The 104,052-nt window shown below is 46.1% G+C and overlaps 8 protein-coding genes and 1 long non-coding RNA gene across 13 annotated transcripts; 5 read left to right on the forward strand and 4 right to left on the reverse strand.

Moving 5' to 3' along the window:
• Positions 1–22,918: 22,918 nt before the first annotated feature.
• Positions 22,919–46,959, reverse strand: LOC137588313 (glutamate receptor ionotropic, NMDA 2C-like). Its single transcript, XM_068305316.1, has 15 exons — positions 46,615–46,959; positions 45,917–46,015; positions 40,179–40,244; positions 39,495–39,683; positions 38,673–39,010; positions 38,218–38,332; positions 37,358–37,569; positions 33,724–33,892; positions 32,301–32,454; positions 31,746–31,871; positions 30,696–30,925; positions 28,702–28,862; positions 27,619–27,806; positions 26,664–26,896; positions 22,919–25,663 (listed from the first exon to the last, which is right to left on the reverse strand). The coding sequence occupies exons 1-15, from the start codon at positions 46,957–46,959 to the stop codon at positions 24,104–24,106; spliced, it is 4,185 nt and encodes a 1,394-aa protein (XP_068161417.1). The 3' UTR covers positions 22,919–24,103.
• Positions 46,960–59,450: 12,491 nt separating this feature from the next.
• On the reverse strand, positions 59,451–62,225 carry LOC137588018 (regulator of G-protein signaling 9-like). The gene is made up of 2 exons (XM_068304724.1): positions 61,127–62,225; positions 59,451–60,606 (listed from the first exon to the last, which is right to left on the reverse strand). The coding sequence occupies exons 1-2, from the start codon at positions 61,627–61,629 to the stop codon at positions 60,444–60,446; spliced, it is 666 nt and encodes a 221-aa protein (XP_068160825.1). The 5' UTR covers positions 61,630–62,225; the 3' UTR covers positions 59,451–60,443.
• Positions 62,226–62,405: 180 nt separating this feature from the next.
• LOC137588016 (regulator of G-protein signaling 9-like) lies at positions 62,406–70,094 on the reverse strand. 2 transcript variants are annotated; one of them, XM_068304720.1, is made up of 18 exons: positions 69,954–70,094; positions 68,914–69,127; positions 67,451–67,547; positions 66,885–66,935; positions 66,686–66,792; positions 65,887–65,938; positions 65,750–65,808; positions 65,591–65,667; positions 65,425–65,506; positions 64,843–64,905; positions 64,564–64,593; positions 64,408–64,469; positions 64,211–64,324; positions 63,994–64,109; positions 63,798–63,885; positions 63,033–63,171; positions 62,837–62,919; positions 62,406–62,737 (listed from the first exon to the last, which is right to left on the reverse strand). In XM_068304720.1, the coding sequence occupies exons 2-18, from the start codon at positions 68,980–68,982 to the stop codon at positions 62,545–62,547; spliced, it is 1,482 nt and encodes a 493-aa protein (XP_068160821.1). In that variant the 5' UTR covers positions 68,983–69,127; positions 69,954–70,094; the 3' UTR covers positions 62,406–62,544. The 2 variants fall into 2 exon arrangements, with proteins under 2 accessions (XP_068160821.1, XP_068160822.1); XM_068304721.1 differs by lacking the exon at positions 69,954–70,094 and adding an exon at positions 69,737–69,752.
• On the forward strand, positions 69,527–77,595 carry LOC137588017 (guanine nucleotide-binding protein subunit alpha-13-like). 2 transcript variants are annotated; one of them, XM_068304722.1, is made up of 5 exons: positions 69,532–70,104; positions 71,057–71,283; positions 74,295–74,345; positions 75,025–75,225; positions 75,467–77,595. In XM_068304722.1, the coding sequence occupies exons 1-5, from the start codon at positions 69,822–69,824 to the stop codon at positions 75,836–75,838; spliced, it is 1,134 nt and encodes a 377-aa protein (XP_068160823.1). In that variant the 5' UTR covers positions 69,532–69,821; the 3' UTR covers positions 75,839–77,595. The 2 variants fall into 2 exon arrangements, with proteins under 2 accessions (XP_068160824.1, XP_068160823.1); XM_068304723.1 differs by lacking the exon at positions 74,295–74,345 and having other exon boundaries at positions 69,527–70,104.
• A 1,031-nt stretch (positions 77,596–78,626) lies between these two features.
• si:dkey-21c1.4 (uncharacterized) lies at positions 78,627–83,366 on the forward strand. Its single transcript, XM_068305180.1, has 5 exons — positions 78,627–78,990; positions 79,634–81,100; positions 81,332–81,442; positions 81,710–81,826; positions 81,912–83,366. The coding sequence occupies exons 1-5, from the start codon at positions 78,981–78,983 to the stop codon at positions 81,938–81,940; spliced, it is 1,734 nt and encodes a 577-aa protein (XP_068161281.1). The 5' UTR covers positions 78,627–78,980; the 3' UTR covers positions 81,941–83,366.
• A 148-nt stretch (positions 83,367–83,514) lies between these two features.
• Positions 83,515–92,220, reverse strand: bicral (BICRA like chromatin remodeling complex associated protein). 3 transcript variants are annotated; one of them, XM_068305177.1, is made up of 14 exons: positions 91,944–92,220; positions 89,935–90,018; positions 89,783–89,828; positions 89,451–89,499; positions 89,295–89,360; positions 87,929–89,203; positions 87,783–87,840; positions 87,649–87,668; positions 87,487–87,536; positions 86,678–86,823; positions 86,460–86,554; positions 86,273–86,375; positions 85,660–86,185; positions 83,515–84,233 (listed from the first exon to the last, which is right to left on the reverse strand). In XM_068305177.1, the coding sequence occupies exons 3-13, from the start codon at positions 89,821–89,823 to the stop codon at positions 85,734–85,736; spliced, it is 2,355 nt and encodes a 784-aa protein (XP_068161278.1). In that variant the 5' UTR covers positions 89,824–89,828; positions 89,935–90,018; positions 91,944–92,220; the 3' UTR covers positions 83,515–84,233; positions 85,660–85,733. The 3 variants fall into 3 exon arrangements, with proteins under 3 accessions (XP_068161278.1, XP_068161280.1, XP_068161279.1); XM_068305179.1 differs by lacking the exon at positions 91,944–92,220 and adding an exon at positions 90,163–90,366; XM_068305178.1 differs by lacking the exon at positions 91,944–92,220 and adding an exon at positions 90,163–90,366 and having other exon boundaries at positions 89,935–90,058.
• On the forward strand, positions 89,938–90,591 carry LOC137588234 (uncharacterized). Its single transcript, XR_011034035.1, has 2 exons — positions 89,938–90,191; positions 90,360–90,591. It is a non-coding gene; the product is annotated as an uncharacterized lncRNA (long non-coding RNA).
• Positions 92,221–92,990: 770 nt separating the features above from the next.
• tbcc (tubulin folding cofactor C) lies at positions 92,991–95,595 on the forward strand. The gene has a single exon (XM_068305632.1). The coding sequence runs from the start codon at positions 93,737–93,739 to the stop codon at positions 94,787–94,789; it is 1,053 nt and encodes a 350-aa protein (XP_068161733.1). The 5' UTR covers positions 92,991–93,736; the 3' UTR covers positions 94,790–95,595.
• An 845-nt stretch (positions 95,596–96,440) lies between these two features.
• prph2a (peripherin 2a (retinal degeneration, slow)) lies at positions 96,441–102,263 on the forward strand. The gene is made up of 5 exons (XM_068305683.1): positions 96,441–96,489; positions 96,636–96,710; positions 96,806–97,411; positions 98,615–98,861; positions 101,011–102,263. Exons 3-5 carry the CDS (start codon positions 96,831–96,833, stop codon positions 101,215–101,217), a joined length of 1,035 nt encoding a protein of 344 aa, XP_068161784.1. The 5' UTR covers positions 96,441–96,489; positions 96,636–96,710; positions 96,806–96,830; the 3' UTR covers positions 101,218–102,263.
• The last annotated feature ends 1,789 nt before the right edge of the window (positions 102,264–104,052 follow it).

Consider the following 104,052-nt stretch of genomic DNA (forward strand, 5'->3'; position numbering starts at 1 on the left):
GTGACATGAAGCCAAAACCTCAAGCGAAGGGAAAGTGGCGTCAAGCGGTCCCGTTAAATGATGCTCTTCATTAGCGACGCTTTTCTGACGTGTCGTCGATATCAAGTCATCACGTCGCTGGAGGAAAGACTCCATTCCCTCCAGACGTCCTGTAACACTGATAAATAACAGAAACAGTGAGTGATTAACATCGCTGTGAAAACTAAATTAAATACGTTCGCCTGATGCTGACAGATACTTTGGCGGAGTCGGGGAAACGACTTATGCTGAGTACGATGCCTGGAATTACGAACTGAATGATGCCGATGGAAACTCGTCTGACATCTGCTCCGCTGAAGCAAGATGGAAAGAATTCCCATTGGAGAACAGGAAGTCCATCCAGCTGTGATGAAGCCTCGGTCTACGGAGTCCACTATGACCCTACTTCTGCAGCCAATCGCTGCCTAGATGGAGCTTCTTCTAATTTATCCACCTGTAAAGCTTCAGTCAATTCTGTCCCAACAGGAAGTCATCATCAGCATAAAAGGAAATAAATATGTTGCATTTAGGTCAGTCAGATATTTTCTTTTCAGAGCAGAACTTCTCCGATGACCAGATCAGAGATAGACCAACCCAACATCGTCCGATCTCCGCTAAACACACCTGTGGTCGACCAATCAAGGCACCACCACGCCGTCACCGCCACCACCAGGCTTCTGACAAGCAGATGTTAAACTCAGCGCCGACATGAAAGAACCCAGACAGCTTATTTTTACCGGGAGAGGAATGTCAAGAGTGTTGAACGGCTGGTTCAAACGCCGACTCTCGTCACGTCTATTTCTGTAGTGACATCACAGATGTAGCGTCTCTCTCTCTCTCTCTCTCTCTCCCGCTGCTCTGAGCGACAGAATAAGGCTGCCGCTGGAACAGGAAGCAGCAACCAGGACCAAACGCTCAGGCCCCCCGCCTCCAGGAGCGACCGTGACCCCCTCCCTCCACCGCCCCCCAATTGCAGGTCAGAGTAGAAGAGACCATCTGTCCAGGCCTGTTCTGTCCATCACAGGAGGAGCCCACACACACACACACACACACACACACACACACATGGACGTGACTCAGAGATGTCAGAACAGAAGGACGCTTGGATGGACTCAGGTTTAATGCAGGAGGATTTCTTTGAGGAAACTGAATCTCGATCTTTACCAGTGTGTGTGTGTGTGTGTGTGTGTGTGTGTGTGTGTGTGTGTGTGTTGGGGGGGCTTGGATGGCGAAGAGACATCGACAAGGGCAGAGTGGCGGCGAGCGGCGACGACACGGCAGATGGTGGACGATCACCGTGGGAGGGAACACCAGGAAGCCAATTATGGGAGGGGGCAGTGACGCGCACACGGCGGGACAACGATGTTTCTACTTGATTGGAAGATGATTACTGTCCCTAAGTGTGTGTGTGTGTGTGTGTGTGTGTGTGTGTTTGTGTGTGTGTGTGAGTGTGTGTGTGTGACAGAAAATTAAATAAAGCATCCAAACGGTCTTTCTTTTCATCCTCCTTCATTTTTCTCTTCCTTTTATCTCCTGTTTCCGTCCATCACTGCCCCCCCCCCCAACCCCCCACGGTGGGAACATGGAATATCGTGTTCCTCTCCTGACAGGTAACATTCGCTTTAAAACACTCGCGATGGAGGTGGGATGAGTCGCTGACATCACCAGAGCCGACACGCGTTCTCAGGTATCCCTGGCAGCTCTTGACTCAGAGCTACGGGAGCCCGGAAGCACAAAAGCAAACTCTTTACCTTCCTGTCAAAACCACTCAGAGAAGCGTAATGGAGTTGTAAGAAAAAAGAAAAAAAAAAAAAAGCACAGCTGCGACGCCAGCCAATTAGTTCCGAGGCGGAGGAAACCAGACTTGTCATGCAGCGAGTGTGTGAAGGACGGACGGCGAAGAGTGAGAAGCGGTTTATGCTAATGCAGCTCTCTGGATGCTCTTCGTCCCGGTGAGGCCCGGATGAGAAAAACCTGGTAGCGAGATCCACATGTTGACCCCTGGAGGAGCTCTTTGCCCGACACTGGGATGATTGACTGCAAGGGGGGGGGGGCAAAGAATGAATGCAAATTTATGGAGGTGCACGGTTCAGAGAGAATCGAGGCCTCATCGGACAATTAGCTTTGGAGAGAGAGGACAGAAAATGAAGCATCGAAATAAATGAAAGTAAAGGTGTGACCTGCAGGTGCTGCATGGGCAGGTAAATGCTAACATTCATTAGAGGAGCAAACTGAGCCGCTGATAGCTGGCTTCCTGCCGGTGGAGGTCCATCGACATCCTCCTGACGAGAGAACCTTAAATATAATCCACCATCTGATCAACAGATGGTGGATTATATTTAACCATTCATCCATTTCCACACGGCGCCACACGGTGGAAAGGGGGGCATGGCTCACCATCCTGGAGTCATGCTTGAGTGGAACCGAGACCGGGCTAAAGACGGGTCAGGTTCAAGTGGAATCAGACTCTTGGAATTTGGAGATCAATCCTTTTTCAGGTATTTGTCAGTTTGGGAAACTCTCTGCTGCCCCTAGTGGCGAAAGAAAATGATGCACATCCTCGGCAACGGTTATTCTGTTTCCTGGCGTTCCTGAGGAAGGCTTGATCTGATAAGATAATAGTAATAATCATTCTAGTCATTAAAATAGAGACCTTTCAACTTCTAGACCTGGATTATTTTTTTGCCTTTTGGTTCACAATTCTTCCACTTTTCTTGAGTCTGTAAACCATTTTCCTGTAGACTACAGCTGCTTCGCCGCCTTACTGGTCACGGATCTTCGGGAGCCTGTCTTAGCTGGCTATTGGCAAAAGGCGGGGTACACCCCGGATAAGACGCCAGTTAATTTCTTTCTTTAAACGGCGTTCCAGTGAATACGATCCCTCCAAGTCAAAGTGTGACTGGTTGGATCTTGACTGATTGAGGCCAGGCGTTCACCCCCCTTCCAAAAAAACAAAAACAAACCTGATTAAAATACAGACTGATTACTTTCTGGTCCTCATGTCCGCCCCCGGGTCAGAGACCATCATCAGTATCACTGAGTGACTCTGGATGGAAACCAGTTCCCTGCTGGAGAGAAAGTCACTGTTTGATCCCTCCAGATCATCATCATCGTCATCATCATCATCACCACTTCGTCTACCAGCAAGACGCAGCAACACTCCAGCACTCCTGAATTTGTTTTCCTGCAGATCGGAGGATCAAGCCGCCGGGCCTCCCTCCTCGTCCTCCTCTCCTCTCCTCTCCTCTCCTTCCTCCTCGTCTCGCTCGATCTGTCAGCGAGTGTCTCGCAGCCATCACTCGGCGTGACAGGCCGACCGTCTCTAAGTCGTCCGTCACTCCGCTGCCTCGCCGCAGCCGTCATCTCCAGCCGGCAGGGACGCCCGGCGCAACACAGCCGTCACACTGCCGATGAAGAGAGGCCCGTGTCTCCAGAGAGGAAGAGCATGAGAGGAATATTTCACATTCGTCCTGCGTCATCTGGGCTCCTACCTTTCCCATCCGTCACTGTGAAGTGAATCCTAATTGCCAGGGTGACGTTTGACCTTGAATTTGGAGACCGTGCATCCGCTTTAATCAGACTGAACTTGAACTACGACATCATTTATAACAAATAGTTTCCCCATACATAAAAACTTGTGTCAGGTTAAGCCTGATCTGAGAGGAAAAAGTCAATAAAGACTATTCCAGTTCCTGCTCAGACTCGAGTCATAAAAGTGAAGAAACCAAACTTGCCGAAACCTGAAGGAGGGTAAGAAGTACTGCCGGGTGAATTGGTGCGATTAAAGAGGCGGCGCAGACAAGAAACAGCCTTTATACAAAAATAAATAAATAATTCCTCCAAGCATCGACTTCTCCTTCCAGAATTGAAAACAAAGGCTGGGTGCAAAGCGACAAGGAGAGGAGGTTGTGTTCCGTCTGCTGCAGGCGGGGGATCATACATGTTCACTGCAGGTATTCAAGCTGAGGTACCCCAAACACCGTTTATCCAGCTGCTTCAACCACCTGAGGGTGAGGAGGAACTGCCCCCCCCACCCCCACACACCCCCAAACCCCAACTTCACCTGAATGAATGCAGATTGACAGCTGGTACTGTAGAAGAGGAAGAAAAACCAATGTTTCTTCTTCTACTAATAAATCAGGCCCAGCTGTGCTTCCTGGAGACGAATCCGGCCCGGCTCCAGGACCCGTATCGGTATTAAATTGGTTTCCCTGCGGTGTTGTCTCTGTAGGTTAGAGATTATGGGATGTGGACTTTGCCAAATAACATATTTGTTTACGCCAGTGGTGTGTCCCTCGGAGCCCACTCCCATTTGGTCCGAGGTGGTCAGACGGAGATGTCAGGAATGTGTTTTCTCTCGGAGAATGACGGATTGTTTGTGCGACGCTTGACAAAACAGTAGAAGGGGAGTGTGTGAGCGTTAAAATCCGTTAATCATGGGCGGCTCCAAAAAAATGTTCCAGCATTTTCTCTTCATCTTGCGGAATCACTACGTACGCCGTGTGTGTGTGTGTGTGTGTGTGTGTGTGTGTGTGTGTGTGTGTGTGTGTGTGTGTGTATTCTCTGTTTTCCCACAATGACACTGAAATTAAGTCGTGCTTTTGTTTCTACAGATTTTATTAAAGTTATTAAATCCACCTCATTTTTTAAATTGTACAAAAGTTCAAATAAATCACAGTAACCATGGTGACGCATGCATTCAGATAAGGTTACATATTGGCTGGTTAGATGGTTCCAAAAGGGGAGGGCAGTCGGTAGGGTCTGGGTTCTGCTCACCTTGAGGACCTGGGTACCCGTTGGGGTGTGTTCTCTTCTGGTTCTCCAGCTCCCTCTCACCATCAAAAATCAGCTGGGGTAGACTCCCCCCCCTAAAGCCTTATATGGGATTACAGGATATTAATGAACCACCAAGGGGGACGGAGACCGGTTCGCTGTGACATTTACGAACGAAATACTGACATCGTTTGAATAATAACAACCCGGCGCAGATGGAAGGGATCTATCCTTCACTTCTTCTGGTTTCCTTGTCACTCTCCATTCATCCTACTTCCTGTCATGCTTCCTGACTCTCTCCACCTCCCCACAGTATTCACTGTGGATGTCGTAGATGCTTGTTTGTGAGAAGCTACGCTCTCTGCTCGCATGTTTTCTAATTTATGTGAAACAGTCGCTGGATGGAGTCCAGATCATTTCCCCAATGGGGAACAAAACCATCTCATCTCATCTCGTCTTAATCTAAGAAACACAACAAACAAAGTTAAAGATGAATCCAACCGAAAGCTGTTTGCGTCTATCCATTGTTGTGATATCAAAGATGTTTTTTTTAGACGCTGTCCATAACAACAGTCGTCGGTTATCAGCATCTGTCTGGCTGTTGAATCCTCCGCGGCCCGGCGGCGAGGCGCCGGCGGCGAGGCCAGCTGTTTCCCAGCGGTCCCGTGTGATTAAGACCAGAGATGGGGAGGGAGGAAATATGTGGGGAGAAAGGTTGCCTGTCCTCGCACACAATACTTTAATCCCCTCATACCTATCCTCCATTTCATCCTCTCGCACCAGATGCCCCCAATCGGCCGGCCAAAATCTGAAGATCATTTTTTATCACCCCGGCTTTCCCATATCCATTGTCTCCTTTCTCCTTCTGTGTCCTAGTTCTTCGTCCGTCCTCGTTTCCCGTGTCCTTAACCTTCCTTCCATCTTGACATCCTCTCCATTCATTACTTATTGACCCACTCTCCATTTCTCTGCACTGTTTTTTTGTCTCAACATGAAATCTATGAAGACAAATACAATCCCGTGGATACACGGCGTCTATTTTCAGCTCAAGTCAATCCGCCTCGGCGTAACAAGGATGGATTCTCGTTCAAAAGGACAGAAAGGTGGAGAGAGAGAGCGCAGGAAGGAAGAGAAGGGAGGAAGAAAGAGAGATGGATGGTTTGTGTCTCAACAAAATAAAATCAAAAACAATCATTAATCACTTTTTCACGATCATTAGGTTAATCACGTAGCTCCATATATCTATTTATCACCTGTCTTTAAGGGATTCATCCGGTTTTCTTTCACAACTTTGGTCTGAATTTCGTCGTTTCAGACATTGGGTACCAGAAGACTGATTGGTCGGAGCTGGAAATACGCCAACGTCATTACAACAAAGTCAGACAGGACGACGAACGAGTGGCCAGACCGCCAGACGGGCTGTAAACAAGTCGTCACAACCGAAGGGTGATTTCAAGAACCCATCTCAGACGGAGAAGACAGAGGTGAAGACGACAGAGGTGAAGTGACAAGGATGAAGGTGATAGAGGTGAAGACGGCAGACGTGAAGAACACAGAGGTGAAGCAGACAGAGGTGAGGAAGACAGAGGTGAAGGAAACAGAGGTAAAAGAGACAGAGGTGAAGAACACAGAGGTGAAGATGACAGAGGTAAAAGAGACAGAGGTGAAGGAGACAGAGGTGAAGCAGACAGAGGTGAAGGAGACACGGGTGAAGGAGACAGAGGTGAAGAGGACAGAGGTGAAGAAGACAGAGGTAAAAGAGACAGAGGCAAAGGAGACAGAAGTGAAGAAGGCAAAGGTGAAGGAGACAGAGGTAAAAGAGACAGAGGTGAAGGAGACAGAGGTGAATCAGACAGAGGTGAAGGAGACAGAGGTGAGGAAGACAGAGGTGAAGGAAACAGAGGTAAAAGAGACAGAGGTGAAGAACACAGAGGTGAAGATGACAGAGGTAAAAGAGACAGAGGTGAAGGAGACAGAGGTGAAGCAGACAGAGGTGAAGGAGACACAGGTGAAGGAGACAGAGGTGAAGAGGACAGAGGTGAAGAAGACAGAGGTAAAAGAGACAGAGGCAAAGGAGACAGAAGTGAAGAAGGCAAAGGTGAAGGAGACAGAGGTAAAAGAGACAGAGGTGAAGGAGACAGAGGTGAATCAGACAGAGGTGAAGGAGACACAGGTGAAGGAGACAGAGGTGAAGAAGAGAGAGGTGAAGGAGACAGAGGTGAAGAAGACAGAGGTGAAGGAGGCAGAGGTGAAGAAGACAGAGGTGAAGGAGACAGAGGTGAAGGAGGCAGAGGTGAAGGAGACAGAGGTGAAGGAGACAGAGGTGGAGCACCGGCAGCTCAGGAGAAAATCGTCTCTGCCTTCAGCTCTCTCGTCGTCTCCGGATGCAGTCGTCCAACCTGGCCCGTCGCTTTGAGCCGGTCGGTCTGCGTTCAAATGTTGGTTGTTTGAATCTGCGTTCAATCAGGTGATGAATCTCTGCAGCTTCACTGGAGCAACGACTGTGGTTTGATGGGTTAATTTATAATAGCTATAGATCACAGTGTCTTTAATTACCCACAGCCGTCTTCCCTCCTTCATTAGCTCTGCTAATAGCTTCATGACATCACTGTGTGTGACATCACATATCTCAATAAGAGCTAACTAGTAGAGTGCAGTAATTACTTATGATGTCCCGTTTTCTCATGCTAACACTTTGTTGCAGCGGCATCCTCTTGCATTTTACTTCAATAAGTATGTGTGTGTGTGAGTGCATGTGTGTGTGTGTGTGTGTGTGTGTGTGTGTGTGTGTGTGTGTGTGTGTGTGTGTGTGTGTGAGTGTGTGTTGTGTATATAATGGTGTAATTCATCCTGTTCTGACAGTAATTCTGAGGCGTTGTATTGATTGGTGCTGAGACTTGTCTCGGTCACACACAAACATACACACAGGTCCTCGGCCTTAAAGCCATTCTTTGCCCCTCCCTCGTGAAGACCACCATGTCCCAACGACTGAACAGGGAATTTGGTGGCGGCTCTTCGCCACCGCCCTGCAGGAAACTGCCCCTCATTGTTCCCTGGATGGGGCGCGCCCCAGGTGGGGACTATTTTTTGTCAGAAGCATGTGGTCTGTTGGGTCTGTAGTTGTGTGCATTGGTTCGTACCCAACCGGTACAGTTTTACTCGCCACTGTAATGACTCTTTAATTGGTCTTTTCTTCGAGGGCCTAATTGATGTGCTGCATCGCCATCAGACCCCCCCCCCACCCAGCCTGCCAGCAGAACCAGGGGTCTTTTACTCTCAGGTGTCTGTGTTGATTGCATTCTTGCCTGTTTGCTCTCAATCTGTCAGCATTGCGGCCATGCTGGCAAGACAGGAAGTGAAATGAGTGTGTGTGCTTGTGTGTGTGTGTGTGTGTGTGTGTGTGTGTGTGTGTGTGTGTGTGTGTGTGTGTGTGTGTGTGTGTGTGTGTGTGTGTGTGTGTGTGTGTGTGTGTGTGTGTGTGTGTGGTCTCAGGGAAGGTGCTGGCATAGCGTCCCATCCTTCAGGCAGCACCATGACAGAACCCATCTGCCCACCAAAACACACAAAACAGAGGACGGCCCGGTCCAGACTGGAACAAACTCCTTTGGTTTCTTCCAGACATCCTTCTCTTTATTCACCCCACCACCACACACACACATAAACACACACACACCCTTCATTTACAGCCTCCGTCTCATTCTTATCCGTCCCTCTTGAAGCCTTTCCTCCTCCAGTCTACCTGCTGTTGAATAAATCAGCAAAAGGTTCACTCAGAAATACTCACTGAGCTGACTCGTATTTAAAAACACATAAAGCACGTAAAGAACCAAAGGTAAACGGGAAAGAACATACACACACACACACACACACACACCTGTTCACCCCGCCTCCACCTGTGTTACGTCACGCAGGGGGTGGAGCTTAGTTTGGTGAAGGCGATCAAGTCCAACCTCCAAACAAAACTGGAGTCCGCATGGGAGCCTACATGACAAGGTAAAACCAGACATGACACAGCAAGACGAAGCATGACACAGCACAACACAGCATGACTCAGACTGCAAAGGTTGAGGTGTTCCGATGTTTTATTTAGCAGCTGTAGCAACAGATTTATTGCACAGCTTTAAGGAATCCAATTTATTCCTAAATGTGGGACAAGTGAACGGTAACATGATGGGTCTGGTGATCAATACTGTTACATTAACAATGCATGAGGTCATTCACAGCAGCAAACTCACCGTTATGGATTAATCAACTGCAGCTCCCTGCAGCTCTGGAAAACATTGGTGCTGCATTTTTATTTTTTTTTAATTTTCAGGGTCTTATTTTGGTAGTTTGGTTTCATTTTTGTGAACAACAATTGATTGATTTATTGATTGATTGACATAGCGACTAGCTGGTTAGCATACACGAACAGACTACGCGTTGAAACGACTCCAGACTGAATGTTAACGTTTGTCTTTCAATGCTGCGTGACTGGACAATCATTTGCAACACGTCCCGATCAATCAGTTTCAAATCAAGGCGAATCAGTTTGAACAACGAGCGTCAAATCTATGAACTAGACGAGAGCGTGACCGTGGATGCTGCGCGGTCGCCGTCTGCGGGCCACGAGACCCACGCGTGTCCAGCTGCAAGTGATGAACGGGCTTGTCATCGCTGAAACGACATCATCCATTAATCAGTGCGTTTCCGTGACACCAAGCACACGTGCTGCATGTATGATGGAGGTCGGACACGGAATAGGTGTGTGTGAGTTTACACGCCACACAGGCTGGGAGGATTAGCATTTAGCTAACGCTAAAGTTGATGTATTTTCTTACATGTTCAGGTTTTTATCCCTACTGGGAGCAAATAGACTCAGATTGAGATTGATGTCCTCATCACCTTTGAAATGAACTGTGTTCTACTTAAATGTCTTTGATTCTACTGGTGGATTAAAGGATGTCTATCGCCACCACTCAGGGCGCAGCCACACTAAATTGGGGATTCAAGCATTAGCAATTCTGTAATTATCATTAGCGTTATTATGCCCCCTTCCTCTCCTCTCTTCCTCCCCTCGCCACTCCATGCTTTTTTTCCACCTTCTCCCATCAGCAAAGTGTAATCATCAGCGTAATCAATCACGACCTATTGCCTGAGGCAGAGCTGTAATACCTGCATGGAAATGATTCATACCCACGACTCGCTCATTAGAGCAGCAGGGACACGGCAAACTAGCTCAAACATTTATTCCCCGACGCAAATTTGGGATTCTGATTCGGTACACAAGCAGCCCTTTTTTCTTTTTTTATTATTAATCTCAATCAGAATCAATCATGGGGGAATATATTGGTGCGTTGATTAGTGCAACAAGTCAGATCAGTTTGACAATACACATTAATAATCTGTCTGCTGTCAGGATCCAGGTGCACAATGTTCTTTTTAAAGGTTGTATACGGACGAATTCTGTTCCTCATGATTTTATAAGTATATTAAGAGAGGTTACATCCCATAATAATCCTTGAAGTTTATGCATATTTCATTTATTCCTGGGAATTCTCAATTAACACACAAAATCTATCGATAACACCCAACCAAAACCAACCAGAATGACTTTGAACGGGTTTTATGGGCCTGAGTGTGCTGAAAATATTGATCAGAATAAATAGTTATTTAAGGTGATCATCAGAAACACATGAGCTCACCTCCCTGTGATGCTTAGCGTATGTTAGCGCCAGAATATTAATGTCCAGCTGTTTTATGTAAGAGCCTCGTGTCCTTCGGTGACGCAGCAGCGCTGTTGGGAATCTGCTGACAACACAGCAGCGTGTCGACTAATGTCAGCTTTAATATCAGAAAAGTTCAACAACGGCCCTGCAAAAGTACAACTGGAGGGGATTTTAAAGTGGTGAGCGAGGGTGAGCAGAACCTTTAAATAAATACTGACTCTCTGCAGCTTCACCTGCGACACAGGATCTCATCCTGCCCTCAGCTGTTAGTGATGGACCTCAATCGGGTTGTTGGGTGTTACCAGATCTCCCGTCTAATACCCAATCGATCTAAGATACCCTAGCAGACCCTCCTGGTCGTGGTCGTGGACTTCCTCCCCCTTCCTACCCTCCATATCTCTCAATGTTCTCATGCATCCCCTCATCAGTCCTGTGGCGAGCTCCGGGTTGGAGGTCATGTTTTAAAGCAGCGTGAGGGAACTCGAGATGCTGTTTTTGGATGACCCTCCCTCTTTTGGGTTCCCCTCTGTCTGGCCGTGGGGTCGAACTCATCCGTCTGGTAAATTACATGTGCAGACTGCAGAGCTGATGAAGATCATCCAGGTGGATGCTGCAGGTACTCGTGTGCTGAGTGCGTATCAGCGATGCCCACCCTCGAAGACCGATAGACGCGCTTCAGATTGTCAGAACAACCCTTCTGCGATGCAGAGGATAAACACAATCATGTCCACTCATGACACTCATCGTGTGTTCGTGTTTCATACACCCGTTCTTCACATTCAAGAGCTGGAAGTAGCTCATTCCAAGTAGCGAATGAACGTTCTCAGAAGTTTCCGAGAACTTGTTTTGCTCTTGTTTTCCACTTCTCTCTGTTCTTCCCTTTCACTTTCATGAAGTGCCATCTCACAGCCTCGGGATACGCGCTAATTCCCGTCTTTCCCCTTCTTATCCCGCTGTGGGAAATTGTTTTACTTCAAGGATCAACAACATACCTGAAAGCCTCCCCCTTTTCACAGTCTGAGCCTTCAGTCCACACTCCAGGCGATGGCTTTGAAACATACCTCAGGGTTTAGCCAGGTATAAACCCCCCAAACCCACGGGTGCTGAATTCACCACAGAGCCCAGCTGGACTTAAGTTCATCCAACACTTGCTGAGAAACGAGTGTTTCTTTCCTGGAGCTTCCCCTGCGTTCACGTTTTGGCTCTTGAAATTGAAGGTAAATGAGGACATGACATCTCCACAGCCCCGCAGCAGGGAGTTCATCCACACGTGTGTTGTAACGTGCCTGCCTGTGTTTGCTGTCTGAACGTTCCTCTGTTTTCCATTGGTGAATGTTGGATGTGTCACCTTGGAATGAACATTTAAATTGTACTGAATCGTGAAGCTTGCAGATCTAGCAGGACGGATGATCGATGGATAAACGACGGTAATTGTAATTATGTAATTACTTCTTAATGTTGAATAACTGAATTTGTTACTTATTCAAGTTACAAAAATTACAGTTGCACAGAAATAATATGTTTGTTTCTCTGTTATAACATGAATCCTTTTAAAGGAAAATAAAGAAAAATAACAACAAACACAAGTTATAACATTAACTTTCTTAAAAAACATTGTTGTCAGTGTTATAAATGGCCTTAACTACTGCATCATGGGAAATGTAGTTTTTGTCAAAGCACACTTTTGAGCCTTTTTTTTTTTTACACTCTGACCTTTTTTGCCCTCGGGGGCCATATAAAATGATGTGGAGGGCCACATTTGGCCCCAGGGTCTTGAGTTTGATACATGTGCTATAGGATAATGGAAACATTCAGTATGTGACTAACGCACCAGGTTGCCTACCAGATAGCTAGAACCTCCCATCTGTTCCCATCAGTCACGGGTCCCATGTTGGAGGTCATGTATGGAACAGAGAGGGCTGACATCTACCCCCCCCCCCCCCCAGTGTAGGTTCCCATCTGGCTGATCTGTAAACACAATCTGTAGCCTGACCCGCAGACAATCTGTCAGAATCTGTCCAGAAGAGATGACGACAAAATCTGGATCTGAAATTTAACTGGTAGAAAAACGGTTTGGATGCTTCTCTTGACTGATCCACGTCTGGTGGAGAGAAAAAGTTGAACCGCCAGACGACTTCCTGCTCAGCGGGGGTAGTTTGTGCCTCGTCGGAGTCGACGGCGGTTTTTAGAGGCCAGCGGGGAGGAAGTTTGAGATGGAGATAGATGGTGTTTTATTTAGAAGGCAGGGGAGACGGCGCTCCTCATCGGTTGACTGCTGCACCTGTTCTCTGTTCACAGCAACCAAACAGGGTTGGATACCCCCCACCACCACCACCACCCTGCATGAAGCCACGTTGGGAAGCAGCAGGAGGAAACACTCTGCGTGACTCTGTTCCATCCTCCGGTGGTGCCTGAGGCCTCCGGCGTGTCGGGTCACTTTGGGATCAGTCGGGTTGTGTTTCAGAGGAAGCAGCGATGCAGATAAATGTTACCGCGCTACCTCAAAGGCTGACGAAGGCGAACGACGCCAACTTACCTCAAAGCTGCTGCGTTCAAAGACGCTGCAGCAGTTTGATGCCCAACATCCAGGGGATGAACCTGACGCAGATTCCTGCAGAGAGAAGTTGTGAACGTAGCGTGTCTTCACACAGGAGTGTAAAGCAAACATCCAGCGCCCGTTGTTGATTGGTATTGGAGCGATCACCTCCTGCACACCCAGCCGGCGTGACCGTTACGTCTGATGTCACGCTCCTCTCGCCTCTGGGCAACACTGACAGTTTAACACACGTTCAGGTTTGCAAATGTGTGTTGAAATTGTATTACTTTTGGCGTGTGTGTGTGTGTGTGTGTGTGTGTGTGTGTGTGTGTGTGTGTGTGTGTGTGTGTGTGTGTGTGTGTGTGTGTGTGTGTGTGTGTGTGTGTGTGTGTGTGTGTGTGTGTGTGTGTGTGTGTGAGTGTGTGTGTGTGTGTGTGTGATTGTGTTGAGAGTTGTGGAAGCTTCGTGGCAGCGCTAAAAATGTTTTGGCTGCGAGCTGCCTGCAGAAAGCAGGCCGGCCAAAAATGAAAACAGGCAGCTGGTAACACACTGCGACATCCCAGTGTGTGTGTGTGTGTGTGTGTGTGTGTGTGTGTGTGTGTGTGTGTGTGTGTGTGTGTGTGTGTGTGTGTGTGTGTGTGTGTGTGTGTGTAAGCAATGAATGCTGCATGAAAACTATTTTTTCCCTCCAAACAGCAGCACACAGCGTTGGACGTCGTCTTCATGTCTAACTTTTTTTCCCGATGGAGTGAACTTGTCTTTTTTCTTTTTTTCTGACCACATGACAAATAAACTCTCACTTTTACCTTTTATTACAATGTTTTGTTCTGTTCTTGCCCACTTTAGTTTAAATATCTTTAATCTGGAAGCGTGGGATTGACCAAACGACCTTAAACATGGAGGATGAGCTTCTCTTTCTATCTCCTCCTGTGTTCCTTATCTCCCCCCCATCCTGTGACCCCAGTGGTGCCATAGAACCGGCAGAATTTTTTTTTTTTAATTAGAAGATAAATGTGGTACAAATACTCTGTTCTGTACAAACACATACATGTGAAGGGACCTCAAAAACACTGCAGCTGGTGGTAACACATGAAATTTATGAAAATACACCCCTGACCTGTTCCTGTCCCCGTCTCACTATCTAATGGGAACCTTAATTCAATAGAACAGCCAAGGTCAAACTCCTCCTGCACAGCTCTGCATGTCCTCTGTCATATCCTCTCATGCACACACACACACACACACACACACACACATACACACACACACAGGTAAACAAGAGTTAAGAGTGTCACTGTGCTAAAGGGTCGAACCAAAAGGTGAACAGGAATACCTGCTGTAGCCAAAAACATTGTGGTTGAATACAAAGCGTAGCTCGTGATTGGTGTGTCTCCTCTGCAGGACGTCCTGCACCTGCAACAGGTCAATGGATATGGACTCGCCATTCGGCACCGTGTCAGCAGTACTTTGAGTTCTGTACCGGTCCATCACAGTGGAGAGAGCGCAGAACCGTGAGGCAGAACTCATCATTTACTCGTAGACACCCACTGATGTTCATCTCAGGCCTGGAGGGGGGATAAAAGCTGTGATAGAGTCCTAAACACTTCTGAGAAGAGAAGTGAGTGGGATCAGTACGGTTTGCCCCGAGGAGGGAGGCATAAAAGCAGGACCTGATTCATTCACACCATTCAAAGTGTGTGAATCTGTGGTTCTGGCAGGAATCTGTTCAGTTCCTGTTAGGATGAAAGCATCTGGAAGGACGGCGTTACGTATGTGTCCATTTCAAAGCAGCGTGAAAGCGTAAAATCCTACAGACCTGAAGGCATCTCGAAAGAGAGACCAACAGGTGCATTATTATTATTATTATTATTATTTTGATCGCTAATTCATAAATTTCTTTTGACAGTTTACCAAATTTTATTGGGAGGAGAAGCTTAAAATACTCAGTCGTGGGATTAATCTCTGAACCTGATAACACACCTGTTGCATTCTGGGATCAGCTTTAGATGATAGGATGGTGGGAATTTGGCGTCTCAGAAAGAAACCTGAACACGTCTCAGAGTCCTGCTCTCACACACGCCCCCGGTTGTGTTTTTATTAGTTCCTCTTCAAATCCAAAATGATATTGTGGATGTGGAGACGCTTCCCTTTGGCCGGAGGCAGGAAACAAACACACAACACGTTAAGTTCCAACACGGATGTGGATTCCATCACGTGTCAAGCAACAGCTCATTATCATAAAATATGTTAAATCAGCTTCTCAGAGGGATGACGAACTGACGCCGGATGTTTTTATTGCTCGTTCCTGGATGACAGAGGATTTGCTTCCTTTCATTTATTCCTGACCCCTGGCTCTGCAGGCTGTTGCAACGCTTCGACTGCCCCCAACCACAACCCCCCCCCCCCCAAACAGACAGAAGCTTCTTATCAAATTTCATGAAAGAATAATCCAACCAGCGCCCGAGGCTCGGCGTGAACGCTGAGGCTGCTTCTTTTTTGTTTAAGAATGTCTGCATGTGTTAAAGACGCCCGACGGGACGGACGGACGACGGCTGCTGAGCCAGGAGTTACCCAGGTCGTTCCATTATTTGCTTTTTAAATTCTGAATCTTAAAAGTTTACAGAAGCATTCCTGACGGATAAAAGTAGTTTCTGTCTGAAATTTGATGAAAATAAAATAACAACTTTTTTTTTTCCACCACTGATGGTACACATTCCGTCCTCGCCGTTGAGCCGTCTGGCTCAACGGCGAGCCGAAGGAACGACGGAGGAGATAAAAATAAACACAACCTGATTCCCCTGATTCCAAATGTGTCCAAAACCTGATTGGATTCACCGGAAAACAGCTAAGAATCAATGATTGATCGGCTAAAGGAGATTTAGAGTGTGCTGAGGAAACACACACACACACACACACACACACACACACACACACACACACACACACACACACACACACACACACACAATTGCTGCTTTAGATCAGTTTAGCTGCAGGAGGTTTCAGACCCTGATTCCAGTTTTGTCCCCAATTAGACTCTCTGACCCCATTTAACTGGTGGAAACACACACACACACACACACACACACACACACACACATACACACACACACACACACACACACACACACACACACACACACACACACACACACACACACACACACACACAGGTATACCACGAGAAACGTCTCATGGGCATTTTCTAGTAGTTGGATCGTCCCATTTTCTGTCAGTGGGGACCAAAAGATGGGGGGGGATGTAGAGCGTGAAGCCATTTAAGTGGGTTTGTAAGTCAAAATGACCCCCCCCACCACCCCTGCAACCCCCTAATAGAAACACATTACACCTCAGATGGGACGCACGCCTTCACAGATTCACTTTACAAAACTTTTTTTCCATGTGAATTGATCATTGATCTTTGATCCGAATCATTCCTTCTGCTTGCCTGCCCCCTTTTCTCTGGGTTTCCTCTCCACCATTGGTGACCCTTCTCTCTGACAAGAACAACCAGCTGAAGACTCAGGGGTTAATGTCCTCTGAAATGAATGGTAACATATGTTGAGAGAGGAAACGAGATCAGGAGGTGAGCGCAGGTGAAGACAGGAAGTCCTGCGAGGAAAAATGGAAGTGGAAGGACGAAGATGGAAACGACACGGATTTACCCGTCTGGAACTCTACGTCGCACCACGGACAGACGGCTGAACCTGAGTTCCATCCTTTCATGCTTTCACAGCCGTTCAACACTTCCAGGGTTCACGTGACCAACCAGCAACACATTAGAGGAGCTGCAGGGCGTGAACGTCAGTGAAAGGTCACGAGTGCAGCCTCGGTGCATGCGTCCTTCCCTGCATCGCACTGGTGTGTTTTTATTGTGATCCACGAGGAGAGATCCCATCGATTGTGTAGTAAATAAAGATTTTACTTCTTACAGTAAGTATCCGGCCGTCCTCGGGAAGCGTGTCGGATATTGTGTAACAGGAAATCAATGCGAAACCCGCAGGCGTGGAGATATTTGGCTGTGCAGCCGCCCGTTGAGCCGTGGCGTTCCTTCCACCGACACAAAACTCCCCGCCCGCCATTCGTTACCTGATGCCCAAAAAACAATTCCTATCAAGACCAGACGATGTCTGGGGTCCTGATGAAGGTCGTCTCGTCCCTTTACTCACTGGATCAGAATATTGCTCCAAGTTTATAAATGTCCCTGCTCCCTGGCTGATTTCCTCTGGGGTGTAAACTGAAATGCTTCAACGTGTCTGATTTTTACTTGTCTCAAGCCTTTTGAACCAAAGAAAACGCTTGTTTTCCTCTATTCGGCACCCCCCCCTCTAAAGTTATTTAACAAGATTGATGTTTTCCTCTACAAATGCTTCCTAATTGGGGGGGAGTTGGGGATGTTTTTTTTTAGTTTTCTTCAAAGTTGTCAGGATCTTCTTTTTGGCAGTTTTTGGCAATCCCTCGCTTATTCAAGATGCACGTCTTCCCTACGTTTCGGTTTATTGGTAGGTAGTCACATGATACCGTACGTGCATGCTATTGGCTGACAGCATCTGTATGTGCTGCGTTCCGAGACTCACAGTTCCTCCTGCAACATTTCTTTAATACAAAAGTGTTTTAAACAGTTTATAAGAGTGTGTGCAAAGGTAATAAATATATTAGGTGGTTTTAATATCAGTATGGGGAGGGTTCATAAACGTTTAAATTACACACTGGATTGTAAGGCGCACCTTCAATGAATGGCGTATTTAAAAAAAAAGAAAATACAGTTTCTGTAACTAATAAAATAAATATTTGGTTGCCATATTGCGGAATTTCATTTTTCGCAGGTGGTCCTCGCGAGTAACGAGGGATAACTGTAGTAGTATTTGCGTTGCTGCTCAGCATGTTTCTTCCAATAGTTTTAACCACATCGACTACTTTCACTCACAATAACGCAAAAATAAGCAAAGAATTACCGCCAGAAGCATCTCGACAGGCATCCTCCAGGCAGCAGATGAAGCTGGCTTTAGCCGGGTGGAGGAAGCTCAGCGAGGATGAAGCTCCCGCCGACTCGAGGCCTGCTCTTGGCTCCCGGGTCAGGAGGGTGGGACTGGTTAATTAGAGGGTGTCAGTGTGTTGTTGGCAGACTGGAGGAAGTGTGTTCTGCCTGCTTCCTTGGCTGTGCTGTCTGAGGTTCATGGCGGGGAGTCTTATTGGCTGAAGCGATTCCCTGCCAAAAACCGCGTGAGCCGTCACCTCGGAAAGACGGGAAGAAAGGCGATAGGCGCGTGCTTTACGGCGATGTTCGCGGGACGTCAGCGAGTCACCTGCTAGCCGGTCTGACCTGCAGCGTCGTTTCACACAGAAATCAGATTCATCCATAGAGCTCATTTATTTTTTCAGAGGGGGGAGAAACTGGCTGAGAAGGCCTGAGCCCCTCAGGACCGAGCCTCCGGTCTAATGGAGAACGATGACAGGTTGGAAGGGATGAAAAATGCCACAAGAGGTGTATGATGTAGAGCCACATCATGTCTCAGCCCCGTCTACAATCACATCCAGCGCCGCTAATTTGTTTTTCCAATCAGGAGACAGAAACGTACGTGTGTGCTTCAGCAACAAGGTCTTCCAGCACCTCCAGAACATCACAGCCCTCCAACTATTGGCCTTCCAACAGTTCCAGAGTTTTTGTACATGCTTCCTCAGTTGGAAGGATAAAAAGTCAGTTTTACAATTTAAAGATGTAAAACTTATGTCTTTAATTTAGGTTTGTTAATTAAGATACGATCTGTTTTATTAAGTGACTTCACATATGTTTAAATTCAACGCTTAATTCTCTGAGGCACCCAAGAAAAAGATGTGTTTCTCCTCCAGCTGTTCTTAAACAGCAGCTGGGTGAACATGTTCCTGGACGCCAAACGCCATCTCCAGTGTTCTGCTTTACTTCCTCTGAAGGAAGGAAGGAAGGAAGCAGGCCGTTCCTGTAGCGGTCAGGTTCATTCCCCTTCCTGGAGATGGGAACGATTGTGGGAAGTGAGCCTGAAGATTGTTGAAGTAATTAACGTTCTTGCCGGCTGGTAGATCCAATCGTCTCACGTCGATGACGAGAGGAGCTGCTGCTGCTCGGAAACACACACACACACATGCACACACACACACACACACACACACATACACACACCAGATTGTCAAATCCACAGTTCAATAGTGTAGCACAATGAAATGTGTCCTGGTGCACGCAGACAGCCGTCACGCTCGGAGTTCTTTCCAGCTTAGTTAATGTGATAATGGAAGTCAACACGCCCGCAGCTGACGCCTTTTGTTCCACATTTGTGTTCGTCTGTCAGTAACATCTTCATAATGTTTTTTTTTTTTATTTCATGCATCCCGTTAATAAGGCTATCAGAGCACAATTTCACATTTCCGGGAGATGTGGGCCATCTTTCTCTCATCATCACCATCCTGCAGCTTTCATCAAACACTCAAAAAAATGAATCTCTCCATCCTTATCTGCTGCCCTGCTCGTTTCCTACCCCTCCTCATATCAGCTGTCCTAACATCGTTTCCTCGTGTTGTCCTCATTCCCTTTCACCCTCCGTTTCCTCCCCTCCCCTCTCTTGTTCTCTCTATCTCAAATCCAACACTTCTCCTTCGTCTCTTGGAACTCGTTCTCCGCCATTTCCTTCTCCATCTCTACTTTTGTTCCTCCTCCATTGTTCCAAATGTTTCTCCTTAATATCCTCCAACATTTTTTCGCGTTCTTATCTGCTCCCCTTCTTCGCCTCTCCTCCCTCCCTCTCACCTATCAGCCTTTAGTCTCAAGGTGACTCGGAGCATCTGGAGCCGTTCCTGCGATATGTCAAGCAATTTATTTGCAGGCAGGAGGTGCGAGGAGACCGGACTGGACGCCGGCGCTCGGTGGTTCCAGACGTTGTGATGACCCCACCAAGGTTACTGATTCTCCTTTATCTGCATACAAACAGTGCCTGTGTGCTTTAGAATCAGCTGGATCACTAAAGCTCGAGGTTGTTCCGCATTAATCTCCTTCAGAACGAGAGATGACGAAGGCAGCGAGTATCCCTGGTGATGAGAGTCAGTGTCTGCGGCGAAGGACTAAATGAGTCATGTTTTAAGCAGCGAGTGTGGTCCGTACGGACTCCAGTCCTCCTGCCTCATGAATATCAAATCCACGTGCTGCTAAAAGCACCATATTAATCTCCATCTTCACCTCCTCGTCCGTCTTTAGCAGTTGACAAGATATTCCTCTGGTATCTCAGAGGGTGTAGGTAATCGATTCATGTTTGCTTGAACATGGCTCACATCTGTCACAGCTTTGATTGACAAACCCATCGTGTAGCCCGGATAGAACCCAACGGTCCTCGGCGCCGGGGCGTCCTTCATGCTTCAGGTAATGACAGTGACTGGAGTGGCGACACATCCGGGACGCCAACAAGTGTGATCATCGTGCTAGCTACTCAATCCGCTCCCGGTGCGAGCAATAGCTAGCTGGATTATGTTCAAGACCAGGATGCCTATGATGGGGGAAGTTGCCATGGGAACAGAGTCAGTTCAAGTCGACACAGAATCAAAAAACCGATGGAGGCCTACAAGATGAGAGAAGATGCAAACTCATACCGTGCAATGCAAACTCATACCGTGACTCGTACCATGACTCGTGCTATGACTCACACATGGGGGAAACAGGAAGTGAGACAGAGTTTGGTGTCAGCAGCCAAATGAAGGCAAGACAGGGTGGTTTTTAGGACTGGTTTGGTTTAATGTGCTTCAGGTTAGTCAGCGAGACTTCATTCATTAAGTGTTTTTTATGAAAGGTCATGTTTGTGCAGCTTTTTGTCAAGGTCTACAGTAGGTTCCAGTGTTCCCACCTGTCCTGTTTGCCCTGGGTTTTCTCCCACTCAATCCACTCATTCTGGTCACCTGTGTTGCTACACACACCTGCTTTCCATCTCCAATCAGGCTCCACCTATTTAAGCTCAAACCTCTCAAATCTTCCTTTGCTGCCAGATTGTTACCAACTCTTTGGGGTTTTTTGGACTTTTTGAGATTTTGTTAGTTTCTTGGGTTTTGTCTGTTGGTCTGTTCCTTGCCTGCTCTCCTGAAACCTGTTGTAGGGATTTATGTTAATTAAACTATGAATGTGGACTTCTCTGGGTCCAATCCTCACCCTTAACACATTTGTTGTGTTGAAATCGGGGGGATAAAAGAATGAGAACCCACAAAAGAGACAATGAACACTGGTAGAAACGATCAGAGACGACCAGACTGTCATGCCTGAGGCAGATAATAAACAAAGATAAAAAGATGTGACTCAAATAAAGACATGCTCTTTGTTTTAATATGACACCAGTTTAAACAGGAGGCAGGTGGAGGTAGATTCATTCTACCCACATCTGATAGTACTGATGGAAGGTTGGAGCTATAACTGATGTTTTCTGTTTTTAGTGTTAAGGCATAAAGACTCAACAGATATCAAATGAATCTGAAGGTTTTATTTGTTATTTATAGCGAGGTTCAGTGAAATGAAAGTGATGCTAAACTGTTATATCCAAAAATAACTGCCCTCTTTTATACCCAAACATCAAATGTTACTGCAGCCTCTCCAGGTATGGAGGATGATAGCATCATAAAAACATTCTCCTCAAGCTTACCGGCAGCTTTGTGATTGCTTGTTGGAGGTGAAAGTGTTCGCTCTATGGTACGACTTAGTTTGGATAAATAGGCCATCATCACAGTCGCAGCAGCTCTTTATTGAGCGACGAAGCTTGTTTGGTATCGAACTGTCAGTCTCATAACAGGATGTTGGACGATGCGTAAAATAAACGCTTCTCAGTTAAGCTCGGTTTCATCACGAGGTGAAGTATCGAAGGACGGTGGAATAAACGTTCCCATGAATACAGAAGTCAAACATTAAATAAAAACCACAGTAAAGCTGTAAATCGATGGCACAATGTTGGTTTGGATTTCATGACCTGTCTTTGTGTCTTTAGGTATAACTTGAGGCTGTAACTGCCAACTCTTTCTCCCTCCTTGGGGGAGAGAAGTCAAATTGCCTTGAACTCTAAAAATATTGGTTCTGTAGCCGAGCAGAGGATTAAATCAATATTAGCGTCCAATCTAAAGCAATGCTCCAGTAACAAAGCAGAGAGTAATGGAAAAATCAAACCATTCAGTGTTTGACTCTCCAACATTACTCATCTGGCGTCCTAAATGGAGTCTTATCTCGTCACGACAACAGCAAGGACAGAGAGTAATTGCACCAGCAACAGGTCACCTTGAGTTTCTTTTTGTTGCCCAAGTTTCCTCAGGCCCTCACCGCTAGAAATTTAATGGCGTGCCATGATTGTAGCACAAACCCCATCAGGACTTCAGGTAGTTTCCGAGCAGCTGTGAACTAAAAGAATAAATCCGTCTTGTTTGGTGTATTTACAATCAGCAGCTGGAGTGAGACCCAAACCTCAGGACAGTATTCCTCCAGGATTCTGCAGGATGTGGCTGACCTCCCTACAGCAAGATTAGAGCATCCTTTTCTCCCTTTTAAAAGAAAAGTTCTTATTTTATTATAAAGAAAAACTCACATTCATTTTCCTTTCAATACAAAGACCAAGTATCTGCAAAAGTGTTTTGATAAGTTGCAGTGTGCATGCCGAGGCAGTAGTTGGCGACACAGTCGGTTAAAATCAACGTGATGTACTGTAACTGAAGCGGCGCCGGAGGACCTTGACTGATGTCTGTAGAATAAAACAGACGTTCTGTCCAAACCCGTCTGACTCATCACAAACTCATCCTTTTAAAATAATAAAAATGTGATTTTAAGCAGTCAAGAAGACAAACGTAAAGGCTGTGCAAAGAAGACACTCATGCATGATCATCCAAAAAGGCTCTTTAATTGATCTAAGTGATTAATACAGGGTGAGGGAGCTGGGTAATATAGATACTAGAATAGCTTTCAATTACCTATTTAAATTTGATCATGTAGCGGAAACGAAGGACGATGAGGGAATATAAAAGAGTGGAAAAGACAGAGGGAAGAAATTCTTAGTATAGGCCAACCAATTGTGTTGATATAGTGATGACAAATATTCCAGTCGATCAGCGACGGCTTTACAAAAAGGAAAACTAATGTGCCATAAGTTTAAGAAAAGTGAATATAAATTGTTCTTATATGTAGAATACATGAATATGACATTAACCAGCCTGAAATAACACATCGTCTCTATATGAAATAGTACATAGATGAAGAATGGATTTATTGTGAGGCCCTGTGTTATTGTTGTGCTGTGTAGCCTCAAAAAAGAGACACAGTGAGGAACAAGACTGCATGGTTTAAGACATCTAGTGCTGGTCAGCGCTGCCCAATACCTTCATCCTCTGTGTTCATATGGACTGCTCCCAAAAAGTCTCATCATGGAATAAACACCTGAAAGTTTCAGCTCCAAAACTTTAGAAATCCCCTACACCTTTACCTGAAATTCATTACCGATGCCTCCAGGTGATTGTGTCTTCCTAGAAAACCTTCGCTCTTCCGTGTCTAAGCTTTAAACATCTCATTTCGGAATTAAACTCTTCTTCATGTCACGGCTGTCTTGACTTAATTCCTGCTACAGTGGCTGCTTGTTTTTGGTGCCTCTATTTAAAGAGATGACCCTTTTTCTCCATCCCCACCCCTCCCCAGATGTAAACAGTTAATATACTCAACAACACCCAAGACTGACTTCCAACCATCCACAATAAAATATACACAACACACATAGCATGAAAACTCCGGTTATAGTTTAACCAAGTGCCGATATCGCAGGCCGTTGTAAGTCTCAGTGCACATTAATAAACAGAAAACACCCAAATATTGTCGTAGGAAAAATATCAAGCGAGCTGAGACGGCTTGCTTCAGCTTCTCACAAGTACAGATAGTCTTTCCGGCGAACTAGTGTCCACGAGATATGTCCTGAACGTCTGATGCTTCACCGCATAAAGTCACATAGAAAATTACTTCAAGTCATAAACTCTACAAACACTCCTGCCTCACTATGTCCTCCGTGACTATTCCATCTCATGAGGTTCTCTTGGGGTCTCGTCAGACCTCAGATTCCAAACTAGATACCCGTCGCCAAGGACGAAGTACGCAGGGACTCCCTGTAAGCTGGCCCCCTGCTCCCTGACCTGCTGGGGCCTCTGATCCAGTCTGGGACCCCTGATAGACCCCGTAGGCTCCATACACACTGTCCTGGTACAGTAGAGCCCGCTGGCCTCCACACCGCCCCCCACCACAAGCCAGCAGCTGGCACACAGGGCTGGTGTTCGGGTGACTGCCGGAGGCCTGGCTGTGATGGTGCAGGTCCAGGGGGCCGTGGTAGAGGGGAAGTCCAGGGTACGAGTTCAGGTAGTGGGCATACTGTCTGCTGAGCAAGCTGGTGGCTCTACGGACCACCCCCCGCCCCAGTCCAGCCCCATGTCGCACTGCTTCCCCATACGTGGGGAGGTGGGTAGAGTAGGAGTGGCGCAGCCTCTGACTTTTCCGCCCATTATGCCTCCTCTGGTCCTCCCGTATGTGGAGGTAAGACTGGTTTCTTGGGAGGCACAGGTTGTTTCGAAGGTGGGCAGGGTTGTGGGGCTTTGCAGATGTGGTCGGTGTTAGGATGCATGGAAACAGGTCGGGCAGGGTGGAATGGGATTGGCTGGACAGAGATGACTGGGATTCATCGAGTTGGCACATCTGCTCACTGCCCCATGTTGCTTTGAGGAAAGAGGGGCGGCGATGCCTTCGTCTACCCCTCAGCATCAGGTCCTCTGGGGGCCAAGAGCTGTAGTTCTCCACCCGAGGACGGATCGCCTCCCGGGAGTAGATGCTGTCGATGCCCGAGGTGGAGACGTGGTTGTCCTGGAGATGGTTGGCTTTGAGCTCGCTCAGACGGACTGGACTGTTATCACTCTTCTCCTGGTCCCGGTGTTTCCTCCTCACTAAATCCTCGTCCTCAAAGTGGAAACTCTTGGACCTCCGCTTCCGTCGGGAAAAGCCAGCTTGGAGGTGCTGGTTCTGAGGCGAGGACGCCGGGTGAGAGGCGTAGATATCAGGCAGCTGGAGATCGGCGCAGGGGATGTATTGTGAATGAGGATGGGTGTCTACGTAGAGTCTCCCCGTGGTCTGGTAGTGGTGTGGGTGCTGATGGGGGAGTGGCTCACTCACGGCCAGATGGGGGCTGCTGAGGCTGGACACAGGAAGGGGACGGTCATACAGACAGGAAGAAGAGTGGGTTGGGAGTGTGTAGCGCAGTGGCGTGGGTCTGGCCACACCCCTTTGCTGCTTCAGAGAGGAAACGGCAGTCAGAGGCGGGCTTTGGGCGTGCTGGGGAAACGGGCAGTGGTTCTCCGTCACGTAAGCAAAGCCTCCCGGCACAGCCTCCGTTGCCACTTGTGGGACACGAAGGGGCAAGCTGTTGCCGTGACGACTCAACTGTTCTATGGTTTTGGTGGCATTGTCTAGAGAAGTCTCGACGTTGGCAGTTGAGACCAAGTCCTTGGCAGTGCGAAGCATCTTTAGCATGTTTGCTTGGGCGTAGTTGGAGGTCAAGTCAGGTTTGGCTAGTCCGGACGAATGCCCCGGTTCCTCTACGCCGTTGAAACAACTGTATATACCCTGGAGATGAAACACAGCAGAAACATATAATAAATCACCATATCATTTGTGATTAAATGAAATTGTTAGCCAGTCAGACTCCACCTAGAGGTCCGGAGGAGTCCTCATGCTGAAATGACAGCCACCTCCCGACGAAAAGATTTTATTAATTTGAACAAAAAGGCGGGACTCGGTCACATATTCTCCCGAGACTCAAAGGGTTTAAGCTGAGAGGATTGCCTTGATAAGAGTATGGATGAACTGGCCTACAGCCCCCTGTAGAACCTACAACTCTCACTGCATGGACAAACAGACAAATCCCAAGCTTCCAGTTGGCTGTGAGATTCTAAAAGAACCAAATTTAATTTGGCCTTTGGGACTGCCCCACACGGATTAATGATCAGATAGTCATTTAGCCATTAATCTGATGAAACCCGGATCCGGGCACAATGGTGTAATTACATGGCAGAGGAGCGCAGAGCCTGGAGTCCACAGACGTTAACCTCAGCTAAGGCTTTGTGACTTTTACAACCGTGTCCCCAAACAACGGCGTCCACTAACTGCACTAATTTAGACGAGCTGTAGACGAAGTGTTCGGAGTTCTTTGCAAGAGAAACACCAGCGCAAGTGTTACTTTAATGTCTTCTCCCCCACCCCTCATTCTTAATGAGTATTCTCCATTTTACATAACATTTAAGCAAGAACCTTCCAATGAAACCCTGTAATTATATGCAAATGAACATCCATTTAAACTCATTAATCATCCCATTAAAGTGTCTTTAAAGCACATAACACCATAAAGACAAGCACCCCCTTAGACTCAAAATAATTAACCAGCCAGTCTTTCAATCTCATCCAAACTATTGGTTAACTAACCGATTACACTGAGCCAATAAATGAGAAGTGTAAAAATCAATGAAGCATTCCTTTAATATCTCTTCCATAAATCAAGAAAGCAGCAATCAAACCAACGCAGCTTCCAAACAACGAATCAATCAATGGACTAATTTGCCCGTCTTACCCTGCTAATGGCCAACAGGAAGTCAAGTTTGTGTGACTTGTGGAGGGAGTGTCGTAGTTTCCAGTAAAGCAGGTGTTCCCAGGCAAACACCAGCAGGCTGAGGCCCATGGCGACCAGCAACATGTAGAAGACGCCCGCCATGTTGTCGATGTCCAGCTTGCTGCTCATCACTTCGTTCTTTTCATTCTGGCATATCCCAGACAGCCACACCGTCTCCAAACGCTGGGTGTCTCCTGCAGGAAGGAGCATAGAAAGTGACGCTGCAATCCTTCATTGTTTCCTACTCTTACTCTTCATCAGTAGCGACCTGGTGGACTGGCGTCAGACGACGGACTCTGTTGCTGATTTGGAAAAATAAAGTCCTTGTTTTCACAAAGTCCAACACGGTCACGGGTGAATTTAATGAACAAAGTGCCTTTTGGAATGAGAATTAAGGTGAATTTACAGTCTTTCTACATCGCCATTAGCAATCATTAGCATCTTAGCTCCAGCTTCAGATTTGTGAACAGGTGGCCTCCTCTTGAGCTGTGTTTCCTCACAGTGGCCTCCAGGGAACAGGGCTCATTCCATCACTCGGCTACCGTATGCTGACCACAAATGCACTTTTTATGACATCATCATGGAAAGCTCAGAATGACTGCGAGTGATTGTGTGCTAGCTTTTAATCTCTGAGAGGAGGGAGGGTATTAACTCCACGCCAACAGCTGTCAAGGTGAGTGTGTTTGTGTGTGTGGAGGTAGGAGGGATAAGTGTTGGAGTGTGTAATGGAGATAATCATATCCCAAACTCTGCCTGCTGTTGCACAGGATATTAACTCTTCCCCGTAAACCCACATCCCTGCTGGTAGCGCACACACTCAACTGGACCGGAGCCAGTTCCACGGTTCATAAGCAGTAAGACAGGAATACACACAGACACACAAAAAAAGACAAGAGAGAGAGGTTCTTGTTCCCACCGTCTCCAAGGAACTGCAGCAGTGCCAGGTCAATATGTCGCTTCCAGCGGGAATCCTTCTGCAGGGCGATGCCGTATCCTGTGGTTGCAAACACTTTCCCACTGCCGATGGTCACCAGCTTGCAGCCCTCGTCCTTCCCGGCCATGTAGTTCAACACAGCGGCGTCGTAAATGAAGGCGTCCAACTTCCTGCATGCAACAGGATCATCTTTAGCATTTAGCATGTTTTAGTATGTTAAAAATACAGTCTGTACTGTGAGCACTTTAAAAAGCATAAGAGGGGTTTTTAGGTTTTCTCAACGATGCAGGCTGTTATCGGCTGGACTTCAAATTGATCTGAATGACTCAAAATCTAACATCTGGAAACATGAGATTAATTATCCTCCTTTCTTTTTTATCTTGCTTGACATTTTTGTCTTTGCAGTAAACGTGTGATGCTACCAGCTGTGACAGTTTCTACAGATGTTCACCATCTTTCTTTACCGTCTTATGATGCTTAATTTTAATCATTTAATCCACCAGGTATTTTTATGGTGGATATTTGAACTTTTGACTCATCAATAATGGGTTGATAAAAATCTACGTCCCACAAGAATTTGTGGCAAGAACTCCGATAGTTCTGGAAACTTAAATCAGATATCTTAATCCAGAGCATCACATTGATAATGCAGCTAAAATAAATGATGAAACAATCTTCCAGACATGTTTTTTTTATCCTTTGAAAATTAACTTTCACTCCTCCTCAGCACAGGGAATTATGTTAAAAAAAAATATAAAGTACAAACGAGCTAAAAATGTGTAAAGTCACTTAAAGCTTTTTGATCTTTTTCTTTCTGAAGCCTCGACATGTGACAGCGCTTTTCTATTCAGATTAGGCTGCAGTGGACTCTCATCTAAAAATACACTCATCACATCGGCCTCAATTTCAAAAAGGTGCTCCAACAGAGAGTGTCGAGTCTCTGCTGCGTCACCCAAATTACAATCATGATTAGTGGGACATCTCAAGTCTTCACCCGCAGGAGGGAGCCCGGATGATAAGGACTCTTATCTAGAGGTGAAATCCCGCTGGCGTGTCGTCATGTACCCGGTTTTGAGGCTTTCCAGCGCTTCCTCCACTCCCTTCTGGTTGTACTTCATCATGTGTGAATGCATATCGAGGTAGTTGCTGCGGATGTTCCTCTCCGTGCTCCCGTTTGGGACGGTCCCGAAGCGGAAGGGAGGGTAATGCTCATGCGGTTTCTGGAACTGTAGGGAGACAGAGGATGAGGACAGGGGACGTGGGTGAGAAGATGTGAGGGGTGAGGAGACAAGAGAGTAGAAGGAGGTGAGAGATGAAAGGTTTGGGTGAGGAGAAGAGGGGAGAGAGGGAGGAGAGAGAGGAGAATGGGGAAGGAGAGGAGAGAGACTGGAGGGAGGGAGAGCAGAAGAGGGATGCAAGAGGTGGGAGAAAACGGAAGAAAGGAGGAGAAGAGAGGAAAGAGAATGGAGAGACAGAGAGAAAAGAAGGGAGAAGAACAAAAGAAACAGAAAAAGAAGAGAGGAGAGAAAGAAAATCAACAAAGGGAGCAGACAAAGAAGATGACAAAGGAAAAGGAAGAAAGGGAGAGAAAAGGAGAAATAATGGAAATTTAAAAAGGAGAACAAAGAAGCAAAACATGAGGAGAAATGAGAAGGAGGAGAGAAGAAGAAAGGAGAAGATGAAAAAAATAAAAAGGAAAAGTGAAAGAAGCAAAACGGTAGAAAAATTGCGAAAGGAGCAAAAAAGGACCAGGATGAAGGAATAGTTGGAAAATATAGTAAAGAGGGATAACTCAGTTAAATGAAACCAGTTTCTGAATCATTACTTTTTCTTTCTTCCTGAATAAATCATTTCTGAATGATGTCATCAATCAGCTGATGGAATCACAGATGATCCTGATCCAGATCAATCTGTTCCCGATCCGGGTTCGCGTTCCACCCGTCGACGCATTAATGTCAGCAGAAAAAATGTCCGTTAGCACCCAATTAGATTGGGTGACAGCGTTGACCTTTTGGAGCAAATGAATGAGCCAATCACAACGCACGTGTGTGTGTGTGTGTGTGTGTGTGTGAGAGAGTGGGCGTATGCGTAATGACATCATCAGTCTTCAACCAGAATGGATTCTGATTAGATGTTATTAATCTATTGTTTAACAATCAGCTCACATCGCGGAGAAAAGACGAGGAGTCCGAGGATAGACCCTAAAACGGTTCTTCTTTCGGTAAATGAGCAAAACCCAAATTTGAAAGCAAGCTTAACAGGCTGGAAACGTAATATTAACGTCCGTTTGAAGTTAATAAGAGGGTTCAACTGTGGAAAAACAGAACGTCACGCACGCATTAAAGGAACAATGTAAGATAAGGATGAACGCATTGATTTGTCCCTTTGGAGCATTCATTAACAGGAAGAATCCAGTCTGCCAGTTGCCTTATCCTCTAAACCTGAGAGATGTGAACCCAGCCAGCCTCTGGCCTAAATCCATCTAATCCTGTGTCGTGTAGGATCCCAGAATTAAGGGGCATCCAAGGTTGTGTTTGCGCAGAGAACTTGATGTTGGTGCATCTGCATGAAGTTAATAGTCACTTAATTCAAGCATGGATCACCGAGGAGGATCTGCTGAGAGCTGCTATCTGTGAGGAGCTTAATAACAAAGCTCCTCTGAGGCCGGATTCCAGGTGGAGTGTGTGTGAAGGTGAAGAGAAAGTGTGCGGGTGATGTTTTTCTTCTGTGACCTGAAGTCTATTTAAGCGTTTGACATTTGCCGATCTGGTTTTCCCAGCGTGAACAAGGCGAGAGATGGAGACGACGCAGTGAGGCTGAATATTGATGGAGGAAAATACTGACGGGGGGAAGGTGGAGTCAGACTCCATCCGCGCCGACGGAGCGCAGCCATTGATTAGCCATTCATGTCGCCGGGCTCCCCGCTGGTCGGAAAAGGACAGCGATGTTAAACAACAAAGTTCTTTGACTTGACTTCTTCTTAAAAGCCTCCTTTATGATTCGTCACGGCTTTTGTTCGCTGACCCTCACCATGGTGAGGTTCTTATTCGGTCTCTTACCTTCTTGTCCGACAGTCCGGACACCGTGTCGATATACTGCTCCTGGATCATGAAGGCAGCCAGGTTGGCGGTGTAGGAGGCCAGGAAGATGACGGCGAAGAAGGCCCAGACCAGAACCATGATCTTGCTTGTGGTTCCTTTGGGGTTTTCAATGGGCACTGAGTTGTTGAAGACGATGCCCCACAACAACCACACAGACTTCCCAATGGTGAATGTGGGACCACCAGGGGCTGAGGAAACAAGAGGAGAGTGGGAGTAAGGGAGGCCTCTTCCTGTTTCACTCCTCTACAAAAGGCCTGAATGGGGTTTTTGATGTTATTCTACATCGTCCGCCAACCAAAAGTGTGAGTCCTTTGAAATTCTTCTCCTAAAGATCTGTACAAGCGTCTTTTGATCCCACTCCACTGTTGGCAGATGCTGCCAGTGCCTTTAGAACCACTACAAACGAACCCAAACCGGCTCTGTCTCACGTAACATAGCAGGTTCAGGTTTGGTCTAGCTGGGCATCAAATCTGGTTGAGATCACTGAAAAGATCACATTCAGAATTCTTCCCCACAGATTCTAACCGATGCCTTTAAAAACTTCTAAACATTATGCGACTCTCAGGAGCTCTTCTTGCTCCCATCGCTCATATGCAGACACGGAGGGCGCCGGCGCCGGTGCCGCCACCATCAATCAGCGTTTGATTACAGCAGCTACCAGAGGTAATTAAAATTGGGATATGACCTTTAGGACCTGAGGACGATACAGGCTCTGTCAGCGCTATGTTCTGGGATTGATTAGTCATGTCTCTATAATCCCACTCAAGGACTTTATCTGAAGGGGCCGGCGGTGTTGGAGTTACTGTGAAGCGATTTCTCAGATTAGCAAATTTTATTTCATGCGTCTTTCTTATTTCAAAGCTTCTGGCTATCTTCTAGCTTTTGATAAAGTAAATAGAAATGACTCTATCTAATCTAAAAACAACAAAAAAGTATAGTCATGGATTAAAGTGAGAACACGTGGGATTAAAACCCCGGACGATGCATTCAGAAAGTGGTCAGACTCACATTTGGCGCTGACCAGACTGCGATTGTACCCAACTGGGCTGAAGTACTCAAACACAAAGACTGTCACCGCCACCACGGTCAGGCACATCACGAACATCATGACCCAAACCGCCGGGCTGTAGGGTTCTGGGGAGGAGGCAGAAACAGAACAGATTAACGTGAGTCACTTCAGCTGGGATGGAGACCGCTGTGTGGTAGGAGGACAGCCGGGGAGACGTCATGAGACAGAAAGTCACTCCTTGGAATTATGTGCTGAATTTTGTTGTTTGGGGTTTGCAAAAGGGATTTAGGTGTGTGAGTGTGTGTGCATGTGTGTGTGTGGTGCAGAAGGGGATTTAGTTGTAGGCTACAGTTATCAGCGGGATAAAAGCTTAATGGGAATTTCCTGAAGCGTCTGCAAAGACAGAACTTGTTTAAGTAGGCCATCCTGGGAGGAAGTGGAGGAAGAAGGTGGGAGCAACATGGCCGACATGTACAACAAGGAGGCTGCAGGGAAACGGCTGTTACAACCGGTTGGAACGTGAGACTGAATCGTCCCAGATGGAGTTTCCGTACCGAGAAAGGCAGAGGGGGAAACCGTCCCGTTGCTTCTGGCCACCATGACGCTGATGCCCGTCTCGACGAACGGCACGGAGAAGTCGATGATTTCCGAACGTTCCTCGTTGATGGTGAGCGAGCCGATGGCCATGTCGGCTCGTCTGTACACGACCTGGGAATGGGGGGGGGGGGAAGCAGCGGCGGTGAAATAAAAGCAAGGCGAGGCATTGACGGCGGTCAACAGCTTCCTTGCATTTCATCTGCATTCATATCCAACTATTTTTGGCTCCTGTATAATTCTGCAAAATAGACCTGAATGCGTGGATTTCATCACAACAAAATCTGCCTCTGCGCGTCCCGGAGGACGCTGCTAAACCTCTTCTTCGCTGAAAAGAGAGCAAATTTTGAATTTCATGAGCAACGCTTTTTAAACATGTAAGTCACGCTGAAGCGGTTTGCGCGCCGCAGCTCGGCTCTAATAATGGCTGTCTGCAGAGATGTGAAACAATATCCGTCTCATCATCTGAGCATCCAGACGGGGGACGGGACGCTGCGTCTGAACGGCGCGCCTCTGAAAACAAGAATTTTACAGAGACAAAACCTTTTCGAATAAATTCACACACACACACCTACATGTACGGACCAACAGCAAAGTGCCTGCAGGTGCAGCAACAGAAGCCGTGGTGCCTCCCTGAGGAACACCTGTGCAGGGTGGACATTCAGAGGCAGCTGTGTTTGATGTGCTTTGGTGGGTGGGAAGAAGTGTGTCCCAGCTCCATATGTATATGCATGTCCTCACACCGCTGGCCTACATACATACAGTAAAGGGAAGGCGTTCAACACCGGGCGAACCTGAAGACGTCCTTACCGCCATCCACTCTCTTTGGAGTGCAAAGTAGGACTGACTGCACATCTGTGCAGATGCAGGCAGAGTCATGCTGCTCAGTCTCGTGTTTCAAAGATCCTTTATGACAAATGTGTCAAACTCAAGGCCCGGGGGCCAAATGTGGCCCGCCACATCATTTTATGTGGCCCGCAAGAGCATAAAAGGTCGGTGTCAACAAAAACTACATTTCCCACAATTCAATAATTAAGCCCATTTTAACTCTGACAAAAACAAAGTTAATGTCCTAACTTGTGTTTGATGTTATTTTTCTTTATTCTCTTGGATAGTTTGATCCTTGATTGACGGAGTTCTGCGGGTTTAACAACCTGACAAATTAAAAAGATTTACAAGCAAACACGTATTTTGCGCAACTGTCATGTTTGCAACTCAAATAAGTAATAAGTAATCAATTAAGTTATTTAACATCAAGGAGTAGTTACATCTATTTGACATTTCATCGAGTTACATTTAGTTACATTTATAAGTCTGGCCCTTTGGTCACAGCCATGAGGATGAGTTTGACACCCCTGCTTTCTAGACTCCACTCAGTCTCACCTCCCCAATCATGCCGTTCCACGTCCCACGGACCAGTTTGCCGTGCTTCCCGTTGGTGACCAGGTAGAGGTCGTAGGAGAACTTGATGGTGCGGGACAGCTTCTTCAGGATGTCTATGCAGAAGCCCTTACAGCACAGCTTGGTGTAGGCCTCAGGGTGGCCGATGATGCTGGAAGGAGGGCGGGGGGGGGGGGGAAGCAGTGTCATGAGTACAGTAAATACAGTTCTGTTCCATCCTGTGATCAAAAACCCCTCCGACAGTCGAGACTGTTGTTATCTTTAGTTCTGAGGACCGACGCTGTTCGCTTCGTTTCAGAGAGTCTAAATATGTTGAAAGAACAAACGAAGAAGGAGCGACGGCTGGGTCATTAGCTGCAATCAATGTCAACAAGATGCCTTTCAAAGCGAACACACACACACACACACACTCAATGATGATCGAGTGACTGCGCTGGCCTCTCATCAAAGGCCATTAAGGTGTGTGACATATGAGGGACGCTCACTTCCTCTCCGTGGCCTCGCTATTTAATGGGGTGTAGAAGACGACAACAACAGAAGGACGGCAAGAAGTAATGGAATGAAAAACAACGGAGCGACAATAAAGAAAAAGTTTGACCGGATGGGAAAAAATGTGTTTTACCTTCACGCCATCAGCTAGCTGAGGGCTTGATGCTGCTGAGTCGCGCTGCGTGTGTTTGTGCGACCGAGATCACGCAGATGTCAAGTGAGTCAGCAGAAGAGACGGAGAGCGATTCAGAAATAGCACGTGAGCCAACGAACGTGTGAGACGACGAACGGATTGGGAGGAGAGGTGGGGGGGGGGATGGTAAAAGTCAAGTGAGTAATTAACATCGGAGTTTATTCTCCTCGACGGCTTAAGTGCTCGTTTTATGCAGAATTTAATGCTTTAGAAAAAGACTGGCTGCTTTCACGGGAGTCCATAAAGCAACGTTAATTAATTGCTGCAGGATCTCACCACCTGTCGTCATTATGCACACTCCAACGACAGCACACACACACACACACACACACACACACACACACACATATGTGTCGTACAGTATCCTTCGAGAGTTTGCCGCTGTTTGGTTCGGGTGGGACTTTTTTTCTGCAGAATGCCCAGAAACCAGCGCAGCATGGAGGTTGGGTTGGGTGGGGTGGATAGCACCATGAGGGAGTCAGATGGAGGATTCTCAGGTGAACAGAAGGCGGGAAACACGAGGAGAACAACAAGGAGGCCTCGCAGGGCTGCAGCTTTGGTGTTCAGGAGCAGGGGAGGACAGATGGAGGTTGTGGTGGGGGGGGGGGCGAGATGTGAGGTTAGCGTCGCTGTGACGGCGCTAGAATAACAAGAGATGCACTGGATTGGATGATAATTTGTGAAAGCGCACCCCCAGAATCGCACACGTGTTTGTGAATTCAGGAATCAGCACGACTGATGAAAAGAGAGCTAACAGCTATCCTTGAAGCAGATGATTGGATTCCTTTATGACTCATCCGACGGGGATATGAAAGGAAACGCATAAAAGATAAATACTTTTAAATCATTGTTTGTTCCTTCTGAAAAGACGCCGGTGTTTTTATCAGCGGGATTACACAGATATATCTGACGGGATGTCATGAAACCAGTTGAGAAGGTCGGATAGAAGACAGGGAGGAATGGAATCCCGGATGAAGAAAACGTTCAGGAATGTTTTCCAAAAGTTGGTTTTACCAACTCCTGCTGTTAATCAGGACAGAGCGAGGCTTAGGCCATCATCTGTCCGAAGACGTGACTCATAATGAGGAAGACAAAAACTTTTAATCACGCTAAACATCTGCTCCGAAGGGAAGGTGCTCCAACGGCACGGCAGGATTAACTGGTTTATATGCCCCCCCCCCCCCTCGCCCCAAACTCGTTTGTTGGTCACCTTCCAAATGGGACACGCCAGCAGAAAGAGGATAGGATGGGATCACACTGGTCCACACGAGGACAGATGTCCCATGTTGGAGGGATAAATCTTCTTTACTGGCGATCAATGTGCAGCTAGGTTTCTCTCTTTATAATTAAAGCTACATCATCTGCATATATAGAGAGATAATTAAAGGGAAACGTCATTATTATGCATGAATATAACATGTCATCACATGACGGTGATATAAATGAGGCCCACAGCAATCGTACGCTTTGATTAATGAAGGAGCGTTTGTTGGATATTATGACTGGTCCCAGTCTCACAGCTGTGGAGCTGCAGCCAGCAGCCAATCAGATTAGCATCGATGATGTAAGAATAAGAACCAACTTCATTTGTGTTGGTCCTTTCATATGAGAAAGTGCAGCTCAACAAAGAAATAACACGCCTCAGCATCCAGCATGTAAAGACGTAAACGCAGGGAGTAAATGGAAATAAAATGGAAAATAAAACTCGAGTTGAAACGATAGCGAAGATTAAAATGTCAAACATAGAATGCATCAAATCAAGGCCAATGAAACGCTTTAAAAGTCGCTTTTAAGAGCAGTGTGTTAGCGCAACAGCTAACACAGGCTAACGGGAGGACGTGGCTTTAGCTTTGTGAGCATGTTGAAGTCATGAGCACCACATGTGGAAATGGGTCGTGTATAAACACCCAGGATTTAGAATAACACAACTATTCAATGAAGCCAAACAAAGTCTCTGCTTTCCTGTCTCAGCCAATCACAGACAAGCACGTTTCCTTTAGCCAATCATCTGTAAGCTGTCACATTTAGGATATGTCTCTCCTATAATCTGTGTCGTCATTCAATCGTTTCAGTCCAGTAAAGATCCCGACCATCTCCAGCATCTATGTGTGTGTGTGTGTGTGTGTGTGTGTGTGTGTGTGTGTGTGTGTGTGTGTGTGTGTGTGTGTGTTGTCAAATATTTGTACCAGACTTGTTCCTTTCATCCTCGTCTGTTTAAACACGATGAAGACTTTGTAGGTTCCTGACGAGCAACAGTGTGTGTGTGTGTGTGTGTGTGTGTGTGTGTGTTTATGTGTGTGTGTGTAGTCGGATGTGATTTCTGTTTAACTCCGTGTGTGTGTTTGACACCGGAGGAGTGTTTTTAAGGTGCTCAGAGTCAGCACGCACGACGCTGACTTTAATGAAGTGTGGAGGTTTGCAGTGTCTACAGAGCTAAACTGGGGCAGACGGCGGGGGGGGGGGGGTGTACTGATGGCGGTGGGGGGGGGGGCGTCTGGCTGTAGGGCTGCAAATCATTTCAAACGCTTTAATACTTTCACTGATGGGACACCTTTTTATTGAGTTTGTGAACTAAATAGAAATTCTGCTGTTTTTATTCAACAAAAGAAGCTCCAACTTTGAAATGATGCAGGTCAAAGAGTTTGGTCAGGCAATACCAACCAATCACAACAATATATGTCACATAATATTTACATTTTCAAGCTCACAAGAGAAATGTCGAGTCTGATTTTACCCTTATGTTACAAATGTTGGACGTTTTCTAATAGAAACTTGCTTTTAAAGCATTGATTCATGTCTTTTGATCCAAAAAAACAACCTGTTGTCTGTTAAAGCAACAAAATTCATAGTTTTTAATTTACAGAATCCACTTTGCCTCCCTCCTCTTTACTGTAGGAGCAACCAAAGGTAATAAATCCCAATCGGTTTGTGTACCTCTCAGTCCGATTGGACTGGCGCCTGCAGGGCACCGTGTTCCGGACACACGTCCCGGTTCCCGGGTCCACGTTCTCCACCATGACGAAGGGATGCTCCTCCAGGGTCGCCACGGTCAGGTGACGGTCGTCAGACACCTGCTCCAGGAAGCTCCCGTATCGAGGCCACACCGGGTAGCGGACCTGGAGGATCCCCCGAGCAAAGGTGCCCACCTGGAGAGAAAGACAGCGGAAGTTATTTATCTAATAACGCTGCATATTAAAGTTATTCCAGATGAGGACGATGAGGAAAAACACGTGAAACTAACAACCATAAAGCAAGTTGGAATAAGAAGGGAAGGGAAGAACTAGTAGAGATGAGGTTCTCCTGTTCTTCTGTCACGCATAAAACCACACAGCGCACTTCAGCACAGCTACATGTCCACGTCCACGCACACACGTATACGTACACGCGTGCCGGAAGGTGACATTGATGAAGTAGGCTGGTCTTTCTAGAGTCGAAATAAATGAGTTCAACTGGAGCTGTGAGATTACATTCAGGCCTGGTTGCACGTTTGCCATACCCCCTCGGGCTTCAGAAGTGTGTGTGTGTGCAGGGAAAAGGCAGCGAGAATACAATGATAGGGGTGTAAAAGGGGGCTAAGACGCCATCAGGCACACCGAGGTGGAGTCATATTGATTGGAAATTACGCCTACAGTTACGCCTTCAAATGTCACCTATTGTTCAAAACATGCTTTCGCCATCAATTGTTCCCTACGCCTGCTTTTTGCCAAAAATGTCTCCAACAGGCTCGACCTTGTTGCATCCAGTCAGGTTCTGTTTGTAGATCAGAGGTCAGAGGTCATTATTTTATCATATACCTTGTCCCAGATTCTGTCCCGGTCCAGAGCAACGATGACCATGGAGGGGTTGGTGAGGAAGCCTTGGCTGTTGAACGACAGATCTTTCCTCTCCCAAGTCACGTTCAGCATGTGTCTGCAACCCACGGCAACACCAGGATTTAGATTTCTCACCAGCGCTCATTTGCATACTCATTTCCACAGATAAAGAGACACAATGATCTACAATGATCGCCTACTAATTAAAAGTAAAGCTCCGATGGGAGAGCCGAGGTGAGAGACAGGAAGCAGCTCATTAGGGGACAGGAGAGGCAGCTGATTGGACGATCCGTCTGGGTGATTTCTCAACCGCCTGCATCCATGAAGAATCACTCCGGGATATTTTACATTCAACCCAGATGAAAAGAAATCGCACAATTCTTTCCACCGTGCGTCACTAGTGATCAAACAGGAAGTGTACGAAGTGCGCTCCTCACCTGAACAGAACATTGTCCGAGTGTTTGGCGGGTTTGCTGCAATCGCCGTGTCCCTCGGGAATGAAGCCGTGCTGCCTCTTGAAGCTCTCGGTGGCTTTCGCCACGATGGCCACGCCCTCTCTCACCCTCTGGCGCAAGCTCTTCCTCCATTGGTCCGTAATGACTCCGATCACGCCGACTGGGAAGCTGTCGGGTGGAGTGACGTCCGGGTTGCCCACGGCCAGACTGGGTAAGATCCAGATGTAGCCCGGGCCCAGAAGACCTACCTCGGCTGCCTGCTCAAACAAATACTGGGCCTCCTCGTAGGAGCAGTAGGCCAGCAGGACCTGAGAGTCCACCTGTGGACAGAGATGAACAGACACTAAAACCACAAAAAGCTAGTATGGTGCTCCAAAGGATGCTACTGTTTGCTAATCTTGCAAACCAATGTCAACCCAACTCCCTCAAAACATCCTGCGACACCCCTGAAATCACTAGCACTAGCACTAGCACTAGCACTAGCTTTGATCTATGGTTTTACTCACACTGGCCTTCTCCCTCGTCTTTCTATCTTATCCGGTTCCTGAGTGTACAAATGTTGAAGTTTGACCTTGACCTAGTTTTGTCAAGGTCAAGGTCATTTTCATCCCCTTTGCTGCTCAAATAATGTGCTTTTTGTTTCATCTTTCTATCTGCAACGGTTGCGAAGATAGTTGGTGGACTAACGGACAGGCGAACAGACGAAGACTGACAATTACAATACATCACCGCTTTGACGCGGGATGTAAAAATCTAACCGCTAGCTAGAGCGACCCAATCCTGAGTTCTTGTATCTGGTCTTACCTGCTGCAGCAGACGCCTGGTTCTTACTTCGCTAGCCCCAACTGACATTTCCAGAGACAACACATCCTGCAGATCCCAAAGGAAATAGGAAGTATCCGTGTACGACTGAACTATGTCCACAAAGGTGTCGTATCCCGGCAACAAGCTGGTGATCACCGCGAACTCGCCCCAGTCGTACTCCTCCATGAGCTGGAACGGGGTGCAGAAATAAAAATCAGTCAGGGTTCGAGGACTGCTAATGGAAAGTAAATACCCTATGTGGTGAAAAGGAAACTGACACCAGCTGGTTGGCTTAACTTTGTGGGTAAAGGTGTGGACCGGAAGACCGAAAGGTCAATTCGGGATTGTATGACAGGATTGAACCTTGATTTTAAAAGTTTGCATTTGACCACAAATATCTCCAAATGATTGTTTTGGGTGGATTTAATTTAGATTATCATGTTGACCCAAAAACATTGTTCTGTTTAAGCCTTCTGATCCCATGGGAGTTTGTACAATCTACTCTATTAGTTTGGAAATCCGGCCAGAGCTTCAGATCAGGGATTCCCCCTCTGACAGTGGCGTTAATCGTCTGAGTGGTCCCAGCTGGTTACCAAAAATTTGGTACAGCAACCTAGTTATTTCCCCCCCAAAATCCTGTTTAAATAGAATTTTCTTCTTCTGTTCTATAACACATTTTTGTACCTTGAACATGCAGACAACCTGCTGCTCCAGAGACGCTCCCATCTGAAGGAACGACGATCCCTCCGCCTGGAAAGAGTCACACATTCTCATATTTATTCAGGAACAATCTTTCATGGTATTAAAGATGAATGATGCAACGGTATCTCCAGGCTGGTTTATCCCCTCAAAACCTTCAGAAGGGTGTCACCAGAATATGAAGTACAACCTTTTCTCTGACACGGTTTCAGGTGAAATATCTCGACTGAATCAGCGAAGGAACATCCGGAGACGGTGTTCGACTTCCCTCAGCAGAAGCGAAATTGAGGAGAAGGGTTCTTAAATTAGCTTGTCTGCTGCTCCTGGTGTTAGCAACACCTTCAGTGCTGTTACTTCTGTGAAGCTTATTAATTTCGTTGAAGCTCGGATTTCAATAATTGGTCCTGTTGTACGATAGGCGTACTCCAAAAACCACGACTGTTCGAAGTCCGGGAAGCATCACCGCCTTCGAAAACCAATTAAAGGAATGTAAAGAGACAAAAAAGGGACAGAAAAGACAGTGAATTTAAAATAAGTATGCTTGGGCTTCACTCCGCATAAAAGGTTAAAAAAAAAACTGCATTTTCAAACTTTATTAATTCAGAAAGCGTGCAGTTTTATTTCTACATGCATGACAGCAAAAGAAACATCCAATAAAAAGAAGGCGATTTCATGAGGGATGGTCACCACGCATATTTACATCTCAGCTCTAATGACAAGAGCTCTAATTGTCCACGTTCACCAAGGATACGACATCCCAAGAGCCTCCAAAGAGCAAACGCTCCGCTGCTGCTCTCCTTCTGCCAATAACAAGTGGTCCATGTGATCCGCCTGCGTTAGCATATATTTGCATATCATCTCGCTTTGCTTCCATCAGTAGCGTTCAGATAAAGTAAGCAATCAGGATAGGAAGAGGATGACTACTGAGAGGGACTGGATGTTGAGATGAAGAGCAGGACTCTTCAGCTGATAAGGAGTAATTCAATCAAACGCATATGAGCAGCGATTTGCAAGTCAAAAGATGTCAGGATACATGTGAGAAAATTGAATTCAGATTTAAAACCTTTTTTCTGCCTTAGTGGGGTTTTTTTTTTTTTTTTTTTTTAGTTGATCTGCAGGTATTGATGCACCTCCTGGTGAGACGGCGTCCGTTATTTGCACAAGAGAGCCAAAGTTTGAGGTGAAAAGCATTTCAATAAAATTCATCTGGATGTCCTGTCCTTTTCCGGTCGGATTATGGAATGACAGGAGATGGAAGTTCTGAGGAGCCTAAAGGCTGTGATGTAAGCAGCAGCAAGACCAGCCGCTTCAACACAGGATGTCATTTCCGAATAATAGTTATAGAGTCTTCCTTTGCGAGTGGAAGCAGGAAGTCTGGGGAAACACTTCCACACCGTGACACATATATATGCAGATAGAAGCGAGAGAGGATAGTGTTTGACTGTCTAGTGCCGTTTGGGACCAGGTCTCAGATATTCTTGGTGTCTTGTCATCTCAGAGGAGACTAACTCTTAACACCCCTCTAGAGAGGGAGCCTCAAACACCACAGGAGTATCAGAGCCGGAAGCTCCTTCACTCAAATCTCTCTTGTTCGGTCTGCCTGTCTGAGTTCCAACCTCACGTCTGGAGGCTGAAGCTCCAGTTGACCAGAACTGCTATAAAAAGAGTGGTAAACAAGCGTGTCATCCCGCCAGGAAATAAATAAAAATACCTCTGGATTGGTATTCCACTTCCACGTCTGATCAAAACTGTAGAGGAGAGTTGCGTCTTTCAAGTGTCATTAAATCCTAGTTTGTCTTGTTTGGGGCTGTTAAACAGAAATGAGCCCCCCCCGTGCTTAAAAAAGACCAATCATCATGAGTGTTTCATCAATACACACTTAGCATTCTACCTTCCACGCCCTGAAGCCATCTATTCTCTGTTCTCAGCAACAGTTACAACAACACCATCTTCCTGTCTCTGCGTCTAATTCCTACGCTCAAACGCTGCGATGAGAGGGAGATCGGCCTCCCCCACCACCCCCTTTCCTCATCCTCTACTTCTCGCCACCTTGGCTGTCACACACACACGCATAATTAGCAGTTCAGCTGCAGGAGCGTATGGTAATGTGACAGGAAGACGGCGGACACGGTGGATGCTCGCGCGCGAGTTTCCTCCCGCCTTGGGGATGGAATCGCTCGCCGTGTATTTTTTGGTCAAAGCAAACTCTTGACCTATTTATTTTTAGACACTCTGATCTCTTACGCTCTCGGGGGCCACATACGATGATGTGGAGGGCCATATTTGGCCCCCGGGCCTTGAGTTTGACACGTGGTCTAAAAAAATCAGCAGCACCGAATGTTCTGTTTGCAACTTAAACTTTACGACGGACGAGTCGTTTCTGTTGCAGGTTGTTGTTGTTTTTGTTTATTTGTTTGTCGTTTGAGATGTTGACACAATCAAACGACTCGAAGCGACATCCAATCAGCAGCCAGACAGACAGACGTTATTAAAATTATCAGGCCGGACTGTAAAGCCCAGAGGCGGGATGGACATTAATGCGCTTTCCCATTCCCAGCGTTCCTGACCCGTTTGTGGAGTTTGCGTTTCCAGGACCATGGAGGCAGAGAGAAAGAGAGAGAGACACAAGCGCAGAAGGACAAATGGAGAAAGGAGGTCAGTCTGGCCACCAAAATAAATCCCCCCCCCCCTCCAAAAAAACTAAAGCGGCACGCTGATCCAATGAGAAGCGCCTGGCTCATTACATCACCGCGGTCCGCCATCGCAAACAGAGTGTGACCTCACGCCACGGCCTCAGACTGTAAACCCTGAAATATAATCTTCCACTGACAGCTTTAAATTGTAATAAATGATGTTATACGCTTGAACGCTCTCGGCTTCACATCCATCAGGGGCGCATCCGGAGGGCTCCCCACTTCCTGTTTACTGCTGGACACGTGCAGCCGGCGGCGGCGGCGGCGGCGGAGGCGCTCATTCCAGACAGTCGTCGTCTAATTATTTCATGTTTGCAGCGGCGATGAACAAAACCCAGGTAGCCCCAGAGATTTTAGCAGAGGTCACGTTGTTCAGGGCGGGGCTCTGGGAGTGGGGGTGGGAGGGGGGCACCGGACGTACTCCTGTTGATGACTGTCACGACCGTCATGAGTGCAGCACTCATTATAGAAACTTCCTGTGTGTGTGTGTGCGTGTGTGTGTGTGTGTGTGTGTGTGTGTGTGTGTGTGCGCTCGTGCATGTCGGACAAAAGACAAACTTCCTCTCCTCCCTTCACTCTTTTCATCTTTGTCTCTCTCCATCCTTCCTTGTCATTTGCCAAAGCGAGATCACTGAGACAGGAACCGTAAATAGGCGGCGTCTTTTCAAATGCACCATCAAACATCCTCGCCGTCATCGGTCTATTGATAATCAAGCATCATTCAGCTCTTTTATCCACTAAGTGAACTGTTTTTCTCCATCCATCCACCTGTCCCATTGTGCCAGACCCCCACAGACGAGCTTCTCCTTTTCCCTCCTTTATGACAATGAATGAGTGTGTATCAGAGAGGAGGAGGAGGAGGAGGAGGAGTGGATGAGTCTTCGACAGGAAGACCTCGGAGCGTTCTATAGAGGGCTGTCAGCTCTGGGTTCTCGGATCGACACCATCTGCACGTTTGTGTCAAACGGCAAGAGAATGAATCAGAATGATTAAACAGATCCGAGAACCACCTGACGCTCGCCTCCAAAGGAGATCCGGGGTTCATGAACACCTCCGTGACGCTTAAAGGTGAGGCAGCAACCGATAAAAGGAAGAGAGATGGAAGGGTAGGGGTTAGGGCTAGGGTGGGTTGAAATTTGGGGTGAATGAGAGGAGCTGTGGGGGGCCTGGTGCTCCCAGAGTCTAATTAATGAGTTTAATGGAGTCCTGGAAGTCAGAGAGGGTGGGGACCCCCTGATTCTGTTCATAATGGATTCAGCAGGAGCACAACTCAGGACTGGAATGTGCTGGCGAATAGTCGAGGGAGTAACAGGAATCACGGGTGAAACGAGAGTAAAAGAATTAAAGGGTGTGAGGAGACTCAAGGGAGTAAAAGGAGTAACAGGACTCAAGGGTGTAAAGAGAGTCAAGGGAGTCAAGGACGTCAAGAGAGAGACAGATAAACTGGAGGGAGGACAGAAATACTGAGAGGAAGGGCAAGTTAAGATAAAGACAAAGAACGATGGGAGAGAAATGTTATGAGGGAGGAAAAGGAGACGCTGCATTCACGCTGCTGTCGGCCAATCATCTGTCTCCATCCTAACTCCGCCTTTCACAATTCTTCATCAACATACAGCAAATGGATCAGTGACCACAGCAATGACTCCTCCCAGTTTAACCTCACATACACCAGCAGACACCTGAAGACACCTGCAGACACCAGCAGACACCTGAAGACACCTGCAGACACCAGCAGACACCTGAAGACTCCTGCAGACAGACATATGCAGACACCTGAAGACTCCTGAAGACTCCTGCAGACAGACATATGCAGACACCTGCAGACAGACACCTGCAAACTCCTGCAGTCAGACACCTGCAGACTCCTGCAGACTCTTGCAAACACCTGCAAAGACATGCAGACTCCTGCAGACGCCTGCAAACACCTGCAAACACATGCAGACTCCTGCAGACGCCTGCAGACTCCTGCAGAGCCATCAGACACGTGCAGTCAGACACCTGCAGACACCTGCAGACTCCTGCAGACTCTTGCAAACACCCTCAAACACCTGCAAACTCCTGCAAACACCTGCATACACCTGCAAACACCTGCAGACACTTGCAAACACCTGCAGACACCTGCAAACACCTGCAGACACCTGCAAACTCCTGCAGACTCCTGCAAAAACCTGCAGACTCCTGCAAACACCTGCAGACTCATGCAAACACCTGCAGACACATGCAAACACCTGCAGACTCCTGCAAACACCTGCAGACACATGCAGGCGCCTGCAGACTCCCGCAGACGCCATCAGACACATGCAGACACACCCGGCTGCACTCAGCGGCGGGTTGGGATGCTCCTGGCGGCTGATAGGTGGAGGAATGCATCCATTTGGCGGCGTGCATGCGCTCTAGTATGTGAGGGTGTTCATTTGCATGTGTGTGTTCTACGTGTGAGAGTCGATCTATAAATACGAGGTGTTGATGATGGCAGTTAAGCAATTCAAGTGAAAAAAAAAAAAAAGGGAAAATGAGCAGAAAGCATGAGGCGTGAGAGGAAGACGATGTGGAGCCATTTTGTGACGGCGTGCGGAAAGCGTCGCCACCCGTCTCCTTCAGATGTGTGTTAAATCACAGCAGGGACAAACCGCTGCTGGAGCCATCGCTCCCAGCCTCTCCCATCATCAACTTTCCGTTCCCACAATTCCGAAGAGGGGTCGATGGCAGCAGCGGTCGCCGATAAGTCATCCGTCTGCGTTGCTCAAATCCAAATATTTGCATGCAGCTCGTAAAAGTAGGTTTCACTGCTCTGACCTACTTAAGTTGTTTTAAGCTGAGTGACGCCGCCGCCGTGGAAACGTTCTGAGACGAGGAGGCTGGGAAAGAAAACCTCTGCTGACAATGTTTGCATTGCAAGTTGTGTTTCTACAATGTGAAATTCTTGCTTCCTTAATTTCTCATTAGAATGTTTTTGACACTAGGTCAATGACAGACTGTTCCGGCCTCAGTTTCGGCTCCGGGACGGCGGGTTCATTATTCAGACAATACCTTGTATGGGATGACAACCGCAGAGCCGCCACTGATGCCCACGATCGGAAGAGCCGTCTGAGTGGAGAGGAAGTCCAGGATCTGTGCCACTTCTGCCACCTGAGGGCGAAAACGGATCCGGCTGTGAGTCGACTGCTATCGCGGGTCGAACAAAATTCAAATTCCTGCTGGTTCGACCCGTTTCCTCTGACACACATGTGCTGGGAATGTTGTGACGCGGAAGAAGCAGCAAAGATTCAAACCAACCGACCAGTAAACGTATAAACCGTCCACCAGTTTAATGTTTGGGTCAGTGAATGCAACACGTTTGCATTGACAACTCAATAAAGTTGTATTTACTGTCATGATAAGACGCAGTGGCGCGACGGTCAGCTCTCTGCAGATTGGAGATCAGCTGCTACTTAAATTCTCTTTTGTCATTTCACGTCAATTCTTCCTCCGTCCGAAGCTGAAACCAAACCAACTCTGTGATTTAATTTAAGCAAAGACAGAACATGCTTGGCATCTCAATTAGATCTTCCTTTTGGCTGCCCCACTTTGTGATTTAAGCTGACAGGACCAGCGCCTTTTAAATTTAAATGTTGTGCAGCTTTAGGAGGCTCAGACGTGAGTGACAGGACGCCGTGACTCCCGACGGGACGACTCATTCGGAACAAAACAAAAAAAAAAAAAAAAAAAACGGCATCAAACGTCCTCACCTGAGTCCCAGCGCTCGACCCGACGTCGTCCTCGAACACCACGCCGTGCAGCTTCTCCGTCGCCATGGTGTCGCAGAGGTGCGTGAGGAGGTCGCGGGGGTTGGTGTCGTTCACCAGCACGGTCACCGGGCTGACCACCACCGGCAGGTCGACGAAGTTTTCCCCGCTGAGGCGACCTCTGACCTCGTTCTGGTAGCTGGAGCCGCTGAACACCACCGCCACGTTGATGGTGGGATGGAGGAGGAGAGGACGGGCCTGCGAGGGGAGCGGGGAGGAGACGAGGAGAGGAAGGAGGAAAAGAGGAGGCCAAGGGGAGGGAGGACGACGTCCCCTGGGAACGGCCATGTTGGCAGCCTACTGCCTGGATTTGGGAGTGGGGGGGGGGGGTTAGAGAGAAAGGAAAGAGAGAAAGTCAGACATACAAGCTGCTTTACTTTCATGATGTTTTTGACTCATAATCCGTCCTCCCATCCTTCTCTAACCCCCCCCCCTCCCAAACACACACCCCCCCTCACCCATCTGACCCTTTTTGTGCATCAGTGTTCGCCTGCATTTACACTCCTGTGTCATCCCTGCGTGTCCGTGTGTGTGTGTGTGTGTGTGTGTGTGTGTGAATGTGTGTATGTGTGTGTGTGTGTGTAATCCTCCATAATCCCACCCCCAGTGTCATGACTGTAATCACCTCTCCATCTACCCACACACACACACACACACACACACACACACACACACACACACACACATCAGACTACTGGATAACTACGACTCTTTAAAGGTAACTGTCTCCCTTCCACACCTCTGTTGTAAAGCGACGGTGAAGGGGTCACGACCTCCTGCGGTGACCCCTGATGTTTCATTGACCTCTAGCCTCACCTCGGTTCCACTTTTGCTCCTGACAGACCCGATCCATAATTGCTAGGACACTTCGAACATAAGCACATGTCATAGCTGGGGATGCAACGGCGTCAGCGATATCCTCCATCTGAGCCGGGTATCTTCGGCTTCAAACTGCTCCACAGAGGATTGTTGAGCTCAGCTCTGCTGCCGGTGGCGGGGGGTGGGGGTGGGGGGGGTACAGAAATACCTGGCAGGTGTGAATCCACTCCAAACTGTGAGACTCAAGGACCAAATCTTAACAAAGCTAAAGATGCGTTTTGAGCAGTGTCATCTGCATAGAGGGATATAAACCTGCCAGGAGAGACTCGGTTGTGTTGGAGGGGCTCAGAAATAAAGTGTGAGGTTCCCCCCACGTGGATTTTTACTCCTTGTAGAAAGCACCTTCCTACATCTGACACCTTTCCTTGTTGTAAGTCTTTCTCATGCACGGATCTCTTTATTTGTCTCTGCTGAATCATTACATCTTGATGTGAACACAGAGCAGCCGTTAGCCCACCACCCACTTGCGCTAAGTGGAGAGTAAAAACAAACAAAGCCCCCCCCCACCCCACCCCCATGCAGAAAAATCCTAAGAGGAACAGATTCCCAGTGGCAGATATGTGACAAACAACGTACGATTAAGGTTTTGATGATCGGCGCGATGGATCGCAAGGTGAAATTTACCTGCAGCCAAAGCAGAAAACGCGTCAAACTCTTATTTTACGGCCTCATATTTGGTTCAGTTTACAACCTGGGAGTTACAGAGTTGGATTACTATTATGTTCAGAGATGATTCATGTCCTCTGGCTTGTCGAGTATTGTAGCTTTGCATTATTATAGTCTGGATCAGAATAGGTTTGTATGCCGGACAGATTGATAACCAAGCTGCAAAAAAGTACGTGAGCAGTTTCCCTGTCTGGCAGGTATTTGGAGGATTATTATTTAGAGACTCTTGGACACTGGTTGATATTTTTACAGCTATTCTTTTATACTGAGCAGTTGGTACAGCAGTGGGTGCATGCATTCAGAACCACACATTCTACTGCTGCACTGCCGCTAATCCTTATGAAGGAGAATTTGTTGAGTCAAATCCCAGCGTGGTTGATGCGTCCAAAACGTTCCAGGTTAAGAAAAGGTAATAACTCCAAATATTAAGCCTCACAGAGCGGAGCGGTGGAGGGAGAGGAGATAGAGAACAGACCAGTGCTGACCGGGTGGATCATACAACTGGAGGTCGGCGGGTCAAGTGTTGGGTTAACGGTGTAATCTCTGGAAAAAGCCAGCATTATGTGCCTCAGATTAGCAGCCCGTGGGTATGAGTGGGGGTTGGTGGGGCTGGGATGCTCCAGATTAGCAGCAATATACCGGTGATTACGCTGTAGAAAGGATGAGAGGACGAGAGGGATGAGCAGAATGTGTTGCATCTTAATTCAAATCTCACACAAACAATAATCAGCTGGCTGCCGTCTTCCTATTGGCTGGCCAGAGAGATAAACAGGGAAAACAGCTGCGATCGCGCCGTCATTAAATCCTGCATCCATGCATTTATTTATTGGCATTCGTGTTTGCAGGTCAACGCAGGACATTGGCTCGAGAGGCCATGTTGATGATGTCATCATCATTGTGTCCCGAGAACTGGAGGATTCGATGAAAGATGAAGCTTGAAAAGCAGAAAAGAGGCTGTTTCCAAACATTGTTTTGAATTTATGATGGATCGTGGCTGATTCATAAGCAGAGCATCCACTATCGTAACCATGACGATAAAGATTCCCCGATCCTAAGATTCCCTTCAAAAAGGTGGAGCTACCGCACTTTCTACAAAGCATGACCAGAACAAGTTGGATCATTATGAAAATAATGAAGAAACCTGTTTGACCACATGCTCAGCTAATGCTAATCAGCGTGCTACACCTGTTCAAGCATCAACATGCCTTCTGGGACGTATAGTCTCTACTTAGCTGTTATATGATCGGCCCCTATAGAGTCCCCAGGGGCGTGCGAGGAAATGAGCAGAGATGATGTAGTTGATGGAATATGCATCACCGCCAGGGAATTATCAACACGTCTGACATGAACCTTCATTTTTCACAGCACCATCAGAACTGATTGCATTAATCAGCGCGCTTAAGATAATGGTTAGCATTAAGATACAGCGTCGTCTCATCAACAGGGTTGCAGCGGAAGCGCTCTGGCAGGTTTTCTATCTGACATCCAGCCACTAGAGGCAGCAGTGATCACCCATCCAAACATCCATTTTCTTGTCTCTAGCCACTTTTTTTCCACCCAAAGGTGAAAAGCAGGATACACCCCGGACAGGAATTGAACCCAGAACCTTCTTGCAGTGCGGCAACAGCGCTATACCCACCGTGCAACCAGTTTGCAAACAATTTTGCCTTGAGGATCATAACGTATGAGGCGTGGACGTGGACGGACTCCTGTTTGGACGTCAACGGGACGGTTGAATGAACGAAGCTCTTCCATCTCCCTCTCCTGAAGCCATCATTAGTCTCTATCTCTAACAGTCACGCATGTGACAGTGAACGCATCGCAGTCGGAGCACGGAAAATCGTCCAGCTAACCTGTCCTCCATTCCTCCACATCCTCCATGTGGATAAATTGTGGTTGACAGGCTGATCGGTAGCCACATGTCCCTAACGCATACAAGCAGCCAATAAACATACAAACATGATTAAATGTCTGTGTCATGCTTAACCCGTGAGCTTATTGCCAAACTCATCAGATGCTGAAACATACATTCATCATAATTAGGGGTTTTAACTGCCAGCGCTTCTCTGCGGGTTCCTGCTCCCACATGGAAAGACTTGACAGCTTTACAGGAAATCGTTGCTAGCCAGGCGTGGCGTTTAATGTAAGTGGCGCTGACGGCACAAGGGCGTTTTCTAGATTGGCACTGTCCCGCTGCCGATCAAGCGTGAAGCCGGTGACACCCAATCTGCTGCCGCACCTGCTTCAGACGGGCAGCGGCGGGCCTCAGATACATACATGAAACGGTGCGTTCAATTCACGTCTTCACTCGTGTGCTTTCAACCATTTCCGACTGGTGAACATAAATCAATGTCTGCTTTATGCGGAGTGGGGCGCACATGAGATTTGGACAGTCGCTTCATTGGAAAAAAATAGTTTTGAAGCTCAGAGAGGTGTTTGGAATTTTGCGTCGGAGATATATGGGTCTTCTCTTAATTACCCATCAGCCTGCATATTTGTGCTCACAACCGCTGGTGTGTAGAACTCTAATGTTGTCCCATGATATATTCAAATTGAAGATGTTCGCGTGAGGAGATGAAAGTAAAAACACTACAATATACTTCAATAATCAAAAAGAAACTGCCGCTTCAACAGTGAACCGTACGACAAAGAAGAGTCCGATGTTTCAGAAAACAGGGATTCAAGTCACTGATATTATTGGGAATCATGAGATAAATGACTGAGGGCCCCTGGGGAGCCACCGGGCATGCACCTGTGCACCTACACAAACTGGAGCAGTTTGAAAGACTCCCAAATCCAAATGAAGGAATCAAGATGCAGAATTCATTTTGCATGATATAAAAACGTCAATCCTGCATCTCAGAGCCACTCAACTCTCCATCCTTGCAGAACAGGTAAGTTCCATTCAGGTGTGACCGAGGGACCCTGAACCACAGGTTGGGAAAACCCTGGTCTGTGGTACTGCGAAGCGTGCAGCTTAAAACAAATAGGATGCATGCAATATCATGCATGCATTCATAATATACATGCATGCAAGTGTGGAAGGACTGCGCACACACACACACACACACACACACACACACACACACACACACACACACACACACACACACACACACACACACACTGTTACAGTACTTCCTGTTAAAGTGGCAGCTGACTGTTCTGTTTCTGTCAGCAGCAGATGGAAGCTTCTCTCGAGGAAACTCTTCACTTACAAAAACTGACAGTATGACTGCTCTCACACTGCGTATCCACTCACGAACACCCCCCCCCTCATGAGCTCCTTATCCTGGTCTCCTCTATGTATACTCCACATCTGCCCCCTCCCACCCCCCATCCTCCCTGTAAAGTTTTAATTCCCCTCAGAGGACAGAATCAGAGTGACAGACGTACCTGTGCTGTCTGCCGTCATCCAGCCTGAACTCTGGCTGCTCCATCCGCCCCCCCCCCAGAACGTCTTTCCTGGGTTTTCACCTCCTCTCTCCTCTCTCAGCACCTGTAGGAGTTCTCATTCAGTCCTCCTTGTGAGAGTAAGGGGGAGGGAGGGCTATCGGCGTTTCTTTGGCGGCTCTGGATGTCTGCACACACGGAGTGTGTGTGTGTGTGTGTGTGTGTGTGTGTGTGTGTGTGTGTGTGTGTGTGTGTGTGTGTGTGTGTGTGTGTGTGTGTGTGTGTGTGTGTGTGTGTGTGTGTGTGTGATCTCCACAAATCTCTCTCTCTAACTCTTCCTCACCTTCGTCTCGTCTCCCCCACCTCTGCCAGCGTGTCACGGTGGAGGCATCGAGAAGCGAAGGTGAGGAGAGGGCATCAGAACGGGGATGGAGGTGTGTGTGTGTGTGTGTGTGTGTGTGTGTGTGTGTGTGTGTGTGTGTGTGTGTGTGTGTGTGTGTGTGTGTGTGTGTGTGTGTGTGTGTGTGTGTGTGTGTGCTCCTAGGCGAATAACCAGCCAGCCAATGTGTGTGTGTGTGTGTGTGTGTGTGTGTGAGCATATGTGAATAGACCCACTGTGTTCAGCTCCCTGTCGGTATCCCTTCAGGCTCCCCGCTGCTGGATGATGAAGAGGAGGAGAAGAAGAAGGAGTGATGCCTCGTCAGTGGAGGAGCACTAACACTTCAGCGTCTCCCTCCCCCTCCCCCCCCGTTTCCACCTCCTCCTCCGCCTCCCTTTTCCTCTCCCTCCTCGGGTGCAGGAGACACGACAGATCCATGGGATGTTAGGGGCAGCTGGAGGAGGAGTAGGAGGAGGAGAAGGAGGAAGAAGGGTCCGGCACACGTCTCAGCATCCTCTGAGCAAAAAAGTTTATCCCTCCTCAGGTCTAGTTTTCAGCACCTGTGGGTGACGGCTAGCTCCCCTCCCGGAGGAGGAAAAAGGATGAAAAAGGGAGGAAGAGGAGTCAGGATGCCCTCTTTGGCGTGTGGATCCAGATGTTGGGATGATGGGAGCGTCGGGAACGCGTAGAGGGCAGATGGTCTGGAGCCGGGAGGCGACGCACTAGCAGGTCCACATCCTGTTGCACTGATTCCTTTTTTTTTTTTTTTTTTTTTTAATTCCACCAGAGTTCCTCTCTCACCCTCACCGTTTGCTCTGCCACGCATCCGCCAACGTTGTCACACCAGTAATCCCTCTTTCCATTTCCTCTTTAACTCCATCTTTTCCTTATCTCTTTCTATCTCCTCTCACTCCATCACAGCAGGGGCTGCATGTGAGTCCTGATAATAATGGTGTGAGGATTTAGCCTGCCTCCCTTCCTCTCCTCCCTCTCACTCACTTCAGTGCAAAAAACCCTCCTCCTCCTCTTCTTCCTCCTCCTCTCCCAGCCTGTTTGTGCTCCCGTATACTCAGTATAATTCACCTTCAACCCATCACGTACCTTACCTTCCTTTCCTTAATTCACCTCAGTGTCTCGCTCCCTTTTTCCTGCCTTTTTTTCCCTTTATCAACTCTGCCAAAATGAGCCTCATAAATTTTTTTTTTCCAGTCAGGACCCCGGAGGCTCTGTCCGTTGTTTCTCAGTGTGAATCCATTTTTATGCAGTCGAAGAGCAAAACAAACATCCCGTTCTCTTTGGACTACACAAGCCAGAAGATGTGAAGCACAAATATTAAAAATGAACCTGATCCATCGGAAGAGGATTCCGACTATTTTCATCACTGAGGACTTGAAGCAACGACGTTAGAGGGACAGCAACATTCCAACAGGTTATCGTAGCTGCAGAATGTCCCTCAGCAGCAGCTGAATGTTCTTCTCTTTACTTTTTGATGTTCTCTTGTTGGACCTGGTTGGGTTACAACATCAGGAAGAAGTGTTGAGTTCTCAGAACCTGTTTAAAGCGTTTATTGTGACCCATGTTGACCAGGGGGGCACGTGACTTTAAATGGGAGGTGGTGGCGGTGGATGGTACGGTAAAAACAGATAATAAATGAACTAAACTTGATGTTTATGACCAAATTCATTCCTAACTGTAATCATTTCACAACATTAACCAAAGGATGATGGTGGACCGCTAAGAACACGCTAACTGTCTGGGTGATTTAGTTCAAAGGACTGGCTTGGATTTCAATTTGCATCATGGGAAATGTAGGATTTCTTTCCCCCAGTGTTGTAAAGCTGTAATAATCAAGTCTTCACATTACTTCATGTCTCATATTCAACAGTTGTGATAAATGAATCCCCGATTCCAAATTCATAAATGTGAAGGTTGACGGCGTTTCTCTCTTTGATTTCATTGCAAATAAATATCTGAGTTTCACAAAAAGATTTTTTATTTTTTTTGATGCAGAAACATTTTCAACAGTTTGACGACGCAGACGTGACATTAAAAAAATCCAACAACAATTTTCTTTATTTGAGTTAAATGGTTCCAAAGAATAAATCCCAACAGAAATCAATTAAAAACAAGTCCTTGAAATGACGTTCTCGTTTCTCGTCTGCGGTTATTTGCAGCTTTTAAAATGGAGTGAATCGACGATGAAAAGTCACAAACAAACCGACAGTCAGAACATTTATTCTGGATCATCGACAAGACAAACACTCGCCAGAGGAAGCCGAGAACAAACACAACAAACCGGAACGTGCTACACGCATACGAATGTGTGTCCCGGATCGAAGCGCCGCCAACGGACACAGTTGAGAAGTCATGACCGCAATCGTGTCGACATGCATAACACAAGCGTGTGTCTGCAGAGTGTGAGAGAGGAAGGTCTGATTGCCTCCTCCTCCTCCTCCTCCTCTTCTCCATCCCTTCACGGTTTGTTTGTGACAGAGAACCAAACAGTTTTGCTTCTTTCCTTTTTTTTTTTTTTTTTTTTTTTCCCCGCTGTGGGACAGGTGTAGTTTCAGAGAACGGTTAGCTTTAGCATCTCCTCCAGCAGAAACTGTTGTCTTCTCGTCTCACTATGCAGCTCGGTCAGGTGACGAGCCTTTTAACGCACGCTATAAATAAAGGCTAGTGTTAAAATAAGGTGTTTGAGATGTGAGCCGTGTGACTCAGGCGTCTATATTTGTAGGTGCAGAGTGGATACAGTCGAACCTCTGATGAATGGAAGCAGACGATAACGCGCAGATGTTCCAGAGGATCTCAGCAGCTGGATGAAGTAAAGCAGTCCGTGTGTGTGTGTTTCCGAAACCGGAATCCACAGATTAACTCTGATTTAGTCGGCGTGTTTGGCTTCTGGCACAAAGGAAATCATTCATTCCACAATTTGAAGTGTCATCTACCCAAAATATTTGGATCCGCGTTTGAACACATCCATCTTTTAGTAGATCTACAGCCTTTTTGGTGACGAGTCTGCTGGAGCCTATCCCAGCGTGCTATAAGGGAAAAAAATCAATCAATCAACCTTTATTTATATAGCGCTTAATCACATCATCAGACATTTCTAAGCGCTTTAACAGAAAAAGAAACCCAACAGAACCCTCCAGAGCAAGTATAAGCAACGGTGACAGGGGAAAAATGCCCTCATTGAGGAAGAAACTGCGGGCAGGACCCAGTCTCTGGAGGACGTCATCCACCTTGACCAGTTGAGTGGGCAAGGAAATATACAAGGGATAGAGACAGGGCAAGGCGGGGTACACCTCGGATGAGACGCCAGCTCATTACTGCAAAAGATAAACACCTAAGGACAATTTGGAACAATTTGGTTCTCCAAGGAGAACCTGGAGAGAATCCACGCAGACACGGGGAGAACACGAAAATACGAAAAGGAATCGAACCCAGAACCTTCTTGCTTGTGAGGCAACGGCGCTACCTGCTGCACCACTGTTCTACCCCCCACAATTAGAATCATCATCATTTATCAAGATCCACTCCCAACAGCGGATCATATCTTCTATCACACATCTTCCCCTCCAGTTATTTTATGACTAATTGACTAAAAGGGTCACAAAAAGACAAATAGAAGAGAATCATGAATCCGCTCCTTCACGCCCTGCTCTTCTATCAGTTTGATTCGATCCCGTCTGATAGCTCCAGCCTATCAGACGTAAATCTATCTAACAGAGGCGAACAATCGGACACCGTCCTAGCCGGAGGCGGCGGTTTCCGTGCCGCTCATTCGGTGCGATGCGTCACCCTGTTTGGTCTTTGCACCGTTGTTCAACTCTATAAATCTCATTAAAGCACATCCAGACTGGAGAAGATGCAAAGTTTGACTGCGTCCGTGAGCAACACGCCGCCACGTCAGCAGAGCTAAAACCAAGAGGTCACATGATCTCACCCTGCAGGCGGCAAAATCACTTTTTATCTATTCTTGGGTCAACTTATCTCCAAACGCTTCCTGCAAGTATTTCTGTTGATCAACTCCACCTCCACCCAGGCTCCACCCAGCACCCACCTGAGCACCGACCCCATCGTCCTGCGTGGATCTGGCTGCTATCATCACTCCCCAATCTCCCTCTCTGTGGAGGCTTAACTCTGAGCAGGGAGGTGATGAGGCGAGGCCCGGCATAAACCGTGCTGCTGCGCCGCGTCCTATCAATAATCTTACAATAATCTGAACACACATACAAAAATAACCCCAATAACCCCAAATTCATGTCAACCCACACTGGGCAACCACACAGCATGGGTGGACGCCCGGCCCGTCTTTGGCTGAAAAGACAGTTAATGATTCAGATCCATCTAAGAGTTGATAAAAGCTTCAGAAAGATGAAGGGCAGCGGCGGAGAGGGTCCACAAATAAAGACAAAGCATCAAAACCCTCCGAAGGGCTGCCTGATTATAAAACCCTCCATTTTAAAGGTGCAGTTGGTGTGTGTTTGTGTATGTATGTGTGTGAGGACAGACAACCAGAATGAACAGACAAAGGAGCGGCACAGGGTAAATAAACTCCATCAGCTCATATTGGAATGCGGCCATCGGGCTGAATGCAGATTTGTGATTAGCCCACATTTGGGATATTTTTGTCGCCTGGTGTGTCGCAACAGGACAGTTTGCCCCCCGGCGTGGGTTAAAATACAACGTCCTCAGGGGCGACTGGTGATGTCTCTAGCCCCCGGCCCGCACACCTTTCCCAGAATTCAGTCTGCCTGTCCAGATCTCCATCTCCTCCTCCTCCTCCTCCTCCTCCTCCTCGTTCTAAAGACACACTTTGAAATTAAAAATAGCTGGAGAGCAGAGCGACATGAAAAGTGTCAGATCCATAAATAAATTGGTTCTTTGTGCTCCTTGTTTGAGGCGAGCTGACATTTCAAAGCCTGCCAGGTATTAATACCATTTCTCACGAGACAAAGATTGTACGCGTGGGTGTGCATAAGTGTGTCTCCTTATGTGTGTATTCATGTATGTGTGTGTGTGTGTGTGTGTGTGTGTGTGTGCAACCACGTGTGTGTCGGCGCATGCTCTCAGATCTTGCCATTATGTTCCTCTACCTGACATTCTGACACCGTCAAATTACTGTTTCGCTCTTGCTTTCATTTTAAACGTGTTTCAAGTTAAGGTGGTGTTAGCACCCCCCAAAATTGATATTAGCCCCACACACCCCCAAATGGAAGAGGACGTCTTTGTCTTTTTTTTTGTCAGTTCTAATGTTCTTAGCAGATCCTGACGGTAAAACTTGGAGTCGGAGTCAGAGAAAGGATCTGAAGATGATTCTTCTGACTGAGGAGGACACAGGTTCTACCAGTTAAAGCTGCTCATTCAATAAAACAATCAATAAAATCAGTCATTTATTCATATCAGAGCATCTTTATTTGTGTTTGTAAATTCATTGATGTTTGACTCTTGGGTTTTGCTGCCAACCGTCTTTATGTGACTTTTGAAACACACACACACACACACACACACACACACACACACAATCACACACACACACACACTGTACTAGAATCTGATCGGAATTTTCTACTTCTGTCAGGTAAAATTTAGATTTCATGACAGCTGCTCTAATTAATCTCCAGCTGTTATCATCTTGTGATCAATATCTGTTATCACCTGGTGATCAATAGCTTGGCAGCATCTGTAAACCACGTTTCAGTTAAAGGATGATGAGGAAGATTGTTTGTGACACCTGGTGAACAGTGTCTTCAGTATTTGTAGGCTCACTGCTGATGGAGTCCACCAGCGGTCCTGGTCACATTATCACTACTGCAGCGCCCCCCAGTGGTCAATCACCGACAGCACGAGTGGAGGCTGGGGCAACGGTTTTAATGAACGGTTTCACGTCATGGCTGTGACGTCAGACAAATCCAATCACAATGCCTAACGTTCTAGAACATATTCTACATTCAAAGTGAGATGAAACATCATATGAAATATAAAATCATGAACTCATCATGAATCATACGAAAGATGATCTCTTTTTACATCGGGGGGAAAAACATGCATGAGTTCCGTCGATTAAAATTATTGTGATAGTCACAGCCGGAAATTATTGTCAATCTAACGTCTAACTTTATTTAAAATTTTGTATTAATTTAATTTAATTTAATTTAATTTAATTTAATTTAATTTAATTTAATTTAATTTAATTTAATTTTTAATTTTAAATTTTAAAAAAAAATTTGGAGGTGGGAGGAAGCCGGAGAACCCGGAGAAAACCCATGCAAACACAGGAAGAACATTCAAACACAGCGTAGAACGGGACTCAAGACTTCATTTATTAATTTATCAGCCAAACACAGGGGTTGATCTGTCTCTTCAGACAACTCATCAGAGTCTCGACCACCATTTCGTAAATTAAAGTCTTCCTGGTCAGCAGCAGGAGTTGCACTGTCTTTTTGTTGCCCCTCTGCTGACACAACTTTTTGCGGACAGCTTTGGCGGTCCTTTTGGCGCTGGTCGTCTCCAGTGGGATGTTCCACTCTTGGATTTTGTTGACAAGCATCTCTGTCAGCGATTTGCTGATGTCCAAGATGTCCGCTTTAGGGATGGCTTCATGTTTGAAAATCTTGCAAACAACGGCAGTCGCGATGCGATAACACTGATTTTTCAGGTCTTCAGGTGACGGTACCTTGACCTCGATGGTCTCTGTTGGCGATTCCATCTCCTCTGCTGTGCTTTGCTTGTGCATACACCAGAGTCTTCTTTTGCTTTGAAAACACGTCAAAGAAAAATACGGCAGTTTTACATCAGAGACTTTTCTTTGTGAAGTCACTGTCACCCGTGATCTCTCTTCGACCTGCAAAAGATGTTGAAAAGATAACTGACGACCCAAACAAACGGGTTGGTCTTTATCTTCAGATAACCCATCATGGTCTCGATGACCATTCCGTAAATTAAACTCCTCGTGGTCAGCAGCAGTAGTTGTACTGTCCCTTTGCTGCCCATGTTTTTGCTCAACTTTTTCTGGACAGCTTTGGCGATCTTTTGGGCGTGCACAACATTTATCTTCAGAACGATGCTCGACTCTTGGATTTTGGCGACGAGCAACTCGGTCAGCAATTCGATGATGTCCAAGATGTCTGGGATAGGAACGGCTTCATGTTTGAAAATCTTGCAAATGAACAAATTCAAAATGCAATAACAATGATTTTTCAAGTGTTCGGGTGGCAGCGCAGTGAGAACTTTGCTGGTTTCTCCTCCTTCTCTGCAGACTACCGCCTCATGACTGACCTCAATAATCTTTTTTGGCAATTTCATGCCCAGGCATCTCCAGCATTTTTCTCGCTTGTGCATACATGAGACTGAGACATGAGAGCGTTCTTGTACTTATTCATACACTAACACTTCAAAGACATCAAAGTAAAAAAAATGAGTCAATGTAACGCGTAACATCAAAGACATCAAAGCCAGTCATTTTATTGAGGCACTTGACACAAGCTATGGAATATTACAAATATAATACGACAGATTTAAGGTATTATTCACATTCTTGCATCTGTAAACATGATAGTACATTCAAGACAGTTAATTCACATTTTACAGCCGCCCCCCCACCCGCTGGAGAGACCTTGCTGGGAAGGGGAAACGGAACATGACTGCTGTACAAAAACGGTGGAGTATCCTGATTTGATGAATATAGTGCGTTCGGACACACTTCTGCTTGCTTTGGCTTCACTCTCTAGGATGCAGGTTTTCATGTCCTAACTGGATGGGTTTCACATGTGTTAGTACATGCTTGTGGTAAAACATGAGGAGAAAAACTCGACAGGTGGGTGGCGGTGGCGGTGGATAAGGCTGCTGGGCTCGCCGCTCACCGACTGACGGAGAAAGAGCTCCAATGCTACAGATCGAGTGTCGAAAGCTTCTCCCCAATGCTGTCCTCTGGCAAAATGGAGAGAGGGTGGGGGGGGGGGGGGGCGTCGCTAAACCAAGCATCAACACCAACAGCTGGTGCTCATGTCTGTGAGGGTGGGGGTCAGTAAGGCTGTAGTAAAAGGAACACTCCACCCAAACCCCGGAGCATCACATGCTTCTAATGGGTTCGTCCAAACGCTATAAAACATCATGACGCAGCAGTAAGACCGAAAGGTCAGAGGTTAAAAGAACCTGAGGAGGAGTTTTTACTAGAAAACATACATTTTACTCACTCTGGGTTTTTTCATAGGCAGAATTAGAGTCCTGGTTGCAACTGACAGGGTGGGTGTATGGAGAGGAGGAGGAAGAGGAGGAAGAGGCTCAACAGCCGGGATACGAGCCTGCAGTCCATATCCCTCAAGAACAAACATGTGATGCTTGGTGTAGCGGACGCCAGCGGCAATGTGCAGGGCGGCGGTCCTGATGCGACAACAAAGTCTCCTCGTTCAGACACACGTTTAAAAAGAACACTTTAACACCCAGGTGAACGTTAGCCCGTCCCATTTTGGGGGGTGAGACTCTCCCAGGGGCAGATGATCTCCTTTGCTCCCACTCCTCCCCGTGAAGACGCCCTGTTCTCCTCATCCTCGTCCTCAGACTCTATGGGGTAGATGCGGCACTCTGGAGGGATGTCAACTTTGATCTGGAAAAAACTTTGCAGGGAAGACAAATTTAATTCAGGGTATCTGGGAGGAATCAGGACTGTGATTCCAAACGTAGAAATGAAATTCAAACATTATCCTTGTTGTGGTGTCGTGTTTCTGCCGCTGATGGCGTTACACCAAACGTTCTCTTACTTTTAGCTCTGCTTTGGTCTCCACCAAGGCTAATAATTCTTCACAAAGTTGTAAATCAAAACAAAATGCTTAATGGTGCTAAAACAGTTGGATTTAATCACCCGACCTTTTTTATTTATTTATGTATTTATTTTAAATAAAATTTTTTTATTTTTTTTTTAATTAAAAAAAAATTTTTTTAAATAAAAATTATTTTTTTAATTTTTTTTAAATAAAATAAAATAAATAAAAAACAGTTGGGTGACTAAATCTACTGTTTTCTCCTTTTCCGTACCGCTTCCTTTCCTTCCGCGGGTCACGGGGGTTGCTGGAGCCCATCCCACTTTTTGATTCACTTCTAATACAGGACCGGATCAATAATAATGACCTCACTCACTTGGCGATCCGCCTGGGGGGCGCCTGGCTGGGCTGATCCGGGCTGAGGGGCTGGATGCGACTGCTTGTCCCGGCGGCTGATTGGCATTTGGGCGACAGGCTGGCAAACACGGAGGGAGGGGTGCAGCCACGCCTCAGCAGGCGGCGCAGCGACAGCGCCACGCGAGACTTGGACACGTTTCCGCTCGCCGGCGCTCGAGCAGCGGCGGGGTTCCCCTCGCCCTCCCCCAGGCCCGCCTCCGCTCGCCGCTCGGAGACGGATGTGCTCTCCAAGGCCACACTGATGGGGGACGGACAAGCCGGGGTTTGCGCCAGGAAGGGGAGGGAGGGCGAGGTGTTGGCAGAGGGGAAGTCAGAGATGCCAGAGTAGACGGCGAGGTGGGGGACGGGCGTGGTGAAGCGGCACAGCTGTGAGGTCAAAGGGCAACAGACACAAGTCAGAGGGCAGGAGGGGGGGGTTCCAGCTGCTGGTTCCCTCCATGCTGGACATGAACCGCCTGTCATCACAGGTCATGAACCAAACCCCCCCCTCGAAACACACCTTCAAAAATACCTTTCAGGGAACCCACAGAGGCTTTAATCCAGTTATTGTTTGTCAGACATGGATGAATTTTATCAACCCATGAGGAAAAAATTCAACTTTCATTTCATTAACATACCTGAAGGCCGGTAGCTCGCCAAGCTAACGTGTTAAACACCATACAGAGAATTATTACTCTTTATAATACACAAATACTTCCATCAAAAGATCATTTCCCCATTTGTGTGGACAATGAAGTGTGATTTAATCTTTTTTAATCATCCTCATGATGTGTTAATTGTGATAATATACAGTATTTTCTGGACTATAAGACGCACCTTCAATGAATGGCCCATTTTAAACCTTTTTCCATATATAAGGCACACTGGATTATAAGGTGCATTATTGGTTTTTGAGAAAATTGAGAGTTTTTAGGTGCGTCTTATAGTGCGGAAAATACTGTACTTTAATGCCCTTTGATGGTTTGTGCAACTTAAAAAAAAATCAGTAAATAAACAATTAATAAAGACAGAAACTGCTTCTTATTATAGTCAATAATCAATAATCAGATCAGCAGTTTAAAACAGTATGAGAAAGAAAAACGTGATGACATGAAAACATGAGTGAAAAGACGAACACATGAGGCGGTCAGCGGGTTTTTATTAGCTCACACACACATCAGCCCGCTAACGCTAATGCTAATGAACATACAATGAGTGCAGACGGATGGGAAACATTTTAGAGGAACAACCGGGCTGGACACGACTCCGGAACAGGAACTACAAAAAAAAAAAAAAAAAAAGAGTTTCTTTTCATTGGAAAATTAAATAAAAATGATAAAAAAAGGATTGAAATAAATATAAAGATGAGATGACGAAATGAGAAAATCCTGTTTGCGTTCAGTTTTGGGCTGGAGGAGGAGGAGGAGGAGGAGGAGGCGCCTCCTTGACCTGCTTGCTCAGTTTGCTCATGACCTGTGTGATGTCCACGTTGGCGGCCATCTTGGCCTTTTGCTCCTGCTCCATCTGCCGCAGGATGATGGGACTCAGACTGGGCCGTCTGTTCTTTGCATTGTGGTCCAACTGGGCCAAACTGGGAGGAGAGAAAACGAAGAGGAAGAGGAGCAAAGAAGTGAGGAAGAGTGAGACAGGTGTGAAGAGGAGGGAGGAAGCGGTGACTTCCTCCACTCACCTGAAGCGGTGCTCCTCAGGACAGATGGACTTCTTCAGCGTGTCCTTGAACACCGGAGACTTCATATATCGTCCATACGAGTCCTGCATCTCACACACACACACACACACAGACACACACACACACATCTGCTGAGAACAAGGCTGTTGGAAGCGTGACACCAGCCCTGAAGCCTCCTCCTGGTGCGTTCACTGACCTTCTTCATGAGCATGTAAATGTGAGTTTGGGCGGCGTCCAGGACGTATCTGTGCGGGTGCTTCAGGCCCTTCACCGTCACCTCCATCGTGTTTCCGTCGATGTTGATCCAGCGAGGAGCGCCGCGCGCCAGGAACGTCCTGGAGTGGAGGGATGTAATCGAGTACTTTTACTCAGCTACACATCTGAGGGTTTTTACTTGGAGAATTTCACGCTTCTACTCCAGAACCTTCCAGATCAGATGTTTGATCAGTACTTAATCAATATTTGATCAATATTTAATCACTCTTATGGTTTTGGGGTTGTTGTTTTTTTTGCTCTAACTCTTGTATTTTTCATTTTTGTGTCATTACAACCCAAACAATAACTGCATTAATTCAATTAAAAAAGAATATGTAAATTAAAATATCCTTAAAAAAAACTTGTGAATGGAAAGAGATGATTAAGTAGGAATAATTTTAATTTTAATATGTTAAATTTCCTGATAAATCTCTTTCTATATTCATACACTCTTAAATAAACCTTCAGTCTGATCACCTATTGATGATTTATCCATCCAAACATTTCATTAAAAAAGAAGAGGCTGAATTATTCATTTTTTAAATTCCTCATCATTTTGTTGTGAAATGTTGTGACTTCCTGTCACGCCCCAGTCAGGACTGATGGAGCAGCAGACGGGGATTATTTCCTGACATTTCTTTTTTCCGCTTTAAAAATTCACTGTAATTATTAATGATGTTTTTGTCACAGCGGCGTGAATCATTACTTGTAGATCTGCTCGGCCTTCTCTCTCATCGTCGCCGCCGTTCCCCACTTCAGATCTTCACAGCTCTCCCAGAACGCCAGGTTCTCACCTACCGATGGAAAACAAGAGCGAACAGGAGCTGCTATTCTTATCCTGAACGCCGTGCGACCAAACACCAGCTCCACTTACGTGTTGTGTGTGATTGAACTAAAATTACCGCTGAATTCTTTCTTCAGGAAGAGCCTGAAGTCGTTTCTTCCTCGCGGGTCCGACAGCAACTCCCCGAAGCTGAACGTCCATCTCTCCACGCGCATTTTCGTCGGTATTTCCACACTGAGACGCATCGAAAACAAAAAAGGTGTTAACTTTAGCTTTCCCCTTCCAACGTGCGGTCAATTACACATCAGGCTTTTCTCCGGACGCCTCAGACTGACTTTGTCATGTTCAAGGTCCAGTAGGTGACGTCATCGGTGAGCCAGGGATTGCTGGGAAGACACTTGGAGAGGAAGGGATCGTGGCCGCTGTAGGTGGAGCAGTACTTCACCATCCTGCAAGAAGAAAATGATGATTTTGTTATTCAGGATGTCGTTGTTTGTGTCAATAACAGACTGGGACTGTGATGTCATCTTACGCTCCAATAGAGACGGACGACTTCACCCGGGGCCTCATGATGGACTGCTGGGTAAAGATCATCTGCAGGAAGCAGGAGACGGACAGCGGCGTCAACACGAGAGGAAAACACACCGACGGTTCGGATGAATGAGTCGGACGGCAAAATGTGACTTACAATCCTCTGGAAGTAGTCAGGTGTTCTGGGCTGCAGGGGGGAGAGGGAGTCACGTGTCAACTTCAAACTGTGTGTGTGTGTGTGTGTGCGTGTGTGTGTGTGTGTGTGTGTGTGTGTGTACAGAAACAGAGCCTTAGGAAATTCCTGCAGAAGAGAAGAGAGATATAAAAAAAGAAAAAAAAAGAGGAGATTAACGGAGGTGGAGTTCCTGATCGGAAACGGCGGCGGGGAGGAAGAAGAGGGCGATCAGCTGATCGTTCACACACACTCACCTGTTACCTCGTCCGAGTTCGGATCGATTCGTCGATCCAGTCCGTAGTCCATGCCGCTCACTGTCACGGGCTGTAAACAACAACAACAACAAATGAATTACATGACATCATACATGTTGAGTAAAAAAGGCTATTAGCCTAGCTTAGCATAGAGAAACAAGGGGAACGAGCTAAAGCCAGATGAAAACAAACCTGGTGGCCGATTGAGATCAGAAATTAAGACGGACAATCGTTCATGTTTAATCCCTCTGGATTAACTTTCTGCTCTATGGGGTGAGTCTGCATTATTTCATTTATTTCAGCGAGGCTTTGTAAATAATCCAGAAGCAGTCTGAGTCACCAGAAACCCTCACGGCGTGAAATATTAATCAGCGCTGCCCTTTCCTCCCGACTGGACGTGCAGAGGTAATGAGGCATCATGGGTAGAGATAATTAGACACCCTGGGATGTGTGTATTTTCAGCTGGTAACCCACTGGGGTGTGTGTGTGTGTGTGTGTGTGTGTGTGTGTGTGTGTGTGTGTGTGTGTGTGTGTGTGTGTGTGTGTGTGTGTGTGTGTGTGGGCGGGGCAGGGCGTGGCCCGTTCTCACCGGAGGTCTGTGCACCACCCAGTAGGCTCTCTCCTGGCACTCAAACACAACCCGGTCCGGTTTCTTCCTCTCCTTGGCGGCCCTGAAACACACAAACACACACACAATCAAAAACACCTTAAAGGGGCGGAGCCGAGCGAAGCCTCGGAGCGCAGGTCCCGCCCACCTGTACTGTTCTTTAGCTTGCATCACAATGAAGTCCCATTTGTGATTCATCCATTTGTGAAGGCGGTTGTACTGCTCCTGAGGACGTTAAAAAAAAACACCTCAGCGGCTGCGAGGAGGCCAAAGCGGTGACTCGCTGTGACTCCGGCGTCGCTCTCACCTGCTCGTGCAGCTCCAGGATGCCTTTCTTCCGTATGTTCCTTTTCGCCAGATAGATGGCTGGCATCACGGGACGGACAGGAAGCGTTAAAGGCGTGAAACGGGACACCAAATGAACGCAAAATCAGTCGCACTCACCGTAATCCGTGTCCTCCACGGGCCACTGCTGCGTGGGCCAGAAGTACGGCGTCTGGGAAGGACCAAAACAGAAATACTTTATCTTTTGAAATGACCTCTGATGATCTGTTTCGGCTACTGGAGTTCAACTCTGATTTCTAGGAAATAAATATATTTATAATATTAATATTACAGTATATATTATAATATTTCAGGATCAGGGGAAACACGACGGTCATGTTTAATCCTCCGACCAATCAGTCAAACCGTAGAAGCTGCTGAAGTTGAGGAAGATAGCAATCAAGACTGCAACTGATTGTTCTCGTGTTACCATGGAGACAGCCGGATAGCCTGTTAAAGGGATAACCCAGGTTTTTTCATGCGATTGATGTCCGTCCTGACGGAACAGGTATATTCATTAAATATTACATTGATTTAAATTATTCTCAGAGCTTAAGCTGTTTAATTTTTTAATTTTTTTTTTAAACTGAGAATATTTCTCTACATTAAGCCTGACGGAACCTCCTTAAGGGATAAATAAAGTTATACTCTACTCTTTGATTGACTAAAACCTAAATAAACTGCGTGTGGATTAAGATTTAAATAAAATTACATGTACATAAACACATTAAATCTTCATCAGGACGTCTGCTGCCGTGTTCGGTTTAAAGGTGTTTTCTTTTAAACAGACGTGAGTCACCAGCAGGTTTCCGTTCAGTCGAGCAGAACGCTGTGCTCTTCCTCACATGTGGATTTTATTGTCTTCCTCATGCGACAGTTGAAAAGTATTTTATTTGTGTATTCTAAGGCTTTTTTTTACCTGGAAGCGATAGAGGGATTGATCCGGTTTGATCACCAGGCGTTTGTGGTCCTGCAGAGGGTAGATGTAACCCAGCGCCACCAGCATGGAGCCAAAGTTCCTGGCCTCTGATGGGAAAAGGAATACGGGCAAATCACTTCCAGGAAGGGTTCCTGGATCAGTCTAATTACTGGCTGTCAGGTAGATGTGGCATTCTCACCTTGACAGTCGATTTGGAATCTCTCCGTTAACCAGGAAATGATGTCTTCACCTGAGGAAAGGGAAGGAAAGGAAAAGGAAAAGGAAAGGAAAGGAAAGGAAAGGAAAGGAAAGGAAAGGAAAGGAAAGGAAAGGAAAGGAAAGGAAAGGAAAGGAAAGGACGTAGTCATTTCAAAGCATTCAAATGACGTACAGCTCTAGGTTTCCTCTCTCCTCCTCCTCCTCATCTTCCTCCTCACAGTCTCTCTCATTTTTTTCTGACAGTTATATTCTCTTTTCCTCTCGCCCGCTCAATCATCATCATCATCATCATCCTCCTCCTCCTCCTTCACCTCCCCTACTTTTTCCCTCTCCCTGACTCCAAGACCGTGGGGGTTGTCATGGAGATTAAATCTGTAGCTCTCCAGATTGAGCCCGGAGCGTTGGTATCCTCCACTGAGACTACGCAGACACAATCACTCAACCAGCTGTTGAACAACATCGAGCGTGCATTGATCAGAGATTGTTAGCGTGTGTGTGTGTGTGTGTGTGTGTGTGTGTGTGTGTGTGTGTGGGCAGTCTGTTTACCGGTGATAGCGTGCGGTATTGTTGTGATGACCAGTCTCTGAGGCTGGGACTTCACTCCTGATTTGGGATCCTGCATCTCCAGGATCACCTTCTCCGCCTGCAGAGGAGAGGTTACCACGACAACTGACTGTGATGGAGATGTCAACGTGTCAATCAATAGATTTGACAGCAAGTTGTGGAAAACAACAGTGGCAACACATATCGGAACCGGTGGGAAAAAAAATAATGTTTTATGAAATTCATGAATGAAATCTGCTGCAAAAATGAGATTTCCTCTGAGCCAAATGCTTGGATCCCGACCAATGTTCCGCATTTGAGAACATAAACTGAAAAAGAGGTCTGAGTAAACAGCCGGGGGGAGCTGGGAGGGCTGTTTTTAATGTCCCGATGTCATGGCTTTTGTTTGCCTCGAGTGGGAGGCCGGCAGTGAGTCACCGCTGGCCTCCAACAGTTTTTTTTTTAGTTATCAAATCATCTGATCCCACGGATCCCACAGCTCAGGTGGGCGCTGTAAGCAGGAAATCCTGCCTGGCTGTCATTGATTGTGTGTGTGTGTGTGTGTGTGTGTGTGTGTGTGTGTGTGTGTGTGTGTGTGTGTGTGTGTGTGTGTGTGTGTGTGTGTGTGTGTGTGTGTGTGTGTGTGTGTGTGTGTGTGTGTTTGTGTGTGTGTGGCTCTCTGCTGTGAAGAGGTTCTCTCATCCCCAGACTGAACTGGTCCAAACGGGTCTTCCACAGGTAGAACTGGTTCTCCTGGTTCTTCAGTGATGGATGGATCGAATTTTAAACATGTTTTGCTAAAACTGCACAAAAACTCACACAGATTTTCTGATAAACAACAATAAACGGCCCAACAATAGACGGTCCAGCTCAGACCTGGGCTGTCGTTTCAAACACAATGACTGGATTAACTTCCTCCCAGTGACGGGTCGGTGTAGACAGAGCCACTGATACTGATCCAGGCTTAATGCTTATTAAAGTGAATGACCTTATCATTAGGAAAAGGTTGTTCCAAAACATTTGCACAGGATGTGCATGCACAGTGTTTTATGACTAGTGCATGTATTTCTTATTCACTGGTTCTTATAACAAATATTTCATTCAAATTTCTTTTTATTTTGCAACTAAAAGTCGGATTTAAATCCCAAATGGAAATAAGCCATTTTTATTATTGTGTTTGTTGTACTTGCTCAAAGCAGCTTTAGAAAAATGTCTAATTTGCACTAAAAGCATCAAGAAACCGGGAATCCCGTTTGCATCTGTGCAGATTACAGTAGCTATTTCAGATGCTAATGCATTTTATGATAATCAGGTTAACATTAGAGGGGTGACAGCAGACCGCCACCGTCAGAGCATCGCATGGGAGAATTAATGCAAGTGACCTCTCAATAGGTGCGTCTGCAGGTACAGTCTCCACACCGGAGAGAGGCTGTGAGCATCCGAACTGATGGAAACAGAGAGCCTACCTTCTTCAGACAAGCCATCCTGGGTCGGAAGCGCTGCCCATGATCCCGGAGGGTATTTCTGATGGTCATGATGTCTGGTGTTCCTGTGATGCTGTCAGACCCGGTGCTGCTGTCGCCTGTGAGCCCTGTGTCGTGTGGGGATTCTTCGGGGGAAATGCAATGATAGACACTGATGATGCCTTCAGGTGTTCTTCATAAGGTCCTAATTTTGAGACTTAGAGAGAGTGAAAACGCTGTTAGATTCTAATTCATCGCATTAAACTGGAAGTTATAAATGTTTTTTGCTGTAAAATATTTATTATGTCGTTAAAAATTCAACTATGAAAATGCACAATATAATTTAAAAGCGTGTTATTTTTTTATAAGTACGTTCTGGCACAACTTTAAAAATTTCCTATTTTCAGTGAAGGTAGCATTGATAAGTGAAAGGCGTATCAGCCAATCACAGCGCAGTGTGAGCATCATGCAAACAGTGTGACGCAGTTACGGAAATGAACCAGCAGAGGGCGACATGGCTTCACCAAATTAATCAAGTTTAAACGTTAATTTGAGTTAATTTCAAGCCTATAATTACAATAGATTCTTTATATTTACTTTAATTAAAGTAAATATGAGAGTTTTACTGTTAAATTGAGCAGTTGCGGGGTAAAAAGTCGTTAAGAATGCTATTATGAGCCGTGTTCTCACTCAAAACTGACGTCACGTAATTCTATTTATTTATAATGAGGCGTGTTTAGCTTTAGAAATGACGCTTCGTTCGCTTGCATTCGCACTTAGCCGCGAACTTGACCGGGCTAGCGTTGATGTAAACAGCGACACTCACTTCCTGAGTTTAGGGAAGGGGCTTGGTCTCGTGCCCGCGCCGCGGGAACGCGCATCAAATTAGCATCGATGAAGTTTGTGCGAACATGGCGGATTTCCTGCCGACCAGATCCGTGTTAAAAGTTTGCCTGCCCGTCTGCCTGCTGAACGGCGGCGAGGTGGAACAGATACGAAAGTCCAAGGAGATCGACAGATGTCTCTCCCGGGAGAAAACGTACGTGAAGCGGCTGGTGAAGATCCTGCTGCTCGGCGCTGGCGAGAGCGGCAAGTCGACTTTCCTCAAACAAATGCGGATCATCCACGGCCAGGACTTCGACCAGCAAGCCCGGGAGGAGTTCAGGGCCACCATCTACAGCAACGTGATTAAAGGTAGCCCCCACTTATTCAGTGGTACTTTTATTTTTTGGTGTGGGGGGGGGGGGTAGATTAGCCGCGGCGGCTAACGTGGACGGGGAAAGTTTCCACATCTGGGCTGGGTGAGAGGACACATAAACAGTCTCCATCTGCTGTCGGCACACCCATGTCAGCCGGGGGGGGGGGGGGCACGGAACATCCCTTAAGTGTCCCCCCCCCCCAAAAAAAACCTACTCGACATTAAAAGCCGGCGTGGAAATGAGCAAACCGACCGTTTGGGACGGTTTTCCACGCAAATAGCCGAAGGCGAACACAAGTGGGTGGATGGGGGGGTATGGGGGGGTCCAGCTCCACAACTGTCTGCACATGTTTGGGGACAGTTTGGTGTGGATCCCCTCGCTTTTATAGTTTATTCCTCAGGAAGGAATTATGGGATGTTTCAAGTCAAAGTCGAGTTTATTGTCAAGTGTACCGTATGTACACGACATAGAACACAGATGAAATTGTAGTACAACAGGCAGTACAACAGGCAGTACAATATAGGCAGTACAACAGGCAGTACAACAGGCAGTACAACAGGCAGTACAATATAGGCAGTACAACAGGCAGTACAATATAGGCAGAACAACAGGCAGTACAATATAGGCAGAACAACAGGCAGCACAATATAGGCAGAACAACAGGCAGCACAATATAGGCAGTACAACACAAAGTATAAGACGAGCACAAAGTGATGGTAAACATGTATACTGTACTCTCTGATCCCGTAGGGGAAGTGACGTGTGCGCCGTCCCTTGAGTTTCTTTTTAACATGTTTGTGTTTTAAACCCTGTCTTGTTGATTCTTGGTTCATGAAGTCCACATGTGCCCCCGCCCGCCCCAATCCTATCCCCCTCCCGGGTTAGAAGACGCCATCACCGCCGCCGCCGGGCCTCCGTTGACCTCACTCTTCTCACTTCCTGTCCAGGTGTGCGTGTGTTGGTGGATGCCAGGGAGAAGCTGCGCATCCCCTGGGGTGACCCTAGCAACCAGCGCCATGGCGACAGCCTGATGGCGTTCGACACCCGCTCGGCCAAGATGGTCAACGGGCAGCTGGAGAAGTCCATCTTCCTGCAGTACCTGCAGGCCATCAAGGCGCTGTGGGCAGATTCGGGCATCCAGAACGCCTATGACCGCCGCAGGGAGTTCCAGCTGGTGGGTGGATGTGATCTCACACACACACACACACACACACACACACACACACACACACACACACATGTCTGCTGACGTGACTTTGAGTTAAACTGATTTATTCTTTAATTCACGATTCCACCCCTCCCTCGCTCTTCTGTGTGGTCAGACATGTGATTGAGTCAACTTCCTGTTTACACCTCCCGCCGCTGTCGCTGGCGCCTCACGCACGTTTTTAACACGCTGACGTTCGTTGCTGGGGGGTTAGCAGCTGTGACCCGGGCGGCGTCCACACGGGGACGGTTCTGTGTTCTCATTTCAACCTGGTTTCACTTTCACAACCCGCTGGGATTGGTAGAAAACGCCGCCGTCTCGTATTTGTTTAATTCCACATGAACTCTGGTCATGTGATCAGGGGACGCAAGTTGTTTTCAGCATCGACACATTAGAACGTTCCCGTCGGTTGCGTAACGGGTCGCCCCCTTCTCAATGGCGTGTTGTTGGCGTGTTGGTTGGACAGAAAGGGGAATAAGAGTGATCGGAGCTGGAATGTTGATCTGGAGTTAAACAGCTTTATGCTCACAAACATTCACACCTCCAGTCTCTCACACACACACACACACACACACACTGGCCGCGGCCCGTGTTATTATTGTAGACATTAGTTCGTGAAAACAATTAAAGGACGTTTTCAGGTCGTTCTGTTCAGTTATAAAGAAAAAAAATTCAAATAAACTGTCCTCTGAAGTTTGAACCTGTAAAGAAATGTTTGAATAATCAAACTCTGATTCCAGTTCAGTTCCGGTTCTTTCCTGGGCCAGGTCGAAACAGGTCTCAGTGCTGATTTGAGAGGAGAACAGGTGTTACTGACCACTGATGATGTCACTGTCATGACCGGTTCAGACCGGTTCTGTGGAGTCTGGGTGAAAAGGTTCTGGGAGGCGTTTCTGTCTGAGGGACAGTGAGGCCCAAACCCACTGGTTAGGACAGGTGAAGGTGGTCATACGTGTCGGTGCTGCTTTCCTGTGGTTAGGGTGTTTTCAAAGTGAAGCCGCCGCTGGTGCATCATGGGCCGGGGGCTGAAGAACCGTCCAAACCGCATGGCACAACTCGGGAGCCAATCAGAGTCTTGTATCGTGGTGCGTCAGAGTTCCATATTTTACCAGGAGAATAACGAGATGCAGGGCGACACGCATGAGAACACGCATGAGGACACACTTGAGAACACGCATGAGAACAGGAATGAGAATACGCATGAGAACGTGTGAGAACAGAAATTAGAACACGCATGAAAACACGCATGAGAACAGGAATGAGAAGACGCATGAGAACATGTGTGAGAACAGGAATGAGAATACGCATGAGAACCCACGTGAGAACAGGAATGAGAACACGCATGAAAACACGAATGAGAACACGCATGAGAACATGTGTGAGAACAGGAATGAGAATACGCATGAGAACCCATGTGAGAACAGGAATGAGAACACGCATGAGAACGTGTGAGAACAGGAATGAGAACACGCATGAAAACACGCATGAGAACAGGAATGAGAACACGCATGAGAACATGCGTGAGTAGAGGAATGGGAACACGCATGAGAACACGCATGAGAAGAGGAATGGGAACCCGCATGAGGACACACATGAGAACATGCTTGATCACGCATGAGAACACGCATGAGAACATGTGACCGTCCAGCTGGAAGGATCAGTTTACAAGGATCCTCGGCTCTAGTGCAAAGTTCACACTCAGCATTAAGTCAGTCGTAAAGGCCTGGCGGCTCCTCTCCGGGGGGGGTGGTCCTTATAGGAGCAGCGTGTCCACCGCCGCGGACGTCTACCGTGTTCCGTGTTCCGGCGTCGGAACGCCGACACGCTTCAGATCAGAGTTCAAACCGGGAAGAACCGCAGGAGTCATCAGAGTCTCTGACGAACAGAACCGGCTCAGAGTGACGGCTGCTCGTGTTTCGCTTCTCGTTTTTATTATCTGACTGACTATTTTTGACTATTTCAAAACCTCACACACACACACACACACACACACACACACACACACACACACACACACACGCATCCAACCCCCACCCCTCCAAAACCATATTTGAGCTCCTCTGTTAGAACCGTGGTCAGTTCAGCAACGCAGAAAAGTAGCTCGTCTTTCTTCGGCCATAGCGCCGCGCTAGTCCACCCCTCCCTTGTGTAATCTTAGCCTTGTACGCATGCACGCACACACACACACACACACACACACACACACACACACACAATGATGCAGGTTTTTCAGGTCAGGTTAGTTTTTTAAAACATCAAAAGGTGAGAGCAGAAGCTTACAGTGAAGGGAAGTGGATGGTTCATGGGGCTCGACTCAAACACAACCTGACAGGCGACAGTTTTACTCACAACGTTGTTGGTTTGTTGTTGTTTTGTTGTTACTTTTGTTGTTGGAAGGTTTTCTATCTTTAATGCAAAGTCCATGTAAAATAAAGCCTTAAAGAAGACGTGGAGAGTTTGGGTAGAGACGGCATAGTTAGGAAAATGTTTTTTGCTGTTTGGAGTCAGTTTCTATTTAATGACAAGAGCAGGACACACACACGCACGCACACACACAAACACACACACACACACACAGAGGGAGATAAAGGAATGCATCTCAGTTTTGGCAGCCTCATGTCTGGACTTGCACTAATTGCGCATGAACATTTTCAGAGCAGTCTAGAAAGAACTCCCCTAAATACACACACACACACACACACACACACACACACACACACACACACACACACACACAGATGTAGCCGCCCTTCTGTATACATTAGAGACACACTTACAAACATGAGTACTGCATCCTGCTTCAGCTGCTCCACAGTTTTGGATGGGAAAACAAACAGATTAACTGTGTGTTTATGTGCACTTGTGTGTGTGTGCGTGCACGTGTGTGTGTGTGCGTGCACGTGTATGTGTGTGTATTTCTTTCTGTTTCTGATGTGTGGGGCAGCGTTAACAGAAATGCCCTCTCTGTCCCTTCACAGGGTGAGTCAGTGAAGTATTTCTTGGATAATCTGGATAAGCTCGGCGAGCCGGTAAGTTCTTTTTCCCTGCGCCGGTCGTTCCGATCACGCGTGTGCGTTCACACCGTTAACGTTAGCAGATGTACGCCAGTGGCCGCGTGAAAGATGGTCACCTCAGACCTGCAGCACTCCTCCTCATCACAGAAGGCTGGAAGGTTCAGAGGGCGAGGCCTTCCACGGAGGCGGGGCTCTACCAGGAGGCGGGGCTTTATTAGCATTTACATCTAGAATTTAAGTCTTTTTTAGTTATGGAGTCATAGCAGTACTTGTAGTACTCGTAATGATAACTGTAGTATTAGTAATAGTATAATGTAATATTTAAAGCCCCATTTACACACAGTCACAGAAATGAAAGAGTCAGTATATATTTAAGAGAACTGAACATCAGTGAGAGGGCGGGGCCTTCAGAGGGCGGGGCCTTCAGAGGGCGGGGCCCTAGATGATGATGACCTTAACTAGTTCCAGTCCTTCATCCTTTGCTCCGATTACAATCTAAAACAGACGAAATCTGTGTGAAACAATAAAATGAGTAATAAATCTGAATTTCTCTTTGCTTTAATCCTGATGGTTTGTACTTCCTGTTGTGGGGTGTTAGCTTAGACGCTAGCTGCAGGAGGGATCTCCTCAGCTCAGTTTTCATTCATCTTCCAGACGCTCATTCTGTCTCCCTCTCTCCCCCCCCCTCTCTCAGAGCTACCTCCCCTCCCAACAGGACATCCTACTGGCCCGTAAACCCACCAAGGGCATCCATGAGTACGACTTTGAGATCAAGAACGTTCCCTTCAAGATGGTGGACGTGGGGGGGCAGCGGTCGGAGAGGAGGCGCTGGTTCGAGTGCTTCGACTCGGTCACCTCCATCCTCTTCCTTGTCTCCTCCTCCGAATACGATCAGGTGAACACTTCGCACTTCCTCCCTCCACACGAGCTGGATCTTGATAGGCTGATAAGTAACACACGAGTGTTTGGTCTATAGCAGGTAGTGTTTGGTTAGTCTTTGTTGTGTCTATTTGGTGGATGGAGTCGTTACGGTTTATCTCACAGCCTATATAGAGGACTACTTACCAGCGCTGTAACAATCCTAATCTTAGTCCTATGCTGATGTGGTCCTTAATCCCTCTCCGTATCTTCAACAGGTGCTGATGGAGGACAGGCAGACCAACCGGCTTCGTGAATCACTCAACATCTTCGAGACCATCGTCAACAACCGCGTCTTTGTCAACGTCTCCATCATCCTCTTCCTGAACAAGACGGACCTGCTGGAGGAGAAGGTGAAGAGCGTGGCGCTCAAGGACTACTTTCCCGAATACACCGGGCCGGAGCACAGCCTGCCAGATGTCCAGGCATTCATGGTGGAGTGTTTCAGGGCCAAACGGAGGGATGCTACCCAGAAGCCCCTGTACCACCACTTCACCACAGCCATTAACACAGAGAACATCCGGCTGGTGTTCCGGGACGTCAAAGACACCATCCTCCACGACAACCTCAAACAGCTGATGCTCCAATGACCCCCGTCGACCTGTGAACGTAGAGGACCTGAATAGGGTGCGCCACCCCCTGGCTCCTGAAGAGGACTTGGGAGAGACCGGCCTCAGAAGAATCCGATATGGATGTCCGCATTCTTCAGACGTTTTATGTTAGTTTTTGTGCTCTCCTCTTTGATGAGTTGTCCTTCTTGCTAGTTGAGGGTTTGGTAGGGAACGAGTGAGGATGGACTGTGTGGTTATAAAGAAAGACAAGCAGGAAGTGTGGATGCCGGGTTTCCGAACATCTACTCTCTCTGGTCTTGTCTCGGGACTCTCTCCTCCGGGGACTCGAGCTTTTCGACTCACAAGGTGTCTCTTCTAGCGCAACTTCCAGTTCCTGGCTGTGGAAATATCTGCATAGTGAAAGAGCAACTCCGTTGAAACAACGCCTAGCAGAGTGGAGCAGTCAGATGATCCATGCAAGGGTTCGATCATCAATAATCACTCCAGTGTTTGCGGGGTGTTTGTCCGTTCGCTGATCGCGTGGAGGCAGCCCGATTCTCGTCTTCTTTCCTCTCATTTTGCACCACCACTTTGTTTTTAGATCAGCAGGTAGGAAGTGTCGGCACTGAGCCAGTTCTGCCGGGACGAGGTCCAGTAGAAGATTTGATGTGGGAGAAGGGCTACAGCGCTGGCACCTTGTGTGTGGAAAAATACTAGAAAGGCCACAACCGCAAGTCTAAGCCTTCCATAGAACGTCTTAGGGAGACCTGATCACTGTTTGAATCCTACATTCGTACCTGTGTCTATACAATTAAAGCCAATCTTAGCTGCCTTAAGTTACATAATTATGATGCAAGTTTTTCCTGCAGGTTGGTTTTCGTTATGAGGGCAGAATTCCCTTCTTTTTTTTTTTGAGCCAGCAAGTGAGCATGCAGTTTTTGGTTTTCTCAGGGTTGACTCAAAACCGGCGTTAATGTTGATGTCATGGTTAGTGAACTAACTTAACTATCTAATCTTGATCCAGGCGGTAAAGCGGGGACAGCCCTTAGTATAGTTAGTCCAGTGGTGTCTGGTCCCGTCTTGTCCTGGCTTTGACCCCTGACCTTTGATCCAGACCCTGTGTTCATCTGATTAGATGCCTCATAAAGGGACAGACTTCCCCCCGTTTGCCCAAGTGATGAATGTCTGTTTATAGATGTACAGAGATTAATCCGAATATACTGTAACCCACATTGTTAGGATGATATGTAACCTGTCATGTGAGAATTTCTGTCTTGGCACTGAGTTCTTATGCGATCTTTTGCAGTTTCCTGTCTAAAGTACATTTTGAATTTGTAGGAAATAATATAGAGAACAGCTGAGAGTGGAAAGCTCCTTCAGTAACTGTAGTGTTGAGGGCCCGTCTTTTGTCAGGGGACTCCTTCCAGGCCCGGTTAAAGTCCATTTCTGCCAGATCACCCCACGCTTGTTTGGGACCGTTCAAGTGGACCGTTTGTATTTTTTTTTCTCTCCAACAATCAATCTGTGAGTTAGGTTTTTGCCTTCAGTTTCCTGCTTTATCCCTGCGTGTACATACTGTAATCTGTTGCCGTGTAAATAATATTCAGGTTTATCTCCATATTTGTTAATGGTTGTAGAAATTGAGTATTTTCCACTCTGAACGTTTTTCAGATCACTGCTTTTTCCAATGAAGATTACTTTTTGATGTAGATGTTTTTTGTGTAATTTTTCCAGCATCTTTTTGAAATTAATTCCTGTGCCAAGTCTCATGCCACTTTAACCCAATAAAATACACTTTTCTAATGAAATGTAGTTTGTTCCATCTTTTTTTACCTGCAACTCTTCTTTTGTTTTGGATTGCAGGGTGTGTTTTTTTAAAGGAACAAATGATTATCATTGAATCTTGAAGTGTATCAGGATAAATGTGGGATTAGAAATGTTTTGAAAGTTATAATTTAGAGTTCCTGAGGTTGCTTTGTCTCTTATGTAAAAACTGCTTGTTTTGGTGATCATAAAACTGGATGGAAGGGTTGTTCCACACAACAAACCTCATTTTGGAGTAGATCCAGATGGGGATGGGTGAGTAGGTTTCACTTTCACTTCCTTAAATATTGTGACATAGGTTCCATAGGACAGATGCTTTTTTCCTGTTTTAATTCAAATGGCCTCAGGTTATAAATTTAGACTCCTAGTATGCAACAGAATAATAAAAGATTTATTTTGTGGATATGCTAAGAAAAATCATAAAAAAGCACGTTTCTATTTTGCATTCAAAATATTTTTCAGATATAAAAGGGATATTCAGATTTTAAAATTTGTTAAATGTATACACACTTCCTTTAGGTGAATCAACGCGTTTTTTTACACAAAGATTTTTTTTTTTTCAGCGACTAAAACAAACCGTCCCGTGTTTGTGCGCTACTCGCATGAGGAAGAGTGTGAAGGAGGATGTGTGTGTGTTCTACCCCAGGCTCTCACAAAAACCTGTTTCAACTGCTCAACGAAAAACCTAACAAATACATCATTCTGACTAAAATCGCGACTAGTGACGTAATCAAATCACTTCCGTTCCTTATAGGAAGGACCCGGAAGTCTGGCTGTCCCTCTTCCGAGCACCGACAAAAACCATCCGAACTTCAACTAGTTTGTCATAAAATAAATTTTGCAAAATTGAATAACTAAAACTGCTGATTTTAAATAACTATCTGATGGGAAGTTTTCATGGAAATCATGACTTGCTACGTCTAAACAATTCGGGGTTTGACGCGAAAGCGGAAGTCGGCAGCGGTGAATCATCTCGACTTCCACAGCCGAACAGGAAGTGGAGCCGCCACACCCTCCAGAGAGGCGACAACAAGATCAGACAGGTTTTGGATTAACTGTCTGGAAGCGACCCGTTTGTTCGCGAACTTCTTTTGAAATGTGTCGTAAATAAGACCGGAAAAAATATTAAGCTAAAGATACATTTCCTATAATTTCATTCATTTACGATCAGGCTTCGGAGGCGATACCAAAGGGGTCTTTCCGTGCGTAGTTAAAGTCCTCGAATGTCACAACTTTGTCTAATTCAAAGTATAAACACGTGAAACCACAGTGATAAATAAATATTACTTGTAGGTATCAGTTGCATGTTAAAGAACATGCTTCACTCTGATTGGCTGTTTCACAGGCGCCTGCTAATATGAGCTCTGGTAAGTTTAAATGTTGTTTGTTATTCACAAAGTCAGGACCACGTGCCAAACGTCACGACCAGTATTACATGTTTATCAGGTGTTTGTATTGGATATGATGCGTCTCTGAATGACGTCATGTAGAATCTGCACACAAAAACTTGTCTGTCAATGCGAAATTCAGGCGATAGGGAAGTTAAATTTTAATGTGATGTTCAGTGTCACAAGTTTCAGACAGCTGGAAACAGTAGAGGAGGGTAAATGTTAACTATGTGGATTATTTAGGTCACCGCTGATGCAAAATATTTTAGAAATCTGCTAGTTCCACCAGTAGATTCTTCTTTTTGGTCAATTTCTGAACCCTGTAAGTATCTAAACAAGCAGTACTGGTTTCTTTGGAGGGCAGGGGGGTGGCTATTCTCTGAATTTGAAGTTTGGTCTCCCTTAAATTACAGCTGGTTAATCCACCTAATTCCAAATAGCCACTTCCTTTGTAACTAAACCAATCTTATAAAAAGACATGGAGATTTTTGCAAAAAAAACCTAGAGAAATAATTATGGATTTCATCCCTCAACCTGTTGAATATGACTAAACAGAGATGTGTCTTGTTTTTTTGCTTGATGTGTTAAACCACAAACTGCTTTGTCACTGTTTTCCCCACAGAGGTTTGCCCATTCTGTGGCAAAACTTACAAACGTTTGAAGAGTCACCTGCCACACTGCAAGGCAGCAACTAGCTCCAAAGCCCCTCCAGCCAAACATGATGTCAAGGTGACTCAGACCACATCATCCAACCGGTTGGCCACAGTCTTGACCAAACCAACAACAGAAGAGGAAAAGTCAACACAGACGCCAGCAGTGACGTCAAGCTCACAATCAAAGAAGAATAAAAAGGTGTCTTTGGGATCAACACAAACACCTTTACAGAATGTAGGTGCTTCATCTTCCTCTCAGTCGTCGTCACGGAGCACAGCAGCGCCGCTGCCCCCTACAAAGAAGCAGAAACAGAAGCTGTCAGAACAAATAAAGGCCGCCAATGCTCGCATCTCCACCCAATCACCATCTCCATCTCCAACTACCTCTAAACCCAAAAAAGAGATTCGCCATGCGTCGAAAGAGGCTGAAAAGTCCGAGAGGGTTTCAAAGGGCTCACTGGAGGAGCCGACATCCACCTCAGGGGATATGGCTCCGAGTTTAACTCAGTCTGTGGTAGATCCGTTAAGTGATAGAGTCACAGCACAAATAGAGAGCAAAGACTCAGTAAAAGACAACACACAACACACACATCTGTTCACATATACCAAACCCAAAGGTGCCTCAACAAGGAAAGTATCAAAGGCAAAGAAGGTGGGACAAGATGTTCCTACAACTGAAGACACCTCTGGCTCTCTAGACTCTAAAATGAAACAAGGTGGTGTCAAAACCCATGAAGGAGACAAAGTCTTAGAGGTCATTGAGGAGGAATTTGAGGACTTTTCTGCTAACGAGATTTTCTTGAAATCAGGAAGTGGTCACCAGGCCAGGATTACTCTGAATAACGTTAAAGAAATGTTGGGCCGACCTAACAAAACGCGTACACCCAGCATCATGAGCCAGATTGTAAGCGCGAATAAAGACCTGAGCAGCAAAGTCAGACCTGAGTCTCATCCCAGTCCGGTTCCTGTCCCATCAGGGAATCAAGAAGATGTCGATAGACTCATGGTAACAAGTGAAACCCTGTCAAAACAGCTGCCCAGCACCAGTTCTCAACATACTGAGTTGGAATCTGTCAAAAGGAGCAGTTCAAAGTCCAAACAAACATCGTTAGTCCCTCTGCAGCACGATGTTTCCCCTCAGGCTGACGCAATCCCCCCTACAACTCCGCTCCCTTCCGCCAATCTGTTTTCTCAGGTCAACAATGTCAAGTCGCCTCCACAAACACTCAGCATGAATGCCAGCCTGAAGCCGGGCCAGCACAGGACAGGACCCCCCTCAGTGACACCAACACTCAACTGGATTTCCAGCCATCACTTATTCCAGCTTGAACCCCAAAATGTGAGGGTAGAGAATCTGAGGGCTAACGATGGGTCGACGATGGAGAAGTCGCAGCCCGGGGACAGGTGCCAGAACACAGCTGCTAATGGAGCTAAAGGTTAGCATCTGAAAGTAAAAAGTAGGTCCTTAAAATGTATTTTGGTCCCAATCAAAATATGTCCTAAAGTTTAACCAGATTTCTGTTGTCTAATGTTTGATTTCCCTTTCTGGTAATTCTATTTTTATAGTTTTCGCGTGCCTTATCATCAGATAATCTAACATTTATAAATTAGACTCTATAGGTGTCTTTTTTTTTTATTAATCTGCATTTATTCCTAATGAATTATAGGTTCTCTGACACAGCAGAGACTTGGACAGGTGAGCCTGAAGGACTTACCTGGGTGGCTGGTCTACAAAGTTCCCTATTGTCCAAGTGATGCTATGAAAATGATGCAAAGAGGTAAAAACACATCACATACAAATACAGATATAAAAACTTTTACTCACAAAACACCCAGAAGAGTAATACTGTACCTCTGCCTGTCATACATGAAGGTACCGTTAGCCAGGCTGGCTTTTGCGGATAGCTATATAAGCTAAGTTAACTAGCTGCTACGTTTAGTTTCATAATTGACAGACAAGTTTCAATTTCATAATTCTTTTTTTGACAGTAAGGAAAATAACTCAACATCAAGCATGAAGTTTTCTGTTATGTCCTCTCCTACAGGTTGGCAGTGGTATTACAGGAAGTATATTGACGTGAAGAAAGGTGGCGTGGGTGGAGTGAGCATGTTGTTGGTGGGGTACTGTGTGCTCAGCTACGTCTGGTCTTACCCTCATATCAGTAAGTGTGTGTGTTTCTATTGGTTGATTCATGTCTCTGTGTGTTTGGAGAGAACTCAGAAGGTGGATGGATTTTTTCTGTGCAGAGCAGGACCGCTGGAGGAAGTACCACTGAGGACACGGGACGTTTGGACAGTTTCTAACCATGCAGGCATCGTTTCTGTTGAATCCATATCCACACATTTCAACATATTTATGTATGGAAACTGTTTCTCTTTTGTCGACACGTGAGCCCCTGAGAGAGCTACCATATCGATCAGGATTGGTGCAGAAGCAATAGTCCCAAATAGTTTGATCCTCAAAATGTGACCTGATGCGACGATTTGGAATCCTTAGAAGTTTGATAGTCAAGAAAAAACATTTCATTAATGGGTTTCTTTAGAAACAAACTGTACCAGTATGATTTCATCTATTAGTAGGTCATTATCAGTTTTATTTCTTGTCTTTGTGTGTGTTAAATCTTACGGAAATCTAAAGTATTATACATGAAGTGAAAGTATTTCAAGTGTTCAAATCAAATCATATTTTTTTTATTCACCCTGCTAACCAATAAAAGCCAAGCAATAATATTTCCTTCTTGGAAACGGCAATAAATGCACCTCTCATCATGGATATGAATTATATTTATATTAAAAAAAATTCATTTCTCTAACTGAATGTGTTTCATTTGTGTTCCAAGTACTTCGGGATTTGTGTCGTTCTGCACAGCATGGTGGCATGAAGAATAACAGAATGGAACGATTCGGAAGAGATGGAGGAACCGAGACGTAAGGAAGTAGTTTCGAAACGAGCAGACGCGTCTGCAAGGAAGTCCAAAGTCTGACATTTAATTCATCAACTGTACAGACATTAGCTGATTAGCTCTTTAGCTCTTCCTTCAGACCAGAAACGGGAGCTATTAGCTCAGCTTTGCCAGCTGGAGACAGAATCCACCTACCAGCATCTTCACAGCAGCTGGTATCGGGTTTGTTTACTGCATACAAACGCCACGGCGAAGGAAAGGTCGCTTTGGCTTTGTGTGGTCAAGAAATAATCACTGATACGACCTCGAAAATGACGTCACAGTTTTATACTTGGATTTTGTGGGTTTAATAGTGAGTTTTAGGAAGATTTTAAGTTGACTAGATGTACTTTGATTCTCCTATAATGTGAATTCTTGCGGCTGGGTTTTCACCCTAGACAGTCTGACGTATCTATGGTAACTGTATTTTCTTGTTTACATCTTATTGTAAGGCTTATTGTAAGTCTCTGGTGTCACCATGTGCTCCACGTCCCATCCTAGGCCCCACTAGGTGTCGTCGTTGTGTTACCAACACGAAGGGGCCCCGCCGGTCGGCCCTCTGCTATGCAGTTTTCTTAACCCCTTTTGTTCACAAGGATTGGAGCTGGGGTCCGTGAGAGGATCAGGGAGAACAAACTGATTCACAGACGCGATAAAGTCTTTCAACTCTGGCAGCGCAGACGTAGAGTACCGGTAAATTCAAAATGTTCTGACACCAGCAGAAGAGAAAAAAGATCCTATCTCTGCAGTGGGGGGGGGGGGGGGGGTTAGTTCCAGTTTCTCTTTTGTAAATCCTCCCCTGTCACATGATGTTATTATGCATGCTCAGCTCAGCATGGGAACACACTCTGAATAGTAATGGAGGGACACTGAAGGAGGTTCTCAGCCAGACTGGACCGGTTTCCTGATGATTGTATTCAAAAATGAATTTATTGACTCTCCTTGCTGCTGTAGTGAACACACACACACACACACACACACACACACACACACATACACACGAGCTACAAATAAATGACAGTATGTTCATAATGGGTTTCTTCCTGACGCCGTTTCTTTGCAACAAGATAAAAAATAAGTTTGATTTTCTTTCTTTTACATTCTTTTTTTGTTTTTCCTTGATACAAAAATTATAAATATTTCGTTTTCATTTTTGTACAAAACATCAAACTATACAAATTAAGTGAGACAATGAAAGAAAAACTGAAAAATGGAGACAGAAAAAAAACATCTCTGCACTGAAAACAGGAAAAAAAAAAAAAAAAAACATCAGACGCTGATATGCATCAAGTTCATTGTTTGATCGACGTCGGGACAGCCTGAAAATAACTTTCCTGTGGCGATAAGTGCAATAGAGGCACGAGGTCTTGCAGCAACCATCTGAAGGAGAATCTTTCCGTGTAACGACTCCTGCGTGTCACGAGACGTTTGCCTTCGGCGCAGAGTCCCCAGTTTATCTCAGTGTGTGAAATGGCAGATATAAGCAGAGACATACAATGAGCTCAAACACATCTCCTCATGTGGAAGGCCTTCAGTCTGGAGCAGACTCACAGATACATTTACAGGAGAGAAGCGGGGCCGACCCAGAATCCACTGCCAGAGCTTTTAACTGATGTCTGCTTTGGTTCTGCACAGAGTTTGGGCAGAAATAGAATGTCAATCTTTAGGATTAATTCACCGTCGTACTGAAATGTCACAGTATGCAAAGTTTTAGCTGTGAAAGGGACTTGAACACAGCAGGGGGGGGGGTGCCACTGTTTGTCAGACAAAAGGTTCTGACAGAGATTCTGGAGCGGACCCACTCGCTCCTGCCACGAGTTTTGGTTGCGCTGCTGAGGAGAAAAAGACGCTTGAAAAAGGAATAAAAACATGGTGAGAGACTGAACAGGAATTAAGTCCATGAACGAGCGTTGCAATGAAATCAAGAGTCAATGACAGGTGTGTGTGTGTATGCAGATTAAAACACACACGGATAGATATGTCCAGGTAGTAAAGCATAGATGTGATCAATATATCAGTACACTGTATGCAGAAGGCAGACAACTACGTACAATCCGCGACCCTTCCGGGGTCGTTTCAAAACTGGCGTCGTCGTGTTCACAGCGCTGGTAAAAACGCACGGAAACGGGATCACATTTTAAATGTCACGAAATAAAAATGAACTCATAATGGACATAATAAAAAAATAAAATGAAATGTAACATATCGTCCTCAATCTGAGGATGAGCGCCCCCCCGATACAAACGGGCTGCGATGAGGGGCTTTGCATACCTTTAAGGTACAAAAGAAAATGAAAAGCATGGACTACAGGAACACTAATAATCCCATTCGTGGGGTGGTGTGTGTGTGTGGGGGGGGGGAGGGGGGGCTTCTTGTGAATATGAAGTCATCCTTGTCGCAGGCGAGCTAGGCACTCGCCATTCCGACACGATGCTCGAATATAAACCACGATTCCTGAAATAAGCAACAGTGCGTTTTAGTGCAACTTCTCTACGCGTGATTTTATCTACAGGTGTGAACCCAAAGCGTGTCGGTGTGAAAGGTGTTTGATGAGAGGAGGAACCGAGTGACTGTGTAGAGATTCTTCATGTAAACAACTTGAAATTAAAAACCTAGCGTTAGGCACCGAGTCGTCATTTTCGTACTTCCTGTTCATCCAGCATCGGCGGTGAGGACGCTCGACTGGAAACGAAACAGGAAGTGTGTGTGTGTGTGTGTGTGTGTGCATGTGTGTGTGTGAAGAGAGGGATGCTCTCGTTTTCAAGCTACTCGGGTTCGCAGGCTCTTCACTTTAAAAAGAAATTAACAAGAATTAACAAGACGAAAATTTTTCCATCCGTTAAGTCCGCTGGATTGCACACATTCCCGGATCTTTATAAGTTGGTTCTAAATGCCTGCGATCTCCCACGCACCTTGAACGCACCGCGTATGTACAAAAAAAAAAAAATGCTACATGGCCAGAGATGGCGTCGCCGACCTGAAAGAAGAGTTAACCTCTCTTCACACAAGGGGGGGGGGGGAATAGGACAAATATTACAAAAGGAGACACTCACACACTTGCACGCACGCAGACACATGCGCGAAGGAAGTCCAAACCATTCGTTAGGAATGATGCGGCGCGTCGGTCTTAACATTCCAGGATGCTGTTGACGGCAGCCTCCAGAGCGGAGTCCGTGTCGGGGTGAGGGGTCGACGCCAGCGGAGGGGGGTACTGGGGCTCGACTGGGTGCGGGGGCCTCTGTCCTCCTGCTGCAAACGGTGAAGCGTTACCTTGGGGGTAATTCTTGGCAGCAGTGAGGCTGTTGGTGCTGGTGCTACTGGGCCCGTAGGGTTGCTGGGATCTCTTCAGTTCCAGGACACTCTTGCTTTCCAAGAGTGGCGGTTGGAGTTTGTCTCCTGCCGTCTTGCCCCCTCCCGGGTCTCCATACCCGGGTTGGGAGTCTGTCCTGTAAGGTGGCTCCGTGGAGCTCCTGTCTGACTGCTTCCAGCTACAGCTGGGCGACGACTGGGACTGGGAGGGAAGGGGATCCTGGAAAAGTTTGGACTTCCTCCCGCAGCAGAAGTCTTCCAGGAAGCTGTCTGTAAAACCAGACGGACGGGAGAAAAGGGGTTAAATTAAAAAACCTGCATGGTTTCTGCGATGGGTGTCTGAACACCTTGGCTCACCTGGATCCACTAGTACCATACGTTTGTCTTGCGTCAGGTTGCTGCGCTCCTCCTGGTTGAAGGTCCTGTCGATCATCACCATTTCTGACGACGGGCTGGAACGCTGCAGGCGACGGAGACGAGAACTCGTCAAGCCGGCGCAAGTCACAGCAGGAAGCAGTATGCTGTGTGTGTGTGCGCAACTTACTTCAGCTTCCACCATCAGCAGCCGTCGGTACTTGTTCACCATGGCGTGGGTCCGCTTCAGCACCTGAGATGCCACCACTTCAAATTCTTCATCCACTGCAGGACAAAGCACGGACAACTCTTACTTCCAAAGAACCAGACTTTAAAACGAGCCATGCATCAACACGTTACGCAACCAGGCTGCAGATGGAGGGTAAAGATAGTGAATTCCAGCCATACCCTGAGAGAACTCCTCCTGATTGGGCGGAGCCCCCTGGAACACGTGGTAGGGGAGGAGTCTCTGCAGCGCGTCTTCGATGGAAATGAACTGACGGCGATTTGGCGTCTGAACTCCGGCGTGGTCGTTCCTCAGCTGTTGGAGAACCCTGCAGACCACAGAACGCAGTGTTTGGTGAATGAACCCCCCCCTAACCGGTATCATAATCACTTTGATAGCTGTTTGTAGGTCAGCGACTTTGAAAATGAGATAGATTCGACCCAAATATTCACTCTAATATTCACTGAAATCCACTGAGTCTTTAAATTTAATCGAGAATCAGGAAAACTACTTGTATCCAGATGATCATCAAAAACTTAAGGGCGTTTGTAAGAATGAACCAACACTAACATGAACTGGTGTCCTAAAACGCATACAAAATAAACCGGTTTTGAGATACAAACGACTCGACATACGAGTTCTTCGAGACACGAGACGAATCTCGTTCTCGTTTGGTGGAGTAAAAACAAAGCTCATGTGTTCTCGTGACTTTTGTGTCTCTTTTCATACTTTTTTAATGTTCATGCAACTTACATATAATTTATATTATATCCCTAACTAATTATACACGGGTATTTAGACTGGAATGGATTAAAATAATTTTTGTTATTTTAAATGGGCTAAATTTGTTTGATTTACAGGCTTAGTGACAAAACCAATTAAACTTGTATCTTGAGGCTCTATTCTACAGAAATTTTGGAGTTGTGGGGTCGTCTAGTGTGTGACATTTGTGGACAAACACTTGGGGGAGACAGTAGAAAGGACAACTCACATCCCTCCTCTTGTGAGTGGAGGAAGCACAGGTCTCTTCTGAGCAGCGACCTGTGAAGACACAACAATCATCATCATCATCATCAGTGATGTCATCCCATCAGCAGAAACACCTTCAGACATCAGCGAGCAGAGGAAATGCGCTGCAGAACCCGTGACGTACCTGGGCGTTCGCCGTGGAGTCTTGAGTCGTCGTGGAGACGAGAGGTCACATAAACAAAAACAACCAAAGTCAGTCAGAGAGCATCACAATAAAATGAGACGACTAACTGAACGAACGCACGCCGCCTTCATTACCGTGGATGTTGCTGAGCTGCACCTGTTTGTCCTGTTTCAAGGCAGGTGGTGAAGAACTCTGGGAAATGAAGTCAAGGTGGTTATTTCACTTCCAGGCAAGAGTAAAAAAAAAAAATCCAAACACGATAACAGTCGGCGCAATTCACCTGTCTGTAGTCGTGGTGTTCTGTCCCGGTACCGGGTAGAGGGGAGAGAGAAGTGCAATTCTGTGTCTGGGTCACTAGGAGGCGCTGCACCGGGCTGCCCGTCACCTGTCCTTGACCCCCGATCCCCCCCACGGCCGGGCCAACCAGCGTCAGCCGCCCGGCGGCGCAGGAAGTCTGCGCGTTGGCGGAGCTCGCGCAGGAAACTCCGGTCCATGACTGGGCGGCGGCCCCTCCCACCTGACCCCCGCCGACGACCCCCTGGTTCAGAATCAGCTGGCCTCCCGCCGGAGCCGTGAAGTTTTGCCCCGAGACGATCTGCACCGCGTTCTGATTGGCGATCAGGGCGTTGGAGGCGGGGTCGGCGGGGCCGTTGTGGAGGGCGTTGGACGGAGTGAGGGCGAAAGAGCCGGGCAGCAGGAATTGCCCCGCGGGGGCGCTGTTCTGGGGCTGCGCTTGTTGCTGCTCCAGGGGCGGCTGCACCATTATGGAGCCGTTAGCTGCGTATTGCCCCCCCGGGGTAGCAGCGTTAGCGTTAACCACATTAGCCATGGAGTTGGAGGAAGACTGGAGCCCCAGGCTGTAGACCGTCTGGGGCCCCGACTGGAGGGGCTTGGGCTGTATTGGTCTGACGGGGGTCTGTGCGCCGGTGCCTCTCTGGATGATGATGTTTTGAAGCGGGATGTTTTTGAAAGGTAAACCAACTTGCCCCACCTGCCCCTGCATGGGGGCAAACACCTGCCCCCCTGCCGGGGCCCCAGCTGCAGCCACAGGTGCCCCGGGCCTCAGCACGATCTGGGGAGACCTCTCCAAGCTGCTCAGAGTCATCACGCCCCCACCTGCCCCGAAAGAGCCCAACACCTGGATGTGCTGGGCGGAGCCATTGGGCAGCTGGGACACCCCTTGTAGGAACTGGCCTGCAGGGAAGGCGGCTGTCGCCGTGGTTACCACGCCCACGCCACCTCCGTAACCCCCAGAGACCAGCTGGGAGGTGAACGGCACAGGAGCCTGCACCAGGGTGGGGGCGGGCTGGGCGTCCAGCAGGGCCTCCTGGGCCAGCGTCTGCTCCGTGATGTCGGCCTCCATCAGGGACTTTTGCAGGATGTCGAAGGGCTGGTCCTCCCCGCCCAGATCCACGTCTCCAGGGGACGCCTCGGGCCCCAGCTCATCCTCGATAAACGAGAGGCTGCTGGAGAGCTGGAGGCCGGCCCCCGCCGAGTCCTCCCCGAATTCACCCACCGAAGAAGAGCCGTCCTTGAGGCCGCTGTTGGAGCCCGTCTGAGGAGTGTTCAGGAAATCAGGAAGCAGAAAACTTTTAGTTTACCAATAAAAACCCTCAGAAAACGACCGATATGGTTCTGATACTCACTGCATCTCCAGCAAAGAAGGATCCGTCCGATCCATAAGCAGCGTTGGTTACATCATCCTCTTCAATCTGCATGAACACGTTAAAGGAATGAGTGTCAGACACGAAATATCAGTGTCTAAGGAAAGACTGTGAACGCACGACGGAGGGATCACTCACAGACTTGCTGTTGCTGCCGTGGAAATAATCGTTCAAAGCATCCACATCTCTGAAAGAAGTAGAGAAGAAGTTTTTAGGTGCCCAGAATAAAGTTTTCCGCTCATACGGATATGTATGCATACTTATTAAACTTCATTCTTCCAATATTTCAATGCAAAACAAATAAATGTGCAGCGAATCGCTGCTCGGATTTCAAAGATAAATGCTCATCGTACTGATTTAAAGCTAATCTTGAAGCAAGTGCTGACTCAACTCTGAATAAACAAAATATTGTCTCATCAAAGCGATGTATGGTCTGATAGCAAACGTCTAGATTTAAAGCGTTTTGTTACCCTAAAATATCCAGAAGATGACGATCGTCCTCATCATCCATGACACCTGACGGACGACGGATAGAATGAAGCAGTGAGGATTAAACTCAGGATTTCATGTCGGGTTCAGATTAACTTATCTGAGAGTCTGACATTATGGACTTCTCACTCACAGGTTTGCAGCAGGAAGCATGGATTCAGTCATTTAACACCCTCTGATTCCTGGGCTGCAGGGTGAGAAACTGCATTCAGTGACGCTGTGAGGAAGACAGGACATTTGGGGGGTGGGGGGTGAGACTGGGAGTGTGGTGGGTGAGACAGACGGGTGAGAACTGAACGCAAATGCAGGTTGGATAGAGAGAGAGAGACAGGGACATGTTTGTGAATGGAACCGTCCCCACCTTCATATTATAGCTTCCATATCTGCTGCGTAAATGACTTTATCCTTCATTTATATGCATGTCTGGTTGGGTTTCTCTTGGTTTTATATGTTTGCAGCCATCTTGGTGCATCAGCAATGTAATAAAAAGGGGATAAATATGTGGATATTTATCAGGTTTGTCTACTTTAATTGAAATTTTTTTGTTGTTTTTTATAGCTGGTTATCTTTTTGTTGCTGGGGGTGGACTGCTGTCCCTGACGTTTCCACTGCAATGCAACAAAATGGAGGTTACCACGACATGAGCCGTCTTCACCACCAGCCTCCATCTTTGATTCAGGGACAACAAAAAAAGGAACGACAGTAACAGGGAATGGTGTGGTGCTTCAGTTGTTAGCAACATAACTGAATGAAGAAAAGAAACCAAATGAAAAATAATTTTTTTTTTTTTTTTTTAAACGTCTCTGGAGTGATTTTTGTTAACAACAAAACATCCTCCATTTCCCCCCCCCCCCACTCTGAGGCTCTGTTTGTCCACCGACGACGGAAACAATGGCGATTTGACACGAAAAGGAAATGAAAGTGTTAACGCATTTTATTTTCACTTATTTATTTATTTATTTATTTTTCCGGGAAATATAACTGCAAATCTCCCATAAAACTACCAAACTATTTTTTTTTTTAAAAATTAAAAAAAAAAAAAAAATTAAATCCCATAATGTCGCAGTTAGCTTTTCATCTAGCGCTAGCTGACGTAACGAAACTACAAAAGGGCTCGCGCGTGGAAACATTTAAAAACTGCGTCAACAGCCGCCGTCGCCATTTTTCTCGTTACTGTCCACATGAAGCTGTATGTCCCCCCCCCCCCCCCACCCATATGTTACAACATATTGTTCACTTTTACAGCTTTTAATTCACTCCCTGGCCAGCATTTTCTTTTGACGCCAAACAAGCTAGTCCCCCGTTGTAATCTCCGCTCCTGGCGTCGCCATTGCTTTTTGGTAAAGCGAGCTAGCGTTCATTCAGCTCGCACATTTAATTTCCAAAAATAGACCCGAATCGACGGGAGTGATAATCGCATTGAAAGCAGCACCAACCAAAAAAAAAAAAAAAAAATCGCCCGTCGTCCAGCCTGTGGCTGGTCGTCGCTGACGCGCTTTTTCTTTTCTTTTCTTTCTTTCTCTGCTGGGAGGCTTTCATTTGTGGCTCGTCTGCCAGCACGGAGGGGAAAAAAAACACCCAAAAACCCCCGACACGTTAGATTCGACACGTTTGGAACCGACGCGCTAACACCGCCGCGAGTCCCCCTAGCAGCCTCGCGCCGGGGAAGGCGCCCCTTCAACCGGACGCCGCCGCCAGCATTTTGTCGGGTAAAAACGTCGGCCTGTTAGGGTTAGCTAGCCGCCGAGTCGACGACGCCTGTTTCGAAAACGTCCGCGGAGAAGTCGTGGAAAATGCTGCAGGACCCAGCCGCGTCGAGCCATACATTTAAATCCCGATTAGCGAAACATAAAGACGACTAAAAAAGAGGCGAACCCTTCACTCCTGTCTCACTCCTCTTGAAACCCAATATCTCCATTTGGCAACTTTTAATTTGCTCCCCCCCCCCCTCCTTCTCCTCCTCCTCTTTCTCCCTCTCCCACTCATATATTTGTCTCACTGTCCCTGTTCTCTCTCGGATAGATTTTTCTCTCCGCTCAAAACTCTCTTCCCTCCCTGAAAGGAAGGGAGGAAGGAGGTTGTGTGTGTTTTTTCCTTGAAATTTTTATCACAAAATTATAATACACTCAAAGGGAAACTCACCGTCATGAAAAAGCAGTGCCTTGTCAACGGGGTTTCCTCGCCATCGCCGCACGGGTTGTTGGGGTAGTGCACACAACAAGGCAAGCCAAATCACCCGTCCACAGCGGCGGCATACGACTTGCTCCAATTTGAATAGAAGATAGACAAACAACAACAAGCAAATATTAAACACGCATTTTTATAAATATTTTTTATCAGTTATGATGTCATCTTTCTTTCATTGACCCCTTGAATTGCAGATAAAGGTTTTTTTTTTTTTTAGTTTTAATCTTTATTCGACGGTAGAGGGCGGGCCTCTGGTGTGTTTGGTGCCACACCTTGACGTGGCTCAGGTATAACCATAGCAATGAGAATCACTGCCTGGCTTCATACCGCACACAGCCTGTAGACCTTTTTAGTATCGTTTTTAAATAAAAAAAAAATAATTCAAATTTTTAATTTTTTCGTATTTTTCTCCTTCTGATAGGTCTGTACCACAGACTATACTATTTAAACACATTTTATATGCGACTTTATATACTATTGCAATATAATATTTAAACAGCAAAATAAGTGCACACCAAGACATCACGGAGTTGTTATGAATATAGGATTATATTTTTTTCAATGTGAATTTATTTTTGTTTTTTTACAAACTGTAATAACATGTATAACGACGTATTCTACAGCAGACAACAATTTTAAAAAAAATATATCTTTTTCAAATTCCGCTTGATGCAAAACATATAGACAGACACATGGATAACCTTCATTACGGACCGAAGGTTCAGAGAATAATAGAAAAAGAAAAAACAGGACATTACATAAAACATTAAAAGAAATTTATGATTAAAATTCACAATGAATGAAAATAAAACCACTATTTAGATACATGTATAGTTATATACATTTGCACATCATCATTTCCAAGCACATACGCACACATATACCTACACATATACATATAACCATTAAGACCTTACACATAAAACACTATACCAATGCCTCCACAGCTGTGATTGGTAACGTGTAGTGCTATATTTAATACCAGACAGGTAACATATGATTATACATGGAGCTAAGATGCTTCCTATGATCCACATTCTTACTGCTCACGACAGAAGATTGCATCTTTAGACAAGTAAGGATTCCCTAAGGATTTATCCGTCCTATAATTGTCCTCCTTTCTAAGGCCTGACCAGTCCCATTTGTTTTCAGTAGAAAAGTACATTTTCAACATTTATTATCATTGAAAATTGTAAAAAAAAAATATTTTTTTTTTAAAAAAAATCAGCGATTGCATCCCATATCCTAAAGACGCATGTGTGTCAGCTGTACTAATTAATACAGCGGTCCAGTCATGATGTAGAACGCCAGGTCTCACTGATGTAACTGCGTGTGGGTAATAGTTCTTTCCCTCACAGAATTGACGTGATTGGCAAATAATGAGATACTGTCTGAGATATCAGCATTCATATCCCCAATAACGTAAATATTGGAAGAATAATTATCTTTCACAACGCAATTCATGAAGACAAACCTATTTGTAATGTAACATTCAAATACTCTTTTAAGTACTCATCCTCATTGTGGTGACGTTCATAAAGTGAGAATAAAAATTCAAAGAATAAAACATAGAAGCCATAAAAGCATAAAAGCCACAGAACAAGCATAAAACAACTTTTTCATCCACGCAAGTGGCGCAAACACTCTCCGGTGCAGCAGGTGGCGCTAGGCGATGGTATTTTTGACACGTAATAACGACGAAGAAGAAAGTGCCCACCCACTTCCGTATTGACTGTTAGCGCAGCAACATGGATCCGGTGGCTGAAGCTAGTGAGGACCCTGGGGTTACTATTGAAAGGAATGCCGCCCAAACAATGGAGCGACTTCAGAAGCGGCACCAGACGATGAAAGAGGATGTCCAGCGGAGAAAGGAGGCGAAGGAGAGCCAGTCGGTCGCGGAGGAGGATAGCGGCTTCTTCCGTAACGCGTTCCGCACCGAGGAGGAGGCCATCGAGATGCTGGTGTCCAGCTGCGCCGGTGCTGACCGGGCTACCGTCATCCAGAAGCTGGAGGAGGCGACGGATAAAACCCACCGGCTTCAGAAGTTTCTGAACGACAGCATCCCGTTTCTGACGCAGTACGACCTGAGAAAAGCCCAGACGGCTCTGCAGAAGCTCCAGACGTCCATCTCCAAGACCAGAGAGGAACGTCTGCCCAAGAAGAAGTTCGCCTTCGGGGTCCGATCTAAAGCCCCAACCCAAGTCTCTGCACCGGTGTCAACACCAACAACCTCAGCTGATGCACCTGCTGCTGTGGATTCTGGGAAAACCAACCTGAATGGAGCTGCAGCTTCTGAGCAGTGCGGCTTCTCCAACATGGACAACGTGAGTCTGATCAAGACAGCAGAGGAGATCCAGAAACGGGACGTGCTGCTGACTCACCTGACGAACTGCCGGGTCCGTCTGTTGGGTTCCCCCAGCACGCTGCACCTGAAACACATCGACGGCTGTGAGGTCCTGTGTGGGCCCGTCAGTGGGTCGGTGTTTGTGGACCACTGTAGAAACAGCACCCTGGCCTTCCCGTGCCAGCAGCTGCGGACTCATAACACCACCAACACACAGGTGTATCTGCACGTCACCAGCCGAGCCATCATCGAGGACTGTCATGGAGTGAGCGTGGCCCCCTTCTCCTGGACGTACCCCACCCTGGATGAGGACTTCATCGCGTCCGGACTGGACTCGGACAGGAACAACTGGAGCCAGGTGGATGACTTCAACTGGCTCGCTGCAGGAACACCTTCCCCAAACTGGACTGTCCTTCCAGAAGCAGACAGGAAAACCAACTGGGACTCCCTAGAATAATGCTTTTAAATCATGCATTTGCCACAATAACTTAAACTATTCAGTTAAATTATTCAGAAATAGCAAACTAACAAGTAATCCGTTATAAGTCACTAAGCTCCCTTGGTTTACTGAGGTATTTTTGTTTGAAAAGTGGTTTTATATTCTGTTAGGCTGCTGTTGCTGTGTGATGTCATCCACCGAGTTTGTTGCATTGATCTCAATTCAGATAATGAAAAGGAATATAAAACTTCACAGAGGTAATGAAGTAAAGCTCCACATGCATGCAGATGAACTGTCAGAAGAACTTAATGTAATCTCAAACATGTAATCTTAATCTCAAACAAGTGCTAAAGCAAAATACTGGGAGAAGTAGTCTGCTCCTCAGACAACATGACTCCAGAGCTGGATCCTTTCCTTCTTTGGTGTTAAATAGTTTATTAGCAGATCAGTGGAGTGGTGTTTCTGTTCAGACAAAACCTTCCTGAGTGTTTGATTCTTGTTTGATTCATTCGTCATGTTTGTGTATTTGTCTCTAAACTGACTGCACTCACAATAACTACAGCTAAAAATATTTGCTGTGATTAAGTCGCTGTTTATTTTCTCAAGTTGCAGAAAAGAGAGCAACATGGTAGTAATCTAAAGAAGAAACCATGGGGAGTCTAAAAATTGATAAATTCTGTTTAATCCATCTTAAAACTGCTGACCTGCAGATTCACACGCTGATGTCAACAGAAAGTAGCATCTACTGTTTGTCGCAAATATAAAGGTGACAGTGTTATCAGATACCTAATTTATTTCTACCTGGAATGGAATTGTAATGGAATTGTGCCTTGAAAAATGTATAATAAATTAAATATAAAAAAGTTGTATATTTTAAGTATGAATTACTCTACAGAAAAAAGCACCAGATGTTCACAATTAGTATATAAATACATTTATTGGAATGAAGGTCAAATAAGTGCTTGATTTAGAAATTTAAACTAGTGAAAGGAGGGATTCTGCTGGAAATCTATTAATATTACTGACAAATACTTCAAGATTAATATGTTAAGAGAAAAACATTTTAGGCTGAGATAGTATAAAAAAACAGACTTAATTTCTATAACTAGTGTGAGAAACTGATAGTTTGAAAGATGAAGGAACTTAAATTGTGGAATTTCTCTTTGGTTTCACAATGAATTGACAAAAATGAAGAAAAACATGATTTTGATGACACAGACTATCCCATGTTATACCATATGATGAATGGACTCGTGGGAGTTTTACACATCCAGCTGGTCTCAGCTAATTTCATGAGTTCACCTCCAGTGAAACAGTTGATGTGTTTGTTTGTCTGAATGGGTCACCGGAGCATCAGTAGCGCATCTGCTCCATTATGAACATCCTGTTTGCGCTGAACTCGTGGACCCCTACCTGTGAATGGGTTTGGTTCATTATTAGTTCCAATTGCATGTCCGTGGTACCTTTCTGATGCCATTACTGCTCTGGTGTGTCCGATCGGGGCAACCATGACCACGTGAAGGCTCAAACCAATTATGGCCCCTGGCAGCAGCTTACGACCAGGCTCATCTTGTGTGGTGGGATTTCTCCAAATTGGATCAGGCTTCTTACGAGGGCTTACCATGACGTACTGCATCTTTGAGTTTAATCATCCACAATCCTGCAGGACAACAGAGTGTCACCATTACCCTCACCTGGGTGTTAAAGGAGAATAGCAGGTAACGTTTGGGGGGAAAGTAAAGCTTTATGAAAGTTACTGTCACAATGGGATTAGCGATAGTGTTGGAGAAATAACATTCCTGTGCTACTCCTGAGCCCTCCTGGGTTCTTCATCTCTGCTCCTTTGCTGTGGGATGGATTACAGGCTCGGCTGACTGTCCTGTCCTGTTGGACCAACCGGAGGAGATCCTGACAGCAAAGACACTGGGAAACAGGAACTGTAAGTATCGAAGGACGTTTCTCTGAACTAAGGGACAATCTGGATATATTTGACCTCTTACCACTTTAAGACTATCGGTTGACTCTTTTCTACAGAAAAGGACACATCCCAGGTTGAACAATGGCTCTGATGTTAGTCAAGTTTGACCTGAAGAAGCGAGTGAAGCTCGCTCAGACGGTCTGGTTCATGTACTGGTTCGCCGTAATGGCTGGCGTTCTGGTCTTCAGCATGGGGCTGTTCTTTAAGATCGAGCTGCGAAAGCGCTCAGAACTCATGGACAACAACGAGAGCCACTTCTTACCCAATCTGCTCATACTCATGGGGCTAATATTCTGCGGTATCAACGCCTTTGGAGGCAAAATCTGCTATGACTCGCTGGATCCTACCAAGTTTGTGAAGTGGAAACCCATCTTGAAGAACTTCTTGGTGCTGTGCGTGGTGTTTAACACCCTGCTGTTTGTGACAGCCTTGCTGTGTTTCGTGATGAGGATTCCGCTGCAGTTCACCCTGGCTGAGGGGTTGAGGAACGGCATGAAGTACTACAAGGACACGGACACACCCGGACGCTGCTACATGAAGAGAACCCTGGACTTGATGCAGACGGAGTTCCGTTGCTGTGGGAATGAAAACTACAGGGACTGGTTTGAGATTCAGTGGGTTAGCAACCGCTACCTGGACTTCAGCTCAAAGGAAGTCAAAGAGTAAGTGATGATGGCGAACAACTAAACACCTCATGATCTCCTTTAAAAGGTAGAGGTCTTGAAAGATAGTCAATGAAATGGGTTGTGTCAAGGTAGAACCTGAAGACTCCAGCGTAAGTGGATTTGAAGGCAGGTCAGAGAAGGTCTATTGTTCACTTTCGTCCACTGAGGATTAGCGAAGCAGAAATGGTGACCGCAAAAGGTTACAAGGAGGTCCTGGAATAAGGGGCTGCAAGGGCGGAGGAGGTTACGAGGCAGTTTTGTGGATAGAGATGGGAGGCGGGGCTTCAGGGATTAGGTAAGAAAAAGACACAAGTTCAACGGGGTAAAATAGTAGGGATTAAATGTGACACTTCAGCGATACAAGACCTCTTTTTAAAAAACATGTTGATATCCACACAGGTTGTCTTGGAAAAGAGCAGCCACTCGTTTTGTTAGCAGTATTCTGGTGAGGACAGTTTTAAGCACTGGCACTTAATTAGTGTTTAATCTCGAGGATTACAGTAACTATGTCCTTCAAGAATCAGTGTCCTGTCCAATCAGCAGAGGGCCTGGCAACACTCCACTGACAGCACTGTCCAATCAAACAACTGGTATCTGAGATTTTAAAAAGACTGTTAGTACTGATTACAGTAATACTGAAATGATAACACTTGGGATGCGAACATGAAGTAAGCATGGGATAGATCTCTATCACACATTGTCAAATATCAGGATATTGATATTTCTCATCGATCAGCTCTTGTGTTTTACTTCCTGGATTCACTTTTCTATGCTTCTCTTAGGTCTTACTGATCCAATCGTATGTTGATCCGCTGCCATTAATCACACCTGAGCGGAAGATTTAGGTCAAACTCTTTAAGTGAAAATTGATTCCACTCTTTGTGTCCCTGTAGGATGTTGTGGTGATGTGACACATATCCATAATGATGATATTTAAAGCAATACACACAACATCATCGTTTAGTCAGTGACTAAAAGCCTTTCGTGCGATGTTTATTATTTAAAAATTTGTTCAAGAGCAGAAACTCCCAATAAATTCACACCTTATTATGCATAGTTATTTTGGTCGAAGACATGTCTGACATAATCTTAGCCTACAAAAGCTACAGCTGTAGTTGCTGACCTTAAAGATCACCTCTTGCTCACTTCCAACCTATCATCACATTGGACTTGACTTGTCATTTGGCTTTATCCTCTTAGCCGCATCGGGAGCAACGTGGACGGCCAGTACCTGATGGACGGGGTCCCGTTCAGCTGCTGTAACCCCAGCTCCCCCAGACCCTGCATCCAGTACCAAATGACCAACAACTCGGCCCACTACAGCTATGACCACTACACGGAGGAGCTCAATGTGTGGAAGCGCGGCTGCAGCGAAGCCCTGCTGTCCTACTATGGGGGCATGATGAACACCATCGGAGCCCTGGTGGTCCTGGTCACCATACTGGAGGTCAGGATCAACACCAAAACACAGCAAACAATTTAGAGAGACATAAGGGTTGAAACACTTAATTAAGTCATAGTACATCCTCCAAGGTCATTGTTCCTGTCCTTTGAGACGGAGGTTGGCCAATATTACCACTGCTGTTAATACTGTTGGGAGAATATTTCTCAACAAGCATAACTGTCCCAAAAGCAAGGTTAAATCATCTTTTTGTACCGCAGAAAGTTCCTGAAATGAACTTTCTAGTGTGAAGTGGCAGATTTTCCATTAGCAGTTTGCTTAATTGTCTAAATGCTAAGGGGATAGCCTTGTCCCGTGATGCTTAGAATGAGAGCAGAACCAGAAGGGCAAAGCAATACGGGTCATTTTATTGTTTACATCATGTCAGTTTGATATAGTAAAATTTGAGAGCTTTATAACCTGATTTATTTTTTGAGTAAACCTAACCCCTGACACTAGCCCTATCCATAACCTCTGACACTTAGAGAATTGTAAAATACTGATTAAGACAAGTACAGAGAATTATGTTTATAAAAACATTCCTGGATCTGTAAAAGGTCCTCGTCTGCTCCACTACTAAGAAAATCGGTTCAGTTTTTGCATTTTTTGCACAATCCTACTTTTAAACCAAATAATCAAACAAATAAATAGTCAAGAGATGAAAACCCCAACCATGCTTCTCAAAGTAATAAATAATACAGGATAAAGGGTATAGAAGACAGATGTGCATGTTTGCTTGCTCTCAAAAATGAAACCACACCCGCCTCTCTGGGTTTGCATGTTAATGGAAACATTTGGGATGATGTAGAAAGTTTAAGAAAAAAATGACAATTTACACAGATATTATGGTGCAGGAATGAAAGATTAATCCTTTAACATGAGTCTACCTGAAAAATTACAAGAATGTATGATACAGTATTGTGATTTTTTTTTTTTCGTGTGTCAAACTCAAACGAGAAACAAAACTTAGATAATCAAATTGTTTGAGTGAAAGGGTATTTGTTATTCGGTAAAAATTTTTGGCTGTTTCTAATTAAATTTGTATTCTGGGGTCTCATTGGACTCAGGGGCCCTAAACCAAGAGATGAGGTGAAGATCTTACTTATGATGATGACTGGTTTGATCCAGTCGGCTCTTGATCTCTGTTCTGTGCCACCGTGAAATCAACCTCCTGCATCCTCGCAAAAAACAACTGTCCTGTTTAATTAGAGATCATTCCTCCCACTCACACTGAGGTGACCTGATGCTGGCCTCCAATTACAATCAGCTCACTGACAATATCTCACCTGACACTTTCTACCCCACTGGTAATCCTACAGCAGCCAAATGGCGTCTCACCTCTCCTCACCTCTCCTCACCCTGTCCCATAAGGATGCCCCTCTGTCCTACAAACCAGAAGATGCCTCAATTTGGAAGCTGCTCAGAGTGGCAGTGGGAGGAATTCCAGCTTTAAGAGTTGTTATGCAAGCGTCTCTGCGTTGACACAGATACTTCTTCAGATATGGAGTAATGGGTTAATCTGGAGGTGACAGTCACAGATCCACTTCCTGTTCCTTGAGCTCTCAATCTCATCTGGAGGCTCCTTTTATAGTCTGAAATGACCTCTTAATACCTGAGTACATTACTCCAATGAGATGCATTTTTATTTTTGGCCTTTACACAAAACAATGTTGAAAAGATTTTGCATCAGAAAAACATCAGATTCTCACATTTGAGAAGCTTTACTGATGAAATGTTCAATATTTTTGCAGGAAAAAAAAATCAGTTGATTGATAAATGTTGCAAACAGTTGCCAATTTATTTTCAACAGAAAGACTAGTTGAGTTAGTAGTTGTTCAAAACTTTTAGGACTTACAAAGATTACCTTATCAACTTTTCTTTAAGTTTTTAAACTTAATTTTCATTATTTAATGTATTATTATAATTATTTGTATTTGTCTTGGGCAGATCGAGTTAATTTTGTCCAGTCTTGGTTATTCATCTAGTAATAATTTTTTTCTGATATAAAAGTTTTTTTTGAAATTGTAAATTTTATTTGAAAAATAAGATTTTTTCTTAGATAAATGTTTTTAATCTGAATTTGAATACACGTCTTCAGTGTTGAAATGGTGATTTCTGAGGGCTCCAGGTTTACCTGATGACTTCCTGTCCATAGTTCGCAGTGACCATCGGCCTGCAGTACGTCAACAGCTCCCTGTCCACCCTGGCCAACCCGGACGACCCGGAGAGCGAGAGCGAGGGCTGGATCCTTGAGAAGACCGTAAAGGAGACGTTCACAGACATCATGGACAAAATGAAGGCCATGGGCAAAGGCAACAAAGTGGAGGAAGGGGGCGAGGCGCCGGCCGCCACAGCGAGCTGAGCTCACCGCCCCTGCAAAGACAAAAGACACCACTCCCACCTCTAGAGGGGAGGCGGAGGGACACGTGAGATCACTACGTTTTTCTACCAACATTTATCATGTAGACACTACTTGAACCCCCCCACACATACACGGACTCGGTCCACTTGAAGTCCTTCATTACTGTTCTAAACTGTACAGCCATATGTAGGCAGAGGTAATGAGTAGGATGACTTATGCTCTGGATTGTTATTTTGGTTTCCCCTAGATGGACGAATCCTTCTCAGGCTTTTTCGTTTATTACCGTTTTCCTGTCAGGTTTGTTTCGTTGTTGTTTCAAAAAGGTGCAAAAAGAAAAGTCAGTAAACAATCACAAGTAAATATGTCCTCTTTGTGTTGTTGGACGGCGAGGATGGTGGTTGCTATGCAATCCCCCCCTCGCCTGGAGATACAGATGGAGATATTTAACCCCAAGTTTCATTTTCAAAGTTTCAAATCAAATAAATAACCCCCTCTACACACACACACACATACAGAATATAAGAACACACACACTCAGCCGTTCTTTTTTTTTTTGTTTTTGTTTTTGCACTCCAGTCCATCTTTGTTCACAACAAAGACTGGACGAGCTCCTGAGATGAGGTAAAATTATGAATGGGTGTGAATCGTGCATGAATGTTGCAGCACGTGGTTGAAGGGTGAGGAATGGGAGGTGGGACGTGAGCCCGGGACAGAAGCAAGGCCAACTCCAAAAGCTGTGGAGGAAACTGGCAGCCGAGTCTCGCCTCCTGCCCCGGCGCTGTAAACGTTCCCTTCAGTATATCTGTATATTGACACAAATGTATGTATATTCTAACAACAGGGTTGTTGTCTTTGTACATAGTGTAGAAATAATGACAAATCATTTAACTTTTTTAAAGAAATGTAATGTAATGCAGCTAAAATCTGTCTTGAACCCATGTAAAGTTTGTTTTCTTGTTGTTTTTTTTCCAAATGGTCTTGTTTGTTTCGGGCTTCATGTGTCTGTGTAGAAGAAGAGATTACGGTTGTGTACCTGAATAAAGGCTTTTAGAGATGGGATCTGCCAGTGAACTGAGGACGTGGTGTTGTCCCGACCTTGAGTCGCACAAACTTGAGATCAAGAAGCGAAGCATGCTGTGAATGCCTCCTGATTAAGTCAATAGGATAAGAGCTATTATAGCATTACTGCGTTCACATGGACATGGGACGGCTCTTCACATGTCCCTCACACGTTAACTCCTTTCACCTCCCGGATTTTTAAACAGGAAATCAAAAAGTCTGCTATCTGAGATGAGATCAACATATTCATACATGAGGAATGAGGAGCCAGGGTGTTCCCAAAGCCAGCTGGAGCAGATGGGGGAGGAGGGGGAGGCAGGGAAGAGTCAGCGGGAACCGTAAAGAGGCCAACGCCGCGCGGTATTTTTGTTGGACCAAAGCACATAACTGGTACTGAGCAGATAAGGAGTCTAATCGGCTTTAGATTAGCATGAGCCCCTCAGCCAGGTGAGCAGGTGATGTCCTGCAGGATCCGCGTCACCGAGTCAGAGGCAAACCAGGGTCCATGAGAGGACGGACGGTTCTTCGCTCTGGAGATGTTTCTCAAAATGAACTCAGGAACAACGCTGGTAAAAGACAGAATCAGGTCTTACAAGTTAAACTCCAGCCTCGCAAATCTCAGTTAAAATCTAAGAGCTTTAATCTGAAAATTAAATAAAACACATCATAAAATAAGAAGTAGGAAAGAAACAGTAAATACAGTTGAGGTACAAGTACAGTACTTTGAAGCTTGACTCCTGCTTGAGTAATTCTACACAGTATGCTGTATTCTGTCAGCTCAACATATGTAGTCTTATATAATTACATTCCATAAATTTAATATATATTTAATAGAAGATCAAGTATTTAATCCAGGAATAAATAAAATTGCACCTTATAAGATTAAATTTTTAAGCAATGATAATTACCGTAATTACAATTTTTATGATGCAATAATAATTATGAAAATTAAACTATTATATAATTATGATGTAACTACATTTATCACACAAATACATGGTAAAGACTGATAGTTCAGAACTTTGATAGGTATACTTTCTTATTCTGCAGGAAGAAGAATTCAAATGATTGTTAAAAACAAACAAACAAACAAAACCCTCTATAATCAGAAAAAGCTCCACTACTAAATGAATGCACTTGGTTTAATGCAGTTAATCTTCTCACAGCTCCTTAGTTACGTCATAATACCACATAAGGAGTCCCTTTGCATGATGCAGCGGCCTCTGTCGGAGCTTTTTTGTTTGGCGTTTGTAGAGGACGTTAACGTTGCTATAGTAATTACCAGTTCTTAAATATGTTTACACGACAAACACGTCCGTTGCTTCTGCAGCCGCATCTACCGTCCAGCGGTCGGCGCCAGCTGTGCGCTGCTGCCCCCTAACGGTTACAGCAGGTATTACATCGATTGAATCTTGACCACTGAAGTGATCAAACTAATCTGATCGATAGATTTCAAGCTAATGCAGTCCAGTTTTTTCTCTTTATTTAATTCCGCCGCCCTTCTTTTCTTTCTTTTGATTTTCCTTCATCACAATCAAATTTCCTGGCCTGTCTGCAGCTCTTTGGGTTCTCTCTCTAAAACGTTCCACTGACATTGAAGGTCCACAAGAGGGTGTCTTCCCATTAATGATGCGCATTGCCAGCCGCATGCAAAACGTTCTGCAGGTTTCTGCTCAAGTTCAACAGAAATAATTCGCTGCGGTCTAGTCCTGTTTTATGTGATGATGAAGATTCAAAATAATAGAGAATGGAAGCGAATTATAAATTCCTCTAATT

Source organism: Antennarius striatus, chromosome 21, assembly GCF_040054535.1.
Source record: "Antennarius striatus isolate MH-2024 chromosome 21, ASM4005453v1, whole genome shotgun sequence".
Taxonomy (NCBI): Eukaryota; Metazoa; Chordata; class Actinopteri; order Lophiiformes; family Antennariidae; genus Antennarius; species Antennarius striatus.

Bases quoted from the DNA above. Each gene is read 5' to 3' on its own strand.
- LOC137588018 (XM_068304724.1), bottom strand. From the start codon at position 61,629: ATGACAGGCGGTTCATGTCCAGCATGGAGGGAACCAGCAGCTGGAACC. The intron at 60,607-61,126 runs GTGAGTGAGGTC...TTCCCTGCAAAG, and splicing joins CCCCCCAGGCGGATCGCCAA to TTTTTTCCAGATCAAAGTTG.
- si:dkey-21c1.4 (XM_068305180.1), top strand. The intron at 81,101-81,331 runs GTTAGCATCTGA...AATGAATTATAG, and splicing joins AGCTGCTAATGGAGCTAAAG to GTTCTCTGACACAGCAGAGA. The intron at 81,827-81,911 runs GTAAGTGTGTGT...TTTTCTGTGCAG, and splicing joins CTGGTCTTACCCTCATATCA to AGCAGGACCGCTGGAGGAAG.
- LOC137588017 (XM_068304722.1), top strand. From the start codon at position 69,822: ATGGCGGATTTCCTGCCGACCAGATCCGTGTTAAAAGTTTGCCTGCCC. The intron at 71,284-74,294 runs GTGGGTGGATGT...GTCCCTTCACAG, and splicing joins GCCGCAGGGAGTTCCAGCTG to GGTGAGTCAGTGAAGTATTT. The intron at 74,346-75,024 runs GTAAGTTCTTTT...CCCCTCTCTCAG, and splicing joins TGGATAAGCTCGGCGAGCCG to AGCTACCTCCCCTCCCAACA.
- bicral (XM_068305177.1), bottom strand. From the start codon at position 89,823: ATGGATGATGAGGACGATCGTCATCTTCTGGATATTTTAGG. The intron at 89,500-89,782 runs GTAACAAAACGC...TACTTCTTTCAG, and splicing joins CATCTTCTGGATATTTTAGG to AGATGTGGATGCTTTGAACG. The intron at 87,841-87,928 runs GTGAATTGCGCC...TTCATTTCCCAG, and splicing joins AACACCACGACTACAGACAG to AGTTCTTCACCACCTGCCTT.
- tbcc (XM_068305632.1), top strand. From the start codon at position 93,737: ATGGATCCGGTGGCTGAAGCTAGTGAGGACCCTGGGGTTACTATTGAA.
- prph2a (XM_068305683.1), top strand. From the start codon at position 96,831: ATGGCTCTGATGTTAGTCAAGTTTGACCTGAAGAAGCGAGTGAAGCTC. The intron at 97,412-98,614 runs GTAAGTGATGAT...TTATCCTCTTAG, and splicing joins AGCTCAAAGGAAGTCAAAGA to CCGCATCGGGAGCAACGTGG. The intron at 98,862-101,010 runs GTCAGGATCAAC...TCCTGTCCATAG, and splicing joins TCCTGGTCACCATACTGGAG to TTCGCAGTGACCATCGGCCT.
- LOC137588016 (XM_068304720.1), bottom strand. From the start codon at position 68,982: ATGACCATCAGAAATACCCTCCGGGATCATGGGCAGCGCTTCCGACCC. The intron at 67,548-68,913 runs GTAGGCTCTCTG...TCTCCTCTGCAG, and splicing joins GGATGGCTTGTCTGAAGAAG to GCGGAGAAGGTGATCCTGGA. The intron at 65,668-65,749 runs GTGAGAGCGACG...TAACGTCCTCAG, and splicing joins TCCTGGAGCTGCACGAGCAG to GAGCAGTACAACCGCCTTCA.
- LOC137588313 (XM_068305316.1), bottom strand. From the start codon at position 46,959: ATGGCCGTTCCCAGGGGACGTCGTCCTCCCTCCCCTTGGCCTCCTCTT. The intron at 39,011-39,494 runs GTAAGACCAGAT...CTCTGTCCACAG, and splicing joins CCAGGCGTCTGCTGCAGCAG to GTGGACTCTCAGGTCCTGCT. The intron at 27,807-28,701 runs GTACATGACGAC...TGTTGCATGCAG, and splicing joins CTGGAAAGCCTCAAAACCGG to GAAGTTGGACGCCTTCATTT.